Source organism: Delphinapterus leucas, chromosome 16 (genome assembly GCF_059928025.1).
Source record: "Delphinapterus leucas isolate spDelLeu-1000000601 "Yukka" chromosome 16, BTC_Dleu_Yukka2, whole genome shotgun sequence".
Taxonomy (NCBI): Eukaryota; Metazoa; Chordata; class Mammalia; order Artiodactyla; family Monodontidae; genus Delphinapterus; species Delphinapterus leucas.
The window spans coordinates 59,640,541-59,782,692 of NC_143144.1; the positions used below are offsets into that span (position 1 = coordinate 59,640,541).

Below are 142,152 nucleotides of genomic sequence, written 5' to 3' on the forward strand. Positions count from 1 at the left end.
TCACGTTGAGGATCTTGACATGAGAAGGTGATCCTGGATTATAGGAGTATGCCCAGTGTCATCACAAGGTTCCTTATAAGAGGGAAGCAGGAGTATCAGTCAAAGAAGATGTGAGGACAGAAGGCGAGATCAGAGTGATGTGGCCATGAGCTAAGGAATGTGGGTGACTTCTAGAAACTGGAAAAGGTAGGGAAACTATTTCTCCCCTAGAGCCTCCAGAAGGAACACAGCCTGCTGATCCATTTTAGACTTTGAACTCAAGAAATGTAAGCTAATAAATGTGTTGTGTTAAGCCACTAAATCTGTGGTAATTTGTTACAGCAGCAATAGGAAACTAACACGCTTGTAAAAGTATGTACAAAAGTGCCAAGTACGTAGCATGTATGTTATAAGTATTTGCTAAATAAATTCCTTGGAGGCAATGCTTGAGGCCCTAGGTAAGGCCTAGTTTCTCAGTCGCCAGATTTGCCATCCACATCTAAGGCTGCCTCTGGCTACCCTGGACTCTCCAAGATTCTGGATCCTGCCAGAGCCTGTGTTTTGCCATCATAACCATGGACACAACGTGGGGGGTGGAGGGAACGCTCCTTCAATACCTGCCTGCTTCTTCTTCCTTTATCATGCACTGTGGGTGGAGCTAGCACATGCATTTAGGCCTGTGGCTGAGAGGATTCAGGGGACAGATTGAGAATCTTCAGACCTTCCCATTCACTTGCTCTTTGGACCAATCTCGGTAGGACAGGGTTGTTGTGGGGGAAGGGAAACTTGTGTGGGAAGTCGGTGCCTGAAGAGCCAGTGGAATATATACACGGTCTTGTGCACGGAGAGCTACGCTAGATCGCTGGTCACACTTGGCCACAATTTTAGCCATACAACTCAAGCCACCAATGGGGGGAGTTCTTGCTCAAAGGACATGGCTCTTCCCTTAGCTCTCTGCTTCTTTTGCTGTCTTCCTCCAACTCCAGCTTGGGGCCCCTGGGGAATGATCCTCCCATGGTTCCCAGATGGGCACAGGGACTTTCGAGACATTGCCATGAGATAATGGAATAAGTGGATTAATTTGTACCGCAATATATTTTTCATTCTTACAAGTATGTGCACATGTGTGTGTATGTGTGATGTGTGACCCTCAGTTTCCTCATCCACACAAAGGGAATAGTAATCCTTTCCTGCCTTCCTCACTGGATGTTAAGAGACTTGAAAGAGAACATGCTCTACAATCACTTGGTATTGTCAGCGCCTGGGCCCTGGAGCCAGACACACATTTTCCTGGAGAAAAGAGGCAACTCCAGCCACTCTTGGGCATGGGGCAGTGCCAAGGTATAAGTGGGAAGGGCAAGTCACAAGGAATCTGAAGGACCATTGCTAGCAGTTAGATATCCATTTCTTCTCACCACAGAAGATAACAGAGGAAGTCTGTCCCCCGAGGACACCTGCTTCAGGGCTGTGCAGATGTGTTTAAGCAAACAAATGTGTCCATAGGTCCACACTGTAGGGGTCAGTGTACACTCATGGAAGGCCCCAAGGAGATGTGACAGAGCTTTCTGGGAATGAGCCCACCCGGGGTACAAAAATAGGATGGGGAGTTCTCTTTGTGCACTGAGATGGTTAAGCACAGAACTCTGGAGTTAGAATACCCAGGCAGGGAGCTCAGCTCCACCACTTCTGGCCAGTGTAACTCTGGGAGCTTAGTTAACCTCGCTGCCTCAGCTTCCTCATCTACAAAATGGAATAATAATGATGTCTAATCCATAAGGATTGTTGTGAGGATTAAATGAGACATGAAATATTTATCACAGTGCCTGGCATATAACAGGTTCCCAATAAACACTGTTGTTGACAGCGATGATGTTATTGGCATCATCATTCCTCCCCTTTTTTGGAGGAGGTGGTGTGGTGTTGTGGCCTGTGAGCCAGAGGGACCTGGTTAGAATCGAAACTCCACTGCTAACCAGTTATATAAACTTCACCAGCTATGCAACTTTAAGCCTCAGCTTCTTCATCTGTATAATAGGGTCAGTAATATCTACCTCAAAGGGACACCCCATGGGGATCAGAGTTTATAAGTATGTGGCCCAAAAGCCACAGCTGGCCTTTAGCTAGCTTTGCTCGGCCTACACTGTAAATACATAGCTCATGCAGTTAATGAAAAAGTGAAAACATGCCAAAGGGTATACAGGGAAAAATAAGTCTTCCTTCCACCCCTGCCCTCTTCCTTGAGGCAACTACTATTTCCAGTTTTTGCATATCTCTCCAGAGCTAGTCTCTACAGGAAAAATGTGTGCATGTATATATGTGTGCCTCTTTTTCTTTCAATAAATGGTAACTTATACTTTGTTCCATGCCTTACTTTTTTATTTGGTTCACCTTGGAGATCTCTCCTTATCTGTATATGAAGACTCACTTCATTCTTGGTTAAGGCTGCATAGTATTCCATTGAACAGATGTACCATATGCCATTTAACCAGGCTCCTAATAGTGGACATTTAGATTACTTCTAATCTGCAAACAAAACTGCAATGACTACCCTTACACATACATCATTTGGTCATCTGCCTGGTCACGTGCTTTTTAAAAAAAATTTTAGATAGTTTACAATGAATTTCCAAGAAAAAAACAAGATTCCTCATTACTCTTAAAAACTCAAACAACTAGCCATCACTGGCCCCCACTTTTGCATGACAATCCTATCCTTTAGAGAGAGCTTTGCCCTCTCCAGTTGCCCCAGAACCCCCCTCCCTGCTGTCTTCCCAGCCATTTCTGCCCCACAGGCAGCTGTGTTTAGGAACCCCTGGTAAGACTCATGATACGGTGTATGGAAATAGTGTCTGGTAGCCAAGAAATGCTATTGTTACTCTTTCATGGGGAATTACTCCTCTATAGTTTTTTTGAATGGGCCTGTCTTAGGAGCACAGGCTCTTACATTCACACATGTGTGGGTGGGTGGCCTTCTTGTTGCATGTGGGGAACTGGTGGTCCAAACAGGAAGAGGAGCCATGCTCAGATGCTCCTTGCTCACAGTCACCGGCCTTCCACAGCTCTGGAAGGAGGGAGGAAGTCCCTTCACATAGATCCTGTTCCATTTAACGAAATGAAGACTAACCTGCCTGTGAGACCTGTGCTGGCCAGTACAGTAGCCATTTGCCACATTTAAATTAAATAATTAAATAAAATGAAAGTTAATTTTTTTTTTTTTTTGGCTGCACCCTGTGGCTTGTGGGATCTTATTTCCCCAACCAGGGATAGAACCGGGGCCCTCTGCCGTGAAAGTACAGAGTCCTAACTACTGGACAACCAGGGAATTTCCTAAATAAATAAATGAAATTTAAAATCAGCTCCTCAGTCACATTTGCCACACTTCAAATGTTCAACTACCACATGTGGCTAGTGGCCACCATCTTGAAGTGCAGATATAGAACATTTGCACTATCACAGAAAGTTCTGTTGGACAGCACTGCTCTAGACTGTAATCTCCATGGAGGCAGGGGCTGAGTATCTCTTGTCCACAATTGTGATCCCATGCCAAGCTCAGAGCTGACACAGAGAAGGCACTCAGTAATGGTTGTTGAATTAATGACTGAGGAATGAATGAATCAACCAACCAATGGCCCACAGGGGATACAGCCACAGGCTCCTCCACAGCACCCCACTGAGGCAGGTTTTTGAGGGGAAACTGAGGATGCTCTAGGTCACAGGGGACCTCAATGTAATGCTGGAGCCTGGCTGTTCCCAGGTAGGCCAGCAGGGTCACCCCCGGGACTGAGGCCTAGAAAGGAAGCAGTCACCCATGGATGGTTATTTGAGTCAGAAACCTGTGTTCTAAACATTCCTGCTGTCAATTTTGGTGAGGTCTCCGTCCTTAGAATCTAAATAAAAGCCCCTTCTGAAATGCCCCAGTGTCTGTGGGCCTGAACTGGGGAGATCTCATTAACGCCTGGGGGTCAGGGCAGAGCACTTCCAGTAGCTAGATGGGGCAGCTGAGTCCTCCCACACCCAAGCCAGAAGGTGTTCCAGAGGCTGTGGTGCCTGATCTGTTCCTGCCTAGACCTCCAGTGTACATATGTGCTGAGAGAGAGAAGAGAGAACACAGGGGCTGAGAACCTGGGTAAGAGGACAGAAGAGGACAATGTGTACACCTGTGTGTTTAGAATGTGTGTGAATTCCTGCACTTATGTGTGTCTGTATGTATTGGGAGCCATGTGTGTGGTAGGGAGCTGTGTATGTATTGGGGGGCTGTGTGTGGTATGAGGTGGGCTTTATGTACAGAGAGATCGGCTACATGAGTATGGTTAGGAGGCTGTGTGTGGAGTGTGTATTGAGGGCTATATGTTGTGGGCTGTTTGTGGTGTGTGGTAGGGGCCTTGCGTGTATTAGGGGGTGTATGTGTGGTGTGTATGTGGTGGGGGGGTGAGTATATTGGGGGCCGTGTGTGTGGTGTGAGGGGGTTGTGTGTATTGGGAGGGCTGTGTGTGTGCATGTGTGCGGTGTGTGTAGTGTGTGTGGCTGTGTGTGTGTTGTGGGTTGTGCGGGTATTTGTACTGTGTGATGGGCATGAGCATGTCTCTCCTGTAGCCCTGCTTCGTTTCCTAACGCTCCTGGATGTGGGCCCGAGTTGACCCCTGGAATCAACCTGGGGAGCCCCACTGTGAAACACCTCCTCCATCCATGAGGGGAGGCTCCAGCTGTTGTCACAAACGGCCTTTCCTGCCTCTTGGTTCTGGCAGGGCAATGGGGATGCTGGGTGGGGAGAAAGCAAAGACCCAGAGGAACAGACAGAAGCGGAGACAGAGAGAAAGATAGGAAGAGAAGGAAGACCTGACCAGGCCCCGGAGACCCGGTGTGAGACACGGGGTGGATGGGGTGGCGGGGAGAGCATAAGTGAGCTGGGGTGAGGGGAAAAGCAGAGGGACAGTGGTCAAAGGCCAGAGGGAGAGATGAGAGGGAGAAGAGAGGGAGAGAGGGATGAGAAAAAGAGAGATTGATGCGGAGTGGGGAGAAAAGAGCGGTGGGGGCAAGCAGAGACAGTGGATCAAAGGCCAGAGACCGGGCCCACTTTGTGGGGGGTGGGGAGGGGGAAGAAGGGGCGAGGGGAGGGGGCCCGGCGGGGGAATTGCCGGGCGGGCGCTCGGGCGCTGTGAGCCGCATGGCTCCCCGGGGAGACGGCAGACACTTGGCGGAGATGTTACTCCGGAGGTGGAGACGATGATAAATATGATAATTTGTATAAAATCTGAATGGGTCTTGTTTTCAGGGAGAATGCCTCGGATGATGAATGGGTCCGGCTCTCAGATAGATGGCTGATAAAAAGTGTATTGGATTGTTGAGAGTGATTTTAATTCTCATTCTCTACCTGCAGATGCCGCGGCCGCCGCGCTCGGCCTCCTCCTCCCTCCTGTTCAGGCGCGGGGCGGCCGGCGGCCCGGCCGGCCTCGGCGGCTCAGGAGGCTTCTGAAATGACTCTAATTACAGAGTTATTAATTTTAAGAGGAGGGTGAGCAGGGGGTTTATGATTATTAATCGAGTGCCGGCTCTCGGCGGGCGGGGCGGGGCGGGCCGCGGGCGAGCGCGCTCTGAGAGCGGAGGACGGGCCGGTCCCGGGGCAGCTCCAAGCCCGGAGGGCTCCGCGGCGGCGGCGGCCAGGCCCACCTCGCACACTGGCTGGGGCTTCAGAGGACTCTGAGCGCAGTCCGCACAGCTCATCTCCAGCCCCAATCCGACCAGCGGTCCAACCTCTAGCTCTGGCCCGTGCGCCTGCGCAGCCGAGCGTCCTGCTCTCCGCCGGGGAGACAAGTGGGTCCGCCGCCCCAGGCCCACGAGGCGCGGCTCTGCCGCAGGAACCGCACCCTCCTGTCTCCCAGCTCCCACAGGTGTCGAGGAGTGTCCGTGAACCCCAAGCCTGTGACTGACGCAGTGAGGGCTCCTTTAAAGACATACGATAACAATAGCATTTATGGGAGACCCTACGTGTGCCAGGAGCTGTGCTGGGTGCTTTAATGCTTTAATTTCCCCGTGCAGAATGGATGAGTCTCCCTACTTCTCAGAGGAGGAAACTAAGACTTAGAGAGTAATTTGTCCTTGCACCCCTCCCCTCCCCAGACAACTTCCCTAGACCAAGGGTGGCGGGGGAGGAAGGGGGCAGCAAGAGAGAAAGTTCCTCTCTCTAATTCACATCCGTCCAGTCACCTTCATCCCTAGTGTCTGCTCTAAGTGATTTGGCATATTGCCTAATACATTGTCCATCTTGGAGGAAGATGTTCAAAAGACTAGGCTGCAAACTGGGAAGGCAGACACCTAAAAGAAGTCTATAAATGGTTTTGCTCCACGGGTGCTGGCACTCTGGGAATAATATCTGCCTGGCCACCGTGACTATTTTAAAGAACTCACAGGTCATTCAGAAGAGGCCATTTGGTGTATTAGGTGGGGAATTGGTTAAATTCCAGTAAAAAATGAGACCCCTCCAAACAAAAGGCCCAGACCCTTCCTCCCCATACACACAACATTCATTTCGGCCTCACTCTTCCTAGATGGGTTAAAGATAGTTTCCACATACCTGAATCATTCCAGAGCTTCCTCAACTTTTGTCTTTTGGCAAAGATAACTCCTGACCTAAGAGGGAAAAGACAGACCTCTGTGGGCCTAGGGAAAGGAGAGACTGTAGGGTGGTTCCAGCATATAGGAGAGGGCGGTTCTCTGGCCACAGTGAGGTCAATTCTGAGGTGCCTGTCACAGGGCCTGTTGTGTGGACCCAGAGGAGCCAGTAGAGAGGATGGGCTCATGAGTAGGACCCTCCATACTCCTCTGTAGTTCTCAGGGCACCTTGATGGGGAGCCATATGGGACAACCCAAGTCAGGCCTGTGACGGGAGGGCATCAGGTTCAGTCCAGGGAATTCTTGTCTGTGGCTGGTGTTGAGGATCAGGATCCACAGAGGCCCAATCAGAGGCTGAGTCCAGCTGGGGTGAGGCGTGGAGGGGAGCCCCGCACCCCATATTGAGGCTGCAGGCCTGAAAGCTGGAAAATCCTGAGGGCCCATGGGAAGGGACAAGGCCTGGTTGGAAAACTCTTAAGGTGGGGCTCCCAGCTTTCTGGTTGAGGGTTGGTGAACTTGCAGCCTCACAGAATTGGCTGGTCTGGTCACAGAAGCCAACTGTGAGTCTCCAGATTCAGAGGCCCTGAGCAGAGAAGAAGGAAGAGCGTAGAGATGGTAAAAGGGGACTGGTGTGAGGATCTGGAAGAGAAAGGGGAGAAAGGCTTCTGGGTTTCACCAGCTGGATGCCCTGAAGGAATCCTCTCAGACCCATTCAACCTCTGAGCCACAACTAGTGTCTCTTTTCCCTCTGACTCCCCTCTGGGCACTAGGAATATTTAGCATAGCATGTGCTTAGGAGTGTAGGTTATGGAGGCAGTATCTGGGTACAGATCCTGCCTTTGCCACCTACTCGCTGTGTGATTGTGGACACGTGACTAAAACTCTCTGTGCCTCAGTTTCCTCACCTTTAAAATGGGATTAGTAATAAATAGTAGGCAGAATGAATGAAATTAATATATGTGAAGCATGTAAAACAATGCCTGACATGCAGTAAGCCCTCAGACATGTTAGTTGTTTTTATTATTAACCTTGCTCCAATGGGGCACCTGGCCTTCCCTATGGATCAACAACTTCCCCAGAGTATCTTTATATTACTGCTCTTTCTACCCTTGACACCCTGTGACTCTGCAGGAGACAATGCTCCTGTGCATGCAGAGACATCTGGGCCTGGGGTGGGCATCTATGTATCAGTGGTTACTATACCCCATATTTAATACCACCCAATAATTCCATAAGGCAAAATTCTTATCCTTGTTTTATACATGTGAACACTTAGGCACAGAGAGTTCAAGGGATGTGCCCAAGATCACAAAACTGGTATGTTTTGGAACTGAGAAAGGGGTGGTGGGTCTACCTCAGGACCACCTGGCTCCATTTTTCACCCTTGGGTGCTGCCTTCTTTGTCTTGGGGTTAGTGAGAAATTTTCCTCTTCTGTAGTGTGCATGAGGCTGCCTGGTAAGGGTGCATGAGACGAGGAGAAAAAAGTTGCCTCCAGACATGATACATGGGGTTTCCACTTCTGTAATGGCTAATGGGGAAGAGTTTGCAAGGGGAGGGGAGGAGTCAGAGCTGAGACTGAAGTTACCCAGAGATCTTAACAGACCTTAATTTATCATCTCACCCCACAGCGCATGCATGCACACACACACACACACACACACACACCCTCCAATCTGTGTCTGAATCCTGACCATCCTGCCTCCATCTCTCACATCTACCCTCTCTTCTCTATCTCTCCTAGACGTTTTTCTTCCGAGACCTCTTCTCTTCTCTTGCTGAGACTGTTCTCCCAGTTTCTGCTGCTCTCTCTACCTCCAGCTCACTGTCTACACTTGCAGAGTGGTCTTTCCCCTCCGAATCAGATCTTTTCTCTTCCTTGCTTAAAATCCTCCAATGACATCCCATGGCCTAAAGGAGAAAATCAAAACTCCTTAGCAAAAGTGCTCCTTGATCTAGGCCCTGCCTACCTCCCAACATTATTCCCCTTGCCTCAACTCTCACATCCATATTGGCCTCACAGAATCCTTTGCAGTTTCCCAACTAGGTGGGTTGATGCCCCCTCCCCATGTCTTTGCTCCTGATCTCCTTCTGCCTGGGAATGTTTCGCCCAGGTATCCCTGCATCTAGTGTACACTTCATCATCTTTCAAGACCTCACCTCATCCTCTTTATGAAGCATTCTCTGACACTCCCTGGGTCTCAATCACCCTTCCAGTCCATATCTTGACACTTTCTGGAGTTTCTTGGCAAAGCTTTCTCTTTGCCACCAGGTAATATCCTCCTTAAAAGTGGGGCCAGTGTCAGATATACCTCTATAACTGTAATAGGGAAGAACAAATCTGACTCCATATTAGATCTGTTTCTTTTACTTCAACCTTTGTATTCTACTGCTTTTGCTTTGAGTTAAGAATGTTGCCTATAGCCTGAAATATACAGGATAGCCCATTCTCAAGGCTCTGCTCTTTAAGAGTATAACACTTTTCCATTCATATTGAGATTTTTAAAGTTGCAGAACAGAGAATAATGCCTTTCTTGTTGGAAGCTTACAGGGAAATGACCTACATGGAGAGCTGCAAGAACAAAGGATTCCAACACCAAGAAATTTGCAACAACCAGCCACGCCCCTCCCTCACCTGGCCTTTAAAAATGCTTTGCTGAAACACTTTGGGGAGTTCGGGGTTTGGGGGGCGGTATGAGTCACCCTTTCTCCTTGCATGGCCCTGCAATAAACCTTTCTCTGCTCCAAACTCCGACGTTTCGGTATTGTTTGGCCTCGCTGTATGTTGGGCCCATGAACTTTGGTTAGGTAACATAACCCCAGTGTCCGTCACAGAGCAGGCCCAGGCGTACTGACTGACTGACCAGTGCCCTCCCACCTGAGCCAGCTTGGTCACTGCCTCCCTGCCTTCCGCAGCCCAAAGGATTCTGGTCTAGGTATCAGTTTCTCCTGTCTCTGTGCAAAAGTAGGAATTGCCTGAGTTGCCCCTTTTCTTCCTGTAGGTATTTTACCTCCCATTCCTCTAGTCCAGCTCTGTGGCTGACCAGGCCAGACAAACAAGGCAGGAGGGAGGGGTAGAAGCCAGGAGGAAGAGCAAAGTGGGTTGGACCACATTGACCCAGAAGTCCCAAAGGTTGGAAATTTTCCAGGTGCCTGTCATCCCAGGGTCTGCGTGGGGGGCAGGAAAGCCTTCCTCTCCTCAACCTTGGTCCCACGGGCACAGAGGCCTTTTGGGGTCTCAGTCTCCAGCCCAGCATCCTGGGTGCGCCAGAGCACGGGGGCTTGAAATGAGTGAGACCTGGGAGGGAGCGCTCCCACCTTTGTCCACGCAGAGACCTCGTCAGACCCAAGGGGTGATGCTCCTTAACACCCTTGCTCTGCCTTTCCCTCCAGTCCGCATCTCCACTTTTCATTTCTCTCTGCTTCTCTTCTGCACGGCTCCTGTCCCCTCCCCCGCTTCTTTATCTTTTTCCCTTTCCTCCTCCCCACCCTCTGGCCTGCGCAGTCCAGTGCCGAGCCTGGTCCCTAGAGCGAGCCGAACCTGCGCCTCGCCTCTCAGTCGCCGCGGGGAGGCGGTTCAGGAAATGCGCCCTCCGCTGGCGTCGGGTCGCGGTTCTCGCTGAGTTACTTTTTCCCTCGCAGCTGTGCCCCAGAGCGCCCGCCTGGGCGCTAGGAATCTGTAAACGGGGGATGTTCTCCGAGACCCTGCTGAAGGGGGGCGGGGGTGGTGGTGGTGGTGGTGCTTCTAGCTACCGGAAAGCTGAGGGCTCTGCGCTAATCAGCCAAAGCCTGTCCTCCCCGGGTTCTTGCCTCCCTTCGCGCTGGGGCAGGAAGTTCCAGCGGCCCAGTGCGCGCCCAAGAAAGAGCCGTGCGCCTTTTATTTACCCATCCCCTCCCCGCCATGGATCCAGGATGACATCCCACACAAAAAGTCCATTGCTTCCAGGGGCAGATACTCCTGTGCGCTTCGCGCCCTTGGAACTTCAACTTGGAGTCTGGTTCTGCGCCGACACGGCCTAGAGCGCGGAGTGCGCAGACTGCGCTCCTCGCCCGGGCCTCCCGGGTCTTCCGCCCTTGAGCGTGAGCCCCGGCCGCCGCGGGGCGCGCTTCCACTGCTGAGCCTCGCAGGGGAGTTTTTGTAGATCAACAAAAGAGTTTGCTCTTTTGAGTTTCTTTTATTTTCTTTATTCTTTTGTCCCCTCCTTCTTAGTCTCCCTCCTTGCTCTTCTTTCTTCCCTAACGTCCCTTTTCCCTTTCTTTTCGTTCGCTTTTCTTTCTCACTGTCTCTGACCCGCTTCTCTCCGTCTTTTTCTGTATCTCCTGCTTCTATTCTGGCCCCATCTCTGCCTCTGAGTCCCTGTCTTTCTTTGGGTCTCCCTTCCCGGACCCTTCGCTGCCCCTGCGCTAGGGTTGCGCCATCTTCCTGCATCATTTTTCCTGACTCGGCCGCCTCTTTCTCACTTTTTCTTTCTCCCGGCGGCCCCAGTCTGGCGGGCTCGGGTCCGGCTCCCCCGCCGCCGCCGCAGTGATTTATTCGCCTCACCCGGCGGAATCAGGTGCTGAACTGCGCCCCGGAACGAGGGAACAGATTTCTCCCAGGAAGGGTTTTGTGAACTAAACGATGCTAATTACGGGGTGGGGGACGCGCCGCCCGAGGAGGGGAGGCGCTCAGGGCTCAGCGCGCCGGGCGAGGGTAGAGGCCGGGGCCCGGCCGCAGCCCTCCCAGGCCGCCTCCCCTGCGCCTCTTGTCCCAGCATTCGCCTTTCCCTGGGAACTTTCCCGTCTGAGTTAACTATTAACCGCCGGCGAGAGGCAATTTTCTTCGGAATTTCAGCGATTTCCTTTTCGCGGTGGAGGCAGATTAACATGCAAATGGTGAGATGCTCGGCTTGAGTCTGCGCGCGGGTGAGGATGCCTCTGCCCCTCCAAGCAGTGTCCTTCGCGACGGCGGAAAACTACAGCGGAGCCACCCCACTCCCCCGCCCGTGCCTGGGCACGAAGCCGTGACCGAGCCACTGCCCGGCCGGTGCCCGGGGTGAAGGTGGAAAAAGCCGAGCGGCTCGTGCTTGGGGGCGGGGTTGAGGGGGGGGCTTAACCGGGCACGGCCACCCGAGGATCCCGCGACCAACACAGCCTGGTCCCTACTCGGAGCCCAGCACGCGGGGACGCCCTTGTAGGGGTTGGCAAACTCGGGGGAAAGCCCTTTCCCGACTGCAGAACTTCCAGACTGTCCCTCAGTTCCTCCCCCTTTGCCACTGCCGAGAACCCCCAACACACACACACCCTGCTCTGGCTTGTGATCGCTGAAAACTTTGTCAAACTTGAGCCGCTGGGCACAGACTCCTCGCCTTTTCCTCCTTTCCTCTTGCCCGTCCGGCTCTTCTTGAAGCAGGACAGGAGGGATTTCTGGGCCTCCGGACTTGGGCGAGGACAGTTTGGGAAAGTCCAGGCCTCGCCTGGATGGGACGTTAGCCCCTGACCGCCCGCCAGGCCGCCGGACACCCAAAGCGCTCCACGGCGGAAGGCTGGTGATTGCCGCGGCCAGGCTTCGCGAGGTTTGGCAGGGCCCTGGCGGATATAGCCCCGCCGCTGCCCGGGCCGGGCCTTCCGGGGCGCCGGGCCCAGCCCCTCACTACTGCAGGCCGCGCTGGGCTTGGAGACCCCAGTTCAGGGCTGCCTGCCGCTCGCCGAGCCGTCCTCTGCACTCTCAGCCTTTCTAGCTTACTTCCCTCCAGCCCTCGCCCCGGGTTAGCTCTCTCCCCCGCCCGCCTCGCCGGCTCCATCTCTGGCCAGGCTGCCTCTGTCTCTCCCTATCTCTGTGTCTCTGTCTCTCTTGTTTGTTTCATCGCGGGGACACTGATTGCGCCTTATGAAGTTCTAACTGGTTTTGTGTCAGGAAGATCTTTCTCGCTGCTACCCAGCCTGGCGTGACGGATTAAACATCAACTAGTTAAATAAAAATTAATATCAACTGCCTCCTAACTTCTAATGTCATGTTGTTTATAACTAATGAACTGATTAGGGGATAAACACATCACGGAGACATTCAGCTCTCCTGCCTGGGCTCCGCAGCTGCCCTGTGCCCACTCCCCAGCACTGCCCGCCAGCTGCCAGGCCAGGAGGAGGGCAGGGGCTGGAGGGGCTACCTTGTGCTCTTTCTCTCTTTCTTTCTCTTTCCCTTCTTCTGTACATTTCTTTTTCTCAGTCCCTCTTCTTTTTCCCTTCTTTCTTTCTCCCTTGCATTCTTCTCTGTCCTCTGCTTCTCTGCAAAGAACAGCCCATCAGACTGACTCCGCGTTGTGTGTGTGTGTGTCTGTCTGTCTCTCTCTCTTTCTCTCTCTCTGATAGTCTGGCCCCCCACCCCCCCCTTTCTCTATGGGAGTCCCTACCTCTCTCTTCCCACTTCTCCACCCTCATTTGCATTCATTCCTCCCGTAGCACAAAGTGTAATGACTAAAAGCATCCTTGTGACTGGGCTTCTGACCTGCTACAAAGCAGGAGGCTGCAACCTCTCCCTCAGCACTTTGTGAAAGACTGACACCCCCTCCCCAGTTACTTAGGGGAAAGGGGAGGGAGCTAGAATAAGTGAGGCTGAGTTTTCTATTTCTCTATTCAATTTGGAAGGGGATAGAGAAAATAAAAGTGATTTTTAAAACTTTCACTTCTCCTCAAGTCCCAGAATCAATTAATACAGGTTCGAGTGCTAAATTTAATTTTCAAGGAAAGAAAAACTACTCTGGTGTCCTTCCTCCAGGGGCTTCAGAACCCTCTTCACACACGTCCACCTTGCCAGCCAGCCCCAGCCTGACCTGAGTGGCCTCCTGCAGGGCCCTTTTCCTAAAGATACTTAAACCAAATCACAATTGTCATCATGACCACAATAAGGCAGGAGAGCGAGTAATCACAGACCTGGCCCCGGTGATTTTTTTTTTTTCCCTAGGAAGCCACAACGTTTTAACTTGGTTTGCCCTGGACCACAGGGTCTGACAAGACAATAACAACAGAAAAACCTTTTAAAACCAATTTAGCACACGTGAAAATGTAATTCTAATGAAGAATCAATAGGCTGGCAGATCATTTTTCCTGGGACTCCTTTGAGAAGCTGAGAGAGACTTTCAATCAATGGGGCGGGCAATGAGCAGAAGGGCCCTGAGAGGCAGTGTGGGACAAGGGTGAGGGCTGGGAGACAAAGAGGAGCACAGACTAAGGGAGGAGGCTGGAGGGAGGCTGAGGTGCAGGGCCTGCCCTTTGACTGGCATCACTTCGCAGGTTTCCAGAGTCCCCAAGGCTCCAAAAGTATCAGAGCCAAGAGCTAAGAAAGCTCCTTCCTCCTCTTGGTCCCACTGGTATTCGACAGGTTGCTTAGCACAATGGCCTCAGCTGCCTTCCCCTGGGCCTAGGCCCCAGCCCTGGCACTGCCCCAACCCTGGCCTCAGCCGCCTTCCCCTGGGCCTAGGCCCCAGCCCTGGCACTGCCCCAACCCTGGGCCCTGTGTTCAGGTAACTGTGACAAGCTGGCTCAGGAGCAGCAGGGACACTGAGCTGAGTCTGTGAGTGTCCCCAGTTCAAACCACCTGGTTCCCCAGTGGGTGCCTCCCTGCTATGTGTGTGTGTGGAATGCTGGGTCTCAACTCCTGTTTCTGAAAACACAGGAAAAAGAGCAATGAATATGTCTGTGGTAGCACTTCACATTTTATCAATCACTTCCACCCAAGTTTCTCAAGAGAAACCTGTGGGAAGGGCAAGGATTAAAACCACTATTTTAAAGCAGTGGTAACAAAGGCACAAAGAGCCCTGCAGTGGAGGTGTGACTCAGCAGGTCACGGCCCATGTGTGTGGTTCTGAGTAGGTGACAGAGAGGCTAACTATGTGTGTGAACATCTCACGTGGTGTGTATAATGGAATAACCACATGAGAATGTGGTGTGTGTATGTGTGTGTGTGTGACTAGAGTTTCATTTATGCACATTGCTCTCCCATCCTTGTCCTTGGGAATGGTGTTCTGTGTATTACAAAAGAAAAACTTTTTTTTTTACTCTTACATTGGAAAGTCATTGTTTGATTTTTAAAAAGAAGTAAGAAAGCAAAGAAACACGAGCAAAGCCTGAGGCTTTAAATCACATATTGTGATCACATAAGACAGTAATTTGGCAATGATTTCCCTGAAAGAGTAGAGATTCATGCTCCTGTGGGAAGATTTTAAAAATTTAAGTTGGGGAAGGGAATTTCCTGGCAGTCCAGTGGTTAGGACTCCAAGCTTTCACTGCCGAGGGCCCTGGTTCAACCCCTGGTCGGGGAACTAAGATCCTGCAAGATGCACGTGGCCAAAAAGAAATAATTTAAGTTGGGGAACCATGATAAGCGTTTTGCCTCTGAGAGCCTGTGCCTCTCCAGTCCTGAGTTGCACAACTTATCTGAAGGAACTTCAGCTGAAGTGTCTGAGACTCCCAGTGAAGAGCTTCCATTCCTAACCTAAGCTGGCTCAGTAGGCCCTGTGGACCTGGGCATTGACCCTTGCTGTGGTGCCTTGCTGCCTGAGGCCTGGAGGTGTATGTGCAGGAGATGGGGCCACCCACAGACCCCTGTCTGCACACTGGGGCTTACCCAGTACTTTCCTTGATGGCCTCTCAGTGTTACTCAGCATGCGGGATCAAGGCTGCATGAGAGTAGGAGGCCCAAAACAAGTGAGTGGGAGTGTAAAGTGGGGCAGCTGAGAAAGGGGTACGTGGGGGGGGTAGAAGTGGGAGCAGTTGTGCTTGAGAGGTGTGTGAGTGTGTAAGAAGGAGGAGTACAAGAAGGTGGGTATGAGCAAAGTGGTGTATAAGAGGTTTGAGGGAGAACTTGTGACAAAGGTGTGAGAGGTGTAAATTCCAGATCAGGAGAGCACGATGTGGGACAAAGCTCAAGTGAGCCTTTGATCATGGATGAAAGCGTGAGTGTGTTTGGAGGAGGTGTCAATCTAAGGGTCCAAGAGACTTGGAGTGAGAGGACCAGAATACTGTGAAATGGTGTGGTTCAAATGAGTGGCCTCTCAGCATGGCCAGAGCTGGGGAGGGGTCTGGTAATTCTCCCTTTCCTCAGGGCCTGTGTCATCTCCTTAAGGCAAGGAAGCCAGGACTTTTTCCTTTTGTTCTGAGTTTTTAAAAAAGGAAGGAAGGAAGGAAGGAAAGGGAAGAGGGAGGGAGGAAGGGAGGGAGGGAGGGAGGGAAAGAAGAGAAAAGAAAAGGAAAGAATTTGGAGCAGGAGAGGCTTGTGAGGGATTTAGTGAGCAGTTCCACAATGTACTGGCGACAGGGAATGACTATGTTGCCCAAGAAAGTTGGGGTGCGTCTGTAGGAATCTTGAAAACATGGGCTGAGATCCGGGCGTGTGTGTCAGGCTGTGGAGCAAGTGCTGGTGGAGAAAGTAGCAGGGGGCGAGCGCTGAGAGTCGTGGGGAAGGGGAACGCACAAAGTTGGGGAGAGCATGAGAGTGAAGACGCCCCTGCTTGTGAAGCTGTCGACTGACGGGAGCGAGTGACAGCGAGGAAGAGGGGGTGGGGTGAGAGGGTGCGCCGGCGTCTAGGCTGGGGATTCGGTCTCTGGGTGCCTGCGGCAGCGCGGCGGCTGCTTGCCTGCGGCGGGCTCGGGGCCGGGGTGCGTGTGCGCGCGTGTGCGCGGGGCGGAGAGCCCGGGGCTCCTGTACGCGTGGCTGTGCCTCAGCGCTGCCGGCTGGGTGAGCGCGGGCGCGAGCGGAACGCACAGCCGAGGCGGCGGGCAGCCCGGGTTATCTGAGCCGCTCGGTCTTGGGTGACTGCGCCCAGATCTCGAGGCGGCGGCGGCAAAGGCGAGACGCGCTGTCGGGCCTCGGAGGAGCCGAGAAGCGAAACCCAGGCCCAGACAGCAGCGGCTGGGAGTAAAGCATGGAACAGCTCTCGGGCCGGGCAGGTAAGAGGGAGGAGGACCCGTCGTCGCCACAGGCAAGGGGGGTGCGGGTGACCGAGAGGCATGGGAGCGGCCAAGTCGAGGGACCCCACTCCTGTTTCTTTCTGTGCTTGCCTGGCGGCGGGGCTGGGGACTGGGGCTCTACGGCCTCTTCCCACCTCTGAGGCCTCCGGACCTTCCGTCCCAGTGTCCTCTGAATCAACTAAAAACTTTCCACCCAGAAAACGTGAGTTTTACAACTTCTCTTGGTCACTTTGCAGAACCTGGGCTTTGCTCTCTGTTGTGTGTTTAGGACTTTATCTTTCCACTTTCCTTCAGTGTAAAAATATTTTGCCTGACTGCCTCCAAGCTGGGAGTACTGGGAAGGCCTTAGTTTCTAGTGGGGTTGGAGTATGGATGCGTGTGCATGTGTGCTAGTGGGTGGGGACAGGCTGTGTGCACAATCTGTATGCATATGTGTGAGGGCCTTGTGTATTTGAGTATGAACCAAAGTGTAAGCACTGGTGTAGATAATGCAAGTGGAGAGAAGGCTGCTCCCCAAATAAACGACTCAAGGGAGGCCTGGGGCAAGAGGAGAGATGGCAGGCCCCAGGGGACCCGAGTGGGGAGGAGAATCTGAAGCTGCTAAGGGAGTAGAGGGCTCCTCTCTCTCTTTTTTTTCCCCTCCACCCCTCCCTCAGGCCTGCCAACTCCACTCCATCTGCCCACTAGGTGTCCTGGTGTAGCACAGGGGTGGGAAGCCAGGGACCCAAGTTTAGTTTTGGATTGCTGGGGAGGGAGAGGGTCGGATCAGGTTTCCAAGAGTTTTTCAAATAATACCACAGAGGTCAAGGACTAACTCCAGGCCCCTTTTGCCTCACTCCTCTCCTTCTCCAAATAGCCTTCCTCCTCTCCCTCCTCCCCCCATCCCCTACCAGCTCAGGCTTTAGTTCTTTGAACTGATAATCCAGTTTCCACCCTCAGCACTGCCCTTCCTGTAGCTTCTTGGCCTAGTCCCTCGGCTGCCTCCATTCCCCCTTGGGGGCCTTGTGCTCACTGGGGAATCTGGGCCTCCAGGAGTGTCAACTGTCACCTCCTGGGCTTTTAGGGATCTGGGCCACCCCTCCACATCAGAGGTTTAAGTAGGGAGATCAATAGCAAACAGTTGTAATGATCTAATTAATTATGGCAAAATTAAAAGCGAGTACAAAATCAATCTCTGATGGTGTTGAAGATGGAATTCAATTGAGAGCCCATCTGTGCACCCCCTCGACCGTATAAATATGCAGCCCAAGGACAGACCTAATGGCTGGGCCTTCCTGGGAACCTCTTTCCCCCTTTCTTCCTCTCCTGCACAGGGCTTCTCTCTCCCTCACTCTGCCTGAATCTATTTATTTTGACTCCTGCCGCCTCCTGACCCCACCCCTCCTTCCTTCCCCGTCCTGTCTGCTCAGGCTCCCGACACTCCCACTTTGCCATTTTCCCTCTTGGAAGGCGGCTCTCACTGCTTCGCAGGCCTGAGGTGTGTGAACCTTTTTCCCAGTCTCTGCAAATCTCCCGGAAGACGTAGCCAGGCCGTCCCCCCAGCGCCTCGGGAAAGAGAAGGAAGAGCGGTGGGGGCATCCTTGAGCACCTGTCCAGGCTCTCATCCCAAGTTTCCTGGCGCTCGGGATACTCCACAAGGGACGAGGGCGCTTACCCAGGGGCGCCTGCGCCTACCTGCGTCTGCCCGGGGAGCTGCTCTCCCGGCGCGCTTGGCCGGGCGGCCGGGAAGAGCCCCTGCGCACCGCAATCCGTTTCCTTTCCCTCCTTTCCCCGCTTTTGCGGGGATCAAACGCCCGCCCGCCCAGCTGGAGCTTGGGGAAGTGTGGGGAGGAGCTGTGGAACTGGGCAGGGCTGGGTCTGAGAGAAGGAAACCTCCGTTCCCTTCCAAGCCGCCTTCTATCTTTTTTTCACGGCCCCCCCTCCGGCCCCTCGGCCCTCACCTCTTTCTTATACACTTCTGGCCGGGACACAGCTCCCCCGGCGACCCTGCGTGCCCCAGAGGGCCCCCGCGCCCCTTTTATACCCGTCCAGCTGGTTCAAAATGACAATGACACGCACGCGCGAACGAGCGTGCGTGCCTTGCGGACGCCCTGGTGCAACCTCCGCAGCCGGGTTTGCGAAGGATGCGGGTTTTATTTAGTCTCGCTGAGCCCGTTCGGGAACAGCGAAGACCAGGAAAAAGCGAGGGAAAGGGTAAGAGAAGAGAATCGGCTACCAGGTCAGTTGTGGTCTTTGGCCATCGACGCCTCTACTCCCAGCACCATAAAAATAAGCCCTTTATTTGATGACCTTCCTTTTACTCCACTGGCCTGTCCCAGCTGGCTCTCTGCTTCCCTGTCGCTGGTCCCCTGCCTCTCCCTCCTGGGGTCCTGGGCCCACACTGGGTTCCCAGGGATTTTTATGCTCTCGGAGACCCCTCCCTATTCCCTTGTCCTGCTGCCGGATCCTCAGGGCCTGGGGGAGACACAGCCCTACGCCTCCCCGCCCTCTTTTGCCAGGCCTCTTCACCCCGTTATTAATTGCTGTGTTGACCTGCAGGATTGATTGGCGGCCCCGCTGGAAGAGGCTGGGGAGGCCTTGGCCTCGGTGCAGCCTCGGCTGAGGGCGGAGAGAGGAGGGGGAGGTGTGGATATGGGTCCTGAACTCCTATCTCAGCCCCGCCTGGGACACAGCCTAGACACTCACTCCACCCCGCTCACACACACCTTTACACACCCTCACAACACTCACACACTCACATGATCCCTTCACCAAGAGGCGTTCAGCCCCCAAGGAGACACATCAGAAATTCTCCTTAATCGATTTAGAAATTGAAAGAGGCTTCCTCCCTCCATCATTCATTCTCTTCACTATATTCGTTATCCGCGGGTCCTAGACCTCACGACCGGCCTGCTCAGAGAGAGCAGAGCTCAGAGAAAGCAGAGAAAATCTCAGCCTTTTCTTTGTCTGAGATTTACTTTGCATCTCCCCCCACCCACCCCCAGGAACAGTTGCAGAAAGTTAAGAAATAATCCTGGATGTGGGTAACCCTTAAAGTCTCAAACCAAAGCATTTTTTCCAGAAAGAGCCCGTGCCCTGACTCCTGAGAGATTCGGTTAAGCCCTTTTGTTTCAAGTTCGGGGGATGGACGGCTCTGGACCGCGGAAAGTGGAGGGCGGAGGCTTGCAGCAGCGTGGGGCAGGGGTCTAACCCCAAAGCGAAAGCCCTCCCCTCCCCTCCCCTCCCCCTCTTCCCTAAACCTTGTCGCGCGCGCGCGCACATACACAGACACACACGGCCCCAGAGCCACAGCAACACCCCTCTGCCCAGATCTCAGGCCACAGGCCCTCCGGCCAGCAACCCAAGCGATAGTGAGCCCCCGGGACGTCCGGGCTCCAGGCCGAGGTGGGCGGAGGCGGCAGGAGTAGACGAACCTCGGCCGCTCCCCAGAGAGACCCCTCTTCCTTGGTTCTCTCCCTGTCTCATCAGCCTCTCTCGACACCCCCTCGTGATCTCCTCTCCCCTCCCCCCCGTGATCCCCTCTCCCCTCCACCCCCGTGATCCCCTCTCTCCTCACCCCCGTGATCCCCCTCTCCCCTCCCCGCTCCGTGATCCCCTCTCCCCTCCGCTCGGGTCCTTTGTCTCCGGCCAATTCGCGGCGCCGAACAGCCTGGCCCCCGCCTGGGCGGCCCTGCCCCTCGCTTCCCTGTTTGGCTGGCGGGGCTCCCCCTGCCTTCCTTACCCGCTCCCGGCTCTGGCGCGTTCTCCGCCTGCTCCTCACGTCCGCACAGCAGCTGGGAGAGGAGGCAGGGAGGGCGGGCGCGCCGCGGACGGATCCGAGAGAGTAGATTTGGTGCTTGCTCGCAACTCCGGGAAAACTCAGCCCGCCCCCTACAACTATTCCTCAGCGACGCAGAGCCGCGCGCCCTCTCCCGCGTTTGGCCCTTTCCTTTCCTTGTACATTGGCGGTGGCTATTTCGCTTCCCCTGGTCTGCCCAGCATCTGAAGTTGCGCTCCCCCTGCCCTGCACTCCGTTCCGTTTCGGGCTGCCCTATGCTACCGTCTGCCCCCTTCCTCCGCAGCCCCCTTCTTCGAGGTGGCGGTGGAGGGTAGAGCTGGGGACGTTGGAGGCCCGCCGGCACTGTCTCCCTTCACCAGCCAGGTCAAGCTCAGGGCTCAGGGCCTGGCTGAGAAGAGGGTTAATCATTACTCCCACGGACCCTCAGCCTCACTGGGACTCTCTCACCCTTGGGGAGGAAGAGAGGGGGCAGTTAGCCAGGTGGGGACCTCGGCTTGGCCTAAACCAGCCTCTTCGGTCCTTCCAGAGACAAGTGCCTTCTCCGGTCCCACAGCACCTTTCGCATCCCTTTCTTTTCCTCCTCTCTCCCCTCTTCCACAGCTACCCTTGGTCAGGCCTCTCCCCACTGTCTCATCTGTGCTCTGGCTTTGGCAGGTTGACTGCAGGTCCTGGGAGGACCAACTTTCTTTGTTTGGAACCGAACTGGACGGGATTTCCTTCCCCAAGTCTCCACCAGCGGGCCAGCTCCTCCCAACGGTTTTGGCCTACTGGCCCAAAGGCGACTGCGCCTGAGGCCACAATTAACCCGGGTGTCGCAGGGGGCGGGGTAATTTTAACTGATTCTCTAGCCGTTGCGGTGGTTCAGTGGGACAAGGGGTGCAAGAAGTGGGAGTGGAAGAGTGGCAGGAAAGAGACAGAGAGCAGAGTGATGAACATGGACAGGGTGTGGTAGCGACAATGGAAAGAAAAGAAGTCTGAAAGGGAGGAACACAGAAAGGAAAGCAGTGAGGAATCCTCTAGTTACCTTTATAGGGTAGAAGTTGGATGGAAAAAACCACCCCCTGCCCTGCCTAAGTGCCCAAATCCCTCCCTTCCCTCTTTGTGGATGGTTAGGGGTTCAGAAAGTTAGGCACTTATTCCTTTACTATAGAAATGTTTGGTTTTTTAAATGCTTTCCTATTGGCTAGCTCCACGGAGAGGCAAGACAGGTGTAATTATCACTATTTTACAGGTAAGAAAATTGAAGCTCAAAGAGGCAAAGGGACTGTGCATGTGGAGGCTATTACTCCTTCCCTGGGCTTTGGAGTGAGTGGCCCCTTTAGCTGTGCAGAGGTCCATAAGTGTGCGTGGGGGAGGCTGTGTCCAGGAGTACCAGAGCCTCACCGAGCCTCTTGCGCCCCCCTCACCTCCTTCTAGCCTTTTCTCTGTTGGACAGAGCCCTCCACTCCTACTCTATAGATTGCTGGCCCAGTTTCTCCTGGCTTGACCATTTTTTTCTGCTCCCCAGTCGGGTGGCCCACCGGTGGCAGCCACCTGGCAGGCCCGTGCGGCTAAGAGGCCGCTTTGGTGGCCAAGTGGCTTGCATTGTCCTTTCCCCTCAAAGGAGCTGTGAAGGGCCGGCAGGTCGCTAGGACCGCATGTGAGGAGAAGCCGGGTTAAAGGAGGAGGGGCCGGGGAAGACGAAGGCGCAGCACGTGCGCCCAGCCTCCTCAGGACCAACAGACAGAGCGGGCGGGGCCAGCCGGGAGTTAGGCCCCCCGGGCTTCACGCAGGGAGCCCAAATATTGGGAACAAAAGCGGGAAAAGAAGAGTGAGAGCGGGAGGGAGCGAGGGAGGGAGCGAGGAAGCAGAAATTAGGGGGTCTTAGATGAAAAAAAGAAAGTAGCTTTAGGGGGAATGTGCCGTGGAGTGTGAAATTGCAGCCCATGGTGCTCCATATTGTACCAGAAGCTCTTCCAAAAAAAAAAAAAAAAACCATCCTCCAACGTGACCAGAGGGCTAGGAAGGGGGAGGGGCGGGAAGAGAACGGGGAGGAGGAGGGGAAAGGGCCGGCCGGGCTGGAGCCGGTCAGGGCGAGCTGGAGCGGGGCCAGCGTGCGTGCGCCGGCTGCTTGGGACCTGGTCGCCGAGAGAATGCGCCCCGGGGTGCACGCCGGGACCCTGGGGCGAGTGGGCTGCAGCTGTCCCGGACTTGGATAGTCAGACAAACTTTTTTTTCTTTTTCTTTTTTTCTGGTGGTGGTGACTTCCAAAACTGGGAATAATTCTGAAAAAAAAGCTTGGCTGTGGAGCTGCTGCTCTGCTCTACCCCTCCGCTCCTCCTTCCTCCGTTTCTGCTTTTCTTCCCTTTGGACTTGTTTTTCCCCCCTTGGTTCTAAACAGCTTTCCCCGCCCTGAACTTTAATGCGTTTAATTTGGTCCGCGCTGTGGGGAGTATTTCCTAGGGAGATACATTTAATTTCGGAATTTCTAATCCCCTCCCTCAGAGCCCCGGCCCTGGCTCCCCTTGCCGCTCCCCGGGAGGTGGAAGGAGTGGAAGGAGGAAGGTTGGCCCAGGCCACCAGGGAGGGGCTTGGCTGGGATGCTCTCCGGGCCCCCACCAGGCGCCCCACCTCCCCCACGCCCTCGCGGCCCAGCCGCCTTCCTCAACTGCTCCAGGTCAGGCGCCTGGGGCCCCAGGTCAGGGCCCTGCCTGCAGAGGGTAGGCAGCCAAGCCTCAGCTTTTCCTCGCCAGGGTAGAAAGCACTGGGCCAGGGAATGGGAAAACGGAAAAGGAGCAGAAGGGTCGGGCAGGGAGAGGGTGCAATCGGGGGCACCGGAAAGGGTTTACCGAGCACTTCATGCACAGCCTGCACAGAAATGCATTTGGGAGCTCAGGGTGCTAGTCGCTCTTGGCTTGCTTGGGGTGACTTTGCGTGTGTATACTGTGAAGGAGGAGAGAGAAGCTCAATGGCGACCAAGGCCTCCCGGACACCTACACCCGACAAAGCACACGGGAGACAGCTGGAGAGCCTGGCGGCTGGAGATCGTTAGAGAGGAAGGAGGCAAGGGCGGGGGTGCCCGGCGCCAGGCAAGCCTGGCAGGGAAGGGAGCGGAGAAGGTGAAGGAGCGGAGATCCACAAGGAAGATTTATTGGGCAGATCAGATGCACAGAGGCGGCTAATGAAGCAAATCCCGAGATGGGTATCAGAGCAACTCCCCAAAAGTTTATTTGCCTTTAAATTTCCGCAGCGAGGCGGGCGCCTTGTTTGAAGTGTAAATGCCCCTAGGTTGGGGGGTGGAAGGGCTGCTTTGAAAACACCAGAGAGAAAAGGTTCATTTAGAGGCAGACGGGAAAAGCAACCAACCCTGACAGGTCGGAGCCCGGGTTGTGTTTGGGGTTGGGTTGTTTTCTTTCTTTCTCTTTCTTTTCCTCTTTCCTCTTCTTTCTTCTTTCCTTTTTTCCTTTCTGGCTTTTTTCTCCTCTACTAAGACTATAGGAGAAAAAAGGGAAGAACAGGAAAGGGAGCATCAGAGGGAGAGGCCAGCACCTCTGGAGAGAAATCTGTAGGCCAGCCCTTCAGGCTGGAGCCCTGGGAGAAGGCTGAGTCTTGGCTAAAAGGGTTTCTAATCATCGGGGAGTATTGCTCTTTGATTTTCTAGTCACTTGAACAGGCTGGAGCCAAGGAGGAAGCTGCCAGGAGCTGGCTTTGTGGGAGGGTGGATGTCCAGCTAATGCAGTGTTGAGGAAAGTGTCCCAGGAGCAGGGGGAGTGGGGTTCTGGAATCTCAGGGGCTACCTGGGAATTGGACTATCATAGAAGTGTCTTCACTCCTCATGGGGTACATGTGTCGTATAGGTGTGTGAGTGCAACTTCCAGCACACTTTGTGCACTAAGTCCTCTTCTTTACAAAACATGAAAATCCCTCTTGCTTAGTATGTAAAAAATGCCTGTTGTCTGCACCCACACTTCTTCGTAGTATGTGTAACCTAGGGACATGTCTAGCTGATTCTAGAAAAATCTGAGTCTGTGTGTGGAGAGGGGTCCTGCCCACAGTCCAGTTTTTCCAAGAGTTCAGACTCCCTAAGACAACGTCCTAGACCAACATAGGGAGACCTGGAGCAAAGGGCTCCTTCGGTCTGAGCTCCTCTCAGTAAGGACCCTTCCTCGATGTGGCCCCCTCATCCCAATACTGGGTTAATTACCTCCCTGAAAGAAGCCCAAGGCTGTACCAGATAATAACACCTGAGAGCCCTTTGCTCCCAGGCCCGGGAGCCTTTTCCTTTAGGCTGCCCGGAACTGTTTTCCTTTTTCGCTCCCCACACCAAGTTAGTGCGTGTTCGTGGGGTTGTGAGGCCAAAGCAAACCCGGGAGCGCCATCTGCAGGTCTCGAGAGGAAGAGACTGACCTTTGGAGCTGGACCCTGCGCCTTCCACCTCCAGCCCGAGGGAAGCAGCTTGGCCGCCCAAAGAAAGTGGGGGTGAGGGCTGGGAGGGAGGGGGCAGGGGGGGATTTTTCCTCCCAGAAGTTACTTCGCAGGTGGATTAAGCGGATTGGGCTCCGGAGGATCCAGGAAGGAGAGCAAATGACAGGATCCCAGTGGATCCGGCCTCCTAAAGAGTGGGAAGCTCGGAACCCCGTCGGGCTGAACCTGGCCCGAACCCCACCCGAGGATGAAGGGCGCTCTGAAAACCCAGGTGCAAGAGGCCCTGTAGGCGTTTCCTCCTGCCTGAGTTGAGCGGGTTCGGCCCCCAACCTAGCTGCCGCCTGGGCGCTGGCCAGAGGGACAGCGGCGCGAGTTCGCGGCGCTTCTGCGGGCGCCAGGGTCGGCAGGCAGGGGCTAGAGTCTCCTCGAGTACCGGCTGCAAGAGCGCAGCGCCGGCTTCCCTCAGCCGCCCTTTCGCAGACCCAGAAAGGGGAGGAGGCGGGAGCGAAGGAGGGAGAGTTAAAACATCAGCTGAAGTGCCAAGATGATTTATGAGACGAGGGAAAATATTTCATAAAGATCTCCCGGATATTCTGTACTTAACCAGTTAGGAGACAAAGGGCTTCTCCTGCCTGGTGCGTGCGAGCGGACCTGAGCGAGCGAGGGAGCGAGTGCGGAGGAGGGCTGCGGAGGCTGGACCAGCTGCTCCGGCAGGAGCGGGTCCGGGCAGAGCGCGCTGCGCCTCCTGCGCTTGCTCTGGATCCGCCGAGCTGGCAGCGGGCGGCGCTCAGCCTTGTTCGCAGCCTCTTCTCCCCAGCCGGGGAGAGCGAGCCGAGCCTCGGTCTCCCGCGTCCTCAGCCGTCAGCGACCAGTCGTTCTGCACTGTCTCCCCAAGCCCCCTCCCCGGCCACCCGAGGGTCCAGGAGCCAAGTCCCCGGGCTCTCGCACCGTCCGTTGGGTCCCACTGAGGCAGGTGGGTCCCCGCCGGAGGTCTCGATTCTAAACCGAGCGTTCTGGGCTGTCCAGACCCCGTTAGGCAAGGGGACGAGGGAAGCCCTGCGCGCAGCCGTGCGTGGGACGAGAGAGGAAAAACCGCCGGACACTTTGCCCCGGAATGAGAATTGGGGGTATGTGGGTGGGGAGTTACCTCAGGAGGGACAGACGAAAGGGAAGGACCAGAGAGAGGAAGGAAGAACCAGGGGGAACGGAAGGGAACTGAGAGCTGAGAGTAGGGGAGATAGGAGTAGGGTTGCGGACCGAGCTCGGGGCCCCGTGGCTCATGCGGGCACTGGCCAGTGGATGGCAGGGCTGGGTGAGTTGGGACTTCGAGCCGGCTTCCGAGCGTGGCGCGTTCTGCGACCCTCTGTCGTTGCCTGAATATTCATTAGACTGGCCGCTCTTTATCCTTATCTAACGTTTATCTTATCGGCGAGTTTCGTTTCTCAATGTAGTTTTAATCCCAGGCTCCCCTGCCCCCTCCCCCTGGCCCGCTCCCCTCCCCTGCCCTCCCCCTCCCCTGCCCTCCCCCTCCCTCCCCCTTTCCCCTCCCCTCCCCCTTCACCCGCTCCTCCCTCCTCCCTCTCTCCCTCCCTCCCTCCCTCCCGTTTCCCCCTCCCCTGCCCTCCCCTCGCCGGCACCGGAGTGACAGGCGCGGGGCCCTCCTCGCCGAAGCTCGGGGCTCCGGCGCTGGCGAATCACAGAGTGGTGGAATCTATTGCCTTTGTCTGACAAGTCATCCATCTCCCAGCGCGGGGAGAGGGAGGGGGTCTGGAGGGGGCTTTGCAGCTTTTAGAGAGACACACACCGGGAGCCGAGGCTCCAGTCTCCGGCCGAGTCTTCTCGCAAACGCAACCCACCTGGGGCCAGTCCAGTGCTGCCGGCGTCCCTCGGCTCCCTCCCTTCTTCCCTCCCTCCCGGCCCTTCGGCCGCGGCGGAGCGCGCCAGCCTTTTCCGGGGGCGGGGGCCCGGCTCGAGCTCTCCCTCCCGAAGGCGCCCGCTCGGACATCCCGAGGATTGCTACTTCTTTGCCAACTTCGCCAACTCACCGGCACTTGGAGCGGCCCGGCTCCCCGCCCGGCGCCCTCGGGCCGCCCCTGCTACTCGGCTACTCCGACTGCCGCCACTGGATGAAAGGGTTCCAGGGGAGCTGAGCGAGCCGTCTCCCCCGCCCAGCCTCAGCCCTGGCCGCAGCTGCCGCGCGCGCCATGCGCCCCCAGGTCCCCCCGGCCCGGCCTGCCACCCCGGGGCCGTTCTGCTGACCGCCCAGCCCCGCGCCCCGACGGTGGGAAGTTCCGGGCGCTGCGGTTGCAAGCTCCGGCAGGCCCGGGAGGAGTCCCCGCGGGGAGCGCAGCGCGGCGCCCCCCCGCCCCCGAGCGCTCCGCCGCAGCCGGGAGCCCGCTCACCCCCCCACCGTCCCTCCCTTTTTTCCTCAAGTCCTGAAGTTGAGTTTGAGAGGCGACACGGCGGCGGCGGCCGCGCTGCTCCCGCTCCTCTGTCTCCCCATGGATATGCACTGCAAAGCAGACCCCTTCTCAGCGATGCACCGTGAGTACCGGCGCCCGGCTCCTGCCCCAGCTCGGGGCTCCCCGTCCCTCCCTGTCCCGTCCTGGCGCGGCCCTGGCTCCCCACGCGCTCAGGTCCCATCTTGGAGGCCACCCTGGCTTCTCCTGGTCACCCCTTTCGTTCTTCCTCATTTCCCGGTGTTTCTAAAGCCCCCAGTTTCTCTCCCTTCTGCCTTGTCGCTCATACTTCTTCTACCTGCCTTCATACCTCCCTAGTGCCCATCACCCTCCTTCCTTCCACCTGCTTTTTCTTAGGTAGTGGATCCACAGCCCCTGACCCTGGCTCCAACCACTCTACTCCCTGGCCACCCTCTTGACTGGAGCTGGGGGACTAATGGACAGGCAGTTTTCAGGGTTTTGTGTGGTGTTGTGTTTTCTTTATCTTCTCTCTTTCTCTCTCTCTGCCTCCCCCTCCTCCCTCCCCTCATCTCTACCTTTCTGGAACTTAGAGTGTGGTGGTCCAGGAGGAGACTCCCAGCAAGGGCAGCCTCAGTGTCAGGACAATCAGGCTGAAGACTGTGGGGGTGGGGTGCCCCCTTCTGACCCTCAGCTCCCAGCACCTCCTGGCCCTGCCAGCCCAGCCAAGGCTTCTTGTGGGCTGGTTTGAAATACTTCCTTCCTCTTCTTTTTTTTTCCTACCTTCCATCCTACTCCTTCCCCTCTTGTCCTGGAGTTGGGAGTCTGAGATTGGCAGGATGTGGTGGTCATCTTTCTCTGCCTCTCCCTGGGAGATGCTCTAAAAACAAAGAGGGATTCCAAGAAATCGAAGTCTGTGAAAGATCACGTAGAAGAGCCTTCCAGGCGATCCCTGGGTAGAGCAAAGCTCAGCTTCTAGTTCTGGAGGCTCCTTGCTGGGCTCCCACTCCCTGGTAAGGATGGGCCAGCCAGTAACCTGGCCAGGGGATAGGAAAAGAGGGAGAAAAGGAGGGGGGAGAACAAAAGGAAGGCAAATGCCAAAGCTGGGGAGAAAGGAGAGAGAAATCAAAACAAGGGGGAGGAAAGAAGAGCCAGAAAACAGAAAAAAAATGTTACAGGAAAAAGGAGAAGGGGAGAAAAGAAATTTAAAACTAGGAAAAGAGAATTATTTTAATGAAATTTGAATTTATCTAATTCTTGTCATATGTCTTTAGCTTGGAAAACAATTCAGAGGTATTTTTTGTTTGTTTGTTTTGTTTTGCCGCCTTCTTTTTCTTAAAGATAAATAGATTCTAAATAGAAAACGTCCCCTCCTCTGTAGGTTAATAATCAAGGATGATTTGTAACTTTTCACAGGGAAACTTTTTAGACCTGGCTTGGATCTGTGCTTGGGACAAGACAGCCTAGGAGGGAGAGCTGTATTTTTCTCTATGCATATATTTAGCGCATATATATATATATATATATATATATATGGGTGCTTTAAAAAATACTCCTGTGACAAAATATATTTCCCTAAATAATTTCCAAGCACAGGAAATCCGACCCAGGGGCCTCCGGCTGCCGCGGGTTTCTGGGAGCCGAGCCTGAAATCCTGACTCCTTTTCGGAGGGAGTGGAACGGGGTACCACGCCGTCTTCGCCCAGCCCGCCGGCCTCCTGGCCCCGCTGCCTCCCCTCTCTTGCCGATTCCGCGGGGGATCTGCCGAGTCCTGGCCGCCCACTGGGTGCCACTTTGAAACCGAAAGGGTAGCAAGGCGAGCCGAAGGTGGTCGGAGGAAGGGAGAGACCGCGGCGCGGGCGGGCTGGCCGGCCAGCAGCGGCAGCCCGAGTCGGCGCCGGCGGCAGTGGTGCATTCCAGGCCCGACTCAGCGCAGGTTCTCGGCCCCAGCCCTGGACTCCCGCCGTGCCCCCTTCCCTTACCCACCCCTTAGATTGGGGTCGAGGGGCCGGGCCCGGAGCCCGAGGAGGCTGAATTATTCATCTTTAATCTGCCCGCAGCTGCCGCCTTTTCATACCGGTAACGCGAGTTCTCCCGGGGCCTAAATTATTGATGGTCGGGTTTGGAGGGAGGGGAGGGGTGAGGAGCGGGGCTAGAGGTAGGGAGCCTAGCATGGATGAGGGGTAGAATAAGAGGCTTCGGCCTCCCCCAACCTCTAGATCAGAGGCCTCTCCCCAGGGGTTTCGCCGGCCCCTTTTCTCGGTCCCCCAGAAGGGAACGGGAGAGAAGCGAGTCGGGTGCAGATGTCCCCGCTTTCTCCGAAAGTCGCCTGAGGCTAGCAGGACAGGGACTGCAGGTTGCTGGCCCGGTCAGGTCGGACTCTGCCGCTAGAACTCTCTGCGGTTAGATTGCTCAGTAACTGCGGCTGCAGGTTGATGGCTTTGGGTGCAGGATTTCTAGACTGCTGTCAGTCAGGGAGAATGGGGCGCCAGGCAGCGTCCTCAGGCCTGGCATCCGGCGACCACCTCGGCTCCGAGGTTGGGAGCCTGCGCTGGAGTCTGGTTGGAGACCCAGCACCCTCCTCTTGCCCAGGAGAGCAAACGCCGTTGCTGCCCGGTTTCCCGAGTGGCTGCGGAGGTCTAAAAGGTCAGATGGACACGAGCTGGCTCGCGCTGGCTGCACACGGTGCCCCGTGAACCTTCAGCCCGCCTGGGCTACCTGTACCGTGCGTCCTGAGCGAGGCCATGGGCCCCAAGCCTAGCGCAGCGCGGCAGGCGGACGAACCCAAACAGTCTGCGTTCTGTGGCTGCTACCCCGGCACCTTGCCGCTTTCCACTGCCTCCCCGTCTCCGAGCGCAGCAGATTCTGGGCCCCTGCCTCTTCAGCCTTCCCTCCTCCACTTGGCTTTCTTTGAACTTTAAACACTACAGAGGCGAAGGGGAAATATGGCTCCCCAAATATCTAAAGATAGAAAACATAAAGGAAAGAAAAGCTCCCCATCAGAAAACAAAACAAAACAAAAACACAGGGAAAGAGGCAGGAAAACTCTAACTCCAATTAAAAATAAATACAAGGAAAGAGGTAGGGAGCAAAAGGGGGGATGTCAGGGACTTAGGCCCTCTCTGTGCTTGGAGTCCTTATGTACAGAGTCAACCGGACCCAAACACCCCAGAGTCATCCGCCTCCAAGCAGGCTCCTACAACTCCCTCTTGCCTGCGGCTCAGGCGGGTTCCGCACCGCTCCGGTTCCGTCCTCCGCCCGGCCCTTCCTGTCCTCTCTTCCCTACATTCTTTCCTGCTGGCATTAATTCCCACTGTGCTGTTTTTCTCCCCCTCTTCCCTTTTTTTCCCTCTCTCCCTGCTTCCCCATTCCTTCCCTCACTTTCTCCCGGTGTAGCACCGGTCTTAGAGCCATTCTTTCCCAGCCCTCCGCCCAGCATCTGCGCTTCCGCATTTCTGCAGCTCCGCAGATTCCGGTCCCTAATCCTCTGCATTGTGGTCGGCGGCCTTCGTTCTCCCGCGAGTCCGGGAACATGCCCTTCCGCCCTGCCTGCTCCCTTTGCACGTCCTGGGTCGCAGACCCTGACTAATGGCCGGTCCCTGCTGTGTGTGGGGTGTTGTTTTTTTTTTCTTGTCTCTCCCCAGCAGGGCACGGGGGTGTGAACCAGCTTGGGGGGGTGTTTGTGAATGGCAGGCCCCTGCCCGACGTGGTGAGGCAGCGCATCGTGGAGCTGGCCCACCAGGGTGTGCGGCCCTGCGACATCTCCCGGCAGCTGCGGGTCAGCCACGGCTGTGTCAGCAAAATCCTGGGCAGGTGAGGGCCTCAGAGCTGCCCCTGGTAGATGCCCTGTCTCCTTCCCTGTTTGGATAGCCCTGGGTCTCCAGCCGAGGGCTTGGCTAAGTCGAGGTCGCCAGTGGGAGAGGGAGGTTCCTGACTGGGGCTATCTGGAGAGCTGCTCCTTTTGGAGAGGGCACTCAGGTGGTGACTGTGGCCCCAGAAGCGAGGGTGGAGCAGGGCCATCCGGCACCTGCCCCGCTCCAGGGTCCTCACTGGGAGATAGCCTGATTCCAGTCTTCAGAAACGGAAGGACAGCTCTTCCCTTTGGAAGGGAGGGTTGGAGGAATAGGGTAGAAGGTAAAAATGGGTCCCTGAGAAGAGAAAAATCAGCTTGGGGAGGTAGAAGGTTGGTCCTGGTTCCCATAGGGTCCCTGTGCTCTGTGGGAAAGGTCTGGAGGCCTCCAAGTACTGTTCCCCCCTCTCTTCCCAAATGAGGGGCCGGGCTTCCACTCCCAGGGGCATTGATTCCAGCTGCTGTGCGTGCAGCCACCTCCAGGGAGGGAGCGCCCCTGTGTCCCTCCCCTCATCCTCCACTGCGTCCCTGCCCTAGCCAAGTGGACTCTGGAAGCCGGTTCAGACACTCTGGGCTTTTCCCTCCGTGCCACTGCCTCAGGCAGGAGAGTGGCTCAGTGGCTCCGGCGCCTGCAGGGCCCTGTCCCTGCCACCACCCGCTTCTCGCTGACCCCGCCGGTCTTCCCGGCGCAGGTACTACGAGACCGGCAGCATCAAGCCCGGAGTGATCGGCGGCTCCAAGCCCAAAGTGGCAACACCCAAAGTTGTGGACAAGATTGCTGAATACAAGCGACAGAACCCGACTATGTTCGCCTGGGAGATCCGGGACCGGCTCCTGGCGGAGGGCATCTGTGACAATGACACAGTGCCCAGCGTCTCTTCCATCAACAGGTGAGCAAGCCATGCCGGGCTGCAGGGTGGGGCTCCAGCTCCCAGCTCCTGCCCACCAGGGCTTCCCCCAGCACCGGTCTCCGTTCTTTCTTCGGCCTCTGCCTGCCCTTGCTCCTGCTCCCAGCTCCCAGGTCCTTTGGGCAGGGAGAGGGGACCTGGGAGGCAGAGAGATAGACAGACAGACAAGGCTGTCTCCAGCTCAGGGCTGGGTATTCCCTGCCAGGCTTCTCCCGCTGGCGTCCTGGAAATGAATCCAAGTGTTTGTGGTAATTAAGACTCCAAGATTACGCGCCTCGGTATCTAGAGACAATCACAGCCCACAGCCGAAGCCTTTAAAATGACCAGTGTCTATTCATCGCCTCCAAACAGACTTCCCTTTCTAAAGGCATGCTCCCTTCCGCAGGGGCAGCCGCCTGTCCTGGCTCCCCCGCCATCCCTGCTGACTCCCACAAAGCTGGCCTCCCGGGAGCCCAGGACTTGCTAGCCAGCTCCTCACAAATTTCCGGCCTGTTACCACCAGTATCGAGGCCTGCAGAGCAAACGCCAACCACCAGCCAGCCATTGGCAGGGAGTAGAGGAGCTAGACCTGGAGTGGGATGCCAGGTCAGCAGGGAGAGCTCTGGACCCTGAGACTGAACCTTAGGAGATGCCTCCAACCGCCTAGAGTACCTACATCCAGGCCTAAGCCTGCACTGATGACAGGCTCAGGCACAGGGGGGCAACTCAGGCTGGATTCAGCTCGACATATAGTAGCACAAGATAGTCAGTCTCCCAATCTCTGAGCCACTCCAGTGTGCTCTCTGGGACCCATGCACACTCCATGTATGTACCCCCCGCCCCCGGCCAGTGTACGCATGTGGCAGGTACAGCACATAACAAGAGCACTTGGACATGGGAACCCAAGATGGCTTTCCCATCACAGAACTGTACAACCTGATGTCAGCAGAGACCCTGTGCAAATTCCAGACAGCCTTGGCCAGCTTTTCTACCCCCGCCCCGCACATTGTAGGGCAACACTCCAAACGAGAAGAAGGCTGAGGGTTTCATACCCTTGTTTTTCTTTACACTCTTCATAGGCTTATTATCAGGACAACTAATAATTCAGCTGGTGCCTTTTTCTGAAACTGGCATCACGTATCAAGGTTTTTTTTTTTTAAATATTTTGCAAATGAAATGGAATTATCCCAAATCATGCTGAAAACAGCAGGTAAAATTAGCTGGTAGAATGTACCTTGGCTAAAGAAGATTCCCTCTGCCACACTCGTGCTGTAACGTACTGCGAGGCGACCTCAGAAATTATCCCAGTGTGTGCCATCTGTATTAAAATGGTTATTCAGTTATGAACAGGGTAACATAATACTGATCAGCTAATTATACACCCTCCGAAAATTCTCCAGCTCCCTGGGCCTGGTGGTTTGACATTCAGATACCTTCCAAAGGAGCTGGAGAAATTCTCCTGGTGGTTTGGGAGAGGAACGAGTCTTTTGCATTTAAAAGTGAGAGGAGGAAGCTGGGGAAGCTTTGGGGCTGGGGCAGGAGTGGCGGTGAGGGATGGGAAGGGGCCAAAGCATTGTCTCCTCTCAGCCTCTAGGCTGGCTACTGGTCTTGGGAGTGAGTTGGAACCGAGGTCTTGGGAGGAGAGCAGCCCTGCTGAGGAGCAATGTTGCTGGGACTGGGTGCTGGTGTTCTGGAGAACATTTGGTAGAAATCTTGTTGTTGTGATAGGATTTGCAAGCCGGTGGAGGAACCCAAGATATGTTCGGTCAAAGGCAATGTGCTTCTCTTGATGTGTGGAGGATTGCAGCAATCAAGGCAGGTGTGGTGGCAGCACCCCTTGCCTAGCACTCTGTCTAGCACCACTTCTCCCCCCCGTCTCCCCAACATATACCCCTCACTGTCCGAGATGTTTTGGGAAGCTGGCTTATACAAAAGTTGGGGAATACTCTCATCCTGAAAAGCCACGGGGAGCAGGGGACATGTGACCCCAGGATCAAGCTCCAGAGGCCTTGAGGTGCGCTCACCAGAACTGAGAGAAAGTAGAAGAGTGAGCTGCTAGTGGGATGAGAGTGGGAGAAAGAACGGCTTCAGCTTGACAGCTCTGACAGCAGCAGAATTTGCTCAACATGGAGCCCTATCACCTGAGGGGCATGGAGGCTACCTTTGGGTGTGGGAAAATAGCCATCTGTGGACAGGTGTTGCTGGAGATGGCAAGGGAGTGGGAGGAGAACGGGGAAGCCACTGGCAGCATGGGCAGCCAGCCCTGGGTCTGCAGCTAGGCTTCCTGGCTTGCTTTGTCAACAAGGCACAGTCAGGGTATTCTTGATTTTGCTTTGGGACAGAATCCTACCGTGACTCATACTTTGGAAAGAATTCTGGGGGCTTCCCAGTGTGCTGCCGAGTCAGGACTGGAGGGATGCATCCGGGCCCGTGCCCTTAGTGTCATCCCTCGAGGTGCTTTGCTCTGAAAGGGAGGGTTTATCTGAGATGCGTTGCTTCAACTCTAAAACCCGCTAAAAGCGGGATTTCTGCTGGCGCTGCTGATGCCAGGAACTTTGTGAAATCTCACTTGCTGTAAGGAAGAGCCTACAGATTTTCCTCTGTGTAGAAAGTGTGACGCATTGGGGACCGGGTGGTTCTTGAGTTTAGCGCTTTACTGTTGGTGAGGTGCCCACTTGTGCTGGGTACTTTATAACCCTCATGGTAAGAATGTGCCCGTGCCGGCCGTTGGCAAGAAAGGAAATCCACACATGCTTATCCACCTGAGCCAAATCATGAGGGTTTTCATCTTCTCCTCCCCAAACAGATGCTGTTGCCACACTTGAAATATACTGTTATGGTTATAAACTAAATTGCTTTTCATGCTTTAAAAATGGTTTGGGCTTTTTCTGATCCTGTCGCGATAAAGGCTTGGACGTCCAGCCCGCATTCTCCATTGGCAAATCCTCACAGAAATATCTCTCTGAGCCAATGGAGTAGGTCAGAGAGGCCTCCCAACCCCACCCTCACCCCAGAGACCACCGTCAAAAATCCGGAGGGTTGACTAGATTGCTTAGCATGTGGAATTTATTTGAGTGACTCTCAATATTGGGTTACTGATCGCTGAGCGTGGAGTTGCCAGCTCTTCAGCTTGTACACCACTGCTGTAGAGGGCGGGTGTTTATAAACAGGTGACTTGAGATTGAAACCTGGTGTGGGAAATGGCCCGGAGGGGGGAGGAGATGGAGGGAGATCCAAGCTGCTGAAAGGGAAACAGCCACCTAGTTACGTTGCTGAGCAATTGGCTGGGCAGGAAGGATTTTCCTGATTATATGCCAGAGTCTTCAGGTTTGTCTGTTGCTCTGGGCAGGGAATATAGCTCCTTTGAAGGCACAGGCGCAAACTCCAGATACGGTCTAGGGTTACTGAAGATCCCCTGAGGGCACTGTCTTGGACTGAGCTGGCAAGGAGGCCCTGGCTCTCTTAACTTTTTCAGCCTGCCCTATACTCTTTGGGATCAAGGCACTCTCAGCTCCTAGATCCTTGGAGTGGACCGTCCCAGAGTCAATTTCCCCCCGATCACCTGCTACCCACACTCTCTCTTAGCCTGTTGGGCTCTAAGTGAGCATATTTACTCTCCTAGCAGTGGCAGCACTGGCTTCAAGAAGGCGCCAGCCCCAGGGCTGTTGAACAGCTCCGTCTCGTGTCATCTGCAGGTCTTCGTTGGAAATCTGGCACTGGGGTGACAGTGGCCTAGCTGTTCATTCAAAGGCCTTTCCAAGTAAGCTGGGAGCCACTCATCCCAGCCAAGGGAATGCTGAAGACATGTTCACGGTGGGGGTCTGTGTCCCTTTCTCAGACACAGGTTCTAGAACATTGCACATTTGACTCTTGGACCTGGCTTGGCACAAAGCTGGCCCAGAGAGGCAGCACTGCCTGCCCATCTCCGTACCCTTGCAGTTGTTTGGTGGTCAGGGCTGTTGGTCTAGTGGCAAAGAGCCAAGGCAAGTTGGTAGGTTAAGAAGAAGACTTCTCCCCACAGAGGAAAGGGAAAAGTAAGGATAGAGAACTTGCCCTCTGTGGCCCTGGGCCTACTGCATCAGGCCGCCTATAGTGGACAGACGTGCCAGCTTCTGTCTGAAAAGCCTTGCTCACCTGTCCTTCCTCAGAGAGCACCTCCTGCTGCAGAGGCTGCCCGTCGTTAGAATAACGTGTGGAATAGTCATGACTGCTGGCCTTCTTATTTCTTAAAATGAGCTGGAGTTGTCCCCCTGAAAAGCCATTTTTGCTCCCTCAGTTATTTTAGACTTCTTGGCCAGCAATTGTATCGGTCTGTTTCCCTGCGGCCAGGCTCCGAGTGGGCGGGCAGGCCACAAAATGGCTTTCAGGTGAGAGCAATGGCTGGTTGCCCTGAGTTCTTACCTCCACTGGCAACTCTAGGAAAGAGGAAGGCAGGAGGGGTTGTCCCTAACGAAAGCTCCAGGTGGGTTTTGGAGGGTGATGCAAAGAGGAAACAAGAGGGGAAAACCCTAAATAAATAAATAAAGTGTGACCAACTATTCTGAGAACTCAATAAAACAATCACATCAAATATGAAGAGGCATAAATCTTGTATCTGCACAGGTAACCTACTCAATTGCTTTTATTATCGCTCAGGCTGCCTCCATTTATTACCGTCCACAGTCTGGGCAAAGGAGGTTGCGTGGAGGGTGGTCTCCAGTGCAATCCTACACCCTGAGAGGCAACAATCAGCCCATACAGCCAGGGATTTCGATGGGAGCTCGGGAAGGGCCCATTTGTCTGCATGAAAACCAATCAATAACTCTGTAACCAGAGCCCTTGTCACAGGGAAATGGACAACACAACAGTTCAATACAGGGGCCACGGGGGGAATTAACCAAGTGGAGATGGGGCCAGGCAGGAGCAGCCCCTAGAGAAGGGAAACGGGGTGCCTGGAGAAGAGAATATTGGGGAGGGGGGGAGATGGGGCAATGGCTTTGTGTGCATATTGGCACAAGGTGGGAATTATTGTGCAAAGTAGATCCAGGGGACCAGAGGCACCGTTGGAAGTTGGGGTGGTAGGGAGCAGCTGGGAAGTGGACTTGTTCCAGTACCCATGGGATAGTGTGGTTGTATGTGTGATGGTGTGTGTTGTGAACAAGAATATTATGCTTCCATAGAAAGAATCGCGATAGTAGTAACTGGTGCAGAAGATGAATCAAACCCCCTACACCAGAGCCTGCACGCTGAAAAGGGGGCTCCCTCTGAGCCCACAAAGGAGCGCCTTAAACCAGGGGCTCCATTGTCTGCCCCCAGCTCCCTAGACCTTCAGCTCCAGCTACTCTGCAACTTTGCCTCTTGAAGTTCAGGTCCGTCCTCGGCCCTTCCTCCTTGCTGCCTGGAGTTGGAATTCTTATACTAAGAGGAAACTGTACGCTGGAAAGAATTCCTTTCTCACGTCCTGTTCCTTAAAAGAATTCAGTAAAGGGTGTGAACATGGCCTGCCACTTCTCTGAATCCCTGCTGTTTCATCTCAGCACCCCCACCCCCAGGTCAGATTCTCGAAGGGCAAGTTTCTTGCATTCAGAGTTCAGATTCATGTAGGGGAAGCTATGCCCAATGCTGCTCACCCAGCCACGTGGGTGAGCCTAGAGAAGAGAGAAGGGGCCCTGATAAATCTGAGGAGTGGGCAACGGTGTCTCACAACCAATGCCCTAATAACAAGTAAAATATTAAACGGGTGGAAAATTAAATCGCTGTGGGTTTATCGGTCTACCACTAAACTACTGGGTTGAAATGTTTTTCTCCTGTTGAGCAAGTTATTTGTTTTGGTACTCTAAAGGTGCAGCTCGAATCTATTCATGATGGTTTGTGGGCACAGAGATTGATATCTTCAGGGTGTGTGGATTTGTGTGTGTTTGTGCCTACCTGCGTCTGCTCTTAGGTAAATGGGCTCGGGGGCCAAGAGGAAGAAAAAGAGGAAGACCTGCAGTCACAGACAAAGGCTGGACACCTTGTCCTTGGGACCATCAGGTCAATCAGTGAGGCAGTCATTGGGCCCTTGGGCAGCAATAATAGGGCTGGGTTGGAGAGTTCTCATTTCATAATTTGGGAAAATTGGGGCCAAATTTTTCTTCAATTTTTATTTGCACTGTAACACTCCATAGTCTAGTTAGGCCCCAATTAGAGGGGCTTTGCTGCAGCGATGCTGCCTTTGTGATAGAGAGCTGTGTGATCCACTGTCCATCTTCAGTTCAACACTTGAGTCCCAGCCCCGTTGGCAGAACTAGTTAGGGACCAACTGCATAAGCAGCCAAGAAGATGGCCTTCCTGGTGTACCCCCTTCCTGCAGAGTTCCGGTGCAGTGGCCCACCAAGGGACCTGCGGGTCCCCCAGCAGGAGGCATGTCAGCAGCACTGGGACACGGTCATTGTCAGAGCTCTCCCAATGGCCAGGCCCCAGGCTCAGCCTCCAAATCCTTCCCCAGTAATCCAGGTGCCAGGGAAATAAGGAAGAAGCTGGGTGCAAGGAACACATAACTGGGAACTAGAGAAGGCTTGGACACCAGACCAAGTAGAGCATGATGGCAGAGGCAGAGGCCTGCGGTCTCCTGGGGAGGGCTGGACATAGGGGAGCTGTTGAGGGTGTAGGAAACCAGAAGAGGATGACCTGGGACTGGAAAAGAAGAAGCAAGGCCCTGTGTAGACCTGGGAACTCTCAGGTAGGAGGGGAAGTCATGTAGGAGGGAGACAGGAGAGGCCATGGAGCCAGGCTCGTCTTGTAGTTCATCCTCACCAACCACAAAAATAACTGGACTCTTTCTTTCAGTTTTTGAGAGATAATACAATAAGAAGATATTTTGTGTTTTTCATGCGAGAGAGAGAGAGGCAGAGTCGTTGGCATTCTAGAGAGGTTCGGGTTTGTTGTAGGCTGTAGGGGGAGGAAAGTAGTGCCCCAAAGTCCAGACTGGTGAGAATGTGTTACTGGAGCTGCCATGTGGCTGCAGGGGGTCGTGAGCACAGAGGCCTCCAGGACCCCGGCAGGGAAGGTTAGCAGGAGAACCTACGATGCTGAGACAGAGGTGGTGAGAACTGAACAAACAGGAGCTGGAGTGCACAGGCCCAGCCTAGAGGCACTGAGATTTCGTTTTTTAAAACTCTGTGCTGAGGCTTCCCTGGTGGCGCAGTGGTTGAGAGTCCGCCTGCCGATGCAGGGAACACAGGTTCGTGCCCCGGTCCAGGAAGATCCCACATGCCGCAGAGCCCGTGAGCTCCCACATGGGCCCGTGAGCCATGGCCGCTGAGCCTGCGCGTCCGGAGCCTGTGCTCCGCGGCGGGAGAGGCCACAGCAGTGAGAGGCCCGCGTACTGCAAAACAAAACAAAACAAAACAAAACAACTCTGTGCTGGTTAAATAAAACACATCTCCAGGCCTGATTCAGTTCATGGGCCAGCGGTCTGCAGCCCCTGGTCTGTGTAACTGCCCATAACTTATCTCTCTGTTTCAGACCAGAGCAGTAATCTCAGTGCAGGTACAGGGGATGTGACATTTCCGGAGCCCCTGAGTCCAGAAGCCCCCGAGGAAGGGAAGTGGGGGTGAGGTGTAACTCCCCACAGCTAGAGGAGGGGAGGGGGAGATGCACATGGAAAGGGAAGGACAAAAGTAAGGATGAGGAGGAAGCATGAGGAAGGAGGTGATGAGGGTGAGAGGTGAAAAGCAGAGTCCTGGGAGCTGGGACGGGCTTGCCTGGGAACGGAGCATGTGAAAAGGTTGCAGGGAACCAGAGCTCTGGGTGGCTGGTACAGCAGGCTGGTGGGGCTGCCTCTCAGAAGGTTATTAAGGAGAAAAGGGGAGGCCAGCCAGGGAGGAGAAAGGTGGCAGAGCAAAGGAAGTGGCATGGGAGGTCAAGTCGCAAGACCTGGAGCCCACAGTCACCCGTACCAGGCAAAGCACCGCAAAGCAGACCGGCAGTGGATGTGGCGCTGCTGCAGTGCAGTCGCTGAAGCCTGGTGCCTGGCAGAAGGGAGAGTGGGAGAGAGGCCAAGAGGAAGGGAGGGAGGGCCCCGCTTCCTAGGTGTTCCAGGTTAGAGCCCCCTCCACCCAGGAGCCTCTGGCCACTTTGCTCTGGACTCCCTCCTCTGCCTGCCTTCAGCCTGCCATGCACTCCTCTGCAGTGAGCTCCCTCTGCAGCCATCCAGAAACAGAGGAAGCCAGAGGACGTGCCGGGTGGCTCCTGGCAGCTCCTGGCAGGAGGAGGAGAAAGGGCTGTGAGACAGGGCAGCAGGCTGCAAGAGGAATTGTACCCACGTTGTAGGCACAGTCGGGTCAGGAAATAGAAGGACTCAGAGGACTTGGAGAGGGCAGGAGAGCGAGAAGGGGAGAGCAGCAGGGGCCCTGGAGCTTGAACAAATGGGCGTGAGCACTGGGGCGGCTGCCCCTGGTCCACATGCTCCCTTGTGGCCCCAGGGTATTTGCTGGGCTGGTGAAGGAAGCCAAAGGCAACCAGGAGCCTCGTGGACAGCATCTGGCCTGACAGGCCACAGAGATGGTCAGGAAGGAGGCCCTCATTCTGCCCTTTATCCTGTGACCTTTGGTTCTAATTCTAGAGGACAAGATGGTGCCCGCCCCTTATGTGTGGTACCGAGAGGGGTTGGTGCCTCTGTGTTGGGAGCCTCCGTGTGGCTGTGTTTTGGGAAGAGTGTGTGGGTTCATGGTATCTGGCTGAGCCTGGCATTCAGGCCCTAGGAAGCTGTCTAAATGGCCCTGGCATTACAGGGAGCTCTTAAAAGTCGTCCGTCTTGTCCAGCGAACAACGGCAAACTGGTAGTTGGCCATTCAGAGGGCTGAAGGCATCTTTTGGTCCCAGGATGAAAGCATGTGCCATCACTGGGATGGCCCGCCTGTTTGAGGTGCTAGCGAATGTTATCTGGAAGGCCTGGGGTTGAATGGATGGTCAGCGTCCCAGTGGGTGGATGAGTGGGGGTCCCGTCAGGTGCACAGAGGGTCCCAACTCGTTTAGTCTGGTGCAGGCACATGTGCACTTGCTCTGCTAGAGCTGAGGGCGTAGAGCTGTGTGCAGTGCCGGGGTGGTGCATGTGTGTGACATGCTGCTAGGCAAACTGGCAGCAGCTGTTTGGCTGTGTCTGCTGAAGTCCTCATAGGGAGTGTGCACTTAGGTAGGGACAAACGTCAAGCTCTTTTCTCCTCTTATCATTTGCAGAGTGCATACCTCCCCTCCCCCTCCACATCCCATATCCTTTCTTTTCTCTCTCTCCTCCTCATCATTACCCAGGTTAGCTGGTTTGGGTTAGGAGGCCAATTAAGGAAGAGTGAAGAGAATTTAAGATAAGGAAGGCCATCCTTCCTCTAGGGACCAAAAGAGGTATTGTGTTCCCCCCACTCCGCTCTGCTTCCCTGAGGAGCTGACACCAGGACAGGCGGCCTTCCCACGGGCTGGGACTGGGAGAGCCAGAGAAACGGAGGTGTCTCCAGACTTGAGATTTGGGCTCCTTTCCCTGGCCACCACGGGCCTGGGAAGGAAAGTCTAAGAGAGCCCAGGATGAGGGAGAAAAAAGGGTAGAAAAGAGATGGCCAAAGACAGAAGGTGAGAAGCAAGAGCCAGCTGTGGTTGACACCAACCAGCCCCAGATAAAGCCTGGTTTTGGCCACAGAAGTGGACTGGCTGTGTGTGTTGGGAAGGTGGGGGGAGGGGTGTCTTTTTTTTTTTTTTCTTTAGGGAAGAGGCTCTGAAGTCTTTTAGCCAGTCTGCTGGGCTGACCACTCAGCTCTGCAGAGGGTATAGTCCTCCTAGAAATCGTGTTCGCCCTCACTCTCACACCCCCTGACCTCCCATCCCAGCACACATTTGTCTCTTCAAAGCCAAGTTAAAGGGAAGTGAGGGTGGGGGAAGAGGCCCCAGGAAGACAGCTTGGAGGGCAGTGCAGACTCCTCAGGAGATGACCTCCCAGGTTGGGTACAAAAAAAGTTGAGAGAAATTCATTTCATGGCCAGTGGCTGCTTTAAAAAGGCGATTCCAGCATACGAATGTGATAAATGTTAACTGAGCATTAATCGCATTAAAGAGGGCCCTATAAACTTTTCATTTCTAATTAAATTCGTCCAGTGATGCTGCCCAAGCGAGTACTCTGGGCCTTTGTTTATGTGGAAAATTAAAATGCAAATACAATGGGATTTATTTCCTGGAGTGGAGTGATGGGCTGGCCCCCTGGCTACTGGTCTCCAGGCCTGTCAGGCCAGGTAACTGCTTCTTTGGAGGTTCTGTCCCTCTTGGGACACATTCTGGTGTGAAAGGAGAGGCCAGAGTTCAAGGTCAAACAGAGTTAGAAATAGAGGAGAAAGTGTGGAAAGAATTGAAAAAAGTAGAAAAAGACAATAGATGGCCCAGAAATAGAGAGGCATTGTCCTGGCTTCCTACCCTCCTCCTCCAACTCCCACCTCTAGGAGAAGGGACCCCAGACCTTGCTTGTGAGTAATGCCATCACAAGCCTCCCCTGCAATTCAGGGAAGAAGGGTGGATGTGGGAGGGAGAATTTGGAGAAGCAGCCCTGCCAGGCATATGTGCGCTTGCTCCTCAAAGAACCGAGTGGTCATCAGCACAGAGGACCCAGGGCCTGGATTTATCTCCAGCAGTTTGAGGGTCGGCTGCTGTCCGCATAATGGCTTCACTGGGCTTTTCCTGCCAGTGCCAAGCAGCATTGACACAGGGCAGTGGAGCATAGATGCTCAAACTGAGGACGCTGTGCATGCACGCCCGCACGCACGCAGCCTTCTCGAACGTAGAGAGAGCCGATCGCTCATGAGAATAAACAAATGTCCCTTGCAGGGAGTCCTTTAGTGCCATGATCCCTCTGATAAAAGTGGTAACTCTAAATGCTATTGAATGGAACGATCTAAAGTTCCTATTTACCAAAATGTAAGTTAAGCTGAGTGGAGAGAAAACCTGGGCAAGAAAAATCATTTGGGTTTATCAGTAGAGGAACTGAAAGATCGCTGTGCTGCACTATGGCTAGGGAAGTTGTAAGTAGCATTAAAAAGTAGAGAGGGAAAGAAAATGGAGGTAGGAGAGATGATAAAAGGCAGAGCACTAAATCACAAACAGGGGTACATGGACAAAGGCGCAAACCAGATTTATGCCAAGCTTTGCAAAATCTACGGCTTGGACTGACAACGCGTAGACATACTACGCACACAGGCATGAGGCATCCGGAGAGTGGATAAGGCCATGTGGGTATGAAGGTGGATTGACCACAATGTAAGCTGTCTGTGCCTGGTGCTGGGACTGATCCGTCAACTCCTCCACACTGCGATCTGGTGGGGTAGGGTTCTGTAGACAGTCAAGGATACAGCCTTATGCGGTTTTTAAAGGTCTTTGAGCACACGAGTCTCTTGTGAGCTGGATCCACGTTCTAATGAATCTCCAAGGCAGCAACCCATTCCCAGAACGGAGTCTGCTTGACTAGTTTTGTCGAATAGCTGCTACCCCTGTCCTCTTTAGTCTGTTTTATTCTGGGTTATTCTTTTCCTCTTTAATGTTCACTTAGGTCTCTTGGAAATGCATGAGCACTTGCTGACAAACAGGTTAATGACTGTGGCAACTCCCAAACATCTGGATGAAAACCCAAACCTTCAGTCAATCATCTCTAGAGATTATCAATATGATGCCAAATATCTGGGGATTTAGAGATGTCCACATTATTGATTGAATTTCTTAGTTTTTATCCAGGCACAAAACCAACTCCTGTTTTCATTTCATTGGTGTTTCATTTCATTGGGAGACACCCGTTTTCAGAGGGAAATATTCTAGGAAACAAAATGTTGTGGTTAGAAAGCATCTTTGATGTATTTGGGTCTCATTTCTGGTTTAAAGGGAGGCTGGGCTTGGCCTGAATGTCAAGTGGAGAGCTGGTGGTTGGGAGCACTTAGTATCTGAGCAAGCATGGCTGATAGACTCTTTCCCCGGAAAGTTGGTTGGGAGGGCAAATCACTTTGTCCAAAGAAAGCTTAAGCTATCCGATAGGCCTGGCTTCATAAGGGAACCCACTTTGCTATCTTAAGGAAGTATCAGTGTTCTTAATAGATATGGTCTGTCCTTCATTTATTCTTTCATTCATCCATTCAGAAAACCTTTGCTGAGCACCTACTATGTGCCAGACATAAACCTGTGTGGCATAGAAAACATAAGAAAGTGGGCTCTGGGAAGTGATTGCCAGAGTTTGAATCTAGCTTCCCCACTCACTGGCTATGTGGTTGTGGGTAAATCTCAAATCTTCTCTGGACCTCAGTTTCCTTATTCTGATCTAATATGGGGATAATCATGTAGCTAGAGCTCTGTCATAGGTTCTCATGAAGGTTGAATGAGTTATTCCGCATAAACCTGGCAGATATCAAGTGCTCAATAAATGTTTTTTTTTCTTTTTTTTTCTTTTTTTTTAACATCTTTATTGGGGTATAATTGCTTTACAATGGTGTGTTAGTTTCTGCTTTATAACAAAGTGAATCAGTTATATCAATAAATGTTAGTTATTATTATGGCAGTAGTAATAATCAAGTTATGTGTCTGCCAGTGTAGGTGAGTTCTGGCTTGTGCGTGCATAAACACTGAAATCTTTTAAATAAGAAAGCTCGAGGAGCCAAAAAGATACTCTGTGAACAGAACTGTGTATCATGAATGCCAGTGAGAATTATGGTCCACTGTGAGCCCAGCTGGATTTAGGAAGGGGGCCTGCTCTTTGTACTTCCAGGAAAAAAAAAAAGGAACCTTTATGACTCAGTTACATGACCATTGAACAGAATTAGATAATTGCCCCCTTTGTCCACTTTTTTTGAGAGCCCAGCCTGTGTGTGTGTGTGTGTGTGTGTGTGCGTGTGTGCATGTATACTTCTTACGACCGCACACTCCTTCTCTGGGATAAGGCTATGATTGCTTGAGGAGCTGAAGGTTGGCATTTTCTGGGTTTCATGGCATCTTCATGCATTGTGGTGCTTTGCATTTTGTAGTTTTTTTTAAAAGATAAAATGAAATGGTATTGGGAAAAAAATCCTTATTTGATGGGTTTGAAGTGTTCCTCTGATGCTTAAATGTCATAGAGGGGAGAAGACAGGGAGGTAAACAGAAAGAGGAGGGGAAAAGAGGAGAGAAAATGGAGATAGGGTAAAGGATGAAGAAAGAGGAGAGGAGGAAGTGAGCAAATATTTGACAGATTCAAACCAAATCTGTCTACTGTGGCCCCGCATATCTGGATATTCCAGGCATATTCCATATTTCAGTCTGCAAGCACGGGAGATTGATCGTCATTGCAGTTATTCCATTGCTAAAGGATAAAAGATTTTTTTAAAAATTCAGGAGAAAAATTCACTTCTTCAGTGTAATGGCTCAAAGTAACTGGGCTCTGTGAATTCTCCTATTTAATCTGTGCCCATGAGCAAAGATGAAAATGGACGTTTCCTAAACTGACAGTATATTCTGGTTCACCATCTTTATGGGAAAGCTTGTGGAATAAGGCTGAGGCCCCAAGTTCTCCCTGCCCCTTGGGCCTAGTTATGTAACCAAGTCCAGCCCAATGGACTTCTGTAAGGTCCACACCAAATGCCTTAACATTCACTCCTATTCCTTTCTTATCTCTTCTTTAGTTCTCAATTTAATGCCTATATTCTGTTACTCCTCATTGACACCTATTAACTGGTAAAGGTCCTGATTTTTGAAATTAGAAAGTAAGTGTTTTTAATGAGTTAAATTTGAATCCTGACAGCTCAATCATCCTTTTTTTTTTTTTTTTTTTTTTTTTTTTGCGGTACGCAGTCCTCTCACTGTTGTGGCCTCTCCCGTTGTGGAGCACAGGCTCCGGACGCACAGGCCCAGCGGCCATGGCTCATGGGCCCAGCCGCTCCGCGGCATGTGGGATCTTCCCGGACCGGGGCACGAACCCGTGTCCACCGCATCGGCAGGCAGACTCTCAACCACTGCGCCACCAGGGAAGCCCAATATATATTTTTTATAATTGCAAATGTATAAGGGCCACCACCTTTCTTTCTGCCTCTTCATTACCACAGTGCTGGGTATAGCCCTCTGTATGGAGATGGGTAGTGGTGGATTCTTATCAACCCCCAACCCCCGCTCACTGTCCACATGGACAGAAGCCCAAGGAGAAAACTACCCCCTGCCTTCATGCTACCTGACTGCAATTTTTGCACTTCTCTGCTTAAATCACACACATACACACACACAACTTGATTTACCTTAGATTTTATTCACATTAACACATGTGGTTATACACACCCATAGGCCAATCTTATGGCCACTTTACTTAGTAAGTCCTTATGTTCATAACAATAATAGCTAACAAGTGCTTACTGCAGTAGGAACTGTTATAATCATGTTAAGTATATTAATTGATTTAAGCCTCATAAACAACCCCATAGGGCTTTATAGGATTGTTTATAGATAAGGTAACTGGAGTACAGAGAAGTTGAATAACTCATTCAGGTCACAGGCTAAGTAGCACAACTAAGATTTGAACTCCTGCAGTACTGGCTCTAAAACCCATGTGCTTTTCCACTGCTCCATACCGCATATCAACTTTGGATCAAAGGAAGTGCAGGAATGTGTGATCTCTTGAGCAACTTTCTATATTTTGAAGTCTCATGCCAGGGAGTACATGTATTTATACGTGTACTGACAAGCTCAGAACAGAGACACTGCACCTAGTAGAAGGTCATGCCTAGTACGAGCTTCTGTACTCTTCCTGGTGCGTGTTTGTGGCCCTGTGAGTACAAGCCACAGCTGAGCCACATCATCTGGGGATGCTGGGAAGGAAGAAGATGCTGATGGCCAGAGCCACAGGGTAGAGTGAACTGGGGATTCTCAGAACTAGAGTTCATGTTATTCCCATTGGGATTGGGGAGCTTAGTCCCATCCATCCTCCCGTAGTCCCACCAGGGAGCTAGACTTTTGACAGGCATTGGGTTTGGCCCTGGGTGTTAACTCTCCAAATTAGGCAGATACAGGGAGGGTGGCACCAGAACCTGTGTCACTGTGGTAAGGTCAGATCTGTTCCGTAGAGCAGGGGCAGCTTGCTTCCAAGAACAACAGAACTGTGCGAATGGTCATCAAGAAGAGATTTGTCCTCCACCTCTAGAATCCTCCTTCTGGAAAGAAGCAGTGCAAACGACCAAGCCAGAGCAAGCTAAAAAAGCTAAAGGGTGGGTCTTCTCACACACAGCCACATCAAGAAAGCAGTTGCCGAATCATACATCACCACCCAGATCCAACGTCATTACTCAACCCACATCGCCAAGGAGACACCCATTAACCTAATCTCTGAGACATACATTACGAAAAAGAAAGATGCTGATATGATCAACGAACACAATAATTCAAAGCAGAAACACAGACATTGCCACCAAACAATACTCAAATTCCTCCAACTCAGTGTTACACAAAGTGCAGTCACCTTGATACAATACCACAAAACATCAGGTAACAGACCTTAAGCCAGCTGCCGGAATGTGTCAGCAATACATGGTACCACACAACACAATTCAAGTGCTCCGTCCCACAGGCACACCCATGCCCAAAGGCTGAAATCATGTGGCCACCTGAGCGATAGTAAACACTGGTCAGGCATCCACAGAGATGGAGCCAGCAGTGCAACACCCAGCCCTCCTGCATACCCAGCAGAGAAGGATCACTGCCACAGCCTCCCCAAACCCGGCGCTCTCCTGGTCCCCAGCACAGTGCAGCCTGCCAGAAAGCAGCAGCACCATCCCATCTCTCCAGCAGGCGGATGTGTCCAGACCATCACCTCCAATAAAGCCTCTGGGCTCTCGTTGCTAGTAAGAGAGTAAACTGTCCCCTGAGCCTGCTTCCTGAGACAGGACAAATCAGCCCTTTCCTGCTGGGGGTTTAGTAAGACTTCGCCATTACTGAAAATGACAGCGCTCCAGGGATGGAGGGCAAGCGGGGGCGGTGGGGGGGGTGGCCTGGGAGGGGGCTCACCAAGCTGGGTGCAGGAATTCCCCTTCCTCCACCAAGCACTGCCTTCTGTGGCCATTCCAGAGCTGAAGCCCTCTTGCTGGGTGTTCACTGAGTATCGATTCAGTCTGCAAGCAATTTTAATATTTCTTCAGGGACTTTCCAGCAACAGCACAAGTCATTAATTCACCCTCCCAAATTGCTTATTCAATAGCAGGAACATGGCTCCTGAATAAAGTCCCAGAATTTATGTGACTCGCACGAGTCAGGAGGTCAAACAACTGTTATGGAGCGAAGTTAAAAATCCAAATAAAATATTGACACTTTTTGGGGGGGAGGGGGAGTAAAGGTATTTAAAATAGGTTTTTGTTGCAATGCCCCCAGGATAAAGAATGGAAGGAGACTGAAGACAAGTTGGAGTTTATAAAATCAATGGAATTTATCGCACATCTACTTGGCATTTAATAATTCTCTCATTTCCACAGTCCCCCACCCCCACCCCACCCTGGCCCTAGACAGAGAGATACACAGGTATACGAATGCACATTTATGTACATCAGTATTGGTGCACGGACCAATATAGAAATGCAGTTGTGATGTGAGCATCTGCAACACCTCGGGCAGGGAACAGCGATGAGCGTGGAGTCATGTATGACTGTGGCTTACAGATTTGAAAGGCATAACTGGGCAGAAATTCATGAGGGGACTTTTGACAAATATATCCAGTATTATAAATCTTGAATCAATGCATTAGAGCAGACATGAATATAAAGATACACTAGTCATAGAAATAGTTTCTAGAAACTGAGAAACACGTCTGTATTCAGTATAGCCACACTATCGTGTACACGATTTGGAAAGTAGATAGATAGATAGATATAGAGAATTTAGAAAATCTATCCCCCAAACCTACCAATGTATATAAAATACAGTGAAACCATAGTCACTTAACCTAAAATTGAGGTTAACACAGACATGATGCTTATCAAATACAGCTACGGCAGGTGCACAGGAGAGGGCAGGCGTGTTTAGAATCACAGCTACATGCAATCTCTGTTCATTGTCTACATATACATTTGCACAGTTGTCCAGATCATGGATGTGAAAAGACTGAAAGAAAAAAATTGTTTATGCCCAAATAGTTAATAAACACAAAGAAATATTAATATAGAAATTTCCAGAAGAGGTAACATGGTTCAGCCTACAGACATTGGAGTCACAGACCCAAAGCCTGGCTCCAGTGCTATTAAGCACATGACCTTGGACAAGTTGCTTAGCCTCTCTGTTGTCTCCTTAGTAAAATAGAGAACACCCCTATCTGATAGAGTTGTAGTTAGGATTTGGATGAGAAAATGCATTTGTTATAACACCTGTCATAGAATGAATATGAAATAAATGATAGTTATTACTTTTACTATTTTTACATGCAACTCTTCTATTCAGACCCAGTTTCTCATAGATTCTACCATCTGTTCTTGTTACGACTGACTTATTCTACCCAGTGGTTAGCAACATGGGTTCTGGAGTCAGGCTCCTAGGTTTAAATCCTAGCTCTAATACTTAACAGCTGTGTGACCTTAGGCAAGTTACTCAACTTCTCTGAACCTCAGCTTCCACTTCTGTAGAACAGGGATAATAGTCTTCATAAGAAGTTGTGAAAAATAAATAATCCATGTAAAGTACTTTGCAGAGTGCCTTGGCACATAGTGAACATATATTAGTTCACTATGTCCCTTAAGATTGTTATTATTATTAATAGTAATAACATTGATTTGCTATTCAACAAATACTTTTTAAGTACTTATATTATGCCAGGCCCTGTTGCCAGGTGCAGGAAATACAATGGTGAGAAAAATAACCATGACATGTGCACTTGCAGAGCTCAGAGTCCAGGGGAGGACTCACTGTGAATTGAGTAAGCAAGAAAACAGGTTTCAGCTCTGTGCTGGACCGTAAGTGGAAGAGGGGAACAGAGAGAAATAGATTGGAAAACCAGGGCGGAGCCAGATTGGGAAAGATTCTGAAGGCCAGGCTGAGGAATTTTGAATTTATCCTGTAGGTAATAGGAAGCAGTTGTAGGCTTTAGCCACATCGCATTCTTTCAGGAACAGACACAGAGAGACGGATGGATTGTTTTTGAATACTGGAGCAAGAAGGTGGGAGGTGGGAGGGGCCAGAGGCAGGGAGGCCAGGCAGCCGCTAGCAGGCCCCAGCCTGGCTGCTGCTGAGGACCCCTTCCCTCCAGGCTCCCTTCTGCTTGCAGAGGGAGATGTACCTGTGGAGGGAAGGGGAGAATGGACAGGGAGGACTTGTCCCAGCAATGAGTCTATAGCAGTACCACTTTCCCCATCATATTAGGCAGTCTTCTAGCCTCTGAACCATGGGGTGGACAGCTGGTAGACCCCAGCTCTAGCCCAGAAGCCCTGACAGATGAGGGCAGGGCTGGTGGCGAGAGGAGCTAGTCTGGTCACGCTCTGGGCTTGGCATGCACCACAGACTGGTTTCCAAATGGTTAGTTAAACACATTGCCCCTTAATTTTTAAACCTATGCATATCTTGAATTTAAATCAATCCATATGCTTACCATTCATCATATAAACCGTCGCTATTGCCCCCTTGGGCCAGCCCCATGGCCCATCTAGCCTGGTAAATTGTATCTGGCCTGGGCTCCCAGGGACACGTGGTAGAAGGATTATCATCCTCAGTGCCAGTCTTAGAAGGCTACACTGATGCAGAAAGTATTCCTGGTATCTAAGGAACCCACTGGAAATCTGTCAGCCTGGAAGGTACCAAAAACTATCTTGAAATTATTTTTATTTGTGGCTTATAGTTTAGTTTCCACAGAGGAACTGAGAGCCTCTTGAATTTTGGTAACTGTGTCAGATAGAGTTAGGGTTAGCAGACGGGGGTTGTGGGTTGATAGAATATGAGGAAGGAACCTTCTGTAACTCACTAAGACATTCTCCCAACCCTCTCAAGGATGGTTTTCTTACCCCCTGGCTTAAGCTAGTTTTCTCAAATATTAGAGAGTTTAAGAGTAATCTGTAGTTTGCTTAACTACAGATTCCTGGGCCCCACTAAAAATTCTAATGCAGAAGGTCTGAAGGGGGCTCCAGGGCTTTGCATGTTAGCATGCACCCCAGGGGATTCTAATGCAAGTGGCTCAAGGACAGTAGTTTTTTTTTTTTTTTTTTAACATCTTTATTGGGGTATAATTGCTTTACAATGGTGTGTTAGTTTCTGCTTTATAACAACATGAATCAGTTATACATATGTTCCCATATCTCTTCCCTCTTGCGTCTCCCTCCCTCCCACCCTCCCTGTCCCACCCCAAGGACAGTAGTTTGAGGACACCTTTCTGTAAACTTTTAGGTAGGACTGTCATCTCTTAGAGCTCAGTTATGACCTCTGAGAAGCAACAAAAGAGACAGAAACTCTTGACATGTTTGGGGGGAACCCTGGTAACCTCGGAACCTGTGTATTCCAGTTATATCCTGCTACCGCCAGAATGGAAGGTCCTGCCCATAGCCTCCCCTCATCGGCAGCCATTCTCACGCACAGAACCCTGCCTGCCATATGGTCAGTTGTCCAAACTGAAACCCATGAGTGGGCATGGGCAAACAACTCTAAACTCTGCACAAAACGTAGAGCCGGGGCCTAGGAAAACAGAGTGCATGTGAATCACTTCCGGGCTGCCAGGGGGGAAGGCTGGGTGGCTGCTGCTTCCTTTCGGTTCCTGTGAGGAGGAGGTGGTAAATTACTGTTCTTTAGTCCTTGGGATGTACAGAGGGGAGATTTCAGTTCCTTAGAGTTCTCAGGAGTAGGGAGAGGTAGGAACCATTTTGGAAAGAAGGAAAATTTTCCTGAATAATCTATGAGATCTCACTTGAGGTTCTGCCATGAAAAGTCTCCAGCTGTTTTTGTAGCTCTGATTTGCCTCAGGGCAGAGCCAGGGACACGTGCCTGACTAGGCAGCTCTCAAAGGCCTGAGTTAAAGCAATTACCTGCATTCTTGTGTAAAATATCCTTTGCTGAGGCAAATATCATTTTGTCCTCTTGAATGATCCAGCCTATAATACTCAGGCAGCCGGAAGTCACTGGCAGAGGCCCCTCCCACCATCATCTTGTTTAATGGGCAGTGGGGCCAACTAGTCTGAAACATTCTCCACCTTGGAGTTCCTTTGATTTACTCAATCAAGAAAGACTTTTCTGGACTTCCCCGGTGGCGCAGTGGTTAAGAATCCGCCTGCCAATGCAGGGGACGCGGGTTTGAGCCCTGGCGGGGGAAGATCCCACATGCCTCGGAGCAACTAAGCCTGTGCACCACGACTACTGAAGGCCGTGTCCCTAGAACCCGTGCCAACGCAATGCGAAGCCCAAGCACCGCAGTGAAGAGTAGCCCCCCGCTCTCCTCAACTAGAGAAAGCCCTTGTGCAGCAATGAAGACCCAATGCAGCCAAAAGTAAATAAATTAAAAAAAAAAACTTTCCCCATACCAGAGATTAAGTATTTTCTGCAAAGACTCTGGAAGTAGGCAATTTAAACTGATTCATACATGTATACAACACATGTATGTTAATACTTGACTTCTTGCCCCAAAGACTCTTTGAGCAAACCAGTGATACGACTGGGCCTGAGGCCAGCCTGCTAGGAAGTAATTCCAAAGTGGAGAAGGCAGTCTGTTCTAGGCAGCTGGACAGGATTTCATGGGGACATGCTTGGAGATCCCATGTGGATATCGTGCTGTCAGCAGCTGGTTCCAGCAGGTGGTATACTCCCATTTTATAGAAAGGAATGCTGAAGCTCAGGGAGCCCCTTATCCTTTGTTTCTCAGAACACAATAGAGCAAGAGAATAGAACCATAGAATACTGGAGTTTGGATTCTGGGCTTTTGGGTATCTCTCTCCTGGAGGCAGTGTGGTTTCCTGGTTAAGGGTATGGGCCCTAGGATTAGTCTGCCTGAATGCAAACCCCAGATTGTCCGTTTCTTAAATGGGTGACTTTAGGCAATTTATCATATGTTTTATCTGCAAAATGTGTCGTTGGGAGGATTAAATGAACTATTTGTTTGAAGCGCTTAGGACATTGCCTAGCTCATAGTAAGTACTCAGTAGACAATAGTTTTTTATTACTGGAGCCTCCGCTAAGGAAGCACTGCTTCTAGAAATCCTGACCAGCCTAGGCCTGGAAATGCTGCCACCTGACTCCCTGCAAGGTGAGCTGTCTGAGGTCACCTCAATGCCCATAGGACCTCTTCTTGTCTCCACCTCAGGGGGAGTTTTTGCACACCATTTATTATCATATAATATAGTGCAATATAATATCATACATAACATAACATAATATGATGGGTAGGTTAACCTGGAAACCCTGAGGCGGACGGTGGATGGATGGATAGATGAATAGATACATTTGTACTAAGTATACATACATTATATCATTCTATTGATTTGTAAAAAGTTCCCGGTCTGCCTGGCTGTAATGAGATTTTTGAACTTTGCGTGGCGATCAATGAGAGGAATATTATTGGCCTGGAGAATTGATATACCTGCTCTCAGTGGCTTGTTCTGCTCCCAGGCTGCCCCGGCCCCCCAGGTGTACGATTCCAGCAGACACTTAACCTTTTTTACAGTGTCATCAGGCTAAAACGAATCTAATAGTGACACAGGACTTGTGCTCAGCACTCTGCCACTATTGCTTTCCTGTCACAAATAATTTATAGCCTTCTATTTCCATCCCCGAGCCTGCACCCCAGCCCTGCCTCCCACTTTCCCCCAGCTCCCAGGAATCAATAAGCTCACACAGCCACAGTGGGACTTCAGGGTGCAAAGAGACAGACAGACAGACAAAGGGAAGGGAGACAGAGAGAGGGGCAGAGACAGACAAGAAGGGGAGAGAGAGAATGAAACACAGAGGAAGGATGAGAGGAGGAGGAAGGAGAGGAGCGGGGGAGGAAGGGGGGGAAAACCGGAAGAGGAGTGAAGACTCACCCCAGCGCTTTCTTAGAATTGAGAGTGCCTCAGTTTCTTCATGAGTTTAACAGATTGTTAATAGGAGACTCATTACATGCTTTCATGCTGACTCACAGAGCTGATGAGACTGTTTTGATCTCCAGCATGGTGGGGAGTGGAGACCTCTGGGGAATTTAACCAAAGAGGGAGTGACTTCACCTGCCTTGTCATCCTTTACTCTAAAGCTCTGCCACAGCCCCCTGGCATCTCTTAGGTCCTGAGGGAGCTGCTGCTCATACTGTCTATGGATCCTTCCCAGTGCCCCCAGGCAGAGGTCCCCAGTCTGTCTTCCCGAGAGTCTCTGATGCATCTCTTTTGGGGTCAGGTTATGACACCTGCTGCTGCTGTCTCCTGTCTTCTCAGTGCTCTTCCCAGGGTCCCTGAAGCAGCTGCATTGACCAGGCTGGGGCATATTGGCCTGAGAGGCCTCCTTATCTACACCTGGCTCAGCCCCTCCGTAGAATGCAGCCAGTCCTGGGGATCACCCATAGGGATAATAATACTAGGAGTTATTATTATAGCTAGCATTTATGGAGCCAAGCATCATACTAATCATTTTACATGAATTATCCTATTTAATTCTCACAACAGTCCTACAAAAAAAGAAAAATTGGTCATGAAGAACCTAGGGGCAAGATGGGAATAAAGACACAGACCTACTAGAGAATGGACTCGAGGATAGGGGGAGGGGGAAGGGTAAACTGGGACAAAGTGAGAGAGTGGCATGGACATATATGCACTACCAAATGTAAAATAGATAGCTAGTGGGAAGCAGCTGCATAGCACAGGGAGATCAGCTCTGTGCTTTGTGACCACCTACAGGGGTGGGATGGGGGGAGTGGGAGGGAGGGAGCCGCAAGAGGGAAGAGATATGGGGATATATGTATATGTATAACTGATTCACTTTGTTATAAAGCAGAAACTAACACACCATTGTAAAGCAATTATACTCCAATAAAGATGTTTAAAAAAAAAGCATCAGAGCTGGGACTCAGACTCAGGCAGATTGAGCCCAGAGCCCATCCCCATCTTGCCTTTGCTCTTCTCATACTCCTGTGAGTGTGAGGTTCTAAGTGCCTGCAAGGCAAAGCCTAGGAGGTTCTCTGGAAAGGTGGAGGTGGGGGGAGAAAGAGCGTCCCTGTCAAGGAAAGCACGCTGGAAGGAGAAGTGGGGAGCAGGCACCCTCGCAGGGCAGTCTTTCTGTGGAAATGGGAAATGGCACCTCCAACCCCCGGTAAATGGGCCCAGGGCTCCTGACTGTAGCCCCGCAAGGATGCATGTGCGGGAACTTGACTCTCCAGGCCAAACCTGTGGGGGGCCGTGGTGGCCACAGATGTGTCTGGCTGTCTTTTGCGGCCAAGAATGAAAAAGAATTAGAGAAAGAGGAGGAGGAACAGGGGGCAATAGGACCAGGCAGTCACACAAAGCAACCTCTTTATCCTTTTAACCCTTAGTGATATTCCTATTAGTCAGTGGGTTTGTGTATGGGACGCAGGAGGGCAATGGGTGACCGTAACGTTTCCACGATCCTGGTTCTTAAACTCCCTGAGATCACCGTTGGGGACTGGTGAGTGTCCACCTCCTGGGGGGCATGGACGGACACCAAGAGCATTAGTAACTCACAGCAGGCACCCTGCCCAGCTCCTCTCCCATGCACCACCAAGCCGCTGTCAGGAGTAGTGATTTTCCGTCACTTGCTGCCTCAGCTAAAACTGCACCAGCGCCCCAGGGGTCAGAGGCTGTGGGTAACAAAGACGGCAGCTCCACAAGGCCGTCCAGTTGTCTGTCTCACCCAGCCTCAGTCTGGGGGTTCCCTCAGTCCAGAGCCCAGAGTCCACCAGCCCTCAAGTCAGAGCCACCCACAGGCCCACTGAGATCCCAGAAGCCTTTTGCTGCAATGAATTAGGAGCAGCTGCTCTGAGCTGCTCAGCCTCCTTCTAGACTTTTCGCGTAGACCAGTCTACACTGCCCTTAGCGACTGTCAGGTCTTTCCCATTGTGATCATGCTCCAGACCCAGAAGCTTTGGGCCACCTCACCACGTGCCATCTCTTGCTGCCTCGTCCCCGTGGCCGCCATTCCGTTCTCCCCTTGTTCTGCCTTGTCTGGCAATCACCCACTTTCTCTCAGGCAACTCCAGCCTCTCCCTCTTCACCAGTTCTTTCTCCTCAGCCTACAGACTTATCCAGGTCCTTCCTCCCCTAAACAGCCTTCCCTCCACTTAGCTGCCACTTCCATCCTCAGCTTCCACACTTTTCTCTCCTTTTCTACACATTTCTGAAGCAACAGTCTACATTCACTGCCTCCCTCTCCTGCTGTCCGCTCCCTAACCTCTTTTTGTCTGGCTCCTGCCTCAGTTGCTTTGTTGAGGCCGCTCTCCCAAGATCACTAGTGGTCACCAAAATTCCCAAATCTGTGCCTCTTCTTATTCCCAGTTCCCTTCAATCTTTATGTCACCATGGATGCTGTGGATTACGTTCTCCTTCTGGAAATGTTCTTCTCTGTTCACTTAGCTAAAACTGCCTGATCCTGGTTCTGCCATTTCCTGTGTGACCAACTCTGACCCTTGTGTAAGGTCAGGTTCTTTTCCTCAGCCTCTGATAGTAGATGTTCTCCAGGGTCTGCTCTTTAGTCCTCTCATCCCAACCAACACTTCCTTCCTTGATAATCTCCTAAATCCATATCTACTCTGCCGGCTGGTGCACGGCCATCCACCTGGACACTCACCTACCTCCTCAAATGCTCACGTCAAGGACCAACCAGTCATCTCCCTGCATCCCTCTTCCTGACAGTGGGACAAACCACCAGCCTTCCAGTTACACAGAACTGGGGTTTTAGAGCCATGGTTGACTCCATTTAGTTGCCAAATCCACCTTACAACTTCTTCCTTCTCTCTTTTTTTTTTTTTTTTCTTTTGGCCACGACGCGAGGCTTGTTGGACGTTAGTTCCCTGAGCAGGGATCGATCAAACCTGGGCCCTTGGCAGTGAAAGCATGGAGTCCTACCCACTGGACTGTCAGGGAATTCCCTTTTTTTTTTCTTCCTTCTCTTTTCTGAGGCCAGCTACCTATGTCCTTGTGCCTGTCTGTTGCTTTACCTGCATCAGTTTGCACATGTCTCCTTTAGTTTAAAAATCACTCATGGCTTGAGATTCTGTAAACCTGGTTCCTATATACTGGGGGAAGTCTGACAAAGTAACAAAAAGCACACATTTTAAATACTGAATTCCAACTCTGTCCTAGCTGGCAATGTGATCTTGAGTAAGCTCTTTTTTTTTTTCTTTTTTTAGTTGTGGCCAGTGGGGGCTACTCCTTGTTGTGGTGCCCGGGCCTCTCATTGCAGTGGCTTCTTCTGTTGTGGAGCACAGGCTTTAGGTGCGCAGGCTTCAGTAGTTGTGGCACGCAGGCTCAGTAGTTGTGGCACATGGGCCTAGTTGCTCCACGGCATGTGGGATCTTCCCGGACCAGGGCTTGAACCCGTGTCCCCTGCATTGGCAGGCAGACTCTCAACCACTGCGCCACCAGGGAAGCCCTTGAGTAAGCTCTTTAACCTCTGTCAGCTTTGGTTTTCAATCTGCAAAACAAGGATAATAGTAATGCTTTGTAGGTTGTTGTGAGAATTAACAGCAGTATATATATATATACAGTAATATAAATTGCATATAATGTTGGCATATAATAGATGCTTGATAAGTGGAAAATCGCTAGTATCATCATTACTTCCAAGTTTTCAGCCTTATTTCCTCTTACTCCCTTACATCCCTCCACCGTTCCTGGCCTAGGCATTAGCCCCTAACCCAGCGTGACCACTCGGCTTCTGTGCTTTTCTTCTACCCTCCTCCAGCGTCTACTTCTAATGCCCTCTTCTCCACTTCTTTGTTCATCTTAGAATCATATTGGGTTTTTTTTTTACTGGGGAAAGAGACCTTAGAGGTTCTGTCTAACCTCTTTACTTTATAGCTGAAGAAACTGAGGCCCAGAAAAGGAGAACAATGAGGCCAAGGCTATGTGGCCACTTAGTGGAAGACTCGGGGCCTCAGCCACGAAGCCCAGTGACTTTTCCACTATCCTCTGTGCCTCTGGCTCCTATACATGTGTGTGTATGTATATTCAGCCTTACTCTGCTTTGAGCATCTACATCAAGTTCCACATCCTCAGTGACTTCTTTCCCATTTCCCCCACCTGCAAGGGGGGTGACTTCTCCCCCACATCCTCCTGGCACTTACTGCCTGGCCCCCTCTGGGTTACTTAGCTTTCTCGGGGTGTGTCCCCTCCCTGCCCAACTTCATTCCCGGCCCTGGGAGGCAGTGAGTGTTCCAGTCCACGCATGGCTTGTGACTCACCTGGCTGGTTGTCTCACACTCCTCTCTGCAGGGAGAGCAGCGCCTCCAGAAAAGTGGCTTCCAAGGGCACTTGACTGACCAGTGGGTGGAGGAGAGTGTTCCTTGGTCCTGGCCCTGGGCTTGGTCTTTTGTGTCGCTGAGTCCCGCGTCCTTGGATCACTAACAATCCCCAGCCCTGGGACGTTTGATCTGGATTCCCCCCACTCCACCCCAACGGAGTGCGTAGGGAAGGTACTAGGCTTTTCACCTAGTCTGGTAAAGAAGGTGTGATCCAAGTAAGGCCTCTGAGAAGGAGGCCAGCGGGCCAGTGAGCTCGGCAGGGACAGGGCTTTGACAGGTTTGAGAGCCCTAAGCGGGCTCAAGGAGCTGCTCAGGGCCTGACACCTGGCAGAGGGACCAGTACTGTGTTGGAATCCTGGAGATGAAAGGATTACCTGCGACCCAGCCCTTTCCCTGGCTACTTCTCTTTAGCTGAGGAAATGGGGAAATCTCACCCCTTCCCTCGGCTCTGGAGGACTGTGATACAGTCCCAATAGGAAAGCCAGCTCCAAAATGATCTCCAGACTCCTCTTGGGAGGAGATGTGTGTGGTTGAGGAGGGAAGGATGGACAGCAAGTCACCAGGGCAGCCCCCACTCGCAGAAACGGGAAGGATGCTGTGCTCCACTCGCTCTGCTGCCCGATCCTTGCTACCAAACATCAAGGTGCAATTCACGAATCACACAGCAGGACAGAATACAGACTGTCTCTGCCCAGGGCTGTACTAGGCTGGATCACAGAGCCAACAGGAGGGCAAGCTCCTGCCTTGCAGCAGTCAGAGAGGGCAGGGGTGCAGGGAGCAGATGGGTGAGGAGGGAGCTGAGCTCAGGGGAGCGCCTCTGCAGGACTGGGCTGCAGGTGACCAGGGCAGGAGAGGGCATGTGATGTGTGATGCTGTTGTCATGCTGTTGCAGGATCATCCGGACCAAAGTTCAGCAGCCTTTCCACCCAACGCCGGATGGAGCCGGGACCGGAGTGACTGCCCCTGGCCACACCATCGGTAAGAGGGCTCAGGGAAGGGGGGAAGCTGATCCTCCTGAGAGCTGGGAAAAGCAGCTCTGCCCGTGGGAAATGCCCACCTGTCTGAGGTCCAAGGGCTGTGCTCTCCCTGGGCTCCTAGAGGCTCGGGATCTTCCTGGGAGACTAGCTCGCGAGGACTGCTCTCTGCCTCCTGTGAGCATCTCCTCAGAGCTGCCTTGTCTTATCAGTCTGTGTGTCTGTCTCCCTCCCTCTCTTCCCTCTAACTTTCCTTCTCTTTCCCATGCTCCTTCTTCTCCATCTTTTGTTCCCTGTCCCTCTGTCATATCTACTTGCTTACTCCATTTTTTGTTTTTTTAATTTTTAAGATTCTCCTCTTCTCTTCTCCCCTCCTCTGCCTTCTTCTCTCCTCTTCCTTCCTCTCCTCTCTGTCCATATGGCCCTGGACCTGTTCCTCTGTCTCTCTCCCTCCCTCCTCACGGCTTCTCTCCTCTTTAACAGTGTCTCTTGATCTGTTTGTCTCTCTCATCCGCTCAGTAACTGTCTGCCCCTCTCCAACCTCCTCGTTTATTGACCCTCGCTCACAGCGTCACAGAGACATGACCCAGGTCCACCAGAACACCTGCTAACAGCTCCCACCCCCCCCCCCACTATCTTCCCTTTGGCCCAAGGGCGCTTGGTGCTGCTGAAGCCATAGATAAGGTCCGGGGCTTTAGGGGCTGGGATGTGGTTAAACTTCTCCTGCTGCCCCTCTTGGCAGCTGTCCCCTCTCTCTTGACCAGCAGGAAGTAGAAAGCGCTGGTCCCAGCCCCCCTGGAGTTGGCAGGAGTGCTGTTTACTCGGCCTGTGTTACAGCATGTGCTGGGAGGGAGGGTTGGGCCAGGCTGTACCTGAGCTGATCACCGCAGAGTGAAAGTGTTCACTAGTCTGTGCTCTGAAGGAGAAATTAGGAGCTTCTCAAGTGATTTCAAGACCAGGAGCAACTGGGGGAGAGGAGCTCCACACTCCCGGGGAATATCAGGACCATTCTTGTGTCTCTAAGAGACTCAGATAGACCTTAGAAAGCCACACTCTAAATCAGGACTGGGAAAGACTCCGCCCAGGAGACTAGAAACAATGGCCTGGGGTTTGTTTAGAAGGATTTGTCCGGCCGGGGATCAGATAGGATGAGCTGTGCACAGAGGCATCCTAGGAGCTGTGCTCTCTGCACGACCGCTGAGTCGCTTTCTAGGTTGAGTCAGCTTTTGCTGTTGGCTGAACCCACATACTCAGGGAGTGGGTTCAATCTATAGTGAGTGAAATCTCTAGGTCTGCAGAGAAGGCCTGGGGTTGACTGGTCCCCACTCAATCCAGGGTGGACAGCAGTGAATAGCCTAAATTGTATGTAGCAATGTGTTCCCACTTAAACCTCAGAGGAAGGAGGGGACTATGGGCTCCCCATCCCTCCTCATTTCCTCTGCTTCTCTCTGCCCCCAGCCTTGGGGCTTTGGCCTGCGATCACAACTGCTATCCTGATGGCATTTCCTCCTTACTCTCGTCCAGTTCCCAGTACGGCCTCCCCTCCTGTTTCCAGCACCTCCAATGATCCAGTGGGATCCTACTCCATCAATGGGATCCTGGGGATCCCTCGCTCCAATGGCGAGAAGAGGAAACGTGATGAAGGTAGGGAGGAGGGAAGAGGCTTGGCTTCCCCTGTGCATGCTTTTGTCCTTGGACTCAGAGCTCCGGTTTCGGCCTAGCCTCGCAGCTGCTCTGCTGTGAGATCAGTTTTAGTAGCAAAGCCTGGGTCCCCCCACTACCCTGCTGGCTCCTGGAGAGAGGGAGGCAGGCTGCTGGTGGGGCCATCAGTTTCACCATCTGCTCAGCAGCCCCGACTGCCTCACCTTCCGCTGGGATTCATCCCGAACATCCCGGTGGGATGCCAGGAGGGAAAGCATGAGCCATGGACTATGGGAAGGTTTTGGAGGTTGGGGGACAGCTGGTCTCTGACCTGGGGATGAAAAGCCAACCTGACTTGTCCTCCTCTGATCTCAACCCATCAGGAGATGGGGGAGTGTTGTCATGCACAGCTGACCCTTGTGTCCTTTCTCTGTAACACGTGGACCCTGTGCCCATTCAGACCACTTGGGGAGCTGGGCATGGGCCCTCTCTGCTCTTCTCTATGGGAGGAGACACCCCCCAGGCTCCTCTCCGGCCCTTCCCCTCATTCCCTGTAATTCCTCGGGTGCAGCTAGCTGTTAGGCAGGGAGTTAAAGGGTGAGGAGGAGCAGGGAAAGGAATTCAGAGGAGAGAGTGGTGGAGATGAACTTGGAAGAAGGTGTTCTTCAAATATTATGACATTAAGGGTCCCTTGGTGACCATCTGGTTCTCTCTTTTTTTTGCGGTATGCGGGCTTCTCACTGTTGTGGCCTCTCCCGTTGTGGAGTACAGGCTCCGGACGCGCAGGCTCAGCGGCCGTGGCTCACGGGCCCAGCTGCTCCGCAGCATGTGGGATCCTCCCGGACCGGGGCACGAACCCGTGTCCCCTGCATCGGCAGGCGGACTCTCAACCACTGCGCCACCAGGGAAGCCCCATCTGGTTCTCTTTTGATGCCTGAGGCCAGGGTGCAGGGCTGGCAGGCCCAGACAAAGGGAGACACCAGTGTCTGGAGCCTGCTTCCTGCCCTGATCTTATGGTCCCTGCTGGGGAGACAGTAACTTCCTGGTCTAGGAAGGGCATATGATTTTAAGGGTATCTCCCATGAAATAGACAGAACCCTCTGAATATGAACATAGGGGGGTGACCAAATATCCCATTAGTCCAGACAGTCCCAATTTATGCCTTTGTCTCTGCGTCTTGGCCAGTCAGCGTCTCCTTTTTCTCTCAAAAATGTCCTGTTTGGACAGTAAATCATGTGGTCATCCCAAGCGCAGACAAGCCCTTGATTGGGGCAGCTCTAGAGGGTAAGGAACAGAGAAAAGAGACAAAGCTGAGATTTCCTAGACCCAGGCTGAGGGAAAAGAGAGTGTGAGAGCCCCGGCCTCCAGCAGAAAGCACAGCACGTAGGAGAGGCCTGGGCCTGGCAAGACAGGGATGACCTGGGGCTGGCCTCCTTCCAGAAGCCCTAATGGCCTCGTTTCACAGGAAAACAGCTTGTCTGGCTCTATTTCTCCTTCTTCCAAAACATCCAAACCCATTTGGCTGCCACGGCCTTTGCCACTCACTAAATTTCATTGTGGTTGTTTTGGCGGCAGCCACTGATGGGCAGGGGGGGTGGCTGCATGAAAGGGCCTAAGCCTCAGTTCTCTCTGGGGGTTTCCCACACTCAGGGCTTCGCCAAGCTCCCTGGCACTCTGAGTGATCTGGAAGATTCTGCCTCAGAACCTGAGGATTTCTCCTTTAACCACCAGCACCTGTGAGATGACCAGGATCTCCCCCCTTTGTCCTCTCCCCTATTGGTCTGCGGTTGGGGCCAAGCATGTCCTCTGCTTCCTGGGCTCCTATGGGCCGTGAAAGAAGCTGGGGTTAGAGAGTCACTGGCCTGAGGCTGCGGCCGCTGCAGGTCGGGCCCGGCTGGCCCAGAACAGAGTGCTCTCCTCTCTGAGCAATTGATCACATTCATTGTTTCAAGTCAATTCAATTCAGTCACCCTTTCCTGGACATCAGTCGCAAGAAAGGCTTGGTGCTGTAGGATCCCAGAGCAGAGCAAGCTATGATTCTTGTTCTTAAGGAGCTTACAGTCTAGTGGGGCATGTAAAACGCGTGAGTCCAGAGAGCAGAAAGGTCCATCAGAGATCTAGATATCTGTGTTGTGATGGAGGTCTGGGCTGCAGGCCATGGGAACTCAAAGTGGGGAGGCAGTGAACCTCCAGGAAAGGCTGCTCTTCGAGGAGGGGCCTGAGGGATGGACAAGGGGCACAGTTCAAAGACAATGGTAGTTGAAATTCTATCAGACAGACTGAGCCTTGTGACCAGAAGACACTGTGCTGAAAACACAGGGGTGCTTTGGCTGGGATGAAAGGGCCTGAGGGGAAGTCGTGGCAGTAAGGCTGAGCGGAGGGGTTAGGGTCACAGGAGAGCAGGCCAAGACGGGACCCTATACGGAGTTTGGACTTTTTCCTGCAGACATGAGAAGCCACTGCAAGTGTCTGGGCAGGAAGGGACAAGAGCAGGGCTGGGCTGGGGAAGACCCTCCTCCAGGAGGGTGGTGGTGACGGCAGTGGGGAGACATCTCAGGAAGCAGTTGAATTCTGGGTGAGGGATAATGGCAGCCTCTAAGTTTACTCTTGCTGCTTAAATACTTACCCACAGGCCTAGCCAGTTGGCAAGAAGGATCAGAGACCCTGCTTCTTTTTTGGGGGAGAGGGTTCTTTTGCCTTGACACACCTCTTCTGACCAACCCCAGGCCAGATGGAGCTGTCCTTCCCCAAGTGGAGGCCAGAGCCTATTAGGGAGGCCAGTATTCCCTGACCACCCCCCTACCCCAAACGCACACCACCACACACACACTTGATCCATCAGACCCAGGTGGAAAGAGGGGGGAAAGGAGAGGCTAGAGCAAAGGCAGACCTTTCACAGCCTATTCCCCCCTTCCCCCATTCTGGGTGCCTCCAAGCAGCCAGGCCCAGTTTGCATTAGGGAGCAGCTCAGATGATTAAGAATAGGGGAGATAATTATGTGTCAAGATGATGTAGCCCAACTCTGCAGTCAGGCCAAGGTAGCACTGCAGCTGGCAGGCCGGTCGCAGGAGGCAGCCTCGGGCATGGGCTGCACAGACACCCAGGTGTATCCTTCAGCCACTGGGCCAGCACCACAGGCAAAAGAGAGAGCTGACTCGGACGATGAGGGATGCTGGGATGGGAATGGGGATACATGTCAAGGGACTAGACCTCGAGGGAGTGGAGGGGCAGGTCTGTTTCCAGGTGGACCCTGTACCCCTGCCAGGCTGGCTCGATTTTGGCCCCACCCACTGGGGCATCTCCCTAGAAGTGTCATAGCCCAGGGGTGAGCTGTGAGCCTCTCTGTCCTCAAGGAAGCCACTCCCGCTCCTGCCTGTGGGTACGGTTCGGCCTATTCTTCAGCACTAACAATGTAACGGTGGTGGGCATTAGCGAGGACAGTCACTGCAGCGTGCTCTGGCATTATTGGAGACAGTCTCAGCAGTAGTTATTGGTGTTCGCAGTGATAATACCCAGAGCATTATTGGCATTGGTACTCAGAATATGGACAGCGTTATTAGTATCTGCAGCAATCAGATCTGTGGGGACATTAGTGAAGGGCCGATCCGCTGTGACTCTGGGGAAAAAGGAAACTGACAGTGACTGTGAGCCTGCTTGAGATGCCCTCTCATGCTTTGGCCTTTGGAAGAATGGAAAAATCCCCAGACTTGCCTTTAAGAAATATGCTAGTCAAGAAGATTTGACCTCCCCTCCCCACAAGAGTCCAGGAGGTCCCAGAATGAGACAGGTAGACAGACCAGGGATAGATGAGGAAGTTATGTCACAAAGCACCCGGCAGACAGGCTGTCCATCCATCTGAGAAGGTAGATCCCCGTTCAGTACCCTGCTAAAATCTTTCCCTCTTCTTGGCTACAATTATGGGTGGGTATATTAGGGTCCTTTGAAGGAACACTGCTTCCCCGAATGTTGCATGCCCTGGCGTATGTGGCTGCAGGATAGGGACCCTTGTATTCTTTTTAGGCTGAAAGACCTAAGTCCTTTACCTTCACCCAGTTGCTTTTGGCTGTGGCCTAAAGCATTGCCGTCCATCAGTGTTGTTGAAGGCCAGAGCAATTACATAACTTGTCCAAAAATCTGAATGAAGTCATATGTGTGAGTCTTTTGATCTGTGTGAGGGGAGGTGTGTTGGTATCATCCTTTGATGTGTGGGATTGCAGGGGGCCGCGATTCTGCCTTCCATTAATTAGGTGCACAATGAATTGTGCAGTCGAGTGGTGCCAGGCCGGTGCAGTTGTACGTTTGCAGGCAGGGCAGACTGCACGGCTGCAAACAGCCGAGACCTGTCACTGCCTTTAATAGCTCCCTTCTGCTTTGGATGAAGCCGTAACTTCAAGAAGTGGTTTATTTCCTTAGTTAGTTTCTCCCCAAAAGTCCCCCAGTGTGTTGCTCAGATTTGACTTGGAGCAAATGAAGGGATTAGGCTGTGGGAAGGAGCAGCACCTGCTCTGTCTAGGAGCCTGGGCTTCAGGCAAGAGAAGGCTGCAAAGACCCCCACGCAGAAGAAGGATTCGGGGTGGAGGCCAGCAGGCAGTCCCGGGAGCGCAGCAGGGATGGGCAGTGTGGCTCAGTGGGGAAGGGGTCAGGAGGGAGGGAGACGCAGCTGGGTTTGAGTCCTAGTGCCTTGGGCAAGTCACTTAACCTTCATCAGCTCAGTCTTCTCCTCTGTGAAACGGAGACAGTGACGGTACTTACTTCACAGGGATGTGGGGAGCACTACACGAGATCATGGAGATGGAGTTGAGCCAACTCCATCTTGGAAGATGGCTCGCTGTGTGCCTGGGGAGGAAGGCATAATTGGCAGGTTTATGTTTCAAGGGGAAATGAAGTTGTGTCAGAAAGAAACTTTTTTGGGTACAGCCTCTCTCATCTTGGTACAGCTCCTTTTAAGTAAGGCAGCCTAGGGAAGCTGATGCTGGGATAAACCGACCTAGAGGGGACCAGGGCAGTGGGGGAAAGATATGAGCCTCCCCTGTGTGACTGGGAGGACCTCTGTCCATCTTTGCTTGCTCATCTGCTCTGCGGTTATCCACTTGGGCCGGATGTCATCTCTTATTAGCCTCCACAGGCATTTTAGATGTGGGTAAATAAATATGGGACCCCTTCTTCTCTAACATGGAGGCATCCCTCCCTCTATCCATTGCTGTGTATTTCTGCTCCCACATACAAATTTATTTATTTACCTTGGGAAATGTATGTTTGTTTTGTGGCCACATGTGCTTTTTTATATGAGTTATGCAAATGTGGGTATTGTGTGTTCTCTACCTTTCTGAAATCGTTGGGTGAAAGGGGATGCAGAACTGCGTTGGGAAGGCATGCAGTTTTCTGGGTAGTGTATGCACTCAAAGAGATGTTCAAAGGTGAGCAGGTGCATGTCCACGTCCCTGTCAGCAGCTCCAGGGAGCTGGGAGAGCTCTAAGCCAGGCCTGGGTGTGCTAAGGCTGCATGGTCTTGAGGCATAGGTTCGCGTGTGGAATTTTGCCCAAAGGGCCCTGTACGCATCACCCTGCATTCTGTTGGCAAAAGGATGGGCTGTTCTGATCCTGCCTCCATGGGTGGACTGGCCCCCAAGGCAAGGGAGACTGAGACTGGGAACCTGGTCTCCCAACCTCAGGGTTTTCCCCCCCCCGCACCCGGTCTTCAACCTGCCTGTCTTTCGCGATCTCTCAGTGTCTGTCTCTTATTTGCTCTAGTCGAGGTATACACTGATCCTGCCCACATTAGAGGAGGTGGAGGTTTGCATCTGGTCTGGACTTTAAGAGGTATGGGGGCCAGAGGGAACATGGTGCGGGGACCAGGGGAAAGAGCCGGGGGTGGCCATTAGAGAGTCTTCAGAGAGTGGGTTCCTAAGGGCCAGAGTGCAGAATAGGAGGAGGTGGCCCAGGATTCCACTGGGAAACCAAGAGGCTAACAGAGTCTCAGGGCCTGGCTCACTTCCGCCTTGGGCTACTGCTGGGTTTGGGGGCTGAGGCCCCGTGGCCTGGAGGGTCAGGCCCTCAGTGGATGGGGGACACTTTTTCCAGCCCTTGGAAAAACAAAGAGCAGATCGGGTTGTAAAACAAAAGCAAAGGAGACCTGGAAACACCTGACAGCCCTAATTCATCACGGCCCAAGTTTTTTCCTGTGTTCCCATTATATTTGTTTGTAAAAGTGGAAATCAATTTTGAAGGTAATTTTCTGGAAAGAATGGAAGGGAGGTGGGAGGGCCGGATAAGGCAGAGATGGTAAAAGGAAAAATTTAGGCCAGGCACAGCCCAGGGGCAGCTCTTGGCAAGGTGAAAGAAAATTGCATATTCAATCTCCATCCATGAATCTCCCTCACTGCTGCCCGCCTCCTGCTTGAAAACAATGAAGGCTTTTTCCCAACGCTGGGCAGGGCCTCGGTATCAGCCTCACTTTAACTTCAGGGTCATTAATTCCCTGATTATTGAAGGAGAAGAGAGGGTTGCAGCATCAATTCCAAAGGCACCCCCCCCCATGTGATCAGGCCCTGGTTGGGGTGGGTTGGGGGGCAGCCAGGGTGAGGTGAGGTGTTGCTTCAGAAGAGCAGAGGGGTGGGAGGGAGGAAGTGGGGAGCCAACTGGACTGGGGGGAAGGAAGCCAGGAGGAGGGGAGAAGAAGGCAGTCATTACTGCATACCTCTGTTGTGTTGTTATTGCAAATTAAAAGTAGCATGTTCCACTCCGCAGCTATCTTTGGAGAGGGAGGGGCACCGAGGGAGGTGGGGGATCTTATCATTGCTTCTTCAGCAGACCAGCCGTGGTGTCACCGTGTGAGGTGACATTTGAATTTACAATTCCGCTGAGAAAAGCCATTAATTCACAAATTAACATTTCTCCCTCTCCCTCTCTCTTTAACACTCTCTCCCTCTCTCACATGGATGTGCAAGCAATTGAAAAGACAAAGGAAATAGCCTTAAGGAAGAGACTTTACTGCTAGTCTGTCTGTGCTGAGATTGCTCCCCCTGCTTCCAGATAGATAAACCAATTACCTGAGCAGCTCTGCTCCTGGCCGCCCGAGATCACCTCCTTTTGTAGGCTGCCTCCGTGGCTGGATTACACTCGGTGTATCTCATTAATGTAAACCAGGCATGCCCTGGTCACCGGGCTCTCTTCCCTGCTCTCTTTCTGGAGGGGCAGCGGGAGGAGTGCTGGTGTCAGAAAAGGCAGGCAAGGAGGACCCTGGGAAAGAGGAGAGGCCGCCGCTGGCCAGCTGCCAGGCGCTGGGACTCTGGGTGCTCAAGGCTCGGACCTTCGGTCCTGGAGGAGGCTGCTGGGGGGAATCTGCAGGTGAGCGCTCCTTGGCAGGTTTGCATGGGTGGACATTTAGAGGCAGAGGCAGCAGCCGGAGCCTGACTCTCTGGGGCCCACAGCGCCTGTTCTCTGTGGCCTTTTGGTCCAGGGGCTGGGGCCTGGCAGAAGCAGAGAGGGATCTGAGCGCTCCCTGCATGGGAAATGCTTAGGGAAGTTTCGCTGAGTCCACATCATTTTAGTGGGACAGGATGCAGCCTGAAGGAGCTGGAAGGGTTGCAGAGGAGGGCCCAGAGGCAAGGTGAGGTTGCACTATGTTGGGTAAACAAAAGGAGGTTGTACTGATTCCTTAACCTAAACCCAGCACTTGGGAGCAGTTATGTCTGTTTGCCACTCAGTCCCTACACACACACTCCCAGCCATCCAACTCCTTTCTTAGAGAAGACCCATCCAGGAGCGTGGACCCGGGGTGCTGTGCTCTCAGACCTCTGGAGTGAGCTTGCATCATGGGCAGGATGTCGCAGAGCCACTTTTGCTTTTACTCTCCTCCAGGCCCCGGCCAGGCACTGCATGAGGACAGTATATTGGCAGAGGGAAGCCAAGTGGAGTTTGAGTTTCTGTAAGGAAAGTACCTCTGCGGGTTATTGCTAGAATTATATTATTTCACAAACATTACATACTACCAAGCACAGGTCACAGACTCTGAACCTAAGGAGGCAGGTTCTATGAAAGTCCAGAAACAAAATCTGCATGGAGGTAGTCATCTGTCTAGACAAGCACCCAACTTTAACTGTATTAACAAAGCTCAACCTATGTTCATTTTCCAACAAATATTCAAACCCTGGCTACTGTCCACTCCAGCCCAAGAGCAAACTAAGTTTTAAAGGTCAGCATTTGCTAAGACACACAAACCCCCAAATCCACTGCTGAACACACATTCATTGTTATGAGTATATCTTCCTAGTAACATGGGAAATTAGACCGTTCATACCTGAGGGGGGAATTTTTCTATCTTAGTTGGATCGCATATTTTAGCCTAACTCTCAGGGTAATGTTGGCTACGAGCCTGTTGAACACCAACCATGTCATTATACAGAGTTAGGTTTAAAGGTTTTATTGAGACCTTTGCCTTGCGCCCTGTGCACACTCGGACTTACTTTTTTCTGTAGAGAGATAGCAGGGTTTAGCCATGGCTGTGTGTAGCTGACATAGGTGTGTGAATTTGTACCTAAATCCCTGCGTTTATATCAGAGACGGCAGCCACGTCATTAACCACCTTAGTTTCCCAGCCAGTTCATGCTGTTGTGGGTAAAGAGTTATATTTGGTTGTCTGAGGAAGGATGTTGAGATTTAGCACAAAAGAGTATATTTTTTTCGTAAAGTGCCAAAAAGTCAGAATGGATGGATTGACCCCGCTCCCCAGGAGAGGAGGTACAGACTTGCAGTGGAGGGGCTGTGTGTGACCCTCCACCACTGGAAATTGGGGTGGGAATAGCAATAACTTTCTCAGCAGAGGCCTCGGGTCCTCCCCACTCCCGCATCTGTGCGCTCCTGTGCACGTGTATGCACACCCACTGTGTCAGAACACATCTTCAACCCCTTGTCTTCCACTTGGCAACTACCTTCCAGCCCTGCAGGTAGGTGTCGTGCTCCTTCCCCCACAGGCAAGGGCAACAAGAGAGAAATCCTGGCAGGGGCCTGGAGGACCCCTCAGAAAAAGGGTCGGGGAGAAGGTAAGCTGGGGAGACCCAGGAGTGCCACCTGCCAGAGGAATGGGTCCCAGCAGCCTCCCGACCATTGCTGGCTGCACAAGAGGGGCCCCAGAGCCCAGGGAAGGGCCCCTCCCTTGCTTGCCTTCCCCAGGGCCCCGGTGGCCGGCAGGGGGGACCCTCCCATTCTCCCCCGTGGGGGTGGAAGGGCCAGGAGGGTTGGGGGAGGGCTGGGAGACGGATCACGAGCCGAGTAGTTGCAGCACAGCCAGTAATTCAAACCATCCTGACCCTTCGGTGAACTCAAACCTGCTGACCTTGACAGCACCAGACAAGGGAGGCCTCACAGACCTCAACCTGCATGGAGGCCTCGCCTTCTCTCCCTCCCTTCCTTGGAGCCCGTATCCCAGCCTCCAGGTGGCTCCTCATTTGGTCATCGGAGCGAAATGTCAGCATCCCTCCCTCCCTGAGGTGCCCGCCGGCCTGCCTCAAAGCACCCTTTGTGCTCATCTCCGCTGGAGACAAGCGTGTGGACATCTCACGGGGGTCTTTCCAGGGCTGGGCTGAGGCTTCCTCCTTCAGACAGAGCTTTTACACCTTGCCCACCCGTCCTCCTCCTGCCCAGGCTTCATCTTTTTCAAGAGCTATAGTGTGTGTGTGTGTGTGTGTGTGTGTGTGTGTGTGTGTGTGTGTGGTGTCCGGGTGCACACAAGGGCAGGGATAAAATGTGATCGAGACAGAGCAGACAAGGGGAGGGAAGAAAAGCAGGAGGAGAGCAGCCCCAGGAACCTGCATTAAAGTAAATGCAGTTTATGAAGTTTATGCTCTCCTCCTGGGGAGAGCTGGAGTCCATCCAACAGTCTCTTGGAGCCTGCCAGACAGCTCCCGAAACAGAAAGTGCAGGCAGGAGTGCGAGCAAGCCGGTGGCAGAGGGAGAGATGCACGGACACACACACACACACACACACACACACACACACACAGAATCTCTCTGTCTCTCTGTCTCTCTGTCTCTGTCACTGGCTCACACAGATCTCCCGAGGCCCCAGCAGACTCTGCAAAGCCTGGGGTGGAGGGATGCAGATGAATGTTCGGTAGAAGGGACCCTGGGAGCCTCCCTTCCCTCTTACCTCCCCACCCGCATCTCCATCTCCTTTGCAGTGTGGACCACTGGGGCAACCAGCTTGTGGAAGCTGCTCTGGGAAAAGGGCGGTGCAGGTGGTCTTGAGGTCTAGGAAGGAAAAGGGACCAGAATGTGGTCTCCCAAGAACCTGCCTTTTTTCTGATGCTGGGGATCCATTTTTGTCTGGCACCTTGGTCTAGACCAATCAGGTACCCCACAGCTACTGAAGACAGTCCTTCAGAAGAAATTTAAGGAGTCTCTTAAGGAAAAACAATCAGAGACAGTATTTTTTCTGGGAATTCAGAGGAACTAAATAGTTGACCAGGTTAGGATATGGGAGCTCTCAGACGGACTTATAAGCAAGGCGGAGTAACTGCCTTTCTAGACTCTTCCACATGTGCCTCAGCACTTGGGTTCATGTGTGTGTTCACTAATAATATGTAAGTGGGCCAGAATCCTTGACTTCAGACAAAAGGAGAGTGTGAAGAAAGATGACTGGAAAGGGAAATACATAGCAAAGCCTTCTCTCTGCCCAGGCCAAGGTGGCAACATCCATCTCCTGCCCCGGTGCTTCCATGAAACGCCTGAGCTGGGGACGGGCAGTGGGGAGAAGCCTACCTCCCACCTTTTCCTGAGAACTCCGTGTCCCTATTCAGGTTCTTCCAGGAGCTGGGACAGAGCAGGAAAACAGAGGTAGAGTCATCTGAAGGCAGAGAGTCAAGCAGGAGAGGGTACAAGGGAAGGGGAAGGATGGCTGGAAATTGATTGTGGAGGATGCTCTGGGAAGCCAGGAGACACAAGGCATGGAGGGAGGCAGAAACTGCCCAGGGATGGCTTTTGCCTTTTCTCTCCTCTTTCCTCTCTTCCTCCCTCCTTCCTTCCCTCCCTCCCCCTCCTCATCCCTCCCCTTTTCCCTCCACACATCTTTATTGGTTCCAGTAATAGCGTTGATTTGCATGTCAGGCAAAGCTTTGCTACACACACAAAAAGAAAACCCCAGCCGTGGCGGTGTGGCAGTGTCAGCTCTCGCTGTTGTTCGACAGTGTAAAATTAAATTAATAAAGCCCCCAACACAGGAAAACATAACAGGAAATTAATGGCCTTTACTGTCGCTCTGATGCAGTCATTTGCAACCCTGCTTTCCGCACCAAAGACTTCATAAATGCAAGCAGTTTCTCTAAACAAGCATACTTAGAGCGGCCTGGTATGTAATTTTTCGCCTTGCTTGTGTCCTTTGAGCTAACAAAGGCCCCTTCCCTTCTGGCTCCAGAGAGGTTTCTAACTCGTTCTGGCCCCAGCTGGAGCCCGGCCCCAGGCAGAAGGCCGCAGCCCCTCCTGAGAGCCCAGACAGGGCTGAAGGAGGACTCAGGTCCCCCTCAGACAGACCCTCAGCCAGCCCTCCTTCCCCACCAGCGGCCAGTGCGCCCAGAGCCCCAGCCTCTGCCTGCAGGCCAGCAGGAAGGCTCAGCGTATGCTCTCAGCCAGGAAGGTTGATCACCCTGGGGAATTCACCCAAACCCACCCAATGCTCACCCCTCCCCTTCCTCTGTGCAGCGGTCCTCTCTCCCCACTACCTGTTTGCTCCCCTTCCGCCATCTGTCCCTGCTCGCCGCCCTTCTACTTCTTCACGTAGGGGTCACAGCCACCATGCTGTCAGCATGTTGGCAGTAGGTGCCCATGACCCACTTTTCTACAGGTAACTGGGGGCTAACTTATTCAAAACGGGTATAGTGGCAGTGTGGATATAATTTTCTGGGGTTCTAGGTCTGCCCCATATATCCCTCTTCTCCCCTGGTTGGTTAGAAAATATGAGGGCCCTAAATGATCATTCAGGCCATCTCTCTGTCCTTGGGCTGATTTCCCATAAAACATTTCAGAGAGCTGAGAGTCTGGTTTTGCTTCAGTGTGTAAACAGGTGGGATATTGAGAAAACTTACACTGACCTCTCTGGGGATCTTTGTGGGCCCAAGTTCCCACTGTGTTAGGATGTGTAAGAGGAGCAAATAACCAGGTTGTGGATCTCATGGAACTTACAGTCTATGAAGAGGTAAGGCTATCCCAAACCAGACAATAAGCTGTTAATTGAACGCTGAACCATGTGGCTGAGTGTTCAGTAGGAATCCAGGGAAGTGGCTAGAAGAGCAGGCAGGAGATGGGACTTGAAGCTGGAACTGGCTGAGATTTGGACAGGCTGTCTCCAGGGCTATCTCGCCTATGGAGGGAGGCCAGTGGCTGGGCTAAGACTGGTGACAAGAGAGTCAGATTCTTAAAGGTCATCTGGTTTTATCTGCCACTCACATGGAACTCTCCCCTCTAGCAGTTCTGTTTGACAGGTCACAGCCCCTGCCTGTACATAGGACATAGATGGACAGTTGTCATTGTTAGCAGCACTGCCTTTATACTGAGTCAGCGTGGTATTGAGGGAAGAGGATGGGACTTGGAATCCCGATGTCTGGATTGGGCTCCATCTCCTCTCCTTGCTTGCCTTGGGACCTTTGACAGATCTCTCCGAATCTGTTTCCTCATCTTTAAAATAAGATAACAACATTTGCCACATAGAGTGGTGGTAAAGATCTCCACGCAACAGTCCCTCTTTTCTCCCTCCCTCCCTCCCTTCCATTCATTCCACCTGATTTACTGAGCACCTAACACCAGGCTGAGCCCTGAGTGGATTTCAGTTTCTCACATGGTGTGGTCCCTATGCTTGTGGAAGGCCCTTCACCATCCTGGTTACCCATCTCTGAATTCATTCTTGACAGTTAAAGTCCTTCTTAAATGAACACTAAACTCTAGAGACAGTCTAGCCAAAGCCAAGTACAGTAGAACGCCTGCCATTCTCCACCTGGAGATTCTACATCCATAATGTAGCTTAAGATTACATTCGATTTTTTAGCAGCCGTGTCAGACTCAAACTCATATTGAGTTTGTGGTCAACTAAAACCTTGAGATCTTTTTCACATCAATTGCTATCAAGCCAGGTCTACCCCATTCTACACTTGTGTAATTGATTTTTTTTAAACCTGAACATAGGGCATTCCATTTATCCCTGTTGAATTTCATCTTGTTGGTTTGGGCTCTTAATTCCACCCAATTAAGATCATAAGGATGTCTTCTATGTCATCATCCAAGTAGTTTTTTTTTCTTGTTTGTCCGACATTTCCTACTCATTTTTTAAATTTATTTTTTTTATTTTACTTTATTTTTTATTTTTAATATTTGGCTGCATCGGGTCTTAGTTGCAGCATGCAGGATCTTCTTAGTTGCACGGGGGATCTTTCATTTCCAAGCGCAGGATCTCCGTTGCGGTGTGTGGGCTTCTCTCTAGTTGTGGCACACAGACTCCAGAGCACGTGGGCTCTGTAGTTGAGGCACACGGGCTCAGTAGTTGGGACCCGCGGGCTTAGTTGCCCTGCGGCATAAGGGATCTTAGTTCCCCGACTAGGGATCGAACCCATGTCCCCTGCATTGGAAGGTGGATTCTTTACCACCAGACCACCAGGGAAGTCCCCCAAGTAGTTTTTTTAAAGAGTTATTTTCCTTTAAAATAAAGGAAAGCCACATGGCCCACCAGTGGAGACGTCCCACCTGGGTGCTTTAGGGACCATTGAGCCCAACAGCCATCAGCCATTTCACTGTCCTTCATCTTGTCCATAAAGTTAGGAAGACTCTCTGTGAAATTCTCTGTTACCATTCACTATACCCACAGTGTTTCCTTAATCAATCAATTTTAAAAATCCAATATAAGTTGATGAGAAAATTGAATGTCTGCTATGGATAAAGCATAGCAGGACTGATCTACAAAGGTAAATAGGAAGGACACAGTCCCTGACCTCAGGAAGCTTCTAATCTAGTAGGGAGATAGATGTGCACACCATTACACAAGCAGAATGTGATAGATCTATGATCAAGGTATAAAGTGCTATGATAAATGTCAAGAAGCGGGGGGCAGTTGCTTCCCATCAGGGCAATTGAGGAAGTCTTTGTAGGGATGGCATTTGATCTAAGCACTGATAACTAGTTAATGTGCTACCACTTATTCTTGGGGAGTGCATGCAGACTCCACAGTATTACCATTTTCTTTTCTAATGCCCACAAATTAAGGGCATGATAATTTCTTCTAAAAGATTTCCAGACCCTAATATTAAATGTATTAGACTGTTGTTTGCATAAGCTTACCTTTCTCCCCTTTTCACGATGGCATTGGTTTTGTCACTGTGTTGCCCTTTCATTGTGACCACTCAAGGATTATCAACAAAAACTTTAGGATGCTATCTACCTCCCCCCAGCCACCACCCTGCCTCACCTGAGTTCTGATATATGAATTATCTGGGCCTGGGAGAGGTAACTCAATTGAAACGGTTAAGAGGTACCTGCCTGGCCTCCTCCTGACCTGGGCAACTCCTCCTGGTCCCATTTTGAAGATCCTTTTCTTTGATGGAGAAGACCACGTCAAGCCAGGGGTTGAGAAGTTCTGCCTTCTCTCTCAGCATTGCATCGTTTCCTGAGCACTGAGCTTAAGCTAGCCTTCCTTTTTGTTCTTTCTCCAGACGTAGCTACCAAGGCCCTTTTTTGTTGTTTCAGCTTGTTCTGAGCTTTTGTCTTCCTGACAGGCTCCTGCTACTCTCATATCCATCCCTGGTTATGGTCCCCTCCTTCCATCTGTTGTGTGTGTCCTTTATAAGAGGAAAAAAAATAACTTTTGTCTGATAATAAGTGTAATGTATGCTCATTGTAAAAATATTTGGAGGATACAATAAATTAAAAAAAAAATCACCCATAATCTCATCACCAAGAGAATTTTGGTGATGAGATTTAGAATTTTGGCATATTCTTTACAGTCTTTTTTTTCCCTGTGTATACATAATTAAATATATATATAATTTTAATCAAAATTGGAATTATACTGTATATACAGCTTGTGTCTCGCTTTTTTCACTTAACATTATATAGGACCATTTTCACATATCATTAAATATTCTTTGAAAACATGATTTTTTAATGGCTGCATAATGTTCCACTGTTTCATGTACATGTCCTTTTAAAATCTAGGCTCATCATATTTTAAAGCTTATTCATGTGCAACAACAATGATTTCCCTTAAAGACCCTCTCTTTCCACCCTTCCCCCATTCCCACTCCCACTCCCTTTACTTTGTCAGGTTGATTATTTGAGCTTGTAGCAGCAGAATTTCATTTTTAGAGCATCCTGTCCTCATGGAATTATATTCCCTTCTAGAATCTCTTGCCATGGGATCACACAACCATTCTTTCCCTCAACACATAGCAGTTTGCTTTTCTCAAGTCAGATTCTGTGCAATGCCCCCTCCTTTTGCTACTGTCACCTCTAGACATGGGTGCTTTCTCCCCAGATCCCCAACAGTTCCCTTTCATCAATTTTTTCTTTCTTGGTCAGAATTAAGCAGCCTGGGGTAGCGGAAAAGGGCACGAGTCTGAGAAACCTCTGTATCCTAACGATGACTAGCTGTGTGACATGGGGAAATTACTCAACCTTTCTGAGCCTCTTTTTTCTTTTTAAATCTCTAAGAGGGAACGGATTAAATTATCTCCATGATACTTTCTAGCTATAAAATGTGATAACACTGAATCCAGAGTGGCAATGTCCTACACTGCTTCTTTTTCCTTCTAAAAGGTAAACTGCAAGGCAAGTAAAGAATGGATCAATCTTTGCTTTTGGAATTCTATGCAACAAATCAGCCAACATTTTTTGCCACCTACTATGTGTCAGGCCCTGGGCTAAGTTTACATACATGAAAAAGATGGGTCCCTGCCTTTAAAATAGTCACAGTTTAGTGAAGAAAACAAACATTAAAAAATAACGACGTAGGAATTCCCTGGCGGTCCAGCGGTTAGGACCCTGTGCTCTCACAAGCCGCGCCATGTGGCCAAAAAAATAATGATAGTAATAACTACGATACCTACTGATTCTAAACTTGGCTTTGCCACTTACTGGCTGGAATAAGTACTTCGGGGCGAGTTACATAGCCTGTGTAGCCCTTGGTTTCTCCAGATTATGAGCTTAACTGCCCGAGGCATATTGTCTGGGTTTGCTTCTGACTGCTCCATCACGTGTTAGCTCTGTAACCTCAGGAAAGTTCCTGAACCTCTTCACTTCCATTTCTTCGCCTACAAAATAAATGGGGATAATAATAGGAGCTTCCTGCTTAAGTTCTGGTGAAAATTAAACAAGTCAATATATGTAAAATTCTTAGAGTAAGCACTTAACGTGAGCTACTGTTACTGTAAGGATTGAATCAGTGAATTATGTTAGGCATAGTGTCTGGTACCATTATAGGAGCTGGATCGATTTTAGTTATTATTATTATTTCTACAACAGCGGTTTGGATAGATGTCTACTGGAACACAGAGAAAAGAGAAGTGAACACTGCTGAGGTAGGAGCTAGCAACCCTCTGGTGTTCATCTGAGGAAACTCAGTCCAGAAAAGCTCGAGGGACTAGGCCAAGGTCACATAGCACGTGAGGGACAAAACTAGGATTTCAACCCAGGAGATGATACTCCTAGTTCAGTGTCACATTAGGGCCACTGGTGTAGTTAGTGTCCCCAGAGGCACATGGGTGTAGATGGGCCCAGTAAGACTGAGGTCAGGCAGGCAGGTAGCCATGCCCCTGCCTTCCACCCTATCGTGAACTCATGGAGTGCTTAGAAGCAGGGCTTGGTCAGGGTTAGCAGGTTCTCCGGGGCTGGAAGGCTGGGCAGAAGCTGGTCTTGCTCAGAGCCAAAGCTTCGGGCCAGGTTTCCAAGGACTTCTTCATGCCCTCCTCTTGAGCGTGGCTTGCGGTGACTGGCCAGGGCAGTCCCACGGATCGTCCGGTGTAAGGACAGGAGACCGTGGGGAATGTCATCCCACCTCCTCGGACAGACAGTGTTTGCATCAGCGTCTTCCCAGCTCATGGCTCCCCCATCTCCTCCTCCCTCCTCCTTCTCCTGTCTCCTGCCCTTCTCTCCTCGCCCCTCATGCTCCTTCCTTTTCCTTTCTCCTTCCCGCTCCCCTCTGCCCCCTCCCCTCCCCGTTTTGTTAATCCTCGCTCTTCTCCCAGTCCGGAAAGCAGCCCCATTCCTCAGCATCCCCGACCTCTCTCCCCCGTTCTCAATCGGATAGGAGGCCAGGGTGGCGGCCCAGACCTCGCGGTCCTGCGCCACCGTGGGGGTGGGGCCGGAGCGGCACAGGCAGGCTGCCCTGAATGACAAGCGGGGATATTGATCGCATTCTGAACTCAGCCCAGCCGATAGAAGGTAATTAATGACTCCATTTGCCTCAGCACTGAGGAGAACGATTGAGTTTGAAACTGCAACAACTGGCAGCTGGGGAGACTGGGGGCGGCCTGGGAGTGAACCCCTCAGAGGAGGAAGGTGGCGTTAGAGGAGCTAAGACAGGGAGAGGGGGCAGAGGCCACTGGTCAGACTGGGATGCAGCAAAGAGCTCCCACCCGGATCAGCGCCCCGACCCCTCCTGCTCCCCGAAGCCCCCTAGAGGCTGAGGTCCATCACCTACTGTCCCCACTTCCTCCTCACATTTCTCTTTTCTTCCTATATCACTTTTTCAGGTCATTTTTGGTCTACAGGTGAAGTGAGACTGACTTTCCCTGGGATTGCTCCTTGTTAGCTGTGTGAAGCACTCACATGTTTTTCACTCTCCCTCGGCTTGTTTCTTCTTTTGTAACATTGGATTAATGGTAGCTCTTCTGCAAGTGTTACGTGGGAATTAGAGATAATGTGTAATAAAGAACCTGGAGCCTGCCTAGTACATAGTTAGTGCTCAGTACATGACAGTGATGATGATCTTTGACAGGGAAGGCAAATTTGATAGAGTGGAGAAGGCTTTGGAGTCAGACATTCCTGAGTTAAAATCCAGCCTTTGCCTACTTTCTAGTTGGAGGATATTGAACAAATAATTTTGCCTCTCATCTGAAAGATAAGAACGATAGTAAATACCTCCTAAAAGTGAATGGATTTAATGAGTGTAGGTGGAAGCCCTAATATTGTCAGTTTCCCCATAGATGGGTAGATGTGTGTATTTGGGCTTGGAAAACTGAAGTTAATATAGTTCTTTGCTATACTTTAAAGGAATTTCTCTCAAATGCCTAATTCCTACTTCTTGGGGTTTGGTGGGCAGCCCCTATTCATTCCACTTTGATTTTGATGAGCCTTGGTGCTTTCTGACCAAGGAAATGGCATTATTTCATTCTCTCTATTACCATCACCCCCACCTACCTTTTGGTCAGCACATGAGAATTTCTCTTGTCCCTTGTAGGGACTGCTTTGGAGATTCAGGTACAGTGTCAACACACAAGGAAGACAGAACACTTCTGTTTTGTCCCTTGTCTCTAGCCCTCATCCCTAATACGTGGTGTTCAGTGCCTGTCCCCCTCCCCAAGCTGCTGAGACCTCACCGGCCAGCCCTATTCATGATTGGCCAGCAAGAGGGCTCTGGCCTGGGGTCAGAGGCGTGGGAGGTAGGGCTCTGCTCCAGGGTGGCCCAGGAATGGATGGGGAGTGACAAGGTTAAGTGAATGAGGAAATCACATCTTTTTGTTGAGGAGTAAAAGCCATTTTTATTAATGATTCTAGAAGTGGTATGTGCTTCCTGTACAAGGCCTGGATCATATAGAAAAACTTAGATGAGAAGAAAAGAATTTGCTCATGATCAGGGAGTAATCACTGTTACCCTGTGGGTGGCTCTCCTTCCAGCCAAGGTGATCTTTGGTTTTACAATTCTCTTCTTTTGCACAGAGATCAGGGCCCCACCGCTGGATCCCAGGCTCTGCACATGGGCTGGGCAGGCAGCTGCTGCTCCTCATTGGGGCTCAGGCCGCAACTGTCCACGGGCATCTTCCCTGTGCCAGGCTCCCTGGTAGATATGCCCGTGACCTAGCCACTTACCCTCATTTATGCTGCACTTCATTTACTCTGAGCCTCAGTTTCCTCAACAGTAAAAAGGGGATTATAATCCCTAGCTACCTTGAGAGTAGTTAAAAAGCCCAAATAACATAAGGTCTATGAGAGCTTTTGTTAACTGTAAGCAAATATGCAGTGGTCAGAGGAGAAGACAATATGAACCTTTGTTCCCTTTGAGAGAATAATCTACGTCAAAGTTTTAACTCAGCAGTCTGTTTAATTTAATTAATGTATTTATATCTTGCTTCATTCCGAAAAGGACTTAGGGTAGCTCACTCTCCTTCAGAGATGCTACGGCTCATGCCATAGTGGACAAAGCACCTGGAATGGGCTCCAGTTCTGAGCGTCCTACTACTCAGTTGTGTGACCTTGGACTGGTCACCTCCCCTCCCCCACCTCACCACCCACCCTGCTAGTTTTCATTACCTTAAAATGAGGAGTTTGGACCAGGTGTCCCCTCATCATTCTCGGCAGTCTGGGCTCGGCCAGCTCAGGGGCCATAGGCGGTAGCCTCAGTGTAGGGAGGGTACAAAGTAGAAAAGGGGGGATGCTGGGAGGGATGCAGTGTCCTGGGTGGGGCCAAGTGGCCCTCAACTGGGTCCCCTGGGATTGGCACCTGGGCAGCAGAGTGAAATGATGTGGAGAGCAGGCTCTGGAGTCAAACAGACCTGAATTCAAATCCCAACTGTCATTTACCAGCTGCATGGCCTTGGATAAGCTACTTAACCTCTCTTTGCCTCAGTTTCCTTATCTTTAAAATAGGTATCACGGCACCTACCTCACAGGGTGTTGGGAGGGTTAAATGGCATGCAACAAGCTCACAGTACTGTGAGCTGCTAATGGATGGTGGCTGGCCGGGGACAACAGAACAGGACCGAATCCTCCACATATGGGACCAACGAGCACAGGGTATCTTCCTTGCTCTGGGAAGTCTTACTAAAGCTTCGCAGCCGCATTTTCCAACCTCAATCTGAAAATGTGGCCTGAGAGTGGGAAAGAATATTGGAAATCAGAACTGCTCCAGAAAGTCCAGGACATGCGGCATCATACTCCAGCCCTCCTCTTGGAGCCCTGACAAGGTAGGGGCTGGTTTTCCCATCAAGGTGAAGGCTGAGGGCCTGCTCTGTCATTTAGGAAAGGCCTTCCCTGGAACCAAGAATGAACAGATAGACCCACTTTATCCTACTCTTTGCGACCAGGGCCGTGGTGTGGTGAGTCCAACATAGGGGCCATCTCTGGGCCCAGTTCTCAAGCAGCCTCTGCCAGCTGCCTTGGATGGCAGTTCTGCAGCTCCAAGGTTAAGTTTCACTCTTAACTGGCAACACGGTGTGCTCTGTCCTTGGGTAGAAGTACCACAGGTGGGCAGGAAGGTGTTGGTGAGAGTGGGAAGGGCCTCTGTGGACCAGAGTCAATGCTGTTGGAAGCTAACAAGCAGTGGGGCAGGTGAAGAAGGGGCATGAGTCTACCCAGGGGCCTGTCGTGGGTCTTCCCATATCCTCTGACAGCTAAGGATGTGTGGGACTTGCCTGACAGGTAACTGGGTGTCCTGGGATGCTAAGCCAGCCAGGTGGCTGGTCCAGAGGCCTTCTGCCAGTAGTCTGGCTTTGAATGCCACCCAGGAGAGCCTCGTTCATTCATTCATTCATTCACTCATTCATCCATTGAGTATCAAGTCTGTGCCCAGCTCCATGCCTGGCACTGGATCTACAGGGATGCACCGGTCATGGTTCCTGCCCACAGGGAACTCCCAGCCTGGCTCCTTGGCACAAGGGGGTGGGTGCTATCTAATTACTTTCCTTGCTACTCACTCTGCAGCCCAGATCAGGAGTTGTTTCTGCCTCTTCCTCCATGTTAGCCCAGCTCTGCCAGAGAGCCCTTCAGTGCCTGGGCCTGGCAGTGTCTCATAGCCCAGCTCCATCCCTCTCCCTTGCTGCCACCGCTGAGACTCTACCTTGGGAAGCACCCGCCCCCCGCAGCCCTCTCTCTCCATCTCCTGAGTAGGTCCCTGCAAGTGGGTGGTACTGACAACAGCTTCGTTTTCTCTTCCTTTTCAATTCTCTTCTTCCATGTTCTTTTTTCTTTTTTGCTCTTCCTCTACTCTCTTCTTCTTTCCTCCTCCAACCTCTACCCTCCAACCCCACCCCCATCCAGGCCCCGGGCTACCGTCCTCACTGGATACACAGGCTTCCGGGAAAGCAGAACCAGCTGGGTTATTCCTGTAGCAAGGGCCCTCAGCCCAGCCTGTGCTTCCTGAGGCGTCTGGTGTAGGAAGCTTCTTCCCTTTCTTCCTCTCTCCCTTTCTGCCCTGCCTCTGCCTCTGGGCTTCCTTCTTCCCTGAGCCTCTCCTCCTTTGACCTCTGAGCCCAGGCTTCTCCCGGCCTCCTTCCCTCACTCCCTTCCCGCCCTTCCTCCTTGCCTTCACTCCTCCCTTCCTTCTCTAGCTGAGGGAAGGGCACCACCCTGGCCTCTGGGGAGAGCCTGGGAGAGCCTGTGGGCCCTCTGGCTGATTTGGGGGACACTGCCTCCCTGTCCCCCACCAGTAATGCCACTGCCGTCTCCCTGCCCCTGTGGATGTCCTCCCTGTTCCCCAGAACTTTCTTTGTGCTCCTTCGCCATTCATCATGACTGCTGCCTTTCCTACATCCCTATCACCTTCCTTCTCCTTTGAGGAGTTTCCTCAAGCCTCCTGCAGCCTCCCTTGGCGATTCTCTCCTGCTTGCATCAGACTAGTTTGCTTTTCTGCTCCTCTAGCACCTTCTGTCTCTTCCTTGCCCCACCCACCTTCCCTCTCCTCTTCCTCCCTTTCCCCGGACCCTCGGCCACCTCTTCCAGTAGCAGCCATCCTTTTGCCTTTCCTTCCTCCCTCCCCCTTTCCATCGCTGCCTCTGTAACCTGTTTTATCACCAGGGCCTGAGTATACAAAAAATAAATAAATAAATAAAAAGGTCCGTGAGTGGAGGGAGCAGCAATAACCCCTAAAACAGTGCTATCAGTGGAACATGATTGATCAATTGAATTCCATAGTGGCTGAAAAATGTGGGATTAAGTAGTGTATTATACGCACAATGAGTTGAGGCATGATGTTCATTTCAAGTTCATTTCGCCGGCCTCTGCCACCAGATCAGGCAATCAATAGGGGCAGCAGATATCATATATCACCTCTCTGTGGGCTGGGGAGAGAGCACCATAATCTCTCGCAAATTTAGAGTGACAGATTTGTCAAGATCTGAAGAGCCCCTGAATAAATGAAGGAAGAGAGACTCCTCCAGCCAGTGACCTGAGGACAAAGCTTCAGTTCAGCCCCTACACACACACACACACACACACACACGGGCTGGGCCAAGCCACACACAGGCATATACACAAATTTACACAGAGGCATAGTATGAGTCTCACCACACATACGCACACACCCATGCACATAACATGTGAGCCCATGTTCGCAGACAAATGCACTTTACTTGCCAGGACTCATTGGTGACACTGCAGTAACCACACACAAAGACACTTGCTGTCTCCCTCTGCTCTGACAGAAGTGCTTCCCAAAAAGGTAGGAGGACTCCAGCAAGAGAGAATTAGACACAATAAAACATGCAAATAGCCCCAAGGGGTAGCATTAAGATGATGGTACATCCTTGAGAGAGAAGCAGGCACAGAAGAAACATGGGGGGACGTGGGCTCACACTCCCCATGCAGTCACACCCGTACACACGCACCTTTTCAGAAAGGTTCCTGGACTGTCACACATTCCCAGACACTTATCTATCTGGATGTTTATTCGTGTAGAAATGCATATATACAGAAAATACACAAAAGGGAAAAATAAATATGTCACACCCTAACTCATATAGAGAGATGCATACACTGCCTCTAAGACAGAAAATCATTCCAGAAGCTTACACAGAAAAAAACACAACAACCAAGTCTTGTGGCCTTAGGAACATAGGGAACATAGAAATATCATCAAGGCTGTCCCTGTGTCTGTCTGTCCACCTCAGACATGATCCTGGTCTCCATTCTCTCTCTCTCTCTCTCTCTCTCTCTCTTTCTCTCTCTCTCTCTCTCTCTCTCTGTCACACACACACACACACACACACACCCTTTCTTTGCTCTCCCACCCCCTCCAGGATCGAGTGAAGACAGGAAGTCCCATTAGGAAAGCAGACCCCCTTGCTCCATCTGGGAGGCCAGCAAGAGAGGATGGCTGCAGGTTGAGGTTAATCAATACGTAATATTTTCTATGCTCTCCTGAATGATACTGTACGGTGTTACTGTATATAATGCAATATTGATTATATCATATCGTATAATCACCTATAAACTGATATATATAACAGTCCCAGAGGAACACCCTGGGGCCTACAGCATGGGCTGGCCCCAGGCCCAAGGCTCCCCAGCTGGTCTTGGGCTAGGGAAGCCAAGGAGTGGCCAAGCTGTGGCTGGGAGGACCCAGCTTTGAGCCCGGGAAGTTGCAGGGTGTGGGGTCAGGGAGTGTAGGCACAGCAGGTACTTGGCCCGCTGTGGACTCTGAAAACCCCAGTGGACCGGGATAGAGGGCAGGTCCAGGGAGGGAAGGGTAGCAGAGTGGTGGGAGGCCTGGGAAGAGCAGTACACAGACAGGACTGGCCTACAGCCCCAGGGAGCAGGCACTTTGTGGCACCACCGTGGCTTTTCATACATGGGGCGAGTCTCAGTTTCCTGTAGAGACTGCAGGAGGAACCAGGCGGCCAAGGAGCTGGCCTCTGGCGGAGCCTCGCCAGAGTCCAGGTCAGGGACAAGCTGAGGAGGGTGGCCCGGGCACAGCAGCATCTACAGGGACCCAGTCTTCAGCCTCTGCCCAAGTTGCATTTCATGACTCACGTGCCACTTGCTGTCTGCTCCAGTCTCAGGCCTGGCCCAACGCAAGCAGAGTGCCTCAGCTGGGCCCTGAGTCCCTCCTCCCTCAGTGGTGAAGTTAATTACTTCACCCAGTCTCCATGTTATACTCAGCCTCGGAGATTTGATGATTTTCCACCCTTGGAGTCAGTGGAACTGAAATTCATCTCAGAGCCGAGTTCAATTCTCCACAGGCTGGGTAATGCTGGCCCAAGACACCCAGCTCCTTCCCCAGGCCAATCCAGGCCAGGGGGGGGGGACAGAAGGGGCTCAGGGGAGACGTGCCCTGGGGAGATGGCCCCTGGGAATCCCTCTGGCTCCACCGCCTCTGCCTAGTCCTTCCCATACCCCCGAGTTGTGACAGCTTCCCTTTCTCTTCCCAGGACATTCAGGGGCTCTGGCTTTCTCAGCCAGGTCTCTGAGGCATGGCCAGCCCCTGAGCCAGCCCCTCCCAGCCTGAAAACTGGGGAAAAGGGGTCCCAGCAGGGGTGCAAAGCCCTGGGGGCCGAGCCAGGTGCCCGTCACCTTTGCCCACTGTGTGCCTCTGCTGACCTGCACTCATGCCCCGAGTGTCCCTGTGTCCTCCAGATGTGTCTGAGGGCTCAGTCCCCAATGGAGATTCCCAGAGTGGCGTGGACAGTTTGCGGAAGCACTTGCGAGCTGACACCTTCACCCAGCAGCAGCTAGAAGCTTTGGATCGGGTCTTTGAGCGTCCTTCCTACCCTGACGTCTTCCAGGCATCAGAGCACATCAAATCAGAGCAGGTGAGGAAGGAGCTTTCTGCTTGCAGAAGTGGAAAGGGACTGGGCAGAGCAAGGCCTCTGGAGGACGTGCACACGTGGGTCAGCCACACGCACACCCAGCATCGTGTGTGCTGCCTTTGGGTGCGCTGTGTGAACATGCTCACACAGGGACATTAGAGCAGAGCTAAGAAAATCGTCATAGTATATGGTAGTTAGAAAGGGTGAGTTCTGGGCGTGAGTATGGCTGTAGGTAAATCTTAATCCCATTTCAGTTTCAGTTCTATCCTGTTTCCCTGTCTGTAGAATGAAGGGCTTGGACAGATGATCTGACAGGTCGTTTCCAGCCCTGCCATTCTGTGCTTCTGGCATAGAGCACTCAGGAACGTCCCTTGCCTAAATGCCCCTAGGGTCCTACAGAAAGTCTGAGTAAGCCTGGGGCGTCAGGAGGTGAGCCCGCTGTGCCTGCCTCCTGACAGCCTACCCCTCAGACCCAATACTTCCCACAGATGAAGAGCAACCCAGAACACACAGCATGGGATGCAGCCCACAACACACCAGCACATCACACGGCATAGAAACACATCTCCTAACTGCTCCCATTCACCTGTGTGCACGTGTTCACGGACCACCGCCACCCACCTGCTTGCTGCCCACCCGCCGCCCAGCCCACAGGACTCATAGCACAGCCCATCAGCCAGTAGGTGTGCACGCCCCACAGACCACCAGCTCAGCGCACTTCCACACCCGCCTCCACGCACACACCAGGACAGCCCCCTGTGCACACACTCCGACGCGTGAGCACACACCCATCCCCCCCACACTAAAGCCCAGGCCAGGCCCACAGCCTCAGCACAGCACAGCCTGCCATGTGTGCACACTCGGGCACACACCCGCACGCACGCGCACCAGCGCAACCACACAGACCGCACAGCGCGGTTCCACTCTAGGACTCCAACAGCTCCCAGCCATTCGCCTTTCTCCCCGCCCGTCCTTTTATCCCGTAAGCTGTTTGTCTTCATAAAACAAAAATCAAACGTCTTTTTAAGGTGCCCTGAGCCATAAACCAACAAAGGAGGAGCCGGCAGAGGCAGGCGGCTTGGTGCACCCTCCCCGAGTCCCCGGCTGCATTACAATGAATAACCTTTATTTACTTTCATTAGACTATTAAAAACCAGCACAGTCATTTTCCCCCTGAAACTCGGAGCAGGGCCCATAAAGCAAATCCGAAGCCTAACTGAGTGCATTTTAATTTCTCTCCGATCACAGCGAATTACTCTGGTGATAAATCAGGGGGCAGCTTCACCCCCAGTAGAAGGCCTAATTTGCAGCTAATTACAAAACTGATTTCTACAGGAAGATCAATACGAGAAGGAATTGGAAATGACGAGGCAATCCTGTCCAGCCAGGGAGGGGAGGGGGCCCTCTGGGGGGGCCAGGAAGCGGAAGGGAAAAAAACGGACCCGAAAGAGCAGAAAATCAGTTTTAATTTAACGTAATATTAATCAGAGCAACTTTTCCTGCTTCGTGCGGGCTCCTGGTCAGCCCAGCTCTGGGGTCTGGCTTGGCGGTGGCTGCAATAAAAAGGCAATTACCCGAGTGTTTCAGGCAGGACACCCTTTCAGAGTCAATGACTGGCCCCCTCCCACCCTTCTGTTAGCCATGTGGACTCTCCCCCTCCCCAATTTCATACCCCAGTGCACAGGCAGAGAGCGAGGGGCCCGTGAGGCAGTCTTTGTTTGTTTTTTAAAAAGGGGCTCCAGCACCCGGTCAGCCAGCCCAGCAGTGCCAGGCTCGAGGCCCCACTAGGCCCTTCCCCCAGCTACTGCCTCTGCCATCATGTCAGGGTTTGCCCCTCCTCCCCAAGATTCCCTACCCCTGGGGGACCTTAAAACACCGCTTGCCTCTCAGCAGGGGGATTCCCACTGCTAAACCCCGCCTTTGGGGCTTCTTAGACAAGAGATGCTACAGAGATGTAAAGGGTGCTGGGATACCCACCGAGAATGTACAGGCTGCACCTCAGCTTCCCAGAGTCAGGTCTGCCCCCACCCACACACAACTCTCCATCATCCATCGAGCCCGCCCCTCCCACACTCCCCGCCCTCTGCCTGGCCATCTCCTTCCACCCCATCTGGGAGGGCTCCCCGTTCCTCCTCCCCATCTGCACACCAAGCCCTCTCTCCGCATGTGTACGTCAATAGTGAGCTGTCTCTTTTCTCTCTCCTCCCAGGGGAACGAGTACTCCCTCCCAGCCCTGACCCCTGGGCTTGATGAAGTCAAGTCGAGTCTATCTGCATCCACCAACCCCGAGCTGGGCAGCAACGTGTCGGGCACGCAGACATACCCCGTTGTGACCGGTAAGGGGGCTTCCAGGAGGGTGGGAAACTGCTTTCAGTGGGGGGCACCTCAGCCCATGCCATCTGGGGCCCAGCGTGACAAGCGGGCTCCCTGCCATGATCTCTGTAGAGAGAGTGAGTCTCCAGAAACCAGGGTGCTTCCTGAACAGATGTGTGCAGATGTGGGAGAAAAAAACGTGGTCAGGGTCTCTGTACGCTCCAGCCTGGAAATGTCAAAGCCAGGAAGGGCTAGGGCTGGTTCTTTCTGCCCATCCTGTTGCCTCTTCCTTTGCCTTTTTTCTTGCCTCCACCAAGGTGGCCGGAATTATGAGCCTCTTGTTAGGATGTGTGCAGGAGAATGAGGGCAAATAGGCCGGGCTGGCAAGAGTGGAGCATGAGTGCCCAGTGTCGAGTCTCCACACTCCTGTGTCCCCGAGGTTCCTGGGGGACCTGCTTTCCTCTCCTCTGGGCAGCCTGGTGTGCCAAAGCTGTGGCTTTGGGCTTCAGAGCGTGGCATCTGGCCATGTGGTTATAGGTAAGCTCAATTATTTCAGCCTTTCTCCAGCTTCCCAGAGAAATCACTAAGACCAAGGCTTGATTTCAAGGCCAGGCAGGGTCCGGCCTGTCCCTCAGTCAAAATGCAGGGGGAGGGGGCACCCAATCCAGGTGCTGGCATGGATGAGGGAGGAGCAGCAGAGGCAGCTAGAGGGGAAGAAGGCTGAGGTGCAGTGCAGTGTAGAGCCCAGGTGATGAAGCTCCAGGCCACAGAGCTGAGGGCTGTGGAAGGCGGCTGGCACTACAGAAGGGTTTCCGGGCCAGGAAAGTGCCCAAGTGGGAGAGACACACATTGAGGTGTTATTAAAATTCACCTAATTATTCTGGAGACACTAAAGCCAATGTGCCATTTGTTCCTTGGGAGAAAGAATGATTGAGAAGGGTCTTGGTGGTGATTGAGAGACACTGAGGTGTTACCTGCCGACAAGGCGAGCGGAGGCGGCCTGGGGACCTGGCAGCAGCCAGCGTCACCAAAGACAGGGAGCGGGCATGGCCCCACTGGAGGACAGCGCACTGTTTCTGACTTGGAGCTGTTCTGAGCACGGCTCAGGTCTGAGATGGGCTGCGAGTGGCCACCTGGCCTCCACCTGGGGGGCTTGGGAGAGCCCTGTTGTTAGCTTTCCCAGATTCTCCCTAAGGGGTGTCCTGGTACAGCTGTTTCCGGCCTGGACAGAGTCGAGCTCTTTGGCTCAGCAATCAGAGGTTGAGTTCTGGAAGTGTCGGAGACCTAGATGGGCTTTTGGGAGTGACAACATAAGCTGGGTCAGGATACAGCCTATGATCAACTGGCCCTCGGCAAGAACCCTCCATAGCCCGGTTCGGAAGCTCTCTGAGCTGTGGGTATTCTGACCCAAGAAAGAGTGATGGTCCAGGCCAGGCCGTGTTTCTCCTGATCTGCTGAGAGTCACACTGGTCACCTCCCAAAAGTGGCCCACCCTAGGCAGCAGCAAAACAGAGCCCAGGAGACTCTTCTCTAACCCCAGCTGTGCTTCCCTGGGCCCAGGGCCACAGTCTAGGAGGCAGAGGCTTCCTGGGGTGGAGAGAAGGATCTTTGGGGTAGGGTTCCTGCAGCAGGAGAACTCAGGCTGGTGCAGAAAAGTGCCTCCACCTTGAGCATCCCCCACCCGCCTCCCCCCCATGGCCCTGGAACGGTCCCAGCTCAGCCTGGGAACATCTCCGGCTGATCCATCTGGATCCAAGTGTGAGAAAAGTTCATTTCAGACCCAGCTTGACATTCCCAGGTGGCAAGTTAGCACTAACATCTCAATCTGTATGCGACATTTCAATCAAGCCAGGAGTAACAAAAGCAGAACCATTAACATTCGGAGCTGTTCACCAGTGGTAATGACAGGGAAACTTGCTCAGAAACTGGAAATTACCAAAAAGAGAGAAGTGTGTGGAGAAGTGGGGGAGGGGTGGGGGGAGGGGGGAGGGAATGATTTTTCTACACTTAGGCCAAGATCCAATGTTTGGATTAATGGTGCCATTACCCGAGAAAGGGCTACAGATTATGCTCATTCTTAAAATGTTTTTGCTGGCAATTAAATGGCTGCAGTTATTGATCTTTGTTGATCTTACGTCCTCCTAATTTGCATAATCTATTAAAGATGAATGATTCATGATGTGTTTATTATGGGGATGAACAGAATTTGCTGGAGGTACTGTCAAGGTGAGAAACAGGGCAGTGCCCAGAGACTTCATGGATCATCTCAGGAATGGGTCCAGCACATTAGCCTTTGGGCCAGGAGTTTGCGGGTAGCGGTGAGCAGTGATGTAGAGAGCAGACCAGAGAGGTGGATTTCAGGTGAGATTTTCTAGAAAGATGTTGGCACCTAGAACTGGGCTCCAAGAATAGCTGGGATATGGGAGGGGCTTTTGGTGTATTTGTAAAAATTGCCCTCCAAGATTCTTTAAGAGCTTATTTGGTTGGAGAGTATGAAGGGCTTTGGTGGAGGAGGAAAAGGGGAGGCACTTTCTGGCAGGTGATTCTGGCCAGGTATGTGCTACAGGTGAGAGAGCAGGAGGGCATCCTGTGGCCACAGCCTGGCTTGAGTGTGCCAAGATGTTCAAGGAGCCCTCTTCATCCCCCACATCCTAAACCCCTAGCTCATCTTCTTCCCCAGGGACAGGCAGCTGAGGCTGCAAACCTTTGGGAATGAGTCCTGAGGAAACCAGCCCAGGAAGCCCTAGCCCAACCTGAAGAGCCGACCTTATTGATATTCCTGCCACCTCCTGGCACTGGAGGCTGATTTCAAACTTCACCAGCCACTTGATACAGCTGTTCCACAAGGTCAGGACTGAGAGGAGAGAGGAGCCTGGACTATTGTGTAGAGGGGAGAGTGGGGCCCAGTGGGCCAGGACACAGCTAATCACTTTGCAGGCAAGGGTGGCTGCCAGAGGCCGGGGCTCGGCCCAAAAGCCTCCCCTCCCCACCTTCTCTCACGGAACCAAGGAGAGAGACTGATTTTTCTGAGTAGTGTTTGCAAGTTCTGCCGAGATTTTAATTTCACTGCATCACAACTCAGCAAGCTGCCAAGTCAAGCTGGTTATTTAAATTTATCACCCACTTTCCCTTCCGCCGCTGGGCTGCTCTAGCTCAGCAGCATCTCTTCTCTCCAGCCCACTGCTCTAGGCTGCTGGTCTGGAACGGAGCCGAGTCTCTCCTAAGTGATAAGGAAAAAGGGACCAACTAGATGAGAGAGTGGGTGGGGGGCACTCTGGCCCCAGGATTCCTCAGGTTGTCTGGCTGTGGCTGGTACCTTCTACCTCCTTCTTACCCTTCCAAAGGACCCCACAGTGGGCTGCCATCAACCACTCAGTGGTCCCGCAGGCCTCTGGGTCAGGGCCTCTTCAGTGAGGACTCTGACTCCAACTGTGTGCTGGTGCCTTCAAGTCGCCTGTCACTGGTAGAAAAGAGCCCCCCTTCCCCATAGCCTCCTCACCTTGACTCCTCCCTTCCTGTGCCTGGCCAGCTCTGCAGCCATAGAGGGGACCTTGGCAGTGATGTTGATCTGGGAGAATAAGATGAATACTAGTTTCAGGAGTCCCAAAGTCACTTGGAGATGCTTCTGAGAATTCTGAGAGTCCCTTCACCTGGAGAAAATCCACCCTGATAATGAGAGCGGGTTCCCTGCCCTGGAGCCCAAATGGAACGAGACAGTGCTGGAGGAAGTCGGGGATGGTACAGCGGTTCTCCATGCTCACTCTAGAAGCCGAGGGATGCACCAGGCCCCAGAGCTGCTGCACCAAGTGAGCAGGCTTCACTGGCCTCTGGTGAGGCTCACTGCCGAGCACTGGGAGAGCTTTGTGCAAGTGTAGTCCTCGCCATCCTCATTTTAGTCCCGGAGGGGTTATAGAGGAATGAGATTGATATCTAGAAACAAGGCAGGCTAAACTCACCAAAACACAGCTGGATAAATATAACAATGAGAATTCTACCACACAACCAAACCTCACCATCTTGTGCAAGAAATAGAGGGAGACCCAAAGCCAGAGCAGCCTGAGAGGCTGCTGGCATCTCACTGGAGGCAGACCCTAACTGGGGGAGGCTGGGGTTGTAACACACCAGACAGAAAAGATGACCTTGGGCCCCAAAGAAGCAGGAAACTAGAAGTCAGCATTCCCCTGAGTAAAGCCAGGGATGGAGCAGGACAACGCTATCTATGCATGGGAAACACACAAACTCATCCCAGGGGCTCAGGAAAGCAAGGGAGGGAAAATAACGTCTCCATGAGAAATGGAGATCCCCAAGCCTGACCCTGAGTCCAAATTTATACCATGAGGATGTGGCAGGAACCCCCAGCTAAGAACTTACATAAAAATGTGTCTAGGATAGTAACCCACTTGGAAACCCCAGCAGGAACAAGGGCAAACCTTCCTTGCAGAGACATTCTACAATCCAGGGCACATGGGACTCCCACAGGAAAAAAAAAAAAATCCATCACTAAAGATGAGCTCACTATAAAAAATTACACACCTCATATGAATACAAACTGTCATGAGGGAGAGTTAGCAGAAGCAATATACAGGACAGTTAATACCCCTAAGAACTAGAGATAATAGAACAATCCAAAAACAACTATAGTGTAAGCATGTTTAACATTCTAAAAAAGATAAAAAAGAAGTATGTTTTGTGTTAATCACAGATCTTGAGCCCACATCCCCTTCCCCACCACTGCTCAGCAAATTGTCAGATAATGGAGATCTTAAAGGGCAAAGAAGGCACCTATAGCACATTGTTTTGGGACTCGGAGGCGTGGAAAGAGAGGAGCCCCAGGCAGCCCTGAAAGTAGAGCCTCTCCCCTGCTTATCCAAGTTCCCAGACTGCTAAGTGTCAGCAGAGAGTCTTCCCTTTTCTTTGGAAAAATGTCTGAACATTGGAGCACTGTAACAGGGACAGTCCATTCCTCCCTCATGGGGGAAAAAAAAAAGCCTTGTCAGCTTCCCCATCCTGGTGGGGAGAAGGTGGTTTTATTCAAGAGCTTGGGAGAAACTTCTCTTGATGCCCGGAGACTGCAGCTCTGCCGGAATCTGTAGCTAGGATCCGGGAGGAGATGTGGATGCGTCCTAAGAGGGGAGTGCCCACGGTGGGGAGAGAGAGCAGAAGACGGGGGTCTCCTGGAAGTTGGCAAATTTGAGCAGAGGTGGAGGAGGCCAGTAAGGCAAAGTTCAAAGAAAAGCAGGGGCTGGCCCCCGGGGCCTAGAGAGAGTAGTATGGGCTCGGCTTCTGAGAAAGGGCTGCAGACTCTTAGAAGTTCAGACTCCTTACCCACATCTAGGATGGTTAGTGAAGTGGCCTTTTAGCAGACAGAGGTGTGGACCCTGGGAAACCCTCCTCCTCCTGCTCTAGGAGTCCTGAGGACCTCTAGGAAGTGCCTCTTTCCTGTAGTTAACAACCCCCTTCCAATGCACTGCATTTCCCTCCATAAAACAAACAGCTTAGCCCTTGGCCAGCCTCTTGGGGGAGGAGAGGGCAATAAAGGCTGAGAAATGTTTCTGAAGGAGGCTGGGAGTCTCCTAGCCTTGCCTGTCAGCTCAAAGCCCCTGATTAGCTGAGGAATTTAGGGCACAGACATCAGAGTTCCTCGCCAACCTTGAAAGGAGAGGGCTAGGGCAACTCCAGACACAAGGCAAGTCGGAGAGCCTGTCGCTGTGGAGGCCAAACCAAGCCAGAGGGCTTCTCCTCAGCCGAGAAGGCCCACTGGGAAGAGGCTAGCCTCCTCCAAACATCCCTGAGGCCTCCAGCCACATCCCCCAGGACCTCCAGCCCCCAGACCTCAGCTCTGATTTAATTACAGGGGCATTTCCATAGCAATGAGACATTGACAGATAATGTGGGTGCCCTGGGTCTGCAGCCTAGGGAGTCACTGGATCGGGGCTCTTTCCCTTCCTTCTTTATCCAGTCCACCCCTAGAGGGAAAAGATATTGCAAAGAAAAGACATTAATTTACTCTAGGACTGGGGGAGTCAGGTCAAATTTGAATAGAACAAAAGCTGTGCCACCACAATCTCCAGCCCCAGTTCCACACCCATGTCTGTGCCCACCAGCCATCCCAGCAGTGACGGGCTTCCCTCCCCAGCAGGGTGCCTTGGGCAGAAGCACGTGAGGCTGCTAATGGAGCTACAGAGGGAAGGAGAGGCATGAGGAGCAGGAGGAAGGTATGAAGGGTACCCGGGCATCTTAGCAAAGATGTAGTTCTGTGGTTTCTAAGCTGAGCTCAGCTTTGGCCCATTACCTTGGGCCTCACCTCTTGACTCCTTCCTTCATTTCCTCCCTCTGTCCATGAGACGCAAAGGCTGAGCACGCCAAATGGACTGTGCTTGGCCCCCCACGGCATGGTCTCACTAATTCATTTAGAGATCAAGGAGAGAGGACAGTTTGAATTTGAATCAAAATATTTTTGAGAAATCAACGAGCTTTATTTCAAATGCATGTAGTAGCCAACTACAAAAAAGTGTTGCCTAGTAGAAAGCACTGGGCACTGTTTTCACGGATAGCTGGGTCATAGGGAAACTTTCTGCTGCTGTAGATATTTAGAGGTGCCTGGGGTGTCCCAAAGGAGAGTTCTCCAAAGGGGGGGGTCCCCCAGTACTAAGCCTGTTTACTCCATTATTTGGCACTTTCTAAGAAGAAAAGGTTGGCTACGTAAAAGTGAAGTCAGCCAACCCAACCTTTTCTGGATGACCAGAAACCCTAAAGAGGGGTGTCCCAGTGAATGTTACAGGTATGTATTGGGACCAAGGGCTCAGAAATGTCCTGGTGGCCTCAGAGTCACCTAGGTAAGACCTAAAAGCCTGTTTCCCCCGGAAAGCCAACCATCCGCAAGGTGACAGGAAGACCTCCCACCCTCCTCAGGGTGATCAGAGTCCTTCCTTCCCCTGCTCAGGACAAACAAGCCAGCACTTTTTCAACCCTGAGCTTTGGGAGGCAAAAGCCCTGCCACTATTGTTACTTCAGAGAGGGCTTTGCATGCCTTCAGCCTGGAATGCTCCCCTCTCCTTCTCGGGGGCCGCTGAGCTGGCGGGCAGGGCGGAGGAAATCCTGTGGCAGGCTCGGAGAGTAGCCTGATGCTCCGGCAGCTTAAGTGGCCGTTTTCCTTGGGATTAGGGTTTCACTTACACAGAGCGCCTGAAAAACGCTGCGCTTTCGGAAGGATTAGAGCTGACAATTCAGTGCTCTCAGAGAACAAAATAAAGCCGGAGAGGAACTGGGAGACCTGGAGTATCAGGAGACTGTGCAAACAGGCTTAACCTCTGCCCACCCAGCACGAGGGGCTCTGAGCCCATCAGTGAGCCTGGGCCCAGCCTCCAGAGTGCCAGCACCTGCCCAACTCCAGTCTTCCTCTGCCACTTTCTAGTGGAGCCAGAGAGGGTAGCCTGGGGAAGTGAACCACGGAGAGGGCTGGGATGTCTTCCTCTCTCTCCGAGCCTGTTTCCTTCTCTGTAAAATGAGAGGGAGTAGACTAGACGATAGTCAAATTCCCTTTCAGCCCTGAGAATGTGATTCTCCCCAACACTCCCTATCCTTATCCCACTATCCTGAGGCTGCAGCTCCATCCATGGTCCAGCTGAGTTAGAAGGAGCGCCTCTTGTGGGGCCCTAGGCCAGCAGGCTACCGTGGCCCATGAAGGGCTGCGTGCTGGGAGAAGGGGTAGGAACAGCATGACTGGTTGTGTCCAGTTGGTTGGCTGTCGAGGTGTAGACCTTACTGAGCCCACATAGATCTGGGCAGCATCCCTGCCTAGGACACACCGGGGACTAAAGGTCCAGCTGTGGGTGGGAAGTGAGATCGGCTGGGAGTGCAGCCGCCCTAAGCTGCAAGCACAGCCCCGTCTGCCGGAGCCCAGGGCAGGCCAGCCTCGGGATGCAGAGCTATGGGGCCAAGACAGAGCCTGGGGCTGGGGACCCTCATACAGGCACCTCTGCCCCCCAGGAGAAAACTTCCGGAGAATTTGGAAACCCGGGAAATAAGGAATAAAATGAAATATGTGGAAAGCTCTTGCCCTCTCCTTTTAAAGCATCTTTTACAGATTTAAAGTTTGTTACTTTGATGTATTCTGTATAACTTGGATTGGTCATAAAGGGATCATAATTGGTGTAGTACATGTAAATGTACAGTATATTTAGGCAGTAATTACAAATTTAATAACTGTATTCTTGGAAGTATTATAAATGCTTGTGTCAAATTCAGGCACAGACTGCCAACCTTGAAGCAATCTAATGTCTTCATTTTCACGACCTTATGAGAAGCAGACACAACTTGAGGTTAGGATAGTAAAACAAGAGTTATGTTTTTCAGCCTTAGGGTCCTCCATAGTGTCAAGTGGATAGCAAAAGTGCTCATTTTCAGAGAAAGATACTGAGGGAAAGCATCTCTAAACTGATTGAATATAACTTTTACTGTATAAATCTGTGTCTAATAAGTCTGTTGTCCGGCCATCACTGAACTAAAGCATCTCTGCTGCTTTGGCAGCTTCCTTTTTATTATTCCCTTGGTCTCCTGGATGCTGACATTTGCCTTACTTGAGATAAGCCTCCCTACCCTTCACATGTTATTTGACTGTTCTTTGTATGATCTGGTTTATTGGTCCAATTCAAATAGTTTCAAACAAATCAGTGTCTTTCTTACACCAAAAAACAAAGTTTCTTTGGTCTTTTATAAGCACTGTTTATTAATCTTTGAGTCATGAATACTTTTGAGAACATGATAAAAGCCATCTAGATATTACATATATGTATCTGTAACATCACATGTATAGTTTTATATGGACTCCCTGAAGCACATCCATGACATCCTACAAGATCGGTGAACCCCAGTTTAAAAGCCTTGCTGTAGAAAATGGAAGAACCTGAAACATGCAAGAAACAAGAAGCAACAAGATGTTCTGTTATAGGAAGGATTTGCTTAGCATAATCCCAGGTTACTTTCCTGGACCGAATACCTATTTTCTGGGTCTACATTATTTGAGAATGTCATTCTAGAATCCATTCCCAAGTATACGGCTTGTTCTGTAGTCCAGGTCCTGTCATCTACTGGCTGTGAAATCTTGGATATAATACTTAACCCCTCCGAGTTTCAGTTTCTCATCCATAAAATGGGGATTTAAAACAGATCAACATCATAGGTTGATATGGGGATTAAGTGAGATAATATACAGAAAATATTTAGGACAGTGCCTAGCCTGATAGTAGGTGCTCAGTGAATGCTAGCTAGTCTAGGTGCAAGTAGAAACACAACTCTGCCCTTGGATCCTAAGACCTGAAAAAATAGCATAAATTATCCGGTGACTGAAATTTTCTTAATAAAGTCTTTCACTTTGCTTTTCTCTGTACTTGTAAAAGGAACTGCACTTAGATTCTCCGAAACAGTTGATTTGATCTGGCCCATTTGGTAAGGAATGTCTGACAAAAGTGCACTGTCTGATTCAGATGTAGTGATTGCTGTAGAAATTGGCTTTAGAATCTTCAGGGACTTCTGCACTTGAACTGAGAAGACATCCTCATCAAACACAGTGCTTCTAACACTTCTGGGTGCTTTAGATTCTCAGCTACTCCTGCTTCTTGAAGAGCCTCTTTGTTTTTCAGAAAACTCTCCAAAGAGATTGATACTCCACCCCATGGGATTTTACTACAGACTTTCAGTGTCAATATTTTATTCTTTGTGTCCTGTTTTTCTTGCCTCATCCTAATGACAGCAGTGACAATATGAGATTTTGCTTGTCAGATGACTTCTTTTTCCTTTTCTTTGGCTCTTTTGGGGAGTATCTGACTTCATGTTATCATTAAAAGACAGTGTGGTACAGACCTAGCTTCACACGTTGGCTCTGTCAGTTACTAGCTCTGTAGCCATAGGAAAGTCACGATGCCTCTCTGTGCCCCCATTTTCTCAACTTGAAAACAAGGAAGTGATACTGATCATCTCGAAGGCTCTTCCATCTTTAAAACTTTGTAATCTTAGGAAACAATTATCCAACAGGAAATGCCCATCCTCTTGTAGTATGTGGGTTTTTATCCATGTGTAATTCTTGGTGCTGCTTTCATGTTCCTAGCATTGTCAGTGAGCAAAGCAAATGCTTTACTGCTTCCTATCGTCTGTCAGATGACATATTTCATAACTGATGTATTCTGCTCTGAAGCTATTTTTCTCCTCTTTCTGCACTTTTGCCTATTTGCTTGAAGGAGGTGGTGTGCTGTCATACAGTTTTAGAGTCTGTCTCTGCTCCTCTTTGTCCACCCATCGGTAGTAATGCAACGCCCAGTACTCTGTCGATTCTTCCTTGCACAGATTCCATTACCCATTCATATTCACTCACTAAAAGAAGTTTGCTCGCAGAATGCTGCTGGGCAAATGGTATGACAGTCTTAGTAATTTGAAAACTTCCTGCAGTGTGTGCTTTCTATTATCGACAATGGTGTTCCAGAAGAATATATGGCTCTGGCAAGAGTTTGGTCAATTTGTTCCTGTTCTTCAGGTGTTACCTGTGTGCTAAAGAAGCCATTGAGGTGCTTTGTATGCAGTGGCTTATACCTTTGTTGGCTCAGGGGTCCTGAACGGGCACCTCTTGGTAGTGATGCTGTACTGATGTTACAGAATCCAGTGATACTGTAATGATGTTACAGAATCCACAGCAGCAGAATCACAGCCGTGTGCTTGCATGCTTTTTCCTCATCATACGTCTCTTCTCTCACACTTAAAAAAATGCTTGAATAGCACTTCCCAGATTCAGTTTTTAAAATAGAATTTGGAAATGTGTCTCTCAATCAACAGTTCTGTGTCTTTCAGCAGGCCAGAGTTTCTATATGCTGGAAGTTGGACCATTTGCAAGAGAAAGATCCAGTGGAAATAAACACTGCAATAGGGGTGCCTCCAGGTAGCTGGAAACACCTTTCTAGTCATCCCACATTTCCTCTTCTCTCCTGAAGCTAAGTAAGGGATTGTGTGACACAACCTTAGAGTACAAGGAATTTGTGTGTGAAAAGCTGAGGGAGCTATGCAGCTGAAAATCAGAATTCAGATGCATTTCAATTCCTGTTTATTGAGAAAGAAGCATCCTTCTCTTCCTGACTGCTTTGTGGACATTAGGATCACAAGACCAAGAACTGGATTTCTGTATTTTTCTATTCAAAACCTCTACATCCTCACTAACTCTCCTCTGTCTTAGGCCTTTTTTTTTTTTTAAATATATTTTATTTATTTATTTTTGGCTGCATTGGGTCTTTGTTGCTGTGCGCGGGCTTTCTCTAGTTGCGGCGAGCGGGGGCTACTCTTCGTTGCAGTGCGCGGGCCTCTCATTGCAGTGGCTTCTCTTGTTGCAGAGCACCGACTCTAGGCGCGCAGGCTTCAGCAGTTGTAGCATGTGGGCTCAGTAGTTGTGGCTCACGGGCTTTAGAGCACAGGCTTAGTAGTTGTGGCGCACAGGCTCAGTTTCTCCTTGGCATGTGGGATCTTCCCTGACCAGGGCTCGAACCTGTGTCCACTGCATTGGCAGGCAGATTCTTAACCACTGCGCCACCAGGGAAGGCCCTGTCTTAGGCCTTTTTTGACAACGAAATGCCATATTATTAATCTCTCTAGGAATTGATAGATGTTGCTGACTTGTCCACTTGAAGTCCTCTCCACTGAGAGATGGTCAGGAGGATTGTACATTTAGTTGACAATAGAAGTCAATGAAAGAAAACCCACACAGAGCAAACACAGATTCTCTCTGCTATCTCTCTGGGAGTTCAAAATGATCTCTTGTTTGACAGTTCTACCCTGTTGTTTGTTCTTGAGTTTTAAAATATAAGATACTAGCTATATTAATAAGTAGAGAGAAAATCATTCTGTTGCATGATAAAGCTGAGTCACATCCTATGAGTCCCTTGCTTTCATCATCCTGTATAAATCTTTCATCGTCTTATAAAAATTCACGATCCATTGTTCAAATTATTTGTAGAAAAAAAGCAGATTCAAACATTTACATTTTGCCCAGCTTTTACCTCTTCAAAGGGCACCAACATATATGAAACAGAAAACAATACAACCCACCTGGAATTGGCTATTAAGTCCAATAGAGTGATAGAGAATTAGTCAATAAGTTTTTATTGAGCATCTACCGTATTCTCAACTGTATTACAGAGCAGAAGACAGGGCCTGCCCTCCATTTGATTATGATCTGTTTGAGGAGGAAAACAACAGGGCTGATGTTTCATGAACTGTAGTGACATGGTAAACCATGGAGCACAGACACTATAGAAGTTTAGAAGAGAGAAACTTCTCCGATGGGTAGAATAGTAGGGGTTTTAAGCCTTGAGCTTATAAGGGAAGGAAAGGGAAACTATAGCAAGAAGAAGAAAATGAGGTGGCAAAAGCAGAGATTTCACAGCATTCAAGCCAGTGAAAACAGTCACACTAAACCAGAAGGGGTGAGAATCAGAGCTGAGAAAACTGGGTGGGGAAGAGTACCTGGGAGGCTTTGAACGCCTGGCAGAGTGTAGACTGCCTGAGAGACACCCAAACTCTAGACTACAGAGAATCCATGATGGCTCTTACAAGGGAAGTGATGTGATGAAAGCAGCGTTTCATGAGGGCTAGCCAAGCAGCCATGTGAGGCACAGACTGAAGGAGAAGAATGTGGAGGCAGGGAATACAAGCAAAAAAACTGTTGTGGCAGACCAAGGGCAGGTGCTTAGGCACTGAGCTGTGGAGGTGGTGGAGGAAATGAAGGTGGGACAGATGTAACAGATATTGCTAAGGAGAATTGACAACACCCAGCGACTGACTTCAAAGCTGGGCGTGCTATGTCAAGAACGACTCCAGAGGTTTTGGTCTGATGGTCTTCAAGTAGGTCAGTAGAACTGACTGAGGGGAAGGTGATCTCTTTTATTCCTGTCAGGGTTGAGGTGACAGTGGGACAGCTAATGAAAAGGTTCACAGGCAGCTGGGAATGCAAAAGCCTGAGCTGCATCCCTGTCTACTTAGGGAAGGATGAATCATTCAGATGTGTTAAGGTAGCGGTGAGGAAACTCACACGTTTCAGGAAAGTTGGAGGTGAGGTCGACTTTAAGGGGAGAGTGACAAGGAGAGAGAGAAACGCTTTGGAATAGCCATCGGGAGGATAAGGTCTAGGGCAACTGATGAAAAGAAAGTGGGCCAGAGATGCCTAGTTCTTGCCTTCCTCCAGCCACACCTCTTCCCAGGGTTGGACAGAGGCACTAGAGTGGGAGAGTGGCACTGGCTGACGAGGAGTGTAAGGGAAATATGGAGAGGAGAAAGGGGACCCAGGACCCAGGAAAGGATGAAGTAGTCTCTAGGGCATGGAAGTATGGGAGAGGACAAATTTATTGTCATTAGAGATTGGAGCATGCTAAATTGCAAAGAAGGCGGTGACCACTTCATGGCGATGGAGGGGGCAGGCAAGGAAGGGGGGCCATTCAGGTACAGCTGTGTTCCAGAGATATCTGTGGACCATGGGTATCTCCCTAAGATTGGCTCGCTTTGCCTTCACTCCAGGATACTAGGAAAGCCCTTCCTCCCACTCTCCACACTCTAGCTAATAGACACCTCCAGGGACAGAAGTCTAGCACCTCCAGGGACAGAACTTGATCTGATCCATTTGCACTGTTAGCTCAAAGCTCCTGATTTGCTTCAGGGATGGTTTTCTATCATTTAAATGCCATGAACACTGACAGCAAAATAGCCCACTGGCTGGCCCCCCACTCTTCACACCTGCCAGGCCCAGCACCTGCAGCTTCACTTGGAGAGGACAAGGAATACCCATCAGCTCCCGTACAAGTCCTGGTGGGGTGTCCTCCAAGCCTGAAGGAAAGATGGGGTGTTAAAGAGGGGAGAGGTGAGCAAGATGATAGAGGTCCATTTGGCTACTGGATAGACCACAGCTGAATATCTCACTGGGAAGGAGGAGTAAAACCAGGTCATCTCCCTCCCTTCTCCATCTGGGTTTGGGCTACAAAGAGACACAAGCAAAGGCAAACACACATACACACATGCACAGAGAGACACACAAGGAGCTACACAGAGCAGAGGTGCATACACACAGCTGATCATAGGACATTTAGGTAAGCTTAGATACATGTAAGGGCACACCTGGACCTTCTCATTCAGGTGTGCCCCTACATGTCTGCACTCAGCGCTTTCTTTTCCATGGAGTACCCTTGTGTGAGCAGAGGCAGGCCCCTCTCTTCCAGGCCTCACCCCTTCCCCTTTGTGTTTTTCCAGGTCGTGACATGGCGAGCACCACTCTGCCTGGTTACCCCCCTCACGTGCCCCCCACTGGCCAGGGAAGCTACCCCACCTCCACCCTGGCAGGAATGGTGCCTGGTAGGTGACAATGCTGCAGCTGCCTAATTTAGGTGGGAGTAGCTAAACTGTGGGTGAGCTGCTGAGTGGTCTGTAGTCTGAGACTGGGGCTGGGGGAGACCCAACATCTCCTCCCCTGCAAACCACTGCTGTTCTATCCCTCTCTCTCCCTAGAGGCTGCAGCCGGGGTCCCTCATCCTCCCTCATGAGTAATCCAGGGAGGGAACTTGCAGAAGTGCTTGCAGTAGTGTGCACCTTTCCGTACGTCCTGGCCCCTCCGCAGTGCCCACCCACCCCAGTCTGTGCCCAGGAGCACGCAGCCTCAGCTCCACACTCAGTGCCCCAGCCCACCCCCAGCCAGCTGACACTGCTTGGAAGAGTCTGCCCTGGTTTCCATGGAAACTTGGAGCCAAGAACCATTTCCAGGGGCATGTCTGTCACTCAGACAAAGCCACCCTGGTCCACACCAACCCACAGGGAAGACCAGTGTGGAGACCCGACCCCACCCCAGGGAGAGAAGGGAGTTATTCCCTAAGGAAAGAGGAACAGAAGACAGACTGTGGCAGGAACCAGAGAGACTGGCTTCACAGAGAGACAAGCTGGAGCACCTCCACATCTCCTGAGAGGAGCCCTGGGCCCTCATTGCTCCTGGGGGCTCTGACCCGTCCCCATCTGAGAGGAGCTGGGTTTGGGCTGTGTGGATCAGAGAGACAGAGGCCATATTTGGGGTCTGGTGACTGCAGCTGGAGGTTGTGCTCTCCCCAACCCCTCACCCCAGATTGGGAGCTGGGCTTGAAGCCAAAGAGAGTTGAAGTTCCTAGTCACAGAAGCACCAAAAAACTCTTGTCTTAAAGAGGATGAGACTCACTGGGCCTGCTTCCTGTCCTGCTGGCTGCCCTCTGTGTGCCCCTTTCCTGAAGCTCAGCTCTCATGCGGGGGAGGATAGAGTAGGGTGACTGGCCCCATTCCTGGACCGTTCATTCAGGGACAGCCCCTGGGTAAGCAGAGGTGGATGTAGGGGGCTGGCCAAGAGGGAGATTGCTGCTGGGTGTTGTAGAATAGGGGATGAAGGGAGTTAGAGGAACTGGGTAAGGAGAGCTGCTGGTGTGGGTGAGGGTATCCCTGCCCAGATTTGGGGTAGGGTGAATGAAAGTGTCGGGTGCCAGGAGATTCTTCAGGGAAGGGTCCAGCAGTGAGCAGGTGGAGGCTGGAGGAGGTCTTAGAGAGGCGGGGGTGAGGGAGGGGAGAGTCTGCAAGGGGATGGGGATGAGGGGAGCCTCAGAGAGCTCATGGTGGCAAGGGGGGAGTCGTTCAACAGAATCTAGTGCTGATGAGGAAATTACACTTGTTTCATTAGCGATGGGGAAGGAGATAGCTCAGTTCCTCTTGGTCACAGTTGAGCTCAGAAGCTCATTATCCTGCTGCACGCATGCTTTCCCTCCTCGTCAATAAACAGGCTTTCCAGTGGCTGCATCCCCCACCCCCACCCCAGCTCCCTCTCCGAGAGGGGCCCCTTCTCCTCTACTTAACCCGCGGTTAGGGATCACTGTAAACAGTCTGGGGTCATCACACAGGAGAAAGGGCGAGGGGGAAACCCGGAGGCCTGGCCTTTCTCCCGCGAAGGGAGGGAAGCAGCTTCCGACGGCTCCCAGCCCACGGGGCCCTCCGCTCACCGCTTGAGAACCGGCGGGCAGTCCACCTGCCTCCCGCCGCCTCCTTCCCCTGCTGCGTGGCCCACCTATCAAATCTCTAGAGGGAAAGGAGGGAGGGGGGTGTTTCCCAGCAGAGCCCCCACCCCTTGTACTGGCACCATGCTGAGATGCCATTCTCAGGACTTTCTGGGACAAAGTGTCCCGAGGGCCTGTCTTCGCAACCCTCCCCCACTTTCACCCTATGGGGCTGTGGCTCCTAGAACCAGAGTTTCCACTAAAGAGACCCTGGCCCCCAACACAGCGGCGTAGGCGCTCCTGGACCCGGAACAAACCCTTCCTGGGTGGCCCGGAGCGCCTCCGCGGGGGGAGCCCCAGGCGGGCACCGCCCCGCAGTTACCTCCACGCCGGTGTGCGAGGCGGGTCGGTGCTTTTGCGCGCACACGCATACACACACCCCATGGGCTCCCCCCATTTGGACCAGGTGGATTGTTCCGCCTCCACCCTGCCGTCCGCCCGCAGTGGGCATTACCCTGCCCGCTGCACCTGAACCTCGGAGAGACGGGGGAGGCCGCTGGCTGGGCACGTCGGGTCCGCTCCGGCGTTGCGCCGTGTCTGATTCCCACTCCCTCGCCCTCCCGCAGGGAGCGAGTTCTCCGGCAACCCGTACAGCCATCCCCAGTACACGGCCTACAACGAGGCTTGGAGATTCAGCAACCCCGCCTTACTAAGTGAGTACGCCACCTGGCTGGCCGGCGGCTCAGCGCTTCCGTCCGCCCGCCGGCCAGCTCGGCAGTGCTTCCAGACGCGGGTCCAACTACCCGCGACCCGCCCTTTGGGTGCCCAGCCGGGCAGGCTCGTTAGCGCAGCACTGAGGCCCCGGGATCCCTAGAGGACGCCTGCGCCTCCCGCCCCTTCCTAACTCTCCCCTCCGCTCCCTTACCCGTCGCTGGAAGGCTCTGCGCCGCCCCCACCCTCGGGCCCCCTGAAGGTCCGCAGTCGGGCGGCGGCCGACACCGACCGGGTCCCTCTCTCACCCGGTGAATGCAGCTCTCCTGGGGGCAACCAGCCCCGCAGCCCAGCCAATGCCTCCCTGCCCGGACCCTGCTAGACCCCAGCCCGGGGAGGTCTTTGCTTTGCTTTTCTTTCCTTTTTTGTTCTCCTGTTTGTCCTCTCACCCAGCCCATTCTTCTCCTGTGTTAACTTCCAGGTTCCCCTTATTATTATAGTGCCGCCCCCCGGGGCTCCGCCCCTGCCGCTGCTGCCGCTGCCTATGACCGCCACTAGTTACCGCGGGGACCACATCAAGCTTCAGGCCGACAGCTTTGGCCTCCACATCGTCCCCGTCTGACCGCCCACCCCGGAGGGAGGGAGGATCGACGCGACAAGAAGCCTCCCGGCCACCGCCCCAGACCCACCCCATCCCAGGACCCCTACAGCCCTTCACTTCACCCCGTCGAAGGCCGGACAGGACGGGTGGAGCCGCGGGCGGGACCCTCAGGCCCGGGCCCGCCGCCCCCAATCCCTCCCGCCGCCCCTCCCCGCCTGCCTGGACTGCGCGGCGTCGCGAGGAGGGTCCGACCCAGCTCATCCCCGCCTCTCCCGAGCCGACCCGGGAGCCGACCAGCCACACCACCGGACTCTGGCCGGGCCCGCCGCTGCGCGGGGGACACGTTTCTGTGACACACAATCAGCGCGGACTGCAGCGCGGCCCAGCCCCGGAGCAGCCCGCCTCGGACGCTCCGGCGCCCGGGAGGCTTCGCTGGGCAAAGGAAATTAAGAACAAAACGATGTTCTGCAGAAGAGGGAAGAGCCTCCTGCCAAGTCCTCGGGAAAAAGTCCGCACCCCGGCGCCAACCGGACTGCCCCCACCTGTGCCCTGCCCAGAAGGTGGAATGGAATGGGGGCGTGAGGGCCGGGCTCTAGGGACGGGGACGGGGGGGGGCGGGGCGCTGGGCTGTCAGGTGTTTCCAAGGTTGTGACCCAAGGCACGCAGGCCTCAGCAGCCCGCACCCACGGAGCCCGACTCTTGGCTCTTCCTTACTCCACCTGAATTGCCCAGTTCCCCAGGGCCCAGGCATCTCCTACTAGTGACCAGACTCTCAGCCCCGCCTTGCCCCTACGTCAGCGTCTCTTCCATCTGCCGACCTCGCACTTCCCCCTCCTGCCCGTCCTTTTCCCAGCCCACGATGCTCTGCATCTCTCCTCCCTAACTCGCTGCCTCGCCGGAGGCTCTTCCGTGCCTGCCTCAGGACCAGTTAACGCAGGCCGCGGCACTGGTCTTCCCCGAGCGGTTGCTTGATGCCCCCCCCGCTCCCCCGACACAGACTCTCAATCTGCAGGTGGTGGTGGGAGCAGGGTCTGAGCTGGCGTATGAAATGCGCGGGGTGGGAGGTGGGGGGCTGCCCACTCCACCCCCTCCCACCCACCTCCAGCCTCCTCCTCTGGCAGGAAATGAACAGGGCCGCAAAAAGTCTACATTTATTTAATATGATGGTCTTTGCAAAAGAGGAAAACAAAAACGAAAACCCAACAGGCTGCTGCTTCGTAGAAAGACGGTGTGTGTCGTGTGAAGGCGAACCCTTGTGTATATAACCCCACCCCGTCCACCCCGCCCCGCCCCGCCCCGCCGGGTAGAGTCCCAGTTGCCCGCCCGTCCTGCCTGTAGATACGCCCCGCTGTCTGTGCTGTGAGAGTCGCCGCTCGCTGGGGGGGAGGGGGGGACACAGCTACACGCCCACTAAAGCACAGCACGTCCTGGGGGAGGGGTTTTTTTTTTTCTGTTACAAAAAATTACGAAAGAAAAGAAATCTCTATGCAAAATGACGAACATGGTCCTGTGGACTCCTCTCGCCTCTGTTTTGTTGGCTATTTCTCTGTAATTCCCTGTTTTCGCTCTCTCCTCATCTCTCTCCTCTGCATCTCTCCCCTCTCCATCTCTCTTCTCTGCTTCTCTCCCCCTGACTCTGTCTCTCTCAGTCTTCATCTCTCTTGTCTCTCTCCCTCCCTCGGCCTCTCTCCCCAGTCCTGCCCTGGCTGACTTGCCCCCTGAGACTAGATCAGAGGTGGCAGCTCCAGCCCCCAGGCTCGCCCTTCGAGGCCGTGCCCCGCGCGCCCTGGGGCGCCGGCGGCCGGGCCGCCCTGCCCCGTAGTTGCTCTCTCGGTAGCGGCGATGCGCCCTGCATGTCTCCTCACCCGTGGATCGTGACGACTCGAAATAACAGAAACAAAGTCAATAAAAGTGAATAAATAAATAAATAAAAATCCTTGAACAAATCCGAAAAGGCTTGGAGTCCTCGCCCAGATCTCTCTTCCCTTGGAGGCTTTTTTTTTTTGAAAAGGAAAACGAGAGAAGAGAATAGTTAAGGGATGTGCCGGTGCCCAGCCAGGCTCCAGTGGCCCGAGCCGGGCAGCGAGGGAGCCGAGGTTCAAACTCCGAGGCCCGTCCCATTCCAGTCCCTGTGGGGCTGGCGCGACAGGGGACCCAGACCCAGGACCCAGCCGAACCTTCGAAAGATCCCCTGATGGCTCTGGTCTCCTTGGCCACTTTCAGCGCGTCGGTTCGTTTTGATTCTTTTCCTTTTTTTTTTTTTTTTTTGCACATGACAAATAAATAATAATAAATAATAATAATAATAAAATTTTGTATGTCACTCCCCATGGCTCCAGGTTTGTCTCTACTTGTCTCTGGGACAGGCCTTCCCTCACACTGGTTGATCTCAAATAAACCCTCAATAATCCTCCCAAGGGCACTTCCATTGCGACCACCCTGCCACCCCTTTGCTGAGACCCTCCTCCCACCCCTTTGCGGACCCTCTCATCGGCAGCCGAAAGCCGGCAATGGCCCAGACGAGACTGCCTGCCCCCCCACCCCCTCTTCGGGGCGAGGAGTTTTCGCTTTGCAAAACTTGAGACTACCTTCGAGTGAGTGATTTGGTCTCCCTACCTCTCCAACCACACCCAAACTTAGGGTGCAGGCTCTCAGAATGCGACGTCGGAGGTCCTCTCCGCATGGGTGGGGGGTTGTCTGCTGTCCTGTCTCCTTCCTCCGTGCCTCAATTTTTATCCCCCAGGCCTCACAGATACCACAGACGCTTGCCACCAGTTTCCTCGCTGCTCATTTATTTCCGGGCCGGGACAGCGTCCAGCCCCGCAGAGACCGGGGAAGAACCAGAGGGCTCAAGTGACCTCGCGCACCCCCTGATTCTGGTGGAGTCCCGGCCTGGGTGAGCAGCTGCTAGGATTGGTGCAGTCCGGGTGTATCTTGAGGGCATACAGGTGCCTATATTGTGGGTCGGTTGGTTGGTCGCTGGCTCCCATTTCTGTTGGTCTGCGTGGGTCTACATGTCCCTGTGTGAGTCTGAGGGTGGGGAAGTGGGAGAACTGTTGGTTTTCTCAGACACCCTTACTGTTCTTGTGCCTGGGTGTCCAGTGAAGGATGAGTGTCTGTCCCTGGGTCTCTCTCCCCTGTTTGGGGGAGAAATGGAGTGATTGTCCAGGCTGCTTCTGAGATACTTGGAAGGGGTTTGCTCTCCATCCCTTCAGCAACCTCCCAGTTCCAGCCCTCCCACAAAGGCCACGGCCTCCACCTGTTCTCCGCCCTTGGATACTTTCCTTCTCTGCCCCTGGGAAACCTTCCCAGCTCAGCTTCCATCTCTGTCTCCTCCCACTTGAAAGCCTCTTGAAGCTCTGAGCTGCCAGGGGTGGCTGGGCAGCTGCAAGCAGAGCCTAGAGGCAGACCTAGGAATGACCTTTCCCATTGGCTGCGGGCAGTGTCTCCCAGGCACCTCCTTTCCATCATGATTCCAACAGGCCTGTCTTTCCCCAAGCCTATTTGCCCAGCCTACTCACATCATGACACTGTGGGACCCCCAACAAATCTGCAAGCCCTTAATCAAGTCCATCCCCTTCCTTCTCCCTCCCCACTTGTGTCTCCTCCCTATTCCCATCTTAGCAAATGACAGTCCCACCTTCCATCCTGCCCAGTGCTGCTCCTTTTAATCACCAGTCTCTTAGAAGAGTGGTCTTCAAACTTCTTTGATCATACACCCTATCAGTAAAAAGAAGTCAATGTGTACTTGCAATGTAAGTATAGTTACTTGTTTACAAATTCCATAAATGTACTACTAGACCAACATACTATGAATCTTATAAGACATAAAATAGAAAAAGGATGAGATTGGAATACATAGAAATTCCAGTGTTCTCTTCTCATGCATAAATAATCTTGTTCCCCCTGGAAGATGTGCACCCCACTTCAGAGAGCCTGCTCAGAACCCATGGAAATCCAGCATGGCAGAACTCCTGATTATTGCCTGGTGCTCAGCGAGTGAATTCCTGGAGGTCCTCAGGGCACTGGGTTGGCCCAGTCAATGCTGCGCTCAACACGCAAAGCAGGCTATCTGGCCCCCACTGCCTGGCTTTGCCTCCAGTTGCCCCCAGAATGGGAGTCCTGGCCTGCTCAATTCATCAGTTTGGGAGCCAGGGCCTCTTACCTGGGTCCCACCAGAGCTTCTTACCTTCTATTCTATTTCTGGTCTCCTTCATACCAAATTGGACAGCGAGGATCCGCTGTTAACAGTAACCACCACTGCCCAGCTTTCATGCTGTGTCGCTCCTAGGGTGCTGATTTCTGCTTGGAATCAGCCTGAGGGCCCCCAAGACATGTTCTACAATCTTTGACCAGTTGCCTGCTCTAACTGCAGTCCCATTTACCCACCCCAAACACAAACAGGGCCTATTCTCCAGCCTCGTTGTTCCTCAGAACTCACCTAATTCTGACTCTGCTAGCCCTGTCCCCCCACCCTACTCCCACAGAGTTCCCAGCTGAGGTTCACCAAGTATGACAGTTAGAAACTGTCCTGGGTTGAGGGAACGGCAGGAGCAAAGACATGGAGGCATGGAAATATACCAGACAAAATGTGGCTGGAGGGCTTCCCTGGTGGCGCAGTGGTTGAGAGTCCGCCTGCCAATGCAGGGGACACGGGTTCGTGCCCCGGTCCGGGAAGATCCCGCATTCCGCGGAGCGGCTGGGTCCGTGAGCCATGGCCGCTGAGCCTGCGCGTCCGGAGCCTGTGCTCCGCAACGGGAGAGGCCACAACAGTAAGAGGCCCGCGTACCGCAAAAAAAAAACAAAACAAATGTGACTGAAGTATAAGCTGCCTGGTGAAAGACAGAGGGGGTTGGGAGAGGTGACAGGAGATGAAGCTTAAAGGTAGTTGAGAGCCAGGACACTAGAAATGTCCAAATGGTATCCATCACTTGACAGCTACTTTAAGGAAGCTGCCCCACTCACATCCCTTCCTGCCCATGTATCCACCAATAACTCTGTTACTAGAATTGGACTCATGCACAAATCCAAGCTAAGCCAATTAGTCCCCCTCTCTCAGGACACAGAACTAGGAAGTACAGAGAGAAAGAGGCCATTTACCATGAAAGTCAAAGCCCAACGGAGGCCCTGAGGTGATTCCCCAGTCTTCTTCATCTCAGTCAAGGACAACTCTATTCTACCAGTCACTCAAGCCAAAACCCCAAATCTTCCCTGACTGCTCCTGTCTCTCCCATCACATATCTGATCCACCAGCAAAACCAGACAGCTCTACCTTTAAAAGATCCAGAATTTGACCACTTCTGGTGATCTGCACTCTACCATCCCAGTTCAAGCCAGTAAAATCCTTCACCTCGATTTGCAAAAAAAGTTCTAACTGGCCTTCCTGTTTCCATCTTTGCCCCACCTACCCCAGCCAACTCTCTCCCCATCAGCAGAGTGATTCTCCAAAATGTAAAGTAGAGCATGCTCCTCCTCTGCTCAGAGCCCCCCAGAGGCTCCCTTTCTCCATCATAGTCAGAATGCTAAAACTGATCTATAAGGTCCTACATGTTCTGAGTGTCCCCTGTCGCCCCACCTCTACCCCTACAACCCCCCCCCACCAGCTCACTGTGCTCTGAGCCTGTTGCGCTCTGTGCCGTGCTTCGCCTACACCAAGCATGAGCCTTCTCAAGACATTTGCTTTTTTTTTTTTGGCCACGCCACGTGACATGTGGGATCTTAGTTCCCTGACCAGGGAACAAAGCTGTGCCCCCTGCAGAGGAAGCGCGGAGTCCCAACCACTGGACCACCAGGGAATTCTCAAGACATTTGCTCTTTTATTTTTGAGGTTTTTGGTTTTTTAAAATTTATTTGGTTGCTCCGGCTCCTTAGTTGTGGCATGCGAACTCTTAGTTGCAGCATGCATATGGGATCTAGTTCCCTGACCAGGGACTGAACCCGGGCCCCCCTGCATTGGGAGCATGGAGTCTTAACCACTGCACCACCAGGGAAGTCCCAAGACATTTGCTCTTTTTTTTTTTTTAAGAAAGAGCATCCAATATTTTTATTTTTTTAATAAATTATTTTATTTATTTATTTTTGGCTGCGTTGGGTCTTCGTTGCTGTGTGCGGGCTTTCTCTACTTGTGGCGAGCAGGGGCTACTCTTCATCATGGTGCGCGGGCTTCTCGTTGCAGTGACTTCTCTTGTTGCGCAGCATGGGCTCTAGGCGCATGGGCTTCAGTAGCTGTGGTGTGCGGGCTCAGTAGCTGTGGTGCACGGGCTTGGTTGCTCTGCGGCATGTGGGATCTTCCTGGACCAGGGCTCGAACACGTGTCCCCTGCATTGGCAGGCGGATTCTTAACAACTACACCACCAGGGATGCCCAAGACGTTTGCTCTTGATGTGCCTTTTCCCCCTAGCAGCCCCATGACTGGCTCCCCCACTTCCTTAAGATCTCCGCACCCCCCCTTCCATTTGAAACTGTCCCTCCCCCATCCTGTGTAGTTCTTATGGGACTGTCAATCAGAATGCCCCATCAGCTCCTGACCATAGATGTGGGCCTGAGACCTATGCCTGGCCAATGGGGACCCCATATCCCGGTTCAAAGCACGTAGATTTCAAGTTATGAAGAGTCCTCTTAGAAGGCTTTTTACTGGGGACTGGAAGAGAGAGGGCCTCTTCTTCCTTTGGTCTGTGAGCTGCAACGATAGGGCTTTGGACCCCTAGGGACAGCTTCCCACCATGTGGAGAGTCCCTGCCTGAGAGCTCAGTGCAGTCACATTCAGAGTCAAGCAGGGACACGCAGAGCTGAGAGGGAGACAGAAGGAGAGCTCTGGCGATATCATTCGAGCCTCTGGAGCCAGCTAGGCCTAAAGCAAGACCACTTTGGGACTTCCAGGGTTGTAAGCCAGTACCTTCTCCTTTTTTTTTCACTTAAGCAAATGTGTTGAGTGTCTACCAATTGTAACCCAAAAGTTCTGACTTAAACAGTTCTGGGGGACATGGATGCCCTCTTAAGAATTTTAATTTTTTTCTATAGGCAAGGAGAGTCATGGAAAGTTTTTGAGCAAGAGAGAGTGGCGTAATAGACCCGCATTTCTGGAGGAGCTCTCTGTCTGCAATGTGAGGAATGGGATGCAAGGAGAGACAGTGGGTATGGGGAGACCTGTACGAGCCCACTACAATGGTCCAGGCAAGAGTTGATGGGGTCCATGCTAAGGATTAGCTCAGGGAGGGCACTGACTTGGAGACACAACAAGGTTAGAATTTTAAGTAAAAGAAGAAAAGTACAGAACAGTGGACACACTGTGTGAGAAAGAGGGAAAATAAGGATTTTATCACATTTGCTTATATATACATAAACATTGAAAAGATTAATAATCTAATAAAAAATTGTTATCTCTGAACGGGGAACAGTGTGGATGGGGACTAGGTAAGGGTGAGATTTCTGTGAGTACACTTTCTTAATGTAGTTTTGAGCTTAAAAAATTTAAATTAAAAAAAAAGTAAAGAAAAAAAAAAAAGTAAAGAGATAACCAGCTCCTTGACACAGATAAGCATAATTGTTTGATGAATAAGCTAGATTTTGCTTTTTTTGTTGCATGACTGAGGGAAAGACCATTGGCTTTGGTGAATAGGGGCCACCTGGTGACCAGAAAGCTAGTGCTTTCTGAAGGTGGAGGGAGAGCTGCAGGGGGAGGGGTGGCTGAGAACTGGGGAAGTAGGTGGAGACAGAGTGTAAACAATTCTTTAGAAAAGTTTGGAAGGGAAGGGAACACAAGAAGGGTCAGGAGATGCTGCAGTCAATGAGATCAAGGGAGGGTCCTTTCAGGCTAAGGCTACGTGCCCGGGCCTGCGGCTGAGCAGAGGGTGGAGACTGGGCGGGGGGAAGAGGGGTTGTTCAGAGATGGACTGAGGGGCTTATGGAAAGAGGCCTGAAAGAATGGGGTGGAGGCATAGGGGTGAGGGATGGGGAGAAGCCGAGAGTTCTGCGGGGAGAGGCAGATCATGAGGGGTTAGGAGCTCCTATCGCTGCTCAGAGAGAGTGCAGGAGACACAGCTGCTATCTGCTGAGAGTGGGGGGAGAAGGGCTGGGCCCTGCCTGGCGGAGGGTAAAGAGTTTTGGAAGAATCTTTCTGGGAGATTTAGAAGGTAGTCTGTGAGGGCAGAAGGAGCACTTTGCCAGGCTGCAGCAGGGAGAGCACACATGGGTGGTAGACCCTTGCCTTGATCCAGGGCTCCCCTTACCCTGGCTGGCTCCATCTCTCAGGACTCAGGGTTCAGGGCCCGAGATTACACTGCTCTCCCCTCTCCCATCCCACTCCTCCATGTGGCCTCCCTACTTGATTGAACCCCAGCAGCACCTTGGGCCCATTCCCATGGTCTGACCTTTGTGACTGTCCATCCCCAAGTGCCCAGGTTCAGCCTCAATTTCCTGGTAGAAGAGGCCTGTAGAAGAGCCACCCCCTCCCTAAGGAATTCTCAGCCCCCAGATGCAACCTAGAAGCAGAGCAAAAAGCATGTGTGTATGCAGGCATCTCCAAGCCGAAAGCAGAAGGGACCCAGAAGTTGGCTCACAAGATCACTGTGTGACCTTCAACGAGCCCCTCCCTCTATCCATGCCTCAGTTTCCTCGTGTGTAAAACCAGCCTCTAGGACTCCTTCCCACTTTGACATTCTAAGCTTCTACAGTTGTATATGGTAGGTGGCCTGGCAATCTCTGTGGCCCAGAGAAGTTCAAGAAAGCTCTGTGGAAGTGGGGTGGATACATTCAGATGGGGAAGGGGACGGGGGACTTTTTAAGCTAGGAAAGGGGGCATGGATTTATTAATTTGTTGCCATTTCTCCCACCTGGGAGTCAGTACTTCCTTTTGCTATCTCTCTTCCCAGTATCTGCCCAGAGATCTCTAGGGGAATGGTGGGCACCACTGAGGGTGCAGGGTAGGGGCTATGGGAGGGAGACAAAGGAAGCAGCCATTTGGGGCCAACTACATTTCCTGCCTCCTCCCAACACCCCCGCCTGCCCGAACCATTCCAGTACCCTAATTAGCCAGTCCCTTAGGCCCCTGTTAGCCAGGCCGGCTGAGCGCCCAACTCCCTGGGGACCAGCCCCCTTACCCCCCAGGCTAATCAGTCCCTTTGCTCCTTGAGTGCACGAACATGCACACACACGTGCATGCATACACACACACACACACACACACACACAGACGCACACTCCCTTATTCTCTTCCAGAGCCCCAGGCCCCATTCCAGCCTCCAGAGGGTTAAGGTAAGGTGGTGCTGAATTCCCCCAATGAAGATACGCTATCTGAGATGATTGAAGGATCGGGAAGAAGTCAGACAAAGTTTGGAGGGTCCTCTCCAATTTAGTGTTTTCTCTCAAACTTGTGGGATCAAGGATGTGTATCAAAGCATGCAGCCATGATTGGGGGTGCTCTATGGCACCCCAAACCCTTGGGCTGGCAATTCTCAGGTCCCTATCTATGGTCAATGCTCACCCCAACCCACACACCCTCCTCCCCTTCATCTCAGCCCCCCCGATTCATCTCTCCACCCCCCTACCCCCCGACACCCGCACTGTCAGCCCAAACACATGATAAATTGCCCTGTCAACAGAATTCATTCAGGGACCAATTAATTCCACAGAAATGAACCAGGAGCCATCAGTTGCTGAAAAACTCAGTGCAGGGAGCAGAGGGAGGGGGTGCAGGCAGGGGGTGGGCGGCAGAGGAGGGGACGGGGAGGCTGGGGAAGTTAGTCTGACAGAAATTGGTCATTTAATGCTTAAGTGCACGCTAGACAGCCCTGTCATCGCCTGCGGCCCCCGTGCGGGATTAATTATCGGAGGAGGAGAGGGCAGCCCAGCCCAGCCCAGCCGTCTGTCACCAACCAAGGCTAGAGTCACCTAGGACTTGGTCACTCTACGTCCACTTCCAAGTCTCCAGGCGTCCTGCTCCCTCAGCTTCCAGGTGCCCCCAGATCCCAGCCCTAGGCCCAACCTCATGTCTTAGACCCTCAGCCGCATTTAGTCAAGGCCTTGCCATCAGCTGTCTTAATCAGGAAGGCTTCTTTGGCCCCTTGACTGTGTTAGGCCCCACAACTCCCTGTGCCCCCCATCATTACCCTCAACCATCTTGGGTGACTCTTTGTGCAGAGTCCAAGGCATGATTTTCCCAACCGTTGATCCTAATCTGAGGGAATGGCACCATTTCCCACTCAACTACTTAAGTCAGAATCCCACAAGTCGTCTTTGACCCCTCCCTCTCCCTCATCCCACTCAGCCAATCAGAATCCAAGTCCTGTCAGTTCAACCTCCCGGAAACATAGCAAATCTGGGCCACCTGCTTCTAGCTCCCCCTCACCACCATCAGTGACTCTGCCTGCTCTCCTGATTTAGGCTCTTTCTTGTAGCTAATGTTATCTTTTACAATGCAAATAATATCCTGATGTACCCCACCACACTCATACACATACTAACTTCCGGTTTAACACTCTTTGCTGGACCCCCATGGGCCTGCAGGGGGTCAAGTCCAAACTCCTGACTCACAAGCCACAAAGCCCCGACCTCTGCCACTAGCCCAGCCTTGCCTCCAGCACGCTTCCCCTGCTCTCTCTGCTCCAGCCCCACTGACCTTCCCCTCCTGCCTTTGCACACGCTGTTCTTCTCAAAGCCTGAAAAGTTCTACCCTGCCGCACCCACTACTCACTTGACTAACTCCTATTCATCCTTGAGATTTCAGATTAAATGTCACTCCCTCCAGGAAGCCTTCCCTGAACCCATGAGGTGCTTTTACAGCTCCCAAACTTCCCCATTCATCAACATGTCACCGTACTTGTGCATTGTCTCTCTTTCCACCAAATGTTAAGTTTCACAAGAATGGCGTCCGTGTCTTTATCCTTCGAGTCTGGAACTTAATGGATACCAGAAAATACTTGGTGAATAAATAAATGAATGAATAAAAGCCTAATCTTGTCTTGGCTCTATCCCTGGCCTGACTCTGGGGTCAAGATCCCCAGAGTCAGATCTCTCCTAGCAGCCCAAGACATGCTGGGGTGGCTGGGAAGATAAGAACCCCTCAGAGAACACTCAGTCAACCTGTGAGCCCATCAGACTGACTTAAGCCAGCTGTGCTGGGTGGGTTCAGATGAGGCTGCAGACAGTTGGAGGTTAGAATGGTAGAGAGAATGACCGGAAGGACTTGCTAGAAGAGCAAAGCCCAGGATCTGGAGGAAGCATGCTCTGTGCAGCGAGTTGGCTGCATGCGAAACATGGGGCTGACCAGTGGAGGAGAGGGAGAAACGGTTGGAGAGCGAACTTTCCAAAACTGATTTTGATATATTTACCTAAGTTTGAACTGACAGGACGAGGATACTGATTGGATAAAAAGGATGAAGGAAAGGGAGACCAGTTTGTGAAGGGCAATGAGTGCCAGGCTAAGTTTGGCCTTTCTCCTGCCCTTGATGAGGAAGGGGGTCACTGGTTGCTTCTTAAGACGGCCAGATGCAAAGTTTTGTTTGCAAACGTAATTCTGGATGCCAGACAGGGTGGTTGAAGGGAAAGGTTAAGGCAAGGAGAACTTTAGGAGGCTGGTACAGTTATGAGAAATGAGGAAGAGAGATTGACCTGTGGAAGGAAGGTTTGTGATGGAGAAGTCTCCCATGAGGGACAGAGGGGGATGAGGTGAACTGAGTGGGTTCCATCAAGCTGCCCAAGAAGGTCTAGTGACAGCCTCACTGGGATGGCATATCTGGACCTGGCTGCCAATTGGACCTGAAGGTGAGGAAGAGAGATAGGGCAAAGATGACTGCTTCCAAGAAGCTGGGTGGCTGATTGGGCTATCAGCAGAGGTAAGAAGAGAGGCCACCTTGGGACTAGAAACAATGAGCATGACTTTGTATGCTGAGTGTATGCGTCTGAGCAACATACGTGGGCATCATGTCCGATAGATAGAATTATAGGGAGCGAATTGGCTTTGGGATGTAGAATTGGGAGATATACTTTCCTGCTCTCACTCTCCTGTCTTCCAAATTTGTATTTTAGTTTGGATGAGCCAATGTAATTTTGTGACAAAGTAATAGTACAATACTGAAACAAAGCGGTTCTACAATAATATAATGCAGTAAAGATGTGTCATCAGGTATAAGTGATAGGGTAGGGCTGTAATGGTGTAATCCAGAAACAGGATAACCATACAATAATTTACTAATATCAACCAGGAAATGATGGGTCGATTTACTGGTTAACAAGTGGGGCTATATTGTGGTAATGCGGTAACCCTGTAATCAGGGACACCTTAGGGCTGAAATGACTGTAAAAACCATGCAGCCAAGCAATGGAACGACCAACTTACAGTGTAATCATGTTAACCCAGTAACAGTGTACTAATATAGTGACATCAGAATGGTGATGATGTCACACAATAATAAAGCCTCAAGGACAGTGGAAGGGAAGAGGAAGGAACACTTATCCCGAGCCCAAGGCCCTGAGAATGGAGGGAAAGAGCTCTTTCTAAGTTTGAAAAGAAGCTTCCTCAGGAAACAGCAGAGGTCTGGAAGCAGCTTCTGCAGGGATGATGCAGCCTGGGACAAGAGAGAGCTGAGTCAAGAAGGGAAATTGGGGAAGCAAGAAATAGTGGCCCCTGTCGGGCTTTGCAGGCCAGGACACAGCTCTCTGAGGCTGGCCAGAATGCAGGGGCCCAGGCTGGGGTCCGAAGGACGCAGCCTCTAACTGCAGAGTAGTATCTGAGCAGCCCTGACAGCATTCAGTGCTCTGAGTACTCACGTGGCCCAAGTGGTATCTGCTTCTTTTGAAACTAAAGGGATGATAAATCACATTCAGTAATTGTAAGATTCTTGGAATCATCAAGTTGACAAAAATACAAAAGAAAACTCAGAGCTAATAATAGCATGATTGAAAACAACTCACATTTATCCAACCTTTAGTATGGACCAGGCACTGAGCTCAGTGTTCTTCCTGCATTATCCACAATAACCCTATTAAGAAGGTTTTATTATTTCTATTTTACAGATAAAGATAATGAGACCAAGACATATTAACATATTTGCCCAAAGTCACACAGCAAGTAACAAGTAGAGGTGGAATTCAAACCCAGGTCCATTTCCCTTTTAAAGTACATCCATACCTTGACATTGGGTATCTGCTTTAAGAAGTGCATGCCCTTAGGTAAGAAGCAAAACGGGGAGCAGGCTGAGTCACAACATAAACATGTAACATATTCCTAGACATAAGTTTTATTAAAAGACCAATATTAAGGTGGATAAAAAGGTGTATAATAGGCAAACATTTATCTAAGAAAGGAGGAATATGAATGCATATACTTTTTAACTTACATTTTACAAAATGGAAAGATAAACAAAAAAGTTTTTTTTAAGTTCATCTATTGAAGAAGGGAGGAAACAAAATGGAGAGGACAGGGTAGAAGGTTGATATCACTGATATCTCATATTGCAGATTTGACTTTAGAACCATGTAAATATTTTACATAATGTCACAACAAAATTAAGTAAATAAATAAGCAATCCCCAAAGAACCAAAAGCAAAATAAAAACAAATGAACCTAACTCTCTATTGAGCTGGTATCATAACCACATAGAGAGAAATTATTCCAAGTAATTTAAAACCTAGTAGTTGACTATATATACATTGCCTAGTGGGGCATACACCGATAAAGCAAATAAGTAATGATATTTATATTCTTGGAGTTTTTTTGATGTGGGAGAAACAAACAAAACCAGATGGAAGATCAAGGAAGACAAGTAAAATCCCTATAGTCCTGGATTTAATTGGATGTATTCGTAGTAGCTCTTGATGCATTCTACCTTTTAAAAAATTCATTTCCTGGCTCTGTGCACTGAAAAGGACAAGAAACTGACAAACTCGGTAGCAGTAAGCACCTCTAGTTCCCAGATTGTGGCCTTTAAACACCACTTTGCGCTAAAAGGAACCAGGACTCTTTGGGGAAATGGAAGATGTCAAGTCTGAAACAGGAAATGTACAAGATGATCCTGGAAATCTTGTCATAACAGAAAGCAAGGAATCTATTAAAGACTACAAGGGTCATGTCAAAAGGACCTAGGTGCCAATTAGAGGCTCCCACTGACCAATGATGAGATAATTGAGCATCAATGAGAATAATAGCTGCAACTGATTGAAACTCATCAAATATATCTAAATCATTAGTACATAATTATACTTAAAAGAAAAACCTTTTTGATCTTCTTTAGAGGAGGGAGGGAACTAACTCATTATTTGGAAAACTGATAAATAAAAAGAATCAAGCATTTCTACTGCCTTTCTTATAAGAACTGTACCTCAGGAAAATCAAATAGTGGGTGAAGGGACGTTTCTCTTTATAGAAGTCTTCCAACTAATAAATGAATAAGGAATGGATAGAATTAGAATATCACCATTTTGCAACACCTAATGGAATAATAGATCTGGGCAATGATCATCAATGGCTGTTAATTTCACGAAAAGAGTAACGACAGACAACTATGTGTCTCGATGAAAATACAAAGAAACAAAAAACAAAACGAAAAATCCTTAAAAGTAGTATTTCCAAAAAAAATCAAACCTGAATTTGATCAAGCCTTTAGATGTAACTACCATTTTACAGAAAATACTATAAACAAAGAAACCAGGGCTTCCCTGGTGGCGCAGTTGTTGAGAGTCCGCCTGCCGATGCAGGGGACGCGGGTTCGTGCCCCGGTCCGGGAGGATCCCACATGCCGTGGAACGGCTGGGCCCATGAGCCATGGCCGCTGAGCCTGCGCGTCCGGAGCCTGTGCTCCGCAACGGGAGAGGCCACAGCAGTGAGAGGCCCGCGTACCGCAAAAAAAACAAAAAACAAAGAAACCACAAGGATGCAATCTGATCCAAGCTCTTGCTTGTATAGTTTCCACGGATTGTGAGAAATGTTAGTGCAAATAATCAGCTTCTTCAATGAAGAAATTGCAAAGGGGAAAAGAGACTTAAGAAACATATCAACTAACTGCAATATAATTGAATCCTGCAAGTAATTAAAAAGAAGAGGAGGAGCAGGAAGAGGAGAAGTTATGAGGTAACTAAGGAAATGTAAATACCACACTAATTGCACATTATGAAATCTTTTAGCTGTGCTAGTGATATTATGATCATTTTAAAAAGTGATTTTATTTTAGAAATGTAAACTTAAATATTTATAGATTATATGATATGATGTCTGGGATTTGCTATAAAATAATCTGGGGGTTGGAGTGGTTGGGAACTATATAAAATAAGACTGGCTAGTAATTGATAATTGTTAGAGTTGGGTTTATAGTAGCATATTTTTATATATGTTTGAAATTTTCAACAATAAAAATTTTAAACCATTGTTATATTAAAATGAACTAGTTAAATTTGGGGATCGCCATCACCCCCACCTTGACTTTCAGAAATTCAATTGCTTAGCTGTCCAGGATGGAGACAGTGACCAGCCCAAAAGAAAATACCTCCAGATTCTGGCAGTTGGGTCTTCCACGAAAGTCTGGGTCCCCACCTTACCACTTTTCAGTGATATATTCTAATCAACAGATCCTAAACGTGCACTCAGAGTTTCCAGTCTTTTACTTCTTTACTTTTGTGTGTTGATGGACTGGAAAGGATACTAATGGTTTAAAATAAGCTTCTAACATGAAAAATAAAGGACAGAATTAACTACCACAAGAAAAAAAACTTGAAAGAACCAAAGCCAATTCAGGGAAGAGAAGAAAACTAAAAACAATCCTGCCCCAAAAAAACTACGATTAATAGCCTCAGATAGGAAAAGAAACTCATATCTATGAAGCAAAAATAGTGTATTTTTAAGGTACATTCAGAGAAGAAGAATAATTTTTAAACTCCTAGAAACTAATACATATGTATATGTGCATATATGAATATGTGTATATGTATTGATATAAATATGATATCAAAAGTAAAAATATTTAATAGAAGGTTTTCAAGGTAAAGTTGAGAAAATATCCACAAAGTAGAATGAATAATAGCCTCAGAGATAAAATTAGAAAAGAAAAAAATAGGAAAAATAAGAGGATAGATACAGTATAGAGATACAGTATAAAGTATAAACATCTGACTAATGGAAGTCTCCGAAAAAGAGGACAAAGAAAATGAAGGTGGTCCAGCAGTTAGGACTCTGCACTTCCGCTGCCAAGGGCTCAGGTTCAATCCCTGGTCAGGGAACTAAGATTCCACAAGCCAGGTGACGTGACCAGAAAAAAAAGAAAAGAAAAGGAAGATGAGAAAATTATTTTAAAAATAATTCCATAAATTTTCCCAAATTGAAGGGCATGAATTTCTAGATTGAAATGGACTATCAAATACCCAGCATGAAGGATTTACAAATTCCCACATCAAAACACATAATCATAAAATTTTAGAACACCAAAGGATAAAGAGAAGCTTCCAGAAAGAGAGAAAGAGGGGAAATACAACAATTTGGAAATAACATTGGCAGTAAACTTCTCAACAGCAACAATGCAACTATTAAAGGAGCAATACCTTCAAAATTCTTAGGAAAAAAATGATTTCAAGTTTAGAATTCTATACTCAGCCAAAATATCAATCAACTGTGAGATTAAAATAAAGTATTTTTCAAACTTTCAAATATCCCAAAATTTCCCCTGCATTTTTCCTTTAAAAATTACTGGATAATGTTCTTCGTCAAAAATGAATGACTAAACCAAGAAAGAAGAATACTCGGGACTCAGTGAGCAAAAGCTGTAACACAGGAGAAGAGTGAGGGGAATTCCCAAAATGATGGAGAAGGAAAAAATCTGTAATGATAGGTGTACAACATATCCATGGAGTAACCAGTACAGATAGGAACTAGAACAGGTATACCACATACAGTTGTGTAAATTGTTCACTGACAAAAGATGTCTCATTTGGGGGCCATAAATGAGAACCAAAGTCCATCTTGCACTTTGCTTGCCAAGCCACATTCGTGATGAAGTGCTGCATCAAACCTGAGGAAGAATACACTCTTACTAATTGATCTTCACAAAGATAGCACTATTCTGTAATTTGTCATCCCAGGAAGCTCCTTTTTACAATCCATCTGTCTAGAAGGGGTGCCTTTTTAAAAAATTTACTTGAAAGGGACATTTGTGTTAGTGATGGCTCTGAATGGAAAAACTGTAGGTCCAAAAAGGATGCCACCAATAAAAATATGGTATCAATAGATTACAAAATATGCTTGACAAAAATAAAATGTTTTATATTTCTGCTGGGAATTTGGACATGAATTAGGAATAAGTAACTAGGAAACTTAGCAAACAACTGGTGGGGGCGGGGGTGGGGAGGACCTGAGGCTATTTTTTTTTAATCTATTTATTTATTTATTTATTTTTGGCTGTGTTGGGTCTTCGTTTCTGTGGGAGGGCTTTCTCTAGTTGCGGCGAGTGGGGGCCACTCTTCATCACGGTGCGCGGGCCTCTCGCTGTCACGGCCTCTCTTGTCGCGGAGCACAAGCTCCAGACGCGCAGGCTCAGTAGTTGTGGCTCATGGGCCCAGCTGCTCCGCGGCACGTGGGATCTTCCCAGACCGGGGCTCGAACCTGTGTCCCCTGCATTGGCAGGCAGACTCTCAACCACTGTGCCACCAGGGAAACCCCCGAAGCTATTATTAACTCCAGAAAAAACAAAAAGTTATGCAAGAAATAAAATGTAATGAAAGTCACAACATGACTCAGCTGTTTAAAAAGAAGAAAGAAAAGAAATATTTACACATTTATATGCATAAACACAAAATATTGATTTTACTCCAAATTGTGATTAAGTATATTGAGAGAATGAACAAAGATAAAATGAATATAGATGGTGGTATAAGAGGGCCCAATTCTCATCTTCCATAATAGACTGTCAATAAAAGTATCTAAAAAATGAAAAGTCAAAAAAGCAAGATAAACATGATATTTTAATAGAGATAGGGAAGCAAATATCAGAAGATGTAGCTAAACAATTTTAAAATGGTAGCCTATGGGGAGCTAATAGGGGAAAGCTATAACCTTGCATTAGTTTAATTTCTGAGTTACATAACTAACTATCTTTCATGGAAATTTCAAAGATACATGAAAATAGAATAGTACAATGAATTCCCATATTCTAATCATTCAGAGCTAGCCAATACCAAGATTTTGCTACATTTGCTTCATGTAAGCATATTAGTTTAAATTTTTTAAATTAACAAATGTTTAGAATACACACAACAAATTAATAATATGGCTACCTCTGAAGCACATGACTGACATAGGGGATGGAAGGTAATGGGAAAAGGGAGAACTTTTTTTTTATTTTAAACAGTTATATTTTTAATTTTATCTTATAAATTCTTACGCCATGCACTGTTCATTTAATCCTCATAACAGTCTGAGGTGGATACTAGTATTGTCCCCATTTGACAGAAAAGAGCTGGCTATCATTTGAATTTTTTTCAATGAGAAGATATTACTTTTTAAATAATAATTTAAAAAAATAATAGGCCATAGAAATCTAGTCCCTTTCTCATACGACAGCGATTTGGCTATTAGTATCCTTTTTTTTTCTTTTCTAGTACAAAAAGTCCCAGTTCTTCCAATGATGCCTCAAAAGTAGAATTATTATACATTGCAGTTGTTAATAACCTTTCTTTTTTTTTAAATATTTATTTATTTGGTTGCACCCAGTCTTAGTTGTGGCACTCGGGCTCCTTAGTTGTGGCATGTGAACTCTTAGTTGCGGCATGTGAACTCAGTTGTGGCATGTTAACTCTTAGTTGTGGCATGCATGTGGGATCTAGTTCCCTGACCAGGGATCGAACCCGGGCCCCCTGCATTGGGAGCGTGAAGTCTTAACCATTGCGCCACCAGGGAAGTCCCAATGACAATTTCTTTTACTCTCAAATGTATCCCAGTGACCATATTTTATTTTATTTGTCACATAAACTCTGTCTTTTTCAAGTGATTCATTTCTAAACCAGGGCTCCCAGCCCTATATTTGTGCCTCTGATCTTTTTAACCTGCCTGTAGGACTCCACATCCACCCTCCTCCAAATATTATTTGTTCATGTAGGATACTTGTTCCAACTTGTCAAGATCATTTCTAATCACAATTCTGTCATCCAGTCTATTAGTGATCCTGCTCCTCTTTGTGTGATCTGGAAGTGTGATGAGCTGGGCTCCTACATCTTCATTTGAGCCACTGATAGAAACATCACATGACCAGGGCTGAGTCACAGATTCAAAGACCTCCTACTGGGAAGATATAAACCCTACCCTCATCACACCTCTTTGGGTACAGTGAGTCACCAGTTATGAGTCCTCCAAGCAGGGTCAGCATCAGCTCACATTTCTTCATTGAATCCACAAGGATAATATGACAAAATGTTGAAAGCAAAAAACAGTATCTTCAGCATTCCCCTAAACTCCTCATTCAGTGTCCTTATCAACAGAAGAAGCATGATGTTCTGCTCTTTGGCATGTGTTCTTAAAGAGCTCATGCTGGCTTGCCAAAAGGTAGACCTGTTTTCCTTGTTAGGCATTGCCGCACCCCGTATATAATAATCATTTCTAGAATTTTGCCAAGAATCAGTATCAATCTTGACAATCTTTAATTTCCAAATCCACTGTCTACTTCTCGCTGCGTATATTGGTAGTACTTGTCCATTTCCATCCCATAGCACCTCTCTGATCCTCCATGATTCCCCAAAGATCACTGAAAGCAGATTCCTGATCACATGTGATTTTGACACCTTTCTGGACCCGGATCTTTTTATCAAAATTTTTTCCTACTATTTCTGATTTGAAGTCATTCTTCTCAACACTCTAGAAAGAAGGAAAAAGGATAGGTAGCAGCTCTTTTCTCTGTATTTGGTTAATATCATACATGACCTTCTACCCCAAAGGCTGTTCTGGGTATTAAACACATTTTTAAAAATTTATTTACTTATTTATTCATTCATTAATTCATCCATCCATCCATTCATTCATTTATTTTTAATCACACAAGTAATACATACTTATTAAAATGCAAATATTACAGATAAAGATAAAGCTATCATTGATCAGTTCTAATTCTAGTCCATTCTGTTTTTTATAATCATTTTGTATATTTCTTATTTTTATTTTATTTTATTTTTATTTTATTTTATTTTTATTTTTATTTTGGGAAAGACATTTTATTTTAAATATAGCAGTATGTACATGTCAATCCCAAACTCCCAATCTATCCCTTCCGCCACCCTTCCCTCCTGGGAATCATAAGTTCGTTCTCTAAGTCTGTGAGTCTGTTTCTGTTCTGTAAATAAGTTCATTTGTATCTTTCCTTTTAGATTCTGAATATAAGCAATATCATACGATATTTGTCTTTCTCTGACTGACTCACTTAGTATGATAATCTCCAGGTCCATCCATGCTGCTGCAAATGGCATTATTTTCATTCTTTTCAACAGCTGAGTAATATTCCATTGAATATATGTACCACACCTCCTTTATCCATTCATCTGTTGATGGACATTTAGGTTGCTTCCATGTCTTGGCTACTGTAAACATTGCTGCAATGAACATTGGGGTGCATGTATCCTTTCAAACCATGTTTTTCTCCGGATATATGCCCAAAAGCGGGATTGCCAGATCATATGGTAGCTCTAGTTTTAGGGGTTTTTTTTTTTGTTTTTTTTTAAAGAAGATGTTGCGGGTAGGAGTTTATTAATTAATTAATTTATTTTTGCTGTGTTGGGTCTTCGTTTCTGGGCGAGGGCTTTCTCCAGTTGTGGCAAGCGGGGGCCACTCTTCATCGCGGTGCGCGGGCCTCTCACTATCGCGGCCTCTCTTGTTGCGGAGCACAGGCTCCAGCTCCGCTGCATGTGGGATCCTCCCAGACCAGGGCTCGAACCCGTGTCCCCTGCATTAGCAGGCAGACTCTCAACCACTGCGCCACCAGGGAAGCCCCTAGTTTTAGTTTTTTAAGGAACCTCCATACTGTTCTCCATAGTGGCTGTACCAGTTTACATTCCCACCAACAGTGTAGGAAAGTTCCCTTTTCTCCACACCCTCTCTAGCATTTACTGTTTGCTGATTTTTTGATGATGGCCATTCTGACTGCTGTGAGGTGATATATCATTGTAGTTGGTTTTTTTTTTTGTTTTTTTTTTTGCCGTACGCGGGGCTCTCACTGTTGTGGCCTCTCCCGTTGCAGAGCACAGGCTCTGTGTGTGCAGGCCCAGCGGCCATGACTCACGGGCCCAGCCGCTCCGCAGCATGTGGGATCTACCCGGACTGGGGCACGAACCCATGCCCCCTGCATGGCAGGTGGACTCTCAACCACTGCACCACCAGGGAAGCCCTCTCATTGTAGTTTTGATTTGCATTTCTCTAATAATTAGCAATGTTAAACATCTTTTCATGTGCCTCTTGGCCATCTGTATGTCTTCTTTGGAGAAATGTCTCTTTAGGTCTCTGCCCATTCTTTATTGTTATTAGCTTGGTATATATTCCTCTATGCATTTACACACATATATGTACATAAAGAACATATACTTTGGTTTTCTTGTTTAACTATGTTGGCATATCCTGTAGAACATATTCCCCATTAACATTTTCCTGGCAGAACATCTCTAGGCTTTTAGTACCCAAACTTTATAGAACACGTGTATCTCACAATAATGTTTCTCAGTTGTTGCTTATATAGGGAAAATATATACAGTATTTGCATCCCCAAAGCTCAATATGGTATTCTAAACATAATGATGGATGGGAAAAATCCCAAATTACATTTCAAATAGAATTGGTAAGGTGTCAGAATCACATGACGTTTTGAAAAGTGTCAACAAAGAGAATGTGAGTCTGGAGTGTGGCTGACGCTGAGAGGCCTTATCATTGCTAACAAAGCAACCGTTCATTACAGGCTTGTTTGGTGTTTGGTAACCAGGAAGCAATATTCTGAGCATTTTACATCCTAACGTAATACTATGTTAATTCTTTATAGGCATTTACTGGGACTTAGTTACATTTTAGGAAATCTGTTGAGAGATTCAAGTTGACCCATAACCTGTTACAATTTTTCCCATTTTAAATAATGGAAAACAGGCTCCTAGTTAGTATTTTCACAAAGAATGTTTGATTTGAATAAATGGATTTCTGATTTAAGAGGGAAAATGCCTGTCCATCAACAGGCAAAGGGATAAACAAAATGTGGTATATCCATACAATGGAATATCACTCGGTCATAGAAAGGAATGAAGTTCTGATATATGCTACAATGTGGATGAATCTCGAAAACGTCATGCTCAGTGAAAGAAGCCAAATACAAAAAGACAAATATTGTATGATTTCTTTTATAGGAAATATAGGCAAATTCATAGAGACAGAATAAAGTAGACTAGAGGTTACCAGGAGCTTATGAGAGGGGAATGTGGAGTCATTGTTTAACAGGTACAGAGTTTCTGTTTGGGATGATGAGAAAATCTTAAAAATAGATAGTGGTGATGGTTGCATAACATTGTGAGTATAATTAATGCCACTGAATTGTACACTTTAAAATGGTTAAATAGTGAATTATGTTATACATATTTTTACCACAATAAAAAAGGAAAGGTATATATTTTTAAAACTTTTCAGCACCAAGATTCTTATTTATATTGAGTCCTGCAACATATGGAGAAATTCAGGGAGAATCTTGTTTTTACCTTCTTAAACTTTTTATTTTCCTTGAAAAACAAAGAGGTATGATGCCTTTATATACACAAATGACAAATATTTTGTTCTGTAACTTGCTGTTCTCATTCAAAAATATACCTGATGAGCTCCCGTGTCAGTGCTTGGCAATGCCCTCCCTCTGTGGTTGTCTATAGGATAGATATACAAAGGGGTTATTATCAACCTCTGCTCTTTTCAAGCTCTAACCTTTTGGGTGCTTCTCACAGCGTGTTGCCAATCTGGTGTCCCTCTCCCTGGTCACTCTTCCTTCTTTCCATGCTGTATGCAAGGCCTTATCAATCTGACCTCATTAGATACCTTCCAAGGCAGTCACATTTGTATTCTCCCATACTTCTCTTGGATACATGTTCAGGGATGTTCCTTACATTATTGTTTATAAAAACAGAAAGCATGCAAGTGTCCACCAATAACAGAGTATTCAATAAAGCTGTCCTTTATTATCCTTTATAGTAGACTACTATGCAGCCATTAACGACATTGGTGTAGATTATAGAGCTATAGTTATTGTCATGAATATGTATTAGGGTTTTAAAATTTTTATTTATTTATTTTTGGTTGTGTTGGGTCTTCTTCACTGTGCATGGACTTTTCTCTAGTTGCAGCGAGCGGGGGCTACTCTTTCTTGCAGTGTGCAGGCTTCTCATTGTGGTGGCTTCTCTTGTTGCAGAGCACGGGCTCTAGGCGCATGGGCTTCAGTAGTTGTGGCGCATGGGCTTCAGTAGTTGTGGCACGTGGGCTCAGTAGTTGTGGCACGTGGGCTCAGTAGTTGTAGCTCGCGGGCTCTAGAGCGCAGGCTCAGTAGTTGTGGTGCATGGGCTTAGTTGCTCCGGGGCGTGTGGGATCTTCCCGGACCAGGGATAGCACCCATGTGCTCTGCATTGGCAGGCGGACTCTTAATCACTGCGCCACCAGGGAAGTCCCTGAATATGTATTGTTAAGTGAAAAAAAGTTTCCAAAACAATATTATATAATACCATTTTGTTTAAAAAATTGATTATATGCGTAAAAATAAAGTCCGGAAGGCTATACACCAAAATGTTAACAGTAGTAATCTGGGTGATAGGATGACAGATGATGTTTTATTTTGCATATCTGAATTGTCTAGGTTTTCTTCAATTAACATTCATAACTGATGTAATGAGGGGAAAAAGCTTTTTTAAAAAAAGTCAGGATTGACATCCCAGACTCTGGTAACTGTACAGAGCTATCCTGGAGCAGAAATAACAATCCTCCTCTCTTTCCTCTCTTTCTCCCTGAGAGTCTCAGTCTCCAGTCTAAGGAAGACCGGGGCTGGGGGGGGAGAGGGGAAAGGGGTGGGGGCTCCCACTCACAGGCACAGGGCTGAGCTTCAGCCGGGGGCTTTGTCTCTGTCATTGTATTTAATCCTCACAACAGCTGAGGGGGGTAGATATTACTCACCCTATTTTACAGATGAAAACCTGAGGCTCTGAAATGATAATCACCTTCAACCATGCAGCTAATAAATGACTAAGGCAAAATTCAAAGCCGGGTCTTCCTGACCACAGAGCCTTCCTCCTTTCATGAGTTCCAGTGGCATCCATTTCTACAGATTTATCTAAACTTTGCTTTTCCTGACAGCTTATTATCAACTTACGGTTTATGGCTCTTTTAATCAAGGAGCGGGTCTCTTCCCCAAACTTTCCAAACAACCCTGCACAGCACTCCCAGAGCAAATCCCACTCTTTAGTCTTTAACGCCATCTGTAAGCTCACTGCTCACATCTCTTCATTCTTCCTTCCAGAAGCAGAGCTCCAAATGCCAGAAGAAATGAAAACTCATTCCCCACACAGCCCAGGGTACCCAGATTTCTTTAGGGTCTAAGACCCTAAAGACCCTCTAGGACCACTAAGTTCTATGGAAACCATCTGAGAGTCTGAACGTGTCTGGGCAGGGTTCTGCCAGACCTCAGATGCAAACCCCAGAAGGTCCTCCGGATCGCTGTCAGGGAACTTTCAGTACGTCACTCACCACCTACTCTGAGGGAAATTTCCAAGATTCTTACCACTTTGTTTCTGAGCTTCCCTACGTGAGACAACCTGGCACACTTCCTCTCTTAGCACCTGTTCAGTGATGGTGGTGCGGGCAGTCTCCTCCTCGTTGGCTATTTCACCCTGGCTTCGCCTCCCTTTCAGAATCTTTTCATTACCAAGTTTTTCCTTCCTTCCTTGTTCCTAGGAAGAAGGAGTGCAGCGAGATGGCCTTTTAACCTTTTTGCCTTCTCCTTTAGTAGAGACACCAGTTTACATTTCCAGCCCCCAGAGCTCATGACAGCCTCAGTCAGGGAAACACAAGCTCTTGTCTCTCCCACTTCCCTGGTCTGGTGGCCACTTCAGCTTCATGGTCCTGGGAGTCAGTCATTCCTGAGAATCAGCCTAGAGTTCCCGCGTTCCCGGTATTAAATCCCTTTCCTGCAACTGAACTCCTTATGGTACATAAGTAATAGTAATAACTTCCCCTTCTTAGGTCTATAGGCCTGATGCCAGGCGAAAGGCTAACCATCTGGTACCTCATCTAATTTACATAGCAATCATGCAAATTAGATATTATTTCCCCAATTTGTATGTGAAGAAATCGAGGACCAGAGAGGTTGCCCAAGTGCCCATAACCAGTAAGTGGCTGAACCTTGGCTCAAAACTAGGTCTGCAAACCCCGGAGACTGTGCTCCAAACCTCTACGCCATACTGCTTCTCCCATGGTTCCCTGTGAAAGGGACACAGGACTACAGAATGGACAATGTCCTCAACAGACTTTGTGGAAGATGCAGAGATGTTTTACAAACCATAAGCCATGGTTTATAATGACTTTGCATCAACTATTCTCTTCTCTCTCTCTCTCTCTGCCGTCTCCTTCCCTCACTCCACCCGTCCAAGCCTCCACATAAGTTTACCTTCTCTTGACCCTGCCTCCCCCCAGGCCAGGACCCCACGGTCTCCTTTCCCATCATCACCACTCATTCTGGAAGAGTCCCCTCACTTGCTACTTTCCTCGCCCAACTCCAGCCCTCTCCACCCTGTCACCTGGCCTCCGTCCCCACTACCCCAGGCTAACTGTTCCAGCCAAGTCTTTTTTTTTTAATCTCATATTGATTTCTAATTTTTTCCAGTTTTTTTTTTTTTTTTTTGGCTGTGTTGGGTCTTCACTGCTGAGTTCAGGCTTTCTCTAGTTGCGGCGAGAGGGGGCTACTCTTCATTGCGGTGTGCAGGCTTCTCATTGCGGTGGCTTCTCCTGTTGCGGAGCATGGGCTCTAGGGGCGCAGGCTTCAGTAGTTGTGGCTCACTGCCAGCCAAGGTCTTTATGTCCTCCCGTTGCAAACCATGAGGCTCTCTTTTAGGCCCCTTCCTGCCTGAAATCCCTGCAGCAGGTCACACTGCTGCCCACCCCCACCTGCTTGAACTGCTCTTCTCCCTCGGCTTCCAGAGACACTCTCCTGGTTTCTTCCAGCCTTTCTGATGGTGATTCTCAGCCTTAATCACTGGCTCCTCTAACTCCACCTGACCCTCGCATGCCAGTGCTTTCCGCTGTCCCACCCTCAGCCCTCAGCCCAGACCCCTCCTCAGGCACCGTGGCCCTTCCCACAGCTGCAAAGGCCACAGAGACACACTGACAGCTCCTAACCTGTTATCTTCAGCTCGGCTCACTGTCCCCCAGTTTAGGCCCACATGTCCATCTGCCTATTGGACACCTCCCCTGCAACCTCAACTCGATGTGTTTAAAACTAAATAGTGCGATCTGTTCCCCCATAAACACACACACACACACACACACACACACATATTTGTGGGTGGTAGGATAAATGTGATGTTTTATTTTGCACATCTGAATTTTCCAGTTTTCCTTCAGTTAACATCCATAACCCATATAATGAGGGAAAACAGCTTTAAAAAAAGAAAAAGTCAAGGTTGACTTCCCAGACTCTGGTAATCGTACAGAGATATTTTGGAGCACAAATAACATTCCTCACACGCTTTCTTCTCTCTTTTTCCCTGAGAGTTTCAGTCTCCATTATAAGGAAGAGGGAGGGGAGGGGAGGCGCCCCTGTTCACAGGCACAGGGCTGAGACTGAGCTGGGAGTGGGTGTGGGGGGCGCTTGTCTCTGTCATGTTTACTCCTCACAATGACTGAGGGGGGTAGATATTATTATGCCCGTTTTACAGATGAAAAACGGAGGCTCTGAAATGATAAGCAATCGCTTTCAATTATACAGCTAATAAATAACTAAAGCAAACTTCAAAGCCAAATCTGCCCGAAGCATGCTTGCTTGCTTGCTCTCTTTCCCCACCTCCACACACACATTCTTTCTCTTTAGAAGTACCCCGGAGCTCTTGGTTAAAATTTTCCACCAAATCTCCCTCTCCTCTCCACCCCTTCATATCAAAGGCCTGGTGGCAGAGGCCAGAAGGTGGGTGCCTGGAGGCAGTAACACACACTAAAGTTCCTAACACTTCGTACAGTCGCATCACCTTCGTTTCTGTCAGAAGAGTCATTTATTCTCTCAGTGACTCTACACTGAGCACCCTCTATGTCTCAGACAGAGAGCTAGACACTGGAGATTCTGTGATAAACAGGGCAAATGTGGTTCTTGCCTTCATGGGGTTTGTACTCTGGTTGGGAAATGCATCACTGACAGCGCATGGGTGCTAAACAGAGAACATTCGTGCACAGTAACAAGCAGGGTAGGCTCACCGAGAAGCAGTAGTCAAAATGGAGAAAGGGGGCTTCCCTGGTGGCACAGTGGTTGAGAGTCCACCTGCCGATGCAGGGGACATGGGTTCGTGCCCCGGTCCAGGAAGATCCCCCATGCCGCGGAGTGGCTGGGCCCGTGAGCCATGGACGCTGAGCCTGCGTGTCCGGAGCCTGTGCTCCGCAGCGGGAGAGGCCGCAACGGTGAGAGGCCTGTGTACCACAAAAAAAAAAAAAGGAGAAAGGAAAGGAAAAAGTAGATGGGTGTAAGGTTGAAAAGAAATTTCTAGAGCTTGCTCCCATGACTCCACCGTTGGCCCTCCTATTCTCTGTTTTTGTTAATGACCTCCAAGCTCATCAGATTATCAGAAGATATAAAGCTCGTTAAATGGTAGAGGAAAAAATTAGGGCCTCACAGACAGCTTGGAATAATGAATCAAAATTAACATAATGTAATTTAAGGGATAAATGTGAAGTCCTGGATTTGTGTTACGAATTGATGGCCCCAGTGCATCGAGACAGTCAGGGTTTGTCAGCGGCTCATGTGAGAAAAAGCAGGGAGTTGTTGCTGCCCTGAGTTTAATGTGGGCTCTCAAAGCCACTACTAAATTCAAAGCAACTACTAAAAAGCTAGGACATAGGTATGCACAGTCCTGACGGAGTCCAGCAGAGGCAGGAAAGACACTCCCACCATCCTCAGGGCTGCTCTGAGAGGGCCCTCCACCCACCGGGACTCTCGCGCAGACTACAGGTGTCAATAAAGACAGGCTGCATCCCTGCACTATCACATGTCAGGGCTGACCACTTGCTCCATTCCCTCATTTACAGAGTAGCCAACTGAGGCCCAGAGGGGGAAGGGGCTCAGTGGGGTCAGCAAGTTTGCATCAGAGCCAGGACAACCCTTGACTATCTTGAAAGAATGAATGAATGAATGAATGACGTACATGGATGAGGATAAAGTACATGGAGGGGCAGCAGATGAGATCAGGAACATCCATTTCATCTTCTCTGAGGCATCAAAGAGGAGTTAATCAAAGTGATAAGTCTTCCCTGATACACAGATTTCTTTGTGCTGAATACATGAATGCACGTGGATATGCCCACACCATGCCCTAAGATTCTGCCGTGACCTCCCACTATGCTTTCCTCCCTGCTCTAGGCCAGTGCTAGAGGCAAGGGGAAAGGTACTGCTTGCCCTTGTCTAGCTCCCTGGGTTTTCTTTCCTCTTCCGAAGGCCCCTCCTTCAGGAAGCCCTCCTGAATTGAGGAGGCAGTGGGGCCGGCCTCCCGCCCAGTCAGAGAGCCCCGCCAGCTATAGCAGCCTCTGTTCAAGGCAGTTATCCTAAATTATCCTAAGGGGGCAGGAGCCTAGAGAAGCCCCCATCTTGTACATTTGCACCCTCTGTCTCCCTGTACGCTTCTGTGCCTCGGGCCCCTCATCCTCTCACCCTCGCCAGGGACCCATCCTCAGACCCATGTCTCCCTCAGACCCCAGACCCCCAGTTCCCTTTCCCTCCTCCTATCGCCTCCCCCGAGATCCTCTGTCATTATCTCTGGAAAGTGAGGCTTGTGCATCATCATTAATGGGCTAAACAGCTGGGTCAGCGAGGCAGGTAGCAGTAAACGCAGCAATTACGGCCGCGCCTCCATCCGAGCGCCTTCGCTCCCAATCCATCTCCCCTCATCACCAGGCGGTGCTGAGCCGGCCCTGCCTTCATTACATTAATCAGGTTAATTCCAAGTTAGAGCCCACATTCTAATCAAAAGGCAGTCAACAGGGGTGGGGTGCCAGGGGAAGAGGGAAGAGCTGTCCTCCCAAGGAATGGGGGTTGACAAGAGGCCCAGGCCTGGACACCTGACAGCCTGCCTCGAGGGCCCCATCCCTTCCTGATGCTGCTCCCATTCTATGTCTGGGCCTTGCTCCTGAGACCTCTTTTCCATCCTGGATTCAAGCCAGGGCTGAGGCTCTGGGTATATAATTAGAGGCTAAGAAGAGCCTCTTTCCTTGTCTCTTTAAACAGGCCAACCACGCTTTCATGGACCTTTGGCAAGGTTATACCCTGACAACTCTAAGAGGGCAGCATATTCACGTTGACGTCTAGGCAAATGATGCCCTTAGAGTTGCGCAATGTACGACCTGTACAACAGTACAGAGTGGCCCTACAGGCTACCTCCTGAGAATCCAAGGGACTAGGAAAGGTGGGGGAGAGTGGAGGAGGAAGAGTAGAGGTCACAGAGCCACACTGGAACTCAAAGAGCTCGTTAAGAGGAAACAGATCAACAGACCTCCACCACCAGCAACAGTTTCATCAACTCCAACTCACTGGCACGTTCCCAATGTCCTGTCCTCATCCCCTGCTAGGTAACCTCATCCACTTCCACAGCTTCGAATATCACTACATTGATGAAGACCCCCAACCTCCAATCTTCCCTACCCTGGCTTCATATTTCATATGGGTTGCTCCACGTGGAAGCCCCTCCAGCCACACAAAGATCATGGTTAAAATAGCTCAGAAGCTTCTCTCCCAAATTTACTTCTCTTCTCTTTCTCAATGAATTCCTCCCTGTCCGGCCCAAGCTAGAAATCTTGGAAATCATTTGAGAGTCCTCTTGCTTGGACCCTTTATTAGTTTTGTATTGCTGCTGTAACAAATTACCACAAACTCACCTTAAAACAACACAGATTTATTCTCTTTCAGTTATGGAGGTCGGAAGTCTAAAAGGAGTCTCAGTGCATTCAAACCAAGGTGTTGGCAAAGCTACATTCTTTCTTGGAGGCTGTAGGGGAGAACCTGTGTCCTTGCCTTTTCCATCTTCTGGAGGCTGCCTACATTCCTTGGCTCATAGCCCCTTTCTCCATCTTCAAAACCAGTAGCATAGCTACTCTCTGACTCTGACCTTCCTCCCTCCCCTTTCACTTATAAAGGCCCTTGTGAGTACACTGGGCCACCCAGATAATCTCCTGGACATGATTATCAACCTTAATTCCATCTGCAATCTTAATTCCCCCTTGCCATGTAACACAACATATTCACCGGTTCCTGGGATTAGGATATGGATATCGAGGGGCCATTATTCTGCCTACCACAAACCCCAAATGCCCTATCTTCAAATCCTATTAATTTGATGCCTCTAAGATGATCCTTCCATCAGTTCCTACCTACATTCTTCATCTCTGATTATCTGGACATTGCAATCATCTCACTGGTATATCCACCTCTAACCTCTCCCTCTTCAATCCGTCTCCCAAGTAACTGTCAGAATAAAGCAGATGCTTTTATCGCTCTGAGCATCTCCTCCCCTCAGCCCACTTCTGATTTCAGTGCCGCTTGCCTAAGAAAGGGAATGCAATGGCCCAGGGGGCAACCTTCAACCAACGGGTCAAACAATCAGGGAGTGTAATGGCCCGGGGGCAACCTTCAGCCAGTCAGTCAGTAGATAAATGCCCAGCTTTCCATCCTTTAGAGGGACAATTCTGAAGTACTTTCCACATGATTACTGAGAGGGTCCAGGATTGAGCACCAATTGCCCACAGTGGCCACTAGCTTTCTTCTCCCAAGTAAACTACCTTCACCCAAGTCTTTGTGTCAAGCTCTGACTTGGGGGGGAATCTCTAGATATGGAGTGATATCTCTAAAATAAAAATCTGATCAAGTCATCTGCCTTATTAAAGACAGTCAAAAACTCCTGCCCTCAGATTAAACTACTAACCCATAAATTGGTATTCAAAACCCTATATACTCCCACTCACTTCTCCAGTCTCATCGTCTTCTACATCCATCCACTCATCCTATATGCCTGCCATGCCAGATTCCATCACAAACTTTCACATCCCCAAGGTTTCACTCACGCTGAGAGCTCTGAGTGCTAAATCCTGCCCCCGGACACCTCCACGTGGATGTCTCATAGCAAAGCTCAAACTCAACGTTTCCAAAACTGAACTCGACTTCTCATCAACATTCTCCTCTCTTTCCTAACTTTGTCTCAGTTTTCCTCTGTTTTGTCTGATTCTTCATCATATTTCCCTGATTCTTTTTCTTCCTCCAGTCCCATATACGTGAGTGATGTCCAGGATTTTGTCCTTGACCCTCTTCTTTTCTTGATCTCCACACTTTCTCTGGCCAGTCTCATGCATTCCTATGGCATTGTTTGCTACCCACACATGCTGATGGTTCTTTTCTTTTTGTCTCCAGGCCAGACCTCTCTGCTGAGCTTTCAGACTCATATCCAGCTGCCTGCTGGATACCTCAACCTGGATAACCAATTTCATCTTAAACTCTACAAGTTCAAGACCCTTTCTCCCAACTTGCTCTTCCTCCAATATCTCCCTTTATGGAATCACCTACTACCAAGATGCTCATAAACTTTCAGTACTTTCTGCCCTATCCCCCTCCCCAGATTCTGCCCATTCCACCTAATCTGTTCTCTCTTCCCTCTTCCCTCAGACCCTCACAATCTCTCCCCTGGATTTTGCAATGGTTGTAACTGGCTTCCTTGCCTCTGGCCCTTGTCTTCTCCAATCCATCCTCCACACAGCAGTCAAAGAAGCCTTTCTAACACACAAACCTGGCAGAGTTACTTCCCACTCAGTACCATATGGGTAAAGTCCACATTTCTTAGCAGGGCCCAAAATCCTTCTTGCTCTGGGGTCTGCCCTCCTGGGAGGCACGCCTTCCCGTACACACCACATACTATTCCCTCTGGTTGAATGCCCTTCCTACATCACAATCCCATCAATTCCTTCTCTACTTGGAAACTTTCTTATCTTTAAGCCACCTCTTCTGGGAGGCCTTCCAGAACAGTGCTCCCAGAGCAATCCATGCAGCAGTGTCCTATGACATTTATTTATGTGTCTGTCTCCTCTATTGGACTATGAATCCTTGAAGGCAGGGACCCTACCTTAGTTATCTTTGCCCCACAGCACTGCGTCTGGCTCTAAGTAGGAGTTCATTCAGTGCTTGCTGATGAAATGAACTAATAGATGTGCAGCTTACACACAGATCAATTCTTACCTGCAGAGCGACACACATGTAGTCACTATTCATTGTTACGCAGCAGACGCAATCATCTCCGTTCACACTGTTGTTGTCATGTACAAGGAGTCTTCAACAGTCCGTCACCCACCTCTGCTGTCACTTACCTACAGCCAAATACCAACATTCACCCACATTCCCACCTCCATGTCGACCAAGTCACTCACAGTCGCAAACACTCCCACGTGGTTGTACACACAAAATCACAGAGAGCCACACATACACAGCCACACACACAATTCCAAACACCTCGAGGGCACACTTCATCTCCAATTGTGAGCAAATGCTGTTGATTTTCATTAATCTGCAGACTCTGTATTTGCCAGTCTCTCTGGCTCCCCCTCTCCCTCTTCCCCACTCTCTCTCTTTCTGCTCGGAGGCAGGTGAGCGCATCAATTTTCTCCTCGTCTGTGGCAGTTAAATTAAATGGAATCGGCCTGATTGCTGAAAATCAAAGGGAAGGCTGATAAAGCAATTAAATCCCTCTAATTCCTCGTCCTGAAAGGTGCAGCAGCTCTGAAGCTAATTAACTTCATAATGAAAATCCTTCTTCACCCTTTTAGGCTCTTCTCTCCGGGTCTCCTCTCCTCTTCTTCTCTCCTTCTGGGGAGAAGCTGGTTACCGAGGAAGAGCTGGATCAGCAGCATTAAAAGTCAGAACTCTGGAGAGGTCTCAGGGGGCTCTTTCCTGTGTTCCCAAATCCATCTCCCTCAACACCCAGCCCCCTTTCTCTGACACCCAGTTAGTTGCCTGCTCACCTCTCAGCATTGCATTACTATCATTTATCCGGAACCCACTCAGCACTACACCAGCACCATCCCACCCTCCAGCACCCACCCCATCTCAACACCAGCTCTACATCAACAATCACCCCATCTCTAGCACCCACCCATTCCACCTCTAACACTCAGCCCCTCCTCCAATACTCCGTTCTACCCCCAAAACAGCCCGACCCCTACACCCAGCCCCACCTCCCCATCAGCCCTACTCCAACACCCAGCCCTACCTCAACACCTAGCTCTATCTGCACATCAGCCCTCCCTTCAGCAGTCCTGTCTCTAATACCAGCCCTACTCAACACCCAGCCCCACCTCAACACCTAGCTCTATCTGCACATCAGCCCTGCCTTCAGCAGTCCTGTCTCTAATACCAGCCCTACTCAACACCCAGCCCCACCTCCACACCCAGCCCCACCTCAACACCTAGCTCTATCTGCACATCAGCCCTGCCTTCAGCAGTCCTGTCTCTAATACCAGCCCTACTCAACACCCAGCCCCACCTCAACACCTAGCTCTATCTGCACATCAGCCCTCCCTTCAGCAGTCCTGTCTCTAATACCAGCCCTACTCAACACCCAGCCCCACCTCAACACCTAGCTCTATCTGCACATCAGCCCTGCCTTCAGCAGTCCTGTCTCTAATACCAGCCCTACTCAACACCCAGCCCCACCTCCACACCTAGCTCTATCTGCACATCAGCCCTCCCTTCAGCAGTCCTGTCTCTAATACCAGCCCTACTCAACACCCAGCCCCACCTCCACACCTAGCTCTATCTGCACATCAGCCCTGCCTTCAGCAGTCCTGTCTCTAATACCAGCCCTACTCAACACCCAGCCCCACCTCCAACTCCAGCCCTAGCTTAACACCAGCCCTCTTCCAACATGCACAGCCTATAATTCTGAGCACCTATACTAGGCACTGGCGCTATAAAGATGAACAAAAAAAGCAAGCCCTACCTTAAAGTATCTCCTTATCTAGAGGTAGAGACAGACAAGCAAATAGACAGTGACCATATGAGCTAATGAGATCTTCCTAAATAGAGGCCCATGACAGGGGCTCTAAGGGGGCTCTGGCAGAGAGAGAGAGCTCCCAGTTGGGAGACACTTGAGCTGGGTCACCGAGTTAGCGGGGCTGGCTGGATGAAAGACGGAGGTGGTGTCAGGAGAAAGAGCATGTTCAAGGCTTGTAGGTGGGGGACAGCATGGGCTGACCAGGGGTTGGGTGTTAGTTTGGGAAGATAGCCACTGGGGCATCTGGGAGGTTGGGCTGGGGATGAGGCTGGGTAACTGGGCAGAGACCAGGTCACAAAGGGCTTTGGAGTCTCATTGTCTTTCAATGTCAGGAGCTGAAGGAGGATTTACATGCCAGCTAGAACTGGAGTCTGTTGGACTTGTCTTCCACTACCCCACATGTGGAAGCAGGGCAGATGCAGCGAGCCTGGCTGCCTCACACACACATGTGTCCATGGGCACACTGTCAGGGAGCAGGCCTGGAGAATTGGGACCACAGGAGACATCCAGTCAAAGCTTATCTAAGAAGAAAATGGAGCAAGTGTACTGGATGGCCTTCCAGGATTTGAGGGAGACCAGAGACCCCGGTTCCTTGGCTGCCACACTTCTAGCCCTGCAATGCTGGCACCTTCCTCTCTTCTTCCTCTGGGAAGTTCATCCACTCTCATGGCTTCAGATACCACCTCTCCATTGATGGCTAAGGGCCCCACAAGGGAAGGGCACAACCTGTCTCATTCACCACTACATCCCCAGCCCAATCTATCACAGACACTCAATAAATATTTGTTGATTAATACATAGAAATGAACAGTGACTTCCAAATTTACACCCCCAGGCTCTAGACCTTTGTATTTCACTGCCAACTGAACATTTCCATGGGGATATTTCCATCCCACGCACTCAGCTCCTCCCCCTCCCCCACCCCAATCCTGCTCTTCTTCTGAGTTTCCCATCTTGATGAATGGTACCGGCAGCCACACTAGGGACCAAACCAAAGGCCTGGGCTTCACTCTCGGCTTCTCCCTGGTCTCCCACGCCTACCCTCACTGAACCTGTCTCCAATCCTATTCATTCTGCCATCCCTATGGTCTCCCCTCCTTCCTCCCCCACTGTAATACCCCAGTCATGACTTCTCATTGTCTCTCTTGGACTACTGCACTGATTTCCTAACGGGTCTCCCTGCTTCAAGCCTCAGCCACCTTCAATCCATGCTCCAGAATAATTGTCCTAACGTGGAAAATAGGATCACACCAGTCACCTGCTCTCTACTCTCCAGGGTGGCTCCTCGTTGTGTATCAAACAAGGGCCAGCCCCCTCAGCCAGCCTACAGGACCCTACCTCTCACAACTACCAAACTTCACGGATTTATGCCGGGGTGCCTCAACTCATGCCCCCCCACCCCTGCCTGGAATGCCCTTCTGCAATACCACCCCCAGTTTCCCCATCACCACCCATCATTCACTTGGTAAAACTCCACTCATTGCTCAAGACACTCCACAATTTTCTCTAGAGGCTCTATTTTGTTTTTGTTTCCCTTTGAGCTTTCCTGCGCTTTCTCAGCATTCTGCACTAAGCAAGTGGTATTTTTGTAAGGAGAAAACATTTTGAGTGCAACTAAGAGCCCCCTTCTCTGTAATGGTTCTCCGCAGGAGGCTTCCACACCCACCCATAGAATTTTGAGCCTTCTTTGGGCCTCACTGGGCCCTCTCTCCTACCCGCTGGAACACCAGCACCCTGATCTGTTTGCACACCTGCCTCCCTCAAGGGCCTCCCTATGAGCACCTTGCTCATGGTGGCTGGCACAATGCTTGGCAGATCAAATGTGCCCTGTGATTGTTGAATGAATGAACGACCGAATGGCCTGAGAAGGAGTTGAGGGTTTGGTCCAACCACAGCATTCTGCGGGGAGTAAGGGTGTTGGAGGCACTTGATCTCAGAGACATGAAGAGCAGCCAGCCTGCCCCCACTGGCCTTAGGGACCTGTCAGAGACCTAAGCACCAAGCACTGCTACCAGCCAGGACCCCTGACTCCTTGCCATGAAGGGGATGTGTGGTCACAGAGCTTCCCAAATGGAGAGGACCATCCTGGGGCCCTCGGCCCCAGCCCCAGCCCAGCCTGATCTCCACATTCAGAGACCCCCAGAGGCAGTGGCCAGAGGCGCAAGGAGAGAAAGGTGGCAGGCAGAGAGGGGCAGGAATGTGGAAGAAAGGCAGAGACAGGCCAAGTGGCAGAGGGAGGGTGGTCCTTATGAAGACACAGGAGGAAAGGAACAAAGACAGACAGCAGCAGAGACACAGGAAGGGCAGATGGGCAGCCAGACCCCAAGCACAGTCCAGGAGCCCTGGGCACACAAAGCCAAGAGCGGAGTTGGGGAACAGGCTCCCAGGGAAGAGGGAGAAGAGAGTGGGCTCCCAATGCCCCCTGCAGGTGCCGCCCCCATCTTAAGCCGTCTCCCCGCCCCCATTCCCGAGCCAGCGGGCGGGCGGCACCCAGCAGGGGGCAGATGAGGCTGAGACGCCGTGAGTGATGGGCGCTGACTTGGGCCCAGATTCGTGGCGCTTGGGGGGCCTGGCGCAGCTCCGAGACTGGGAGTGGGGTGGACTGGGCCGACATGGGCCTGACCGGCCTTCAGTCTGGAGAAGTGCTTGGCTCTCTTCTCTGAGCCCCAGCTGGAGTCCAGATGACCAAGGACTC

The 142,152-nt window shown here is 50.8% G+C and overlaps 1 protein-coding gene and 1 pseudogene across 6 annotated transcripts; one reads left to right on the top strand and one right to left on the bottom strand.

The window, feature by feature from the left end:
* Window positions 1-23,336: 23,336 nt before the first annotated feature.
* LOC149747304 (uncharacterized) lies at window positions 23,337-26,919 on the bottom strand (annotated as a pseudogene).
* A 280-nt stretch (window positions 26,920-27,199) lies between these two features.
* PAX2 (paired box 2) lies at window positions 27,200-106,445 on the top strand. Of its 6 annotated transcripts, none has more exons than XM_022569041.3 (11): window positions 27,200-27,257; window positions 30,775-30,943; window positions 31,673-31,870; window positions 59,140-59,225; window positions 60,746-60,865; window positions 66,613-66,681; window positions 85,399-85,574; window positions 87,781-87,907; window positions 102,159-102,260; window positions 104,533-104,619; window positions 105,118-106,445. In XM_022569041.3, exons 1-11 carry the CDS (start codon window positions 27,215-27,217, stop codon window positions 105,237-105,239), a joined length of 1,299 nt encoding a protein of 432 aa, XP_022424749.1. In that variant the 5' UTR covers window positions 27,200-27,214; the 3' UTR covers window positions 105,240-106,445. The 6 variants fall into 6 exon arrangements, with proteins under 6 accessions (XP_022424749.1, XP_030615167.2, XP_022424750.1 ...); XM_022569042.2 differs by having other exon boundaries at window positions 27,215-27,257; window positions 105,099-105,248; XM_030759307.2 differs by lacking the exon at window positions 66,613-66,681 and having other exon boundaries at window positions 105,099-105,248.
* The last annotated feature ends 35,707 nt before the right edge of the window (window positions 106,446-142,152 follow it).

Bases quoted from the DNA above. Each gene is read 5' to 3' on its own strand.
- PAX2 (XM_022569041.3), top strand. From the start codon at position 27,215: ATGGATATGCACTGCAAAGCAGACCCCTTCTCAGCGATGCACC. The intron at 60,866-66,612 runs GTAGGGAGGAGG...TATTTGCTCTAG, and splicing joins GAAGAGGAAACGTGATGAAG to TCGAGGTATACACTGATCCT. The intron at 66,682-85,398 runs GTATGGGGGCCA...TGTGTCCTCCAG, and splicing joins TCTGGTCTGGACTTTAAGAG to ATGTGTCTGAGGGCTCAGTC.